This window comes from Salmo salar, chromosome 16, assembly GCF_965601325.2.
Source record: "Salmo salar chromosome 16, fSalSal1, whole genome shotgun sequence".
Lineage (NCBI taxonomy): Eukaryota > Metazoa > Chordata > Actinopteri > Salmoniformes > Salmonidae > Salmo > Salmo salar.
The window spans coordinates 57,675,908-57,820,086 of NC_138306.1; the positions used below are offsets into that span (position 1 = coordinate 57,675,908).

A 144,179-nucleotide genomic window follows, 5' to 3' on the forward strand; every position below is an offset into this window, starting at 1 on the left:
TCCTATAGTGATATACGTATCCTATAGTGGTATATGTATCCTATAGTGGTATATGTATCCTATAGTGGTATATGTATCCTATAGTGGTATATGTATCCTATAGTGGTATATGTATCCTATAGTGGTATATGTCCCCTATTGTGATATGTATCCTATAGTGATATACGTATCCTATAGTGGTATATGTATCCTATAGTGATATATGTATCCTATAGTGGTATATGTATCCTATAGTGGTATATGTATCCTATAGTGGTATATGTATCCTATAGTGGTATATGTATCCTATAGTGGTATATGTCTCCTATAGTGGTATATGTATCCTATAGTGGTATATGTATCCTATAGTGGTATATGTCTCCTATAGTGACATACTGTATGTCCTCTATGGTGATATAGTCTATGTCCCATATAGTGCATATATTGTACAGTGTAGACTGAGGTTAGAGAAGCCTGTTTCAGTGGTTAAATAACTATGTGAGTTGCATCCAGATTAGAGAAGCCTGTTTCAGTGGTTATTAAGTAACTGTACTTGAGTTGCATCAAATGAATACGTAACTCTTGTTAGGTTTCCACTAAAACCCTCATGCTGTCCTCTTCTAGGTATACAGGTAACTGCCGAGATAAAGGAAACACCAACATAAAGTGTGTTAATAGGGCGTCTGGGCCCACCGTGAGCCAGAACAGATTCAATGCACCTTGGCATAGATTCTACAGGGTCTGGACCTCTATCTGGGGACCAGAAATTCCATCAGTTTGTGTTTTGTTGATGGTGGTGGTGGAAAACGCTGTCTCCGGCGCCGAATCCAGAATCTCCCATAAGTGTTCAGATAGGTTGAGATCTGGTGACTGACACGGCCATGGCATATGGTTTATATATAATGGCCTGCCCAGCATTTTTATACATGACCTTAAGCGTGATGGGATGTTAATTGTTTAATTAACTCAGGCCCTGGTCAAAAGTGGTGCATTATATTTATTTTATTTTATTTAACCAGGTCGGAGAGTTGGGAACAAGTTCTCATTTACAACTGCGACTTCACCAAGATAAAGCAAAGCAGTGCGACACAAACAACAACACAGAGTTACACATGGAATAAACAAGCGTACAGTCAATAACCCAATAGCAACAGTCTATATACAGTGTGTGCAAATGGTGTGAGGAGCTAAGGCAATAAATAGGCCATAGTAGCGAAGTAATTACAATTTAGCAGATTAACACTGGAGTGATAGATGAGCAGATGATGATGTGCAAGTAGAGATACTGGTGTGTAAAAGAACAGAGAAGTAAATAAAAACAATATGGGGATGAGGTAGGTGGAAATGAGGTAGGAAATAGGGTGACATTTGAGACTCAGACAGGATAGAAACCTTCAGGGTTCAGTAACACCTCATTGTGTAGGTCATGTGACTCCGACTGTGGGTTCTCTTTTCAGGTCATGTGACTCAGACTGTGGGTTCTCTTTTCAGGTCATGTGACTCAGACAGTGGGTTCTCTTTTCAGGTCATGTGACTCAGACAGTGGGTTCTCTTTTCAAGTCATGTGACTCAGACAGTGGATGCATGTGTCTGTAGTAACCAGTAGTGAACAGTAGTGACCTGTAGTAACCTGTACTAACCAGAAGTAACCAGTAGGAACCTGTAGTGACCAGTAGTGACCAGTTGGAACCAGTAGTGACCTGTAGGAACCAGTAGTGACCTGTAGGAACCTGTAGGAACCAGTAGTGACCAGTAGTAACCTGTAGTGACCAGTAGTGACCAGTAGGAACCAGTAGTGACCAGTAGTGACCAGTAGTGAACAGTAGGAACCAGTAGTGACCAGTAGGAACCAGTAGTGACCTGTAGGGACCAGTAGGGACCAGTAGTGACCAGTAGTGACCAGTAGGAACCAGTAGTGACCTGTAGGAACCAGTAGTGACCAGTAGGAACCAGTAGGAACCTGTAGTGACCAGTAGTGACCAGTAGGAACCAGTAGTGACCAGTAGGGACCAGTAGTGACCAGTAGTAACCAGTAGTAACCAGTAGTGACCAGTAGTAACCAGTAGTGACCAGTAGGAACCAGTAGGAACCAGTAGGGACCAGTAGGAACCAGTAGTAACCAGTAGTGACCAGTAGTGACCAGTGGTAACCAGTAGTAACCAGTCGGCTCTCTCTGTAAAGTAGGTGTACTAACTCGTGGCTAGGCCTAGAACTTAGTCTATTTCACAGCCACCTGCACTGTTTGAGTAGAGTACTAGAATCCTAACCAGAGGGTTTATTGGGTTTCCTGAAACTATTCAAAGCAGCATATCTTCCTCTTCATTAGCCTAATGCTAACAGCGCTGATACAGATGTGTCAGATGTGATAACACAAACCATAAACCCTACACCCACACACATGGAACCTTCTCATGACTCCTTCCCTTTTCAGACCAGGGGTTTTGTGTTCCAAATGGAACCCTATTCACTATATATAGTGCACTACTTTAGACCAGAGCCCTATGGCCCCCTATTCCTTATATAGTGCACTACTTTAGAACAGAGCCCTATGGCACCCTATTCCTTATATAGTGCACTACTTTAGACCAGGACCCTATGGCACCCTATTCCCTATATATAGTGCACTACTTTAGACCAGGCCTCATAGGGCATAGGGTGCCATTTGGGATGCAAACCCAGAACAGATGAAACATGTATTTTCTAACCTCAGATGAAACATGTATCTTTTTACCTCACATGAAACATGTTTCTTCTAACCTCTCACAGGCTAAAACACAGGCCACTAAATGTATGTTTTCTATCAGACAGTTCAACATGACAGTGGTGGAAAGATAGTTTTAGCCTTGGGTAACTATTACAACAGTGTGACAGAGGTCTGTGACCAGCAGTCGTGTGTGTGTGTGTGTGTGTGTGTGTGTGTGTGTGTGTGTGTGTGTGTGTGTGTGTGTGTGTGTGTGTGTGTGTGTGTGTGTGTGTGTGTGTGTGTGTGTGTGTGTGTGTGTGTGGTGTGTGTGTGTGTGTGTGTGTGTGTGTGCGTGTGTGTGTGTGTGTGTGTGTGTGTGTGTGGTGTTAGTGGTTCAGCTCTCTCTCTGGCCCTCCTCTCTCTTTCTAACTTCTCAAATGAGGAAGTTCACAGCCGTGTTTGTGGCAGCTTCCTTTTTACAGCTTTCGCCTCACTAACAGGAAGAGAGAGAGATATCGAGAGTAAGAGAGAAACAGAGAGTAAGAGAGAGAGCAACAGAGGGAGAGAGCAAGAGAGAAGACTGTGAGAAACATGTATCTAGCTCAGTGTTTTCAGTGGAGAACTGAACTCTCTAGCTGAGTGTTTTCAGTGGAGAACTGAACTCTCTAGCTGAGTGTTTTCAGTAGAGAACTGAACTCTCTAGCTGAGTGTTTTCAGTGGAGAACTGAACTCTCTAGCTGAGTGTTTTCAGTGGAGAACTGAACTCTCTAGCTGTGTGTTTTCAGTGGAGAACTGAACTCTGTAGCTGAGTGTTTTCAGTGGAGAACTGAACTCTCTAGCTGTGTGTTTTCAGTGGAGAACTGAACTCTCTAGCTGAGTGTTTTCAGTAGAGAACTGAACTCTCTAGCTGAGTGTTTTCAGAGAACCAGGATGTCTACGTCGCCCCAGCCATGGCACCATGGTAATATCACCCGATCTAAGGCTGAGGATCTGCTCTCCAAAGCAGCTAGGGATGGAAGCTTCCTCCTTCGGGACAGTGAGTCCATACAGGGTGCTTATGCCCTCTGTGTTCTGTAAGTAAAATGTCCATTCTGACAACTTTTTGAAGATATATATATATATATATATATATATATATATATTTATTTTTATTTTTTATACATATTTATATATATATTTGGGTAAAACTGACAGTTTAACAGTCCAATATTCTGTTGGAAAGATCAACTTGAGGAAGGAAGATTATGTTGAGAACTCGTCCCTTATACCTCTTCATATGCAGAGAGAGACAGATAAGATAAGGAAATCATTGACAGCTAAACATTTACTGAGCTACAATGCTGTTGTACAAAGTTCAAATTGAGGAAGGAAGATCATTTTGAAGTCTTGACCCTTTTTGCATGCACAGATCAAAGTACCTTGGAGTAGGAAGATCCCTGATTAAAACAAGACCTTTAAAATCAGACAAAAACAATGATCCACGCTAAACACACTGTTGTTATTGGGAGTGATTTCAATCTGAACTGTCAAATACCTACTTGTATTTTCGGATACATATTCTCCTAGAACGAGACTCTGCCTGATGACAGTGTTTGGATTGTATAGCGGACCTGTGGGACGTCGACGTTCTGTTTCCTTACATCATGACATAAATCATGCCAACAACTACATCGGGTGGAATTTAAAATGTTTTGCTCAAGACTTTGATTAACCAGACGAAACTGTCTAGAATACTGTTGTTGTTGCATGCAGTTTTAGATGTGACTAAATCTATCTTTGGCAGGAATTCTATGTAACGTAGACCTATTTTAAAGTTACACCTGCTTACTGCAGCGGCAAACTCATCGGCACATACAGTCATGCTGGAAAGCTGGGTAGACTCCATCGTACAACTCACACCACACATCTCTGTGTCACTGTGAGCTTTTATTAGAATAATCGCTAAACAAAACAAATTAATGGTCATGTACTCTTTTCCATTGGACACAAAGACCAACGGAAGTGGGTTTGAGGTCATGCCGTCTGTCATTACTGCACCTGTCACGCGCTGCTGCGAAATGTCAGTTACTTTAAACCATAAACCCAGACTCAACCTCTTCAGACCCAGACCCAGTCGGCTTCTCAAGACCCAAACCGTTTCTCAAGACTCAGTCGGCTTCTCAAGACCCAGTCGGCTTCTCAAGACCCAGTCGGCTTCTCAAGACCCAGTCGGCTTCTCAAGATCCAGACCGCTTCTCAAGACCCAGTCGGCTTCTCAAGACCCAGTCGGCTTCTCAAGACCCAGACCGCTTCTCAAGACCCAGACCGCTTCTCAAGACCCAGACCGCTTCTCAAGACCCAGACCGCTTCTCAAGAACCAGACGGCTTCTCAAAACCCAGACGGCTTCTCAAGACCCAGACCGCTTCTCAAGACCCAGTCGGCTTCTCAAGACCCAGACCGCTTCTCAAGACCCAGACCGCTTCTCAAGACCCAGACCGTTTCTCAAGACCCAGACCGCTTCTCAAGACCCAGACCGCTTCTCAAGAACCAGACGGCTTCTCAAGACCCAGACCATTTCTCAAGACCCAGACGGCTCCTCAAGACCCAGAAGGCTTCTCAAGACCCAGACCGCTTCTCAAGACCCAGTCGGCTTCTCAAGACCCAGACCGCTTCTCAAGACCCAGTCGGCTTCTCAAGACCCAGACCGCTTCTCAAGACCCAGACCGCTTCTCAAGACCCAGTCGGCTTCTCAAGACCCAGACCGCTTCTCAAGAACCAGACTGCCTCTCAAGACCCAGTCGGCTTCTCAAGACCCAGACCGCTTCTCAAGACATCTCTGTAAACTGTTTTATGATAACCCATCTTTCCTATTTCCAGGTACCAGAACTGTGTGTATACCTACAGGATCCTACCCAATGAGGAGAGGAAACTCTCTGTCCAGGTCAGTCAGACAGCTCCACAATATATATTCTTACCAAATGCAATGTGAGGGATCTGCACCCTGTTTTGTGACTGGATCCCCCTACACAAAATGTTATGGTATTACTTTCATCTTCACAACACAAGTCCTGGGTGTTACACCACCAACTACTGTATAGCTGGTATAGTCTACTGGGTGTTATAACACCATCTATAGCTGGTATAGTGTACTGGGTGTTATAACACCATCTATAGCTGGTATAGTCTACTGGGTGTTATAACAACATCTATAGCTGGTATAGTCTACTGGGTGTTATAACACCATCTATAGCTGGTATAGTCTACTAGGCGTTACACCACCAACGACTGTATAGCTGGTATAGTGTACTGGGTGTTATAACACCAACTATAGCTGGTATAGTCTACTGGGTGTTATAACACCATCTATAGCTGGTATAGTCTACTGGGTGTTATAACACCATCTATAGCTGGTATAGTCTACTGGGTGTTATAACACCATCTATAGCTGGTATAGTCTACTGGGTGTTATAACACCATCTATAGCAGATTTAGATGCACTATTGTAAAGTGGTTGTTCCACTGGATATTATAAGGTGAATGCACCAATTTGTAAGTCGCTCTGGATAAGAGCGTCTGCTAAATGACTTAAATGTAAATGTAAATGATGGTATAGTCTACTGGGTGTTATAACACCATCTATAGCTGGTATAGTCTACTGGGTGTTATAACACCATCTATAGCTGGTATAGTCTACTAGGTGTTATAACACCATCTATAGCTGGTATAGTCTACTAGGTGTTATAACACCATCTATAGCTGGTATAGTCTACTGGGTGTTATAACACCATCTATAGCTGGTATAGTCTACTGGGTGTTATAACACCATCTATAGCTGGTATAGTCTACTAGGTGTTATAACACCATCTATAGCTGGTATAGTCTACTGGGTGTCGTAACACCATCTACAGCTGATATAGTCTCCTGGGTGTTATAACACCATCTATAGCTGGTATAGTATACTGGGTGTTATAACACCATCTATAGCTGGTATAGTCTACTGGGTGTTATAACACCATCTATAGCTGGTATAGTCTACTGGGTGTTATAACACCATCTATAGCTGGTATAGTCTACTGGGTGTTATAACACCATCTATAGCTGGTATAGTCTACTGGGTGTTATAACACCATCTAAAGCTGGTATAGTCTACTGGGTGTTATAACACCATCTATAGCTGGTATAGTCTACTGGGTGTTATAACACCATCTATAGCTGGTATAGTCTACTGGGTGTTATAACACCATCTATAGCTGGTATAGTCTACTAGGTGTTATAACACCATCTATAGCTGGTATAGTCTACTGGGTGTTATAACACCATCTATAGCTGGTATAGTCTACTGGGTGTTATAACACCATCTATAGCTGGTATAGTCTACTGGGTGTTATAACACCATCTATAGCTGGTATAGTCTACTGGGTGTTATAACACCATCTATAGCTGGTATAGTCTACTGGGTGTTATAACACCATCTATAGCAGATTTAGATGCACTATTGTAAAGTGGTTGTTCCACTGGATATTATAAGGTGAATGCACCAATTTGTAAGTCGCTCTGGATAAGAGCGTCTGCTAAATGACTTAAATGTAAATGTAAATGATGGTATAGTCTACTGGGTGTTATAACACCATCTATAGCTGGTATAGTCTACTAGGCGTTACACCACCAACGACTGTATAGCTGGTATAGTGTACTGGGTGTTATAACACCAACTATAGCTGGTATAGTCTACTGGGTGTTATAACACCATCTATAGCTGGTATAGTCTACTGGGTGTTATAACACCATCTATAGCTGGTATAGTCTACTGGGTGTTATAACACCATCTATAGCTGGTATAGTCTACTGGGTGTTATAACACCATCTATAGCAGATTTAGATGCACTATTGTAAAGTGGTTGTTCCACTGGATATTATAAGGTGAATGCACCAATTTGTAAGTCGCTCTGGATAAGAGCGTCTGCTAAATGACTTAAATGTAAATGTAAATGATGGTATAGTCTACTGGGTGTTATAACACCATCTATAGCTGGTATAGTCTACTGGGTGTTATAACACCATCTATAGCTGGTATAGTCTACTAGGTGTTATAACACCATCTATAGCTGGTATAGTCTACTAGGTGTTATAACACCATCTATAGCTGGTATAGTCTACTGGGTGTTATAACACCATCTATAGCTGGTATAGTCTACTGGGTGTTATAACACCATCTATAGCTGGTATAGTCTACTAGGTGTTATAACACCATCTATAGCTGGTATAGTCTACTGGGTGTCGTAACACCATCTACAGCTGATATAGTCTCCTGGGTGTTATAACACCATCTATAGCTGGTATAGTATACTGGGTGTTATAACACCATCTATAGCTGGTATAGTCTACTGGGTGTTATAACACCATCTATAGCTGGTATAGTCTACTGGGTGTTATAACACCATCTATAGCTGGTATAGTCTACTGGGTGTTATAACACCATCTATAGCTGGTATAGTCTACTGGGTGTTATAACACCATCTAAAGCTGGTATAGTCTACTGGGTGTTATAACACCATCTATAGCTGGTATAGTCTACTGGGTGTTATAACACCATCTATAGCTGGTATAGTCTACTGGGTGTTATAACACCATCTATAGCTGGTATAGTCTACTAGGTGTTATAACACCATCTATAGCTGGTATAGTCTACTGGGTGTTATAACACCATCTATAGCTGGTATAGTCTACTGGGTGTTATAACACCATCTATAGCTGGTATAGTCTACTGGGTGTTATAACACCATCTATAGCTGGTATAGTCTACTGGGTGTTATAACACCATCTATAGCTGGTATAGTCTACTGGGTGTTATAACACCATCTAAAGCTGGTATAGTCTACTGGGTGTTATAACACCATCTATAGCTGGTATAGTCTACTGGGTGTTATAACACCATCTATAGCTGGTATAGTCTACTGGGTGTTATAACACCATCTATAGCTGGTATAGTCTACTAGGTGTTATAACACCATCTATAGCTGGTATAGTCTACTGGGTGTTATAACACCATCTATAGCTGGTATAGTCTACTGGGTGTTATAACACCATCTATAGCTGGTATAGTCTACTGGGTGTTATAACACCATCTATAGCTGGTATAGTCTACTGGGTGTTATAACACCATCTATAGCTGGTATAGTCTACTGGGTGTTATAACACCATCTATAGCTGGTATAGTCTACTGGGTGTTATAACACCATCTATAGCTGGTATAGTCTACTGGGTGTTATAACACCATCTATAGCAGATTTAGATGCACTATTGTAAAGTGGTTGTTCCACTGGATATCATAAGGTGAATGCACCAATTTGTAAGTCGCTCTGGATAAGAGCGTCTGCTAAATGACTTAAATGTAAATGTAAATGATGGTATAGTCTACTGGGTGTTATAACACCATCTATAGCTGGTATAGTCTACTGGGTGTTATAACACCATCTATAGCTGGTATAGTCTACTAGGTGTTATAACACCATCTATAGCTGGTATAGTCTACTGGGTGTTATAACACCATCTATAGCTGGTATAGTCTACTAGGTGTTATAACACCATCTATAGCTGGTATAGTCTACTAGGTGTTATAACACCATCTATAGCTGGTATAGTGTACTGGGTGTTATAACACCATCTATAGCTGGTATAGTCTACTGGATGTTATAACACCATCTATAGCTGGTATAGTCTACTGGGTGTTATAACACCATCTATAGCTGGTATAGTCTACTGGGTGTTATAACACCATCTATAGCTGGTATAGTCCTGGTGTTATAACACCATCTATAGCTGGTATAGTCTACTAGGTGTTATAACACCATCTATAGCTGGTATAGTCTACTGGGTGTTATAACACCATCTATAGCTGGTATAGTCTACTAGGTGTTATAACACCATCTATAGCTGGTATAGTCTCCTGGGTGTTATAACACCATCTATAGCTGGTATAGTCTACTGGGTGTTATAACACCATCTATAGCTGGTATAGTCTACTGGGTGTTATAACACCATCTATAGCTGGTATAGTGTACTGGGTTTTATAACACCATCTATAGCTGGTATAGTCTCCTGGGTGTTATAACACCATCTATAGCTGGTATAGTCTACTGGGTGTTATAACACCATCTATAGCTGGTATAGTCTACTAGGTGTTATAACACCATCTATAGCTAGTAAAACATCTAATAAAACACATTTTATTGGTCACATACACGTGGTTAGCAGATGTTAATGAGAGTGTAATGAAATGCTTGTGCTTCTAGTTCCGACAGTGCAGTAATATCTAACAAGTAATCTAACAATTCCCCAACAACTACCTAATACACAGAAATCTAAAGGGGTGAATGAGAATATGTACATATAAATATATGGATGAGCGATGGCCGAGCGGCATAGGCAAGGTGCAATAGATCGTATAAAATACAGTATATACATGTGATATGAGTAATGTAAGATATGTGAACATTATTCAAAGTGGTATTATTTAAAGTGAGATTGTTTAAAGTGACTAGTGATCCATTTATTAAAGTTGCCAGTGATTGGGTCTCAATGTAGGCAGCAGCCTCTCTGAGTTAGTGATGGCTGTTTAACAGTCTGATGCCTTGAGATAGAAGCTGTTTTTCAGTCTCTCGGTCCCAGCTTTGATGCACCTGTACTGACCTCGCCTTCTGGATGATAGCGTTGTGAACAGGAAGTGGCTCGGGAGGTTGTTGCCCTTGATGATCTTTTTGGCCTTCCTGTGACATCGGGTGCTGTAGGTATCAAGGAGGGCTGGTAGTTTGCCCCCGGTGATGCATTGTGCAGACCTCACTACCCTCTGGAAAGCCTTGCGGATGAGGGCAGTGCAGTTGCTGTACCAGGCTGTGATACAGCCCGACAAAATACTCTCGATTGAGCATCTGTAAAAGTTTGTCAGGGTTTTGGGTGACAAGCCAAATTTCTTCAGCCTCCTGAGGTTCTTCACCACACTGTCTGTGTGGGTGGACTATTTCAGTTTGTCTGTGATGTGTACACCGAGGGACTTAAATCTTTCCACCTTCTCCACTACTGTCCCGTCGATGTGGATAGGGGGGCTGCTCCCTCTGCTGTTTCCTGAAGTCCACGATCATCTCCTTTGTTTTGTTGACGTTGAGTGAGAGGTTGTTTTCCTGACACCACACTCCCAGAGCCCTCACCTCCTCCCTGTAGGCCGTCTCGTCGTTTTTGGTAATCAAGCCTACCACTGTAGTGTCGTCTGCAAACTTGATGATTGAGTTGGAGGTGCGTGGCCACGCAGTCACGGTGAACAGGGAGTACAGGAGAGGGCTGAGCACACACCCTTGTGGGGCCCCAGTGTTGATGGTCAGCAAAGTGGAGATGTTGGGCGGTCCGTCAGAAAGTCCAGGACCCAATTGTACAGGGCGTGGTAGAGACCCAGGGCCTCCAGCTTTATGATGAGCTTGGACGGTACTATGGTGTTAAATGTTGAGCTGTAGTCAATGAACAGCATTCTTACATAGGTATTCCTCTTGTCCAGATGGGATAGGGGCAGTGTGCAGTGTGATGACGATTGCATCGTCTGTGGACCTGTTGGTGCGGTATGCAAACTGAAGTGGGTCTAGGGTGGCCGGTAAGGTGGAGGTGATATGATCCTTGACTAGCCTCTCAAAGCAATTCATGATGACAGACTGTTTGTTATAGTCCACTTCCAGGTGCTGGGTGTTACGGGATATTTTAAGAGCCATTTCTCAATTTCTCATGCATCAGACAACTTCTGCTTTTTGCTTTCAATGCTTTCAGAAATGAAGACAGGCCATATGTGTGGAGGGAGAGTTCTGGAATCTAGTATTTTATTGTGAATATTGTGTAACCTATTATGGTTATGCAATGCACCAAATCCACTTGTATTGTTTGCGTGGTGTTTGGGACCAATGCAAGACAGGGGCTAAAATTTGAGCGTTCTGTAAAACTAGACACTTGATATTAACTGTGACTTGCTTTGGCTGTGAATGTGTAACACTGCTCCTGTCCTCTATTCAATAAACAGACTGTACATTACAGTCTCTATTCAATAAACAGACTGTACACTACAGTCTCTATTCAATAAACAGACTGTACATTACAGTCTCTATTCAATAAACAGACTGTACATTACAGTCTCTATTCAATAAACAGACTGTACACTACAGTCTCTATTCAATAAACAGACTGTACATTACAGTCTCTATTCTATAAACAGACTGTACACTACAGTCTCTATTCAATAAACAGACTGTACATTACAGTCTCTATTCAATAAACAGACTGTACACTATAGTCTCTATTCAATAAACAGACTGTACATTACAGTCTCTATTCTATAAACAGACTGTACTACAGTATCTATTGAATAAACAGACTGTACACTACAGTCTCTATTCAAATAAACAGACTGTACATTACAGTCTCTATTCAATAAACAGACTGTACATTACAGTCTCTATTCAATAAACAGACTGTACATTACAGTCTCTATTCAATAAACAGACTGTACACTACAGTCTCTATTCAATAAACAGACTGTACATTACAGTCTCTATTCAATAAACAGACTGTACACTACAGTCTCTATCCAATAAACAGACTGTACATTACAGTCTCTATTCAATAAACAGACTGTACATTACAGTCTCTATTCAATAAACAGACTGTACACTACAGTCTCTATTCAATAAACAGACTGTACATTACAGTCTCTATTCAATAAACAGACTGTACATTACAGTCTCTATTCAATAAACAGACTGTACATTACAGTCTCTATTCTATAAACAGACTGTACATTACAGTCTCTATTCAAATAAACAGACTGTACATTACAGTCTCTATTCTATAAACAGACTGTACTACAGTATCTATTCAATAAACAGACTGTACACTATAGTCTCTATTCAATAAACAGACTGTACATTACAGTCTCTATTCTATAAACAGACTGTACTACAGTATCTATTGAATAAACAGACTGTACACTACAGTCTCTATTCAAATAAACAGACTGTACATTACAGTCTCTATTCAATAAACAGACTGTACATTACAGTCTCTATTCAATAAACAGACTGTACACTACAGTCTCTATTCAATAAACAGACTGTACATTACAGTCTCTATTCAATAAACAGACTGTACACTACAGTCTCTATCCAATAAACAGACTGTACATTACAGTCTCTATTCAATAAACAGACTGTACATTACAGTCTCTATTCAATAAACAGACTGTACACTACAGTCTCTATTCAATAAACAGACTGTACATTACAGTCTCTATTCAATAAACAGACTGTACATTACAGTCTCTATTCAATAAACAGACTGTACATTACAGTCTCTATTCTATAAACAGACTGTACATTACAGTCTCTATTCAAATAAACAGACTGTACATTACAGTCTCTATTCTATAAACAGACTGTACTACAGTATCTATTCAATAAACAGACTGTACACTATAGTCTCTATTCAATAAACAGACTGTACATTACAGTCTATATTCAATAAACAGACTGTACATTACAGTCTCTATTCAATAAACAGACTGTACATTACAGTATCTATTCAATAAACAGACTGTACACTACAGTATCTATTCAATAAACAGACTGTACACTACAGTATCTATTCAATAAACAGACTGTACATTACAGTCTATATTCAATAAACAGACTGTACATTACAGTCTCTATTCAAATAAACAGACTGTACACTATAGTCTCTATTCAATAAACAGACTGTACATTACAGTATCTATTCTATAAACAGACTGTACATTACAGTCTCTATTCAAATAAACAGACTGTACATTACAGTATCTATTCAATAAACAGACTGTACACTACAGTCTATATTCAATAAACAGACTGTACACTACAGTCTATATTCAATAAACAGACTGTACACTATAGTCTCTATTCAATAAACAGACTGTACACTACAGTCTCTATTCAATAAACAGACTGTACACTATAGTCTCTATTCTATAAACAGACTGTACTACAGTATCTATTCAATAAACAGACTGTACTACAGTATCTATTCAATAAACCGACTGTACACTACAGTCTCTATTCAATAAACAGACTGTACATTACAGTCTCTATTCAAATAAACAGACTGTACATTACAGTCTCTATTCAATAAACAGACTGTACATTACAGTCTATATTCAATAAACAGACTGTACATTACAGTCTCTATTCAATAAACAGACTGTACACTACAGTCTCTATTCAATAAACAGACTGTACATTACAGTATCTATTCTATAAACAGACTGTACATTACAGTCTCTATTCAAATAAACAGACTGTACATTACAGTCTCTATTCAAATAAACAGACTGTACATTACAGTATCTATTCAATAAACAGACTGTACACTACAGTCTATATTCAATAAACAGACTGTACACTACAGTCTATATTCAATAAACAGACTGTACACTATAGTCTCTATTCAATAAACAGACTGTACACTACAGTCTCTATTCAATAAACAGACTGTACACTATAGTCTCTATTCTATAAACAGACTGTACTACAGTATCTATTCAATAAACAGACTGTACTACAGTATCTATTCAATAAACCGACTGTACACTACAGTCTCTATTCAATAAACAGACTGTACTACAGTCTCTATTCAATAAACAGACTGTACATTACAGTCTCTATTCAATAAACAGACTGTACATTACAGTCTCTATTCTATAAACAGACTGTACTACAGTATCTATTCAATAAACAGACTGTACACTATAGTCTATTCAATAAAAGGTGTGTACAGCACAGCGGGTATCATGGCAGCTGTAGCTCCATGCTCTCTGCTCTCTCTGTCACCCAGAGGCTGAAATCGAGATTTAAATACATTTGGTTATTGTACATTATTATTCATGTCCTTATTACTGTGGCAGTCAGAATATTACAAACCTGGAGAAAATACTACAGTCCACAGTTAGATAGATTAGATTCGTTTTGAATTGATCTATTGTAGCTGGAAAGCATGAAAGTCATCAATGCTGATTTACAAGTTCTTGAGTTTTAACTTGCCCTATACACAGAAATGAAGGGTGCTGTCAATTCTACAGGCTACTCTGCTAATGTTGAAGGGTACTATAGATCCTACAGGCTACTCTGCTAATGCTGAAAGGTACTGTAGATCCTACAGGCTACTCTGCTAATGTTGAAGGGTACTATAGATCCTACAGGCTACTCTGCTAATGCTGAAGGGTACTGTAGATTCTACAGGCTACTCTGCTAATGTTGAAGGGTGCTGTAGATTCTACAGGCTACTCTGCTAATGTTGAAGGGTACTGTAGATCCTACAGGCTACTCTGCTAATGTTGAAGGGTGCTGTAGATCCTACAGGCTACTCTGCTAATGTTGAAGGGTGCTGTAGATTCTACAGGCTACTCTGCTAATGTTGAAGGGTGCTGTAGATTATACAGGCTACTCTGCTAATGTTGAAGGGTATTGTTGATTCTACAGGCTACTCTGCTAATGTTGAAGGGTGCTGTAGATTATACAGGCTACTCTGCTAATGTTGAAGGGTGCTGTAGATTCTACAGGCTACTCTGCTAATGTTGAAGGGTACTGTAGATCCTACAGGCTACTCTGCTAATGTTGAAGGGTGCTGTAGATCCTACAGGCTACTCTGCTAATGTTGAAGGGTGCTGTAGATTCTACAGGCTACTCTGCTAATGTTGAAGGGTGCTGTAGATTCTACAGGCTACTCTGCTAATGTTGAAGGGTGCTGTAGATTATACAGGCTACTCTGCTAATGTTGAAGGGTGCTGTAGATCCTACAGGCTACTCTGCTAATGTTGAAGGGTACTGTAGATCCTACAGGCTGCTCTGCTAATGTTGAAGGATGCTGTAGATCCTACAGGCTACTCTGCCAATATTGAAGGGTACTGTAGATCCTACAGGCTACTCTGCTAATGTTGAAGGATGCTGTAGATCCTACAGGCTACTCTGCCAATGTTGAAGGGTACTGTAGATCCTACAGGCTACTCTGCTAATGTTGAAGGATGCTGTAGATCCTACAGGCTACTCTGCTAATGTTGAAGTGTACTGTAGATCCTACATGCTAATGTTGAAGGGTACTGTAGATCCTACAGGCTACTCTGCTAATGTTGAAGGATGCTGTAGATCCTACAGGCTACTCTGCCAATGTTGAAGGGTACTGTAGATCCTACAGGCTACTCTGCTAATGTTGAAGGATGCTGTAGATCCTACAGGCTACTCTGCTAATGTTGAAGGGTGCTGTAGATCCTACAGGCTAATGTTGAAGGGTACTGTAGATACTACAGGCTACTCTGCTAATGTTGAAGGGTGCTGTAGATCCTACAGGCTACTCTGCTAATGTTGAAGGGTGCTGTAGATCCTACAGGCTACTCGGCTAATGTTGAAGGGTACTGTAGATCCTACAGGTTAATGTTGAAGGGTACTGTAGACCCTACAGGCTACTCTGCTAATGTTGAAGGGTGCTGTAGATCCTACAGGCTACTCTGCTAATGTTGAAGGGTGCTGTAGATCCTACAGGCTACTCGGCTAATGTTGAAGGGTACTGTAGATCCTACAGGTTAATGTTGAAGGGTACTGTAGATCCTACAGGCTAATGTTGAAGGGTACTGTAGATTCTACAGGCTACTCTGCTAATGTTGAAGGATGCTGTAGATCCTACAGGCTACTCTGCTAATGTTGAAGGATGCTGTAGATCCTACAGGCTACTCTGCTAATGTTGAAGGGTACTGTAGATTCTACAGGCTACTCTGCTAATGTTGAAGGATGCTGTAGATCCTACAGGCTACTCTGCTAATGTTGAAGGGTACTGTAGATCCTACAGGCTAATGTTGAAGGGTACTGTAGATTCTACAGGCTACTCTGCTAACGCTGATCACAAGCTTCTTCCTCTTTCAGTTGCAGGAGGTTTTAAATGATCCCCTAGCGTGGGCGTATGACAAGCCACAAGGTTCATCTCGTGGCGCTTTAAAAGAAAAGAACGGAAACTTCACAAAGAAAAACAACATCCACAGTGGCAGTGAAAATGGGGGCTATAAAATAACAGGTGACTTGGTAGTTGATACGCCCTTGGAATGTAGCCTAACAGTACAAAGTCCTTTATAACAGTATGTAAGCTGTATGGTCGTTATAGAAGGAAAACCTGTCATTCAAACAATATGAGCTAAAGTCTCTGGAAACATGCGACAGTAAAGCCATCTAAGATCTTGCTCTTGTGTTGCTACACTCGTCTATACCAGCACCAGAAAGATCTATACCAGCACCAGAAAGATCTATACCTGCACCAGAAATATCTATACCAGCACCAGAAATATCTATACCAGCACCAGAAATATCTATACCTGCACCAGAAAGATCTATACCTGCACCAGAAATATCTATACCAGCACCAGAAATATCTATACCTGCACCAGAAATATCTATACCAGCACCAGAAAGATCTATACCTTCACCAGAAAGATCTATACCAGCACCAGAAATATCTACACCTGCACCAGAAAGATCTATACCAGCACCAGAAAGATCTATACCAGCACCAGAAATATCTATACCTGCACCAGAAATATCTATACCTGCACCAGAAATATCTATACCAGCACCAGAAAGATCTATACCTGCACCAGAAAGATCTATACCTGCACCAGAATATCAATACCTGCACCAGAAAGATCTATACCAGCACCAGAAATATCTATACCAGCACCAGAAAGATCTATACCAGCACCAGAAATATCTATACTTGCACCAGAAACATCTATACCAGCACCAGAAATATCTATACCAGCACCAGAAAGATCTATACCTGCACCAGAAAGATCTATACCAGCACCAGAAATATCTACACCTGCACCAGAAAAATCTATACCAGCACCAGAAAGATCTATACCAGCACCAGAAAAATCTATACCAGCACCAGAAAGATCTATACCTGCACCAGAAATATCTATACCAGCACCAGAAATATCTATACCTGCACCAGAAATCTCTATACCTGCACCAGAAAGATCTATACCAGCACCAGAAATATCTATACTTGCACCAGAAATATCTATACCAGCACCAGAAAGCTCTATACCTGCACCAGAAAGATCTATACCAGCACCAGAAATATCTATACTTGCACCAGAAATATCTATACCAGCACCAGAAAGATCTATACCTGCACCAGAAAGATCTATACCAGCACCAGAAATATCTATACCAGCACCAGAAATATCTATACTTGCACCAGAAATATCTATACCAGCACCAGAAAGCTCTATACCTGCACCAGAAAGATCTATACCAGCACCAGAAATATCTATACTTGCACCAGAAATATCTATACCAGCACCAGAAAGATCTATACCAGCACCAGAAAGATCTATACCAGCACCAGAAATATCTATACCTGCACCAGAAAGATCTATACCTGCACCAGAAAGATCTATACCAGCACCAGAAAGATCTATACCAGCACCAGAAAGATCTATACCTGCACCAAAAATATCTATACCTATCTATACCTACACCAGACATATCTATACCAGCACCAGAAAGATCTATACCTGCACCAGAAATATCTATACCTGCAGCAGAAAGATCTATACCAGCACCAGAAATATCTATACCAGCACCAGAAATATCTATACCTGCACCAGAAAGATCTATACCAGCACCAGAAAGATCTATACCAGCACCAGAAAGATCTATACCTGCACCAGAAATATCTATACCTATCTATACCTACACCAGAAATATCTATACCTGCACCAGAAAGATCTATACCTGCACCAGAAAGATCTATACCAGCACCAGAAAGATCTATACCAGCACCAGAAAGATCTATACCAGCACCATAAATTAAGCACCAAGTAGAGACATGAGAAGAATAGGCTACTAGCCTGTGTCTTGCTGTCATGCTCTGTAGTGTACTTGTCTTGATGTGGTGCTCTGCAGTGTTCTTGTCTTACTGATGTTGTGCTCTCTAGAGTTCTAGCCTGTGACTGATGTTTTGCTCTCTAGAGTTCTAGCCTGTGACTGATGTTTTGCTCTCTAGACTCCTAGCCTGTGACTGATGTTGTGCTCTATAGAGTTCTAGCCTGTGACTGATGTTGTGCTCTATAGACTCCTAGCCTGTGACTGATGTTTTACTCTCTAGAGTTCTCGCCTGTGACTGATGTTTTGCTCTCTAGAGTTCTAGCCTGTGACTGATGTTGTCCTCTCTAGAGTTTTATTCTGTGACTGATGTTGTCCTCTCTAGAGTTCTAGCCTGTGACTGATGTTGTGCTCTATAGACTCCTAGCCTGTGACTGATGTTGTGCTCTTTAGAGTTCTAGCCTGTGACTGATGTTGTCCTCTCTAGAGTTCTAGCCTGTGACTGATGTTGTGCTCTATAGACTCCTAGCCTGTGACTGATGTTGTGCTCTTTAGAGTTCTAGCCTGTGACTGATGTTGTGCTCTTTAGAGTTCTAGCCTGTGACTGATGTTGTGCTCTATAGACTCCTAGCCTGTGACTGATGTTGTCCTCTCTAGAGTTCTAGCCTGTGACTGATGTTGTCCTCTCTAGAGTTCTAGCCTGTGACTGATGTTGTGCTCTTTAGAGTTCTAGCCTGAGACTGATGTTGTGCTCTATAGACTCCTAGCCTGTGACTGATGTTGTCCTCTCTAGAGTTCTAGCCTGTGACTGATGTTGTCCTCTCTAGAGTTCTAGCCTGTGACTGATGTTGTGCTCTTTAGAGTTCTAGCCTGTGACTGATGTTGTCCTCTCTAGAGTTTTATTCTGTGACTGATGTTGTCCTCTCTAGAGTTCTAGCCTGTGACTGATGTTGTCCTCTCTAGAGTTTTATTCTGTGACTGATGTTGTCCTCTCTAGAGTTCTAGCCTGTGACTGATGTTGTCCTCTCTAGAGTTCTAGCCTGTGACTGATGTTGTCCTCTATAGACTCCTAGCCTGTGACTGATGTTGTCCTCTCTAGAGTTCTAGCCTGTGACTGATGTTGTCCTCTCTAGAGTTCTAGCCTGTGACTGATGTTGTCCTCTATAGACTCCTAGCCTGTGACTGATGTTGTCCTCTCTAGAGTTCTAGCCTGTGACTGATGTTGTCCTCTCTAGACTCCTAGCCTGTGACTGATGTTGTCCTCTCTAGAGTTCTAGCCTGTGACTGATGTTGTCCTCTATATACTCCTAGCCTGTGACTGATGTTGTCCTCTCTAGACTCCTAGCCTGTGACTGATGTTGTCCTCTCTAGACTCCTAGCCTGTGACTGATGTTGTCCTCTATAGACTCCTAGCCTGTGACTGATGTTATTACTAGACTCAGTAGTATGTGCCACTCAGCAGTGTTTGTTGTTTCTCTGTCTCTGTCTCTGTCTCTGTCTCCAGGCCTCTGAGGGCGTCCCAATCCGGTTCTTCTCTGTGCTGACTGACCTGGTGGAGACGTACTACAGTCCAAACATGGGTCTGGCCACACACCTGCAGTTCCCTGTTCAGAAAGAGGAGGAGCCAGAGGAGGAGCCAGGTCAGATAATAACCTGCTTATTATCTTTCTGTGTTTCAAAGGGTACCCTGTGGTACCTGGTCAAATGTTCTCTCGTATTATGTTTGGCTACAGCTGAGCTAACCCAAGGTAGCTTGGATCTGAGCTAACCCAAGGTAGCTTGGATAAAATAAAATAAAACGTTATTAGTCACATGCGCCGAGTACAACAGGTGTGAACCTTACAGTGAAATGCTTACTTACAAGCCCTTAACCAAGAATGCAGTTTTAAGAAAATACCCCCCAAAAAAGTAAGAGATAAGAATAACAAATAATTAAAGAGCAGCAGTAAATAACAATAGCGGGGCTGTATACAGGGGATACCGGTACAGAGTCAATGTGGAGGCTATATACAGGGTATTACGGTACAGAGTCAATGTGGAGGCTGTATACAGGGGATACCGGTACAGAGACAATGTGGAGGCTATATACAGGGTGTTACGGTACAGAGACAATGTGGAGGCTATATACAGGGGGTACCGGTACAGAGACAATGTGGAGGCTATATACAGGGTGTTACGGTACAGAGACAATGTGGAGGCTATATACAGGGGATACCGGTACAGAGACAATGTGCGGGGGCACTGGTGTCGATGTAATTGAGGTAATAAGGTAGGTAGAGTTATTAAAGTGACTATGCATAGATGATAACAACATAGAGTAGCAGCAGTGTAAAGGGGGGGGGGGGGCAATGCAAATAGTCTGAGTGGCCATTTGATTAGATGTTTAGGAGTCATATGGCTTGGGGGTAGAAGCTGTTTAGAAGCCTCTTGGACCTAGACTTGTACCTAGAATTGACATGCGGTAGCAGAGAGAACAGTCTCTGACTAGGGTGGCTGGAGTCTTTGACAATTTTTAGGGCCTTCCTCTGACACCACCTGGTATAGAGGTCCTGGACGGCAGGAAGCTTGGCCCCAGTGATGTACTGGGCCGTACGCACTGCCCTCTGTAGTGCTTTGCGGTCGGAGGCCGAGCAGTTGCCATACCAGGCAGTGATGCAACCCTTCAGGATGCTCTCGATGGTGCAGCTGTAAAACATTTTGAGGATCTGAGGACCCATGCCAAATCTTTTCAGTCCCCTGAGGGGGAATAGGTTTTGTCGTGCCCTCTTCACGACTGTCCTAGTGTGCTTGGACCATGTTAGTTTGTTGGTGATGTGGACGCCAAGGAACTTGAAGCTCTCAACCTGCTCCACTACACCCCCGTCGAGGAGAATGGGGGCGTTCTTTGTCCTCCTTTTCCTGTAGTCCACAATCATCTCCTTTTGTCTTAATTACGTTTAGGGAGAGGTTGTTGTCCTTGCACCACACGGTCAGGTCTCTGACCTTCTCCCTATAGGCTGTCTCATCGTTGTCGGTGATCTGACCTAACCCAAGGTAGCTTGGTGGTCCCAGATCTGTTTATGTTGTACAGCCAACTTCTACTGTACCTCAATAACTCCAGTAACCCTGCACACTGTAATTATGGTGGTGGCCCCGAGCCTGTATATAGCTTGCATTTCCTTCTATATACTTTGAAACTTGAAACCTCTAATACCTGTCCAAAATTGTAATCAGTAAGGTAAATGTGGGTTTACTTTTCCCCTAAGAGGCAATAGAAGAAGACAAAACGATCTATCGAATGCATTTGCCATGTCATCATAGCGATCTCTGACTTGTGGTCAGACTGGCTCGGGTGGAACTAACTTAAACTTGCACCTTTTTTTTTTTCTCCGATGCTGAATTGAACGTCATTAAGAAGAAAACATCCTTTCTAAAATTTAAAAGTAATCCAAGAAGTAATCATCTAGTTGTGTATCTGTAATCTGATTACAATATTTTTTAGCTGATAATGTAACTGATTACAGTTTGTTTTTTAATAATCAGATTACATACAATCAAATACTCCCCAATACAGTTACGATAGATACACTATAAGACCCTAAAGTAGGTGGATACCTGCTCGTCGAACATCTCACTCCAAAATCATGGGCATTAATATGGAGTTGGTCCCCCCCCCCCCTTTGTTGCTATAACAGCATGGACTCTTCTGGGAAGGCTTTCCACTAGATGTGTGAACATTGCTGAGGGGACTTGCTTCCATTCAGCCACAAGAGCATTAGTGATGTCGGGCCCTGATGTTGAGCAATTAGGCCCTGGCTCGCAGTCTGCATTCCAATTCATCCCAAAGGTGTTCGATGGGGCTGAGGTCAGGGCTCTGTGCAGGCCAGTCAAGTTCTTCCACACCAATCTCAACAAACCATTTCTGTATGGACCTCGCAGGGGAATTGTCATGCTGAAACAGGAAAGGGCCTACCCCAAACTGTTGTCACAAAGTTGGAAGCACAGAATCATCTAGATGATTTTTATGCGCTGCGCGCTTCAGCACTCGATGGTACTGTTCTGTGAGCTTGTGTGGCCTACCACTTCGTGGCTGAGCCGTTGTTGCTCCTAAACATTTCCACTTCACAATTACAGCACTTACAGTTGACCGGGGTAGCTCTAGAGGGGCAGAAATTTGACGAACTGACTTGTTGAAAAGGTGGCATCCTATGACAGTGCCACGCTGAAAGTCAATGAGCTCTTCAGTTAGGCCATTCTACTGCTCAATTTTATACACCTGTCAGCAACAGGTGTGGTTGAAATAGCCAAATCCATACATTTGAAGGGGTGTCCGCATACTGTACTATATATATAGTGTATTTACATGTAAACTGGGGTACCAGTCATTGAGGTAGATTTAATGCACGTAAACAGGAGTATTGGAGTTATTGAGGTAGATATATAACAAATACAATGCAAATAGTTTGGGTAGCATAGCGGGATTTCTTATAAGTGTCTGGGTTAGAATCCCGCTCCTTGAAAGCAGCAGCTCTACCCTTTAGCTCGATGCGTATGTTGCCTGTAATCCATGGCTTTTGGTTGGGGTGTTTACGTACGGTCACAGTGGGGACAACGTCATCAATGCACTTATTGAGGAAGCCAGTGACTGATGTGCTGTACTCCTCAAAGCCATCAGAAGAATTCCGGAACATATTCTAGTCTGTGCTAGCAAAACAGTCCTGTAGTTTAGCATCCGCGTCATCTGACCACTTCCGTATTGAGCGAGTCACTGGTACTTCCTGTTTGAGTTTCTGCTTGTAAGCAGGAATCAGGAGGATAGAGTTATGGTCACATTTGCCAAATAGAGGGTGAGGGAGAACTTGTACGCATCTCTGTGTGTGGAGTAAAGGTGGTCTAGAGTTTTTTTTCCCTCTGGTTGCACATGTAACATGCTGGTAGAAATTAGGTAAAACAGATGTAAGTTTTCCTGCATTAATGTCCCCGGCCACTAGGAGCGCTGCCTCTGGATGAGCATTTTCTTGTTTGCTTATGGCCTTAAACAGCTGGTTGAGTGGGGTCTTAGTGCCAGCATCGGTTTGTGGTAGTAAATAGACAGCTAAGAAAAATATAGATGAAAACTCTCTTGGTAAATAGTGTGGTCTACAGCTTATCATGAGATACTCTACCTCAGGCGAGCAAAACCTAGAGACTTCCTTAATTTTAGATTTTGTGCACCAGCTGTTATTTATAAATAGACACAGACCACCACCACTTGTCTTACCGGAGGCAGCTGTTCTATCTTTCCGATGCACCCGAAAACCCAGCCGCTGTATGTTATCCATGTTGTTGTTCAGCCACGACTCGGTGAAACATAAGATATTACAGTTTTTTATTACAGTTTTTAATGTCCCGTTGGTAGGATAGTCTTGATCAGAGCTCATCCAATTTATTATCCAATGATTGCACGTTGGCTAGTAGGACTGATGGTAGAGGCGGATTACCCACTCGCTGTCGGATCCTCACAAGGCACCCCGACATACGTCCCCGATATCTCCGTCTCTTCTTCATGTGAATCACAGTGATTTGGGCCTTGTGAGGTGTCTGAAGTAAATCCTTCGCATCCGACTCATTAAAGAAAAAATCTTCGTCCAGTATGAGATGAGTAATCGCTGTCCTGATATCCAGAAGATATTTTCGGTCATAAGAGACGGTGGCAGAAACATTACGTACAAAATAAGTTACAAATAACAACAAAACACACACAATAGCGTAATTTGTTAGGAGCTCGTAAAACGGCTGCCATCTTGGTCTTTTACCTGTCACGTCCTGACCATACAAAGCTTTTATTTTCTATGGTAGAGTAGGTCAGGGTGTGAGAGGGGGTTTTGTCTAGTTTATTTATGTCTATGTTCGTTCTAGTTTCTTTTTTTCTATGTTGGGGTTTTTGTCTAGTTTATGTATTTCTATGTGGGGTTCTAGTTTATGTATTTCTATGTTGTTGTTTTTTTGGGATGATCTCCAATTAGAGGCAGCTGGTCATCGTTGTCTCTAATTGGGGATCATATTTAAGTTGTTGTTTTTTCCCACTAGGTTTTGTGGGAGATTATTTTGAGTAAGTGTATGTTGCACCTCTTCGTCACGGTTTGTTGTTTTGTTTATTTGTTTATTTGTATGTCTTGCATAGTTTCACAGTTATAATAAAATGTGGAACGATACACACGCTACGCTTTGGTCCCATTCTTCAGACAGTCGTGACATTACCAAATAGTGCTATCTTCTGCATACCACACCCCTACCTTTTCAAAACACAACTGATTGGCTCAAATGCATTAAGAAGGGAAGACATTCGACAAAATAACTTTTAGCAAGGCACATCTGTTAATTGAAGTGCATTCCAGGTGACTACCTCATGAAGCTGGTTGAGAGATGCCAAGAGTGTGCACAACTGTCATCAAGGCAAAGGGTGGTTACTTTTCCGAATCTCAAATATAAGAAGGATTTTGATTTGTTTAACACTTTTTTGTTTACTACATGATTCAATATGTGTTATTTCATAGTTTGGATGTCTTCACTATTTTTATACAATCTAGAAAATAGTCATAATTATGAAAAACTCTTGAATGAGTAGGTGTGTCAAAACCTGGTACTGTGAAGTATATACAGTGGGGGAAAAAAACGTATTTATTCAGCCACCAATTGTGCAAGTTCTCCCACTTAAAAAGATGAGAGAGGCCTGTAATTTTCGTCATAGGTACACGTCAACTATGACAGACAAAATTAGAAGAAAAAAAATCCAGAAAATCACATTGTAGGATTTTTAATGAATTTATTTGCAAATTATGGTGGAAAATAAGTATTTGGTCACCTACAAACAAGCAAGATTTCTGGCTCTCACAGACCTGTAACTTCTTCTTTAAGAGGCTCCTCTGTCCTCCACTTGTTACCTGTATTAATGGCACCTGTTTGAACTTGTTATCAGTATAAAAGACACCTGTCCACAACCTCAAACAGTCACACTCCAAACTCCACTATGGCCAAGACCAAAGAGCTGTCAAAGGACACCAGAAACAAAATTGTAGACCTGCACCAGGCTGGGAAGACTGAATCTGCAATAGGTAAGCAGCTTGGTTTGAAGAAATCAACTGTGGGAGCAATTATTAGGAAATGGAAGACATACAAGACCACTGATAATCTCCCTCGATCTGGGGCTCCACGCAAGATCTCACCCGTGGGGTCAAAATGATCACAAGAACGGTGAGCAAAAATCCCAGAACCACACGGGGGGACCTAGTGAATGACCTGCAGAGAGCTGGGACCAAAGTAACAAAGCCTACCATCAGTAACACACTATGCCACCAGGGACTCAAATCCTGCAGTGCCAGACGTGTCCCCCTGCTTAAGCCAGTACATGTCCAGGCCCGTCTGAAGTTTGCTAGAGAGCATTTGGATGATACAGAAGAGGATTGGGAGAATGTCATATGGTCAGATGAAACCAAAATATAACTTTTTGGTAAAAACTCAACTCGTCGTGTTTGGAGGACAAAGAATGCTGAGTTGCATCCAAACACCATACCTACTGTGAAGCATGGGGGTGGAAACATCATGCTTTGGGGCTGTTTTTCTGCAAAGGGACCAGGACGACTGATCCGTGTAAAGGAAAGAATGAATGGGGCCATGTATTGTGAGATTTTGAGTGAAAACCCCCTTCCACCAGCAAGGGCATTGAAGATTAAATGTGGCTGGGTCTTTCAGCATGACAATGATCCCAAACACACCGCCCGGGCAATGAAGGAGTGGCTTCGTAAGAAGCATTTCAAGGTCCTGGAGTGGCCTAGCCAGTCTCCAGATCTCAACCCCATAGAAAATCTTTGGAGGGAGTTGAAAGTCCGTGTTGCCCAGCGACAGCCCCAAAACATCACTGCTCTAGAGGAGATCTGCATGGAGGAATGGGCCAAAATACCAGCAACAGTGTGTGAAAACCTTGTGAAGACTTACAGAAAACGTTTGACCTGTGTCATTGCCAACAAAGGGTATATAACAAAGTATTGAGATAAACTTTTGTTATTGACCAAATACTTATTTTCCACCATAATTTGCAAATAAATTCATAAAAAATCCTACAATGTGATTTTCTGGATTTTTTTTTTCTCATTTTGTCTGTCATTGTTGATGTGTACCTATGATGAAAATTACAGGCCTCTCTCATCTTTTTAAGTGGGAGAACTTGCGCAATTGGTGGCTGACTAAATACTTTTTTCCCCCACTGTACATATTAACAGGAGTACTGGAGTCATTGAGGAAGATATGTACATTTAAACAGGAGTACTGGAGTCATTGAGGTAGATATATACTTGTAAACAGGAGTACTGGAGTCATTGAGGTAGATATATACATGTGAACAGGAGTACTGGAGTCATTGAGGTAGATATATACATGTGAACAGGAGTACTGGAGTCATTGAGGTAGATATATACATGTGAACAGGAGTACTGGAGTCATTGAGGTAGATATATACTTGTAAACAGGAGTACTGGAGTCATTGAGGTAGATATATACATGTGAACAGGAGTACTGGAGTCATTGAGGTAGATATATACATGTAAACTGGAGTGATTGAGGTAGATATATACATGTAAACTGGAGTCATTGAGGTAGATATATACATGTAAACTGGAGTCATTGAGGTAGATATATACATGTAAACTGGAGTCATTGAGGTAGATATATACATGTGAACAGGAGTACTGGAGTCATTGAGGTAGATATATACATGTGAACAGGAGTACTGGAGTCATTGAGGTAGATATATACTTGTAAACAGGAGTACTGGAGTCATTGAGGTATATATATATACACATGTAAACAGGAGTACTGGAGTCATTGAGGTATATATATATATACACATGTAAACAGGAGTACTGGAGTCATTGAGGTAGATATATATACATGTAAACAGGAGTACTGGAGTCATTGAGGTATATATATATACACATGTAAACAGGAGTACTGGAGTCATTGAGGTATATATATATATACATGTAAACAGGAGTACTGGAGTCATTGAGGTAGATATATATACATGTAAACAGGAGTACTGGAGTCATTGAGGTATATATATATACACATGTAAACAGGAGTACTGGAGTGATTGAGGTAGATATATACATGTAAACTGGAGTCATTGAGGTAGATATATACATGTAAACTGGAGTCATTGAGGTAGATATATACATGTAAACTGGAGTCATTGAGGTAGATATATACATGTAAACTGGAGTCATTGAGGTAGATATATACATGTAAACTGGAGTCATTGAGGTAGATATATACATGTAAACAGGACTAAAAGTGACTGGAGGTGCTGCTACTCAAGTAGAACTAATTCCAGTACTACACAGGGGTTTGATACTGATACTTTCAATATGTCTAACAGTTTGACTGTTGTGGTTGTTCGTTTCCAGATCCAGTTAAATACCCGCCTCAGCTACCACCCAGGAACTTCCCAGGAGGGATGTCAGCCAATGGCAGTAAAGAGACCCATGGGGGAGAGTCACAGACTTCAGAACTAGCCTGTGCTTCCCTGAGAGACACATACCTACAGAGGCTGCAACATTTGGACATGTCTAAGTATGCTCATTTGGGCCCACTAAAGCTTCTCAGAGTGTTGATCTGAGATCAGGTCCCACCCTATCGATGTAACCTTATTCATTATTGATAAGGCAAAAAAGGTATCTTAGCTCAGCACATTGATTTGATTGGTTCCTGGTTCCAGACATTAGCTATATATCTACCAACAGACAGCAGCCAACCCTCATAGCCTGGTTCCTCTCTAGGTTTCTTCCTAGGTTCCTGCCTTTCTAGGGAGTTTTTCCTAGCCACCGTGCTTCTACATCTGCATTGTTTGCTGTTTTGGGGGGTTTTAGGCTGGGTTTCTGTACAGCACTTTTGAGATATCAGCTGATGTAAGAAGGGCTATAAAAATACATTTGATTTGATACACTGAGACCCTTCTCATTCTACTATGAGCTGCAAAATGCTGTTTGAGTGTCTTTAGTAGTATTGTGTTACTGACGACGCGTTGCATTCTGGTTGTGTTACCCAGCTGCCAATCTTTTAGTTAGGCATCAACAAAAAAACGAATCACACTGACTGATAATTCGTTGTCTTCCAGCCTGCCGGAAGAGCACCAACAATCCATCCAGGAATACTTCCACACCTCACTCTGTCTCGATGCTGAGCAAGCCCAGAATGGGAATCCCACACTTCCCCGGCTAAAAAAGCTCACTATGGTAATATGCAAACATCTTAACAGGTACAGTAGACTTACAGACAATAGTTAGCTACAAGTGATGTCCCAAAATTTGTTGACACCCTTGGTGTGGTGGCCACTGATTGGCTGAATACCCTGGGCGCATAAATAGTTTTTATTGACACCCTTGATAGAAATTAGCAATGATGACTGTATAAAATAAATCATTAAAAAACGGAGCTATATTGATTGCATCGACAAAAAAAAAGGGGGGGGGAATTATAATTTTTTATACTTGTACTTTTGCTCAGAGAAAGAGATTTTGTTTAACAAGTAATATTTATTTTTTTCTCAGGAAGGTTAGGGATCATTACCAATAACAGGGGAGGTTAGCATGTCTTGGAGGTATAATCTAACCTCTCACCATTACCAATAACAGGGGAGGTTAGCATGTCTTGGAGGTATAATCTAACCTCTCACCATTACCAATAACAGGGGAGGTTAGCATGTCTTGGAGGTATAATCTAACCTCTCACCATTACCAATAACAGGGGAGGTTAGCATGTCTTGTAGGTATAAGCTAACCTCTCACCATTATCAATAACAGGGGAGGTTAGCATGTCTTGGAGGTATAAGCTAACCTCTCACCATTATCAATAACAGGGGAGGTTAGCATATCTTGGAGGTATAACCTCTCACCATTACCAATAACAGGGGAGGTTAGCATGTCTTGGAGGTATAACCTCTCACCATTAACAATAACAGGGGAGGTTCGCATGTCTTGGAGGTATAACCTCTCACCATTACCAATAACAGGGGAGGTTAGCATGTCTTGGAGGTATAATCTAACCTCTCACCATTACCAATAACAGGGGAGGTTAGCATGTCTTGGAGGTATAATCTAACCTCTCACCATTACCAATAACAGGGGAGGTTAGCATGTCTTGGAGGTATGGTCTTTGACACTCTGTAACTTTTACACTCATCAATTCATTCAGGATTATCTGTAATCATGGTAGCATCCACATTAATGTAGAAGTGTTTAGAAACATGTTATATTCTTATTTACAATAAAAGTGACTCCAAAATGACAATACATTATTTACCATTAATTTCTATTGGGAACAAAATAATCTGAAATACAACCAAAACTAACTGCAAATGCTTCCAACAAGTTTGTACCATCACAAGCTTGGTATAACCATTAAGTGCTAGGAACATGGGATCAAACACTAAACTTTTGACTACTTTATTTGAACAGTAAGTATTTTTAGGGGTGTCAATAATTTTGTTACTTTAGTTATTTTGCCCTCAGCCTCTGGAATAACGTGCCAGAGAATCTGAGAGGGGCTAAAACTGCGGACATATTTAAAAGAGATCTTAAAAAAACATTTTTAGCTTTGTTTTTCCTTTAGTGTGTTTTTAGTTGTTCAGTTCATCATTCTTTTTCCTGTAAAGGACATTGCGTTGGAAACTGTTTCTGAAATGTGCTGTATTAAAAAAAAAAGCTTGATTTGATTTGATTAAACAATTCTAAAAAATTCTGAGCAATTGCATTAATAGAAAATAAGATAATTTCCCAATTTTTTGGGGGGAGCATAAAATATAGCCCAGTATTTGAATTATTTATTTTATACAGTCATTATTGCTCATCTTTATCAAGGGTGGCAATAATTCTGGACCCCATTGTATATATCTGCAACATTTAAAGCACTCAGCATTCACTGTTAACAGCAGGGTTGGGGGGTCAATTCATGGAAATTAACTTAATAGAAATGGAATTGATTGACTCTAACCCTGGAAAACAACATGTGATTAACCCTAACCCTTGTGGGATGAAATAAGTATTTTCAGTTGAATTAACATTTCTGGTGCTCCTGTGTTGTCAGCGAGATCTCCCGTACCCTTCCTACTCTGGAGGCCTTTCAGAGGCTCCTAGACCAACAGCTGTCCCCAGGGGTCGGCCGAATGAGAAGCCAGGTGTGTTGTTATTATAATTAACCTTATATTAGCCATTATTTTAACGTCAACTTTCAGGAAGGAGATGGGACGGTATGAGCTGCATTCAAGATGGTATTATTTTTACATCAGTATTCAATAAGGAAACAGGTCGGTATGAGGATCCATTCTAGATGGTATTATTTTTACATCAGTATTCAATAAGGAAACAGGTCGGTATGAGGATCCATTCTAGACAAGATGTCTTTGTCTATTATTAACCATTTATCAGACACTTCTGTTTAGTTTTACTGTCATCTCTGGTCTAGTGTCCAGTTTTTATATCTCTGGTCTAGTGTACAGTATTTATATCTCTGGTCTAGTGTACAGTATTTATATCTCTGGTCTAGTGTCCAGTTTTTATATCTCTGGTCTAGTGTACAGTATTTATATCTCTGGTCTAGTATACAGTATTTTTATCATCTCTGGTCTAGTATACAGTATTTATATCTCTGGTCTAGTGTACAGTATTTATATCATCTCTGGTCTAGTGTACAGTATTTATATCATCTCTGGTCTAGTGTACAGTATTTATATAATCTCTGGTCTAGTATACAGTTTTTATATCATCTCTGGTCTAGTATACAGTATTTATATAATCAAGTCCTTTGTGTTTTTAATGATATGCCCTATGTAATGCGTTGAAGGCTGTCTCTGTCCTATTCTTGGTTTATTTTGAATTCACGTTTCTGCTTTTAATTTCTAGGTGTCAGCAGATTCAGGCCAGGCTGTGTCATTCAGACTGGAACAAATTACCAAGCTGCTCTACTCCATCGAGGATAAAGTAATGTTTAACACTATTCTAAACTTAGGGCCTGTCCCGTTCTCTAAATAGTGCACTACTTTCGATCAGGGCCCATAGAGCTCTGGTCATAAGTAGTGCACTATATAGGGAATAGGGGCTCTGGTCTAAAGTAGTGCACTATATAGGGAATAGGGGCTCTGGTCTAAAGTAGTGCACTATATAGGGAATAGGGCTCTGGTCTAAAGTAGGGCACTATATAGGGAATAGGGCTCTGGTCTAAAGTAGTGCACTATATAGGGAATAGGGGCTCTGGTCTAAAGTAGTGCACTATATAGGGAATAGGGGCTCTGGTCTAAAGTAGTGCACTATATAGGGAATAGGGTTGCCATTTGGGACACATTCTTATTCTGACATTTTTTTTTTTTTTTTTTTTTTTATTATTCAAAGTTAGCAATGTTAGCAATAGCTTATTCATTTGCTATTTCTATCAATCACTAACTGAACCTGGTGTAGATTATCTCCTCGTATGTTATAACGTCTTTCCTGTTACACTTTGACCAAAATCAGACCAGAAACATAAACGTACAGTTGAAGGAGTAATGCTTCCTTTTCACGTACTGTAGTTTTCTTCTCTTTTTTTCTTCAGGCCAAAGCTGCTCTGTTTGAGTCGGTAGGATATGAAGGAGGCCATAGGAAGTCTCTAATACCACCTATTACATTTGAAGTAAGTTGAACTAATGAGATACTGCAGCCCCCCAAAAAAAGCCAATTATCATTGTATTTCCTGATAACAATGTTACCACATATTGTATATCGAAGGCATAGCGGATAATAAAACTCGTCTGAAACAAAATAATTGTATCTCTATTATCATCTGGGTTAAACTGCAAATTGTCTTTACACGGTTTAATTGCACAAGGACGGGTTCCTTTTTTTGTGAATTTATGAGGTTTTTTTGGTCTTCTTCGCAGGTCAAATCAGAGTTGCTTGGTCTCACAACCAAGATGTTCCTCAAGGTGGATGTGGAAACTGGGAAGATCTACTTCAAGAAATATAAAGACGGACCAGAAGATAAATACTTTGTACACAATAAAAGTAAGTACTTTATTCCTCCTATAATCGTAAAGAGTCTTTCTATTTTTGTTTTTACATTCTGTAACTGTATCTAGGCCTTAGACTGGATTTACACGAAGCAACTTTCATGCAGTTTTAGTTGCAGTTGCAAGTGGCATAATCTCAAGCAATTTTGAAGTTACATGAAGTTACTCAAACGCGTGCAACAGCCTTGCATGCAACAGCCAATCAAATTGAAGCTGCTGGTTTGAGAATTCTAAACTCACCCCATGTCATCTGCTGCATTACATTGTGCTTCCCCAACTGTTTGGTTATTGTAACAGAAAGGATATAGAAGAAATGCAGGCTGTACAATTTAGCTAGCCAAAATTTAGATCGAAAACAACAACAACGCAGCTACAGTTGAAGTCGGAAGTTTACATACACCTTAGCCAAATACATTTAAACTCCGTTTTTCACAATTCCTGACATTTAATCCAAGTAAAAAATTCCCTGTCTTAGGTCAGTTAGGATCACCACTTTATTTGAAGAATGTGAAATGTCAGAATAATAGCAGAGAGAATTATTTATTTCACATTCCCAGTTGGTCAGAAGTTTACATAGACTCAATTAGTATTTGGTAGCGTTGCCTTTAAATGGTTTAACTTGGGTCAAATGTTTCGGGTAGCCTTCCACAAGCTCCCCACAATAAGTTGGGTGAATTTTGGGCCATTTCTCCTGACAGAGCTGGTGTAACTGAGTCAGGTTTGTAGACCTCCTTGCTCGCACACGCTTTTTCAGTTCTGCTCACAAATTTGCTATGGGATTGAGGTCAAGGCTTTGTGATGGCCACTCCAATACCTTGACTTTGTTGTCCTTAAGCCATTTTGCCACAACTTTGGAAGTATGCTTGGGGTTATTGTCCATTTGGAAGACCCATTTGCGACCAAGCTTTAACTTCCTGACTGATGATTTGAGATGTTGCTTCAATATATCCTCATAATTTTCCTGCCTCATGATGCCATCTATTTTGTGAAGTGCCCCAGTCCTCCTGCATCAAAAGCACCCCCACAACATGATGCTGCCACCCCCGTGCTTCACGGTTGGGATGATGTTCTTCGGCTTGCAAGCCTCCCCCTTATTCCTCCAAACATAACGATGGTCATTATGGCCAAACAGTTCTATTTTTGTTTCATCAGACCAAAGGACATTTCTCCAAAAAGTACGATCTTTGTCCCCATGTGCAGTTGCAAAGTGTAGTCTGGCTTTTTTTAATGGCGGTTTTAGAGCAGTGGCTTCTTCCTTGCTGAGCGGCCTGTCAGGTTATGTCGATATAGGACTCGTTTTACTGTGGATATAGATACTTTTGTACCTGTTTCCTCCAGCATCTTCACAAGGTCCTTTGCTGTTGTTCTTGGATTGATTTGCACTTTTCGCACCAAAGTACGTTCATCTCTAGGAGACAGAACACGTCTCCTTCCTGAGCGGTATGACGGCTGCGTGGTCCCATGGTGTTTATACTTGCGTACTATTGTTGGTGCAGATGAACGTGGTACCTTCAGGCGTTTGGAAATTGCTCCCAAGGATGAACCAGACTACAATTTCTTTTCTGAGGTCTTTTGATTTTCCCATGATGTCAAGCAAAGAGGCACTGAGTTTGAAGGTAGGCCTTGAAATACATCCACAGGTACACCTCCAATTGACACAAATGATGTCAATTAGCCTATCAAAAGCTTCTAAAGCCATGACATCATTTTCTGGAATTTTCCAAGCTGTTTAAAGGCACAGTCAACTTAGTGTATGTAAACTTCCTACCCACTGGAATTGTGATACAGTGAATTATAAGTGAAATAATCTGTCTGTAAACAATTGTTGGAAAAATTACTTGTGCCATACACAAAGTAGATGTCCTAACCGACTTGCCAAAACTATAGTTTGTTAACAAGAAATTTGTGGAGTGGTTGAAAAACGAGTTTTAATGACTCCAACTTAAGTGTATGTAAACTTCCGACTTCAACTGTAGCTAACACAGTTCATGGTGGACAATTTCAGTTGAAACTGGTCAGAGAGAGGTTTTGGTTCACTTCTAAATTACACTTATTGACTGCTAAACCATGTACAATGAATTGCATTACATCTCCTATTGTGCTAGTCTGTTCTGTCAACGCTGATCGCGTGTGCAGCACTGACAGCTGTGTTGACATGACAACTGGGTCAGAATTCTGAACCTTTCCAATGGATCATGTGTCAAAAGTGGGTTTGCTTTGATTGGCTGTTGCTTGTAACTAGTTGTACAAAGTTGAAACGTATGCAGGGGAGTGTATCAAGAAGCAACTAATTTGCAAACAACTAAAATTGCGTCGTGTAACGACAGCGCTGGTCAAAAGTAGTGCTATAATAAAGGGAAATAATAAATTATAATAAAGAAATAATAATAAAGCCATATAAAGGGAAAAGTAATCTAAGATACTAGTGGATGTAACCTTAATCTATGTCATGTGTAGTTTTACAGCTGGTGAAATCCCAGAAAGTTGCCAAACTGGTGATCGTGTTGGAGACCGAGAAGGAGAAGACTCTGAGGAAAGAGTTTGTCTTCGACGATACAAAGGTAGACCTCAGAGGAATTACAGTGCCTTCAGAAAGTATTCATACCCCTTGACTTGTTTTACAGACTGAATTTAAAAAGGATTAAATAGATTTTTTGCAAATTGATTGAACATTTAACACAGAAATATCTCATTTACATAAGTATTCACACCGCTGAGTCAATACTTTGTAGAAGCACCTTTGGCAGCCATTACATCTGAGAGTCTTTCTGGGTAAATCTCTAAGAGCTTTCCACACCTGGATTTTGCAAGATTTGCCAATTTATTATTTTCAAAATTCTTCAAACTCTGTCAAATTGGTTGTTGATCTTTGCTAGACAACCATTTTTAGGTCTTGCCGTAGATTTAAGTCAAAACTGTAACTCAGCCATCAGGAACAGTCACTGTCTTCTTGGTAAGCAACTCCAGTGTAGATGTGGCCTTGTGTTTTAGGTTATTGTCCTGCTGAAAGGTGAATTAATCTCCCAGTGTCTGTTGGGAAGCAGACTGAACCAGGTTTTCCTCTAGGATTTTGACTGTGCTTAGCTCCATTCTGTTTCTTTTTTATCCTGAAAAACTCCCCAGTCCTTAACGATTATAGCCATACCCATAACATGATGCAGCCACCACTATTGTCACGATTGTGTGTAGAGAAGGACCAAGGCGCAGCGTGCTCTGAGTTCCACATTTTATTTTAGTGAAACTTTACAACCAACAACAACAAAAAGAAACAACCAACAAACCGTGACGACAGCGGTGCACTGACTCAAAATAAGATCCCACAAACAACAGGTGGGAAAAGGCTGCCTAAATATGATCCCCAATCAGAGACAACGAGATACAGCTGCCTCTGATTGGGAACCATATCAGGCCAACATAGAAATACAAAACTAGAGTAGCCACCCTAGTCACACCCCGACCTAACCAAAATAGAGAATAGAAAGGATCTCTAAGGTCAGGGCGTGACAACAATGCTTGAAAATATGGAGAGTGGTACTCAGTAATGTGAGGCGTGGGTGTTTGCTGACGAGGAATCAAGTGCAGGAAAACAGCGATTCAGGGTATTGGCTTTAATAGGCACAATGACTAAACGACAAGCCAACCCAAACAGCGCACAGAGCGCACTACAAAACAAAGTGCCCCAAATACAAGGGACAAAAACACAGCTTGCGCAAAACACAACGCACCACTGAAAATGTACAACAAACAGCGTGTCACCACGCACAGCATACAATGAAATAATCCCGCACAAAGAGCAGGCGGGCCTACTGGCTAATAAAGGCCGCTAATCAGCCCAACTCAGAACAGGTGGGGGCGCCTAATAACGAAAAGGGGGAAAACAAAAAGGGAATCGTTGGCAGCTAGTAGGCCGGTGACGATGACTGCCGAGCGCCACCCGAACAGGAGGGGGCGCCACCTTCGGTGGAAGTTGTGACAAGTAATGTGTTGTATTGGATTTGCCCAAACATAACACTTTGTATTCAGGACAAAAAGTTAAATTCTTTGCCACATTTGTTGCAGTATTACTTTAGTGCCTTGTTGCAATGTCACGGGTGTCGTAGGGTAGAGACCAAGACGCAGCGGGAAAATATATACTCATCTTCTTTTTTTATTGGTGAAGAAGGGAAACACAATAAACGTATACAAAACAAAATGAACTGGACAGTCTTGTCAGGCAAAACAGCTAAACAAGAACAACTTCCCACAAAAACCCATGAAAAACAAACTCCTAATTATAGGACCCTCAATCAGAGGCAACAATAACCAGCTGCCTCCAATTGAAGGTCCAACCCCAATAAACTAAACATAGAACTACAAAAGACTAGATAGAACATAGAAATATACTAACATAGAACAATGACTAACAAACTATCAAACCCCGGACTAATAAATCAAATACCCCTCTACCTAAACACATACACAAAAACACACCCTGAACCACATAAAACAAATACCCTCTGTCACGTCCTGACCAAACTACAATAACAAATAACCCCTATTACTGGTCAGGACATGACATGCAAACAGGATGCATGTTTTGGAATATTTTTTTTAAACTTACAGGCTTCCTTCTTTTCACTCTGTCAATTAGGTTAGTATTGTGGAGTAACTACAATGTTGTTGATCCATCCTCTGTTTTAAAGTCACCATTGGCCTCATGGTAAAATCCCTTACCTTCTTCTTAACTGAGTTAGGAAGTACGCCTGTATCTTTGTAGTGACTGGGTGTATAGATACACAATCCAAAGTGTTATTAATAACTTCACCATGCTCAAAGGGATATTCAATGTCTGCTTTAAAAAATAATAATAATGTTTTACCCATCTACCAATAGGTGCCCTTCTTTGTGAGGCATTGGAAAACCTCCCTGGTCTTTGTGGTTGAATCTGTGTTTGAAATTCACTGCTCGACTGAGGGACCTTACAGATAATTGTATGTGTGGGGTACAGAGATGAAGTAGTCATTAAAAATAATTATGTTAAACACTATTATTGCACACAGAGTCCATGCAACTTATTATGTGACTTGTTAAGCAGCATTTTTACTCCTGAATTTATTTAGGCTTGACATAACAAAAGGGATGAATACTTATTGATTCAAGACATTTCAGCTTTTCATTTTTAATTTGTAAAAATGTCAAAAAACATAATTCCATTTTGACTTACTGGCCTATTGTGTGTAAAAAAATAAATAAAAAAATAATGAAACACAATTTAATCCATATTAAATTCAGGCTGTAACACAACAAAATGTAAAAAGTCAAGGGGTGTGAATACTTTCTGAAGGCTTTGTACATGTACCACCAAGCTATGGTTTCATGTAAACTGTGTGGTCATCTTTCTGATGTGTGTGTGTGTGTGTGTGTGTGTGTGTGTGTGTGTGTGTGTGTGTGTGTGTGTGTGTGTGTGTGTGTGTGTGTGTGTGTGTGTGTGTGTGTGTGTGTGTGTGTGTGTGTGTGTGTGTGATCTGTGTCTGTGTATATGTGTGTGTGTGTCTATGAGTGTGTGTGTGTGTGTGTGTGTGTGTGTGTGTGTGTGTGTGTGTGTGTGTGTGTGTGTGTGTGTGTGTGTGTGTGTGTGTGTGTGTGTGTGTGTGTGTGTGTGTGTGTGATCTGTGTCTGTGTATATGTGTGTGTGTGTCTATGAGTGTGTGTGTGTGTGTGTGTGTGTGTGTGTGTGTGTGTGTGTGTGTGTGTGTCACCAGAAAAGAGAGGGGTTCTGTCAACTCCTTCAGCAGATGAAGAACAAACACTCAGACAAGCCTGAGCCAGATATGATCACTGTGTTCGTTGGCACCTGGAATATGGGTAAAATACCTGCCTTCAATGTCTACATGAACTAAAACACATAGAATAATCTACCCAGTGCATCAATTTGTTGATAATAAATACTTTACTTATCAATTAGTATCAATATTGTTCGATATCGATATTGCTACTTCAGCTCAGTCGATAATTATTTTGCTCAAGAACTCAACAGCTAATTACACATTGATTGATTGATTGATTGGGACAATGAAACATATTGATTGATTGATAATTACCTCTTCCTCCAGGTAACGCCAGTCCTCCTCACAGCATAGCATCGTGGTTCCAGTGTAAGGGTCAGGGCAAGACCAGGGACGACACGGCCGATCACATTCCTCACGACATCTATGTGGTCGGGACTCAGGAAGATCCCCTGGGGGAGAAGGAGTGGATAGACACACTGAAGAGTGCCTTGAGAGGAACCACCGACATCAGCTTCAAACAAGTCAGTTACTATCTCAACACTCAGTGCCAGTTTCCAGGATACATATTAAAACCCTGGACTACAAAAGCACTTTCAATTTAGATTTTCCATTGACTTTGCTAGGCTTAATCCCGTGTGGCTCAGTTGGTGGAGCATGGTGTTTGCAACGCCAGGGTTGTGGGTTCGATTCCCACGGGGGGACCAGTACGGAGAAAAACATGTATGAAATGTATGCATTCACTACTGTAAGTCGCTCTGGATAAGAGCGTCTGCTAAAATGACTCAAATGTAAATGTAAAATGTTAATCTGAGTCCGGGAAACCACCCCTTAAAGTATAGTTACTTTTAACTCCTGATTTTTTACACTGGTGTTAGGTAGGTTACACATTCACAACTAATCTCGTACACCAGCTGGCTGTATATGTGGTTGCAATTAAGCCTTGGGACGTTACATTAAAACAAGTGACAGTGACTGTTCGATTGTAATAGAATTCACCATAATTTTTTTTAATTAATAATATGTGTTTTATTGTAATTATGATGTGTTATATTTTGTTCAGATAGCCATCCAAACCCTATGGAACATCCGTATCGTTGTGCTAGCCAAGCCAGAGCACGAAAACAGAATCTCACACATCTTTTCAGACAGCGTTAAGACAGGGATCGCCAACGCACTGGGTAAATCCCATCATCTCACTGCAGACCTATCCACTCACTGCAGAATCATCCACTCACTGCAGACTCATCCACCCACTGCAGACCCATCCACTCACTGCAGACTCATCCACTCACTGCAGAATCATCCACTCACTGCAGACCCATCCACCCACTGCAGACCCATCAACCCACTGCAAACTCATCCACTCACTGCAGAATCATCCACTCACTGCAGACTCATCCACTCACTGCAGACCCATCCACCCACTGCAGACTCATCCACTCACTGCAGACCCATCCACCCACTGCAGACTCATCCACTCACTGCAGACCCATCCACTCACTGCAGACCCATCCACCCACTGCAGACTCATCCACTCACTGCAGACCCATCCACTCACTGCAGACCCATCCACTCACTGCAGACCCATCCACCCACTGCAGACCCATCCACTCACTGCAGACCCATCCACTCACTGCACACTCTTTGGCCCAATTTCCTGGGCACAGATGACACCTAGTCCTGGATTTACAAAGCATGTGCAATAAAGATTCTCCAATGAAATGGCTTTTTAGTCCAAGACTAGACTTAATCTGGGTCTGGGAAACTGGCCCTCTTTTTATTATCAACCTAGACGATGAAAGGCACAAACAGTAGAGAGGCCTAACGTCACATCCATTTATCTTTATGTTCCAGGAAATAAGGGAGCAGTGGGTGTGTCCTTCATGTTCAACGGTACTTCCTTTGGCTTTGTCAACAGTCACCTGACTTCGGGGAGCGAGAAGAAGATCAGGTGAACTACAGGGATTAAAAATGGCTGATAAATTACATAATCACAATGTAACAATCCTCAAGCATTTTAAATAGTTCTGACCCCTAGAAACCAGTTTATGTTGAAAGCAAAATGGAGTTAAATTAAAAAGTGTATTGATTCCACTGACACAATATCAGAATGTTTAACATCTCCTCAAAATGCCTCTAAACTCTTACAAGTTTTTTGGGGGGTTGTTTATGCTCCAGTATTATTTAGGATGTCTGTTGTTATTTGTGGCCCGTCTGCTCTATTTCTTGAGTAGCCTTTAACTGGTTCTGTTAATTTCTGTTTGATGAAAAAAAGGAACACAAAGATAGTGTCTGCATGTTGCAAAAATAGCTAAACGTGAGAAAAGAAGATACCATATCTCTTCATATCTCAACTACTTGAAAGCAAGACATTTATTTTCTCAACATTTGTTCTCTTACCAGACGCAACCAAAATTACGTCAGCATCCTACGTTTCTTGAATCTTGGAGATAAGAAACTGAATCCGTTTGACATCACACATCGATTCACTCATCTGTTCTGGCTTGGGGATCTGAATTATCGAATTGAATTGCCATCCACAGTAAGTTGAACTACCATAGTAGTTAACGTTGGATGTGGAGATTGTATTGTGATGAATTTGGGGGAGGGGGGTGGCCTGACCAGGACTCTAATCTGGGTCCAGCGACTGTCAACTCAACCTTAACCGTTATGCTAAGAGATCTGAACCTTTTGAAGAGGTTGTGTTGGGTTAAGGTTGCTACAGTATCAACAACTCTCAACTGCTTTATCAACAACTCTCAACTGCTCTATCAGCAACTCTCAACTGCTCTATCAGCAACTCTCAACTACTTTATCAACAACTCTCAACTGCTTTATCAACAACTCTCAACTGCTTTATCAACAACTCTCAACTGCTTTATCAGCAACTCTCAACAACTCTCAACTACTTTATGAACTATCAACAACTCTCAACTGCTTTATCAGCAACTCTCAACAACTCTCAACTACTTTATGAACTATCAACAACTCTCAACTGCTTTATCAGCAACTCTCAACTACTTTATCAACTCTCAACAACTCTCAACTGCTTTATCAGCAACTCTCAGCTGCTTTATCAACAACTTTCAACTACTTTATCAACTATCAACAACTCTCAACTGCTTTATCAGCAACTCTCAACTACTTTATCAACACCTCTCAACTGCTTTATCAACAACTCTCAACTACTTTATCAACAACTCTCAACTACTTTATCAACTATCAACAACTCTCAACTGCTTTATCAACAACTCTCAACTGCTTTATCAGCAACTCTCAGCTGCTTTATCAACAACTCTCAACAACTCTCAGCTGCTTTATCAACAACTCTCAGTTGCTTTATCAACAACTCTCAGCTGCTTTATCAACAACTCTCAACTGCTTTATCAACAACTCTCAACTGCTTTATCAACAACTCTCAACTGCTTTATCAACAACTCTCAACTGCTTTATCAACAACTCTCAACTGCTTTATCAACAACTCTCAACTGCTTTATCAACTATCAACCACTCTCAACTGCTTTATCAACAACTATCAACTGCTTTATCAACTATCAACCACTCTCAACTGCTTTATCAGCAACTCTCAACTGCTTTATCAGCAACTCTCAACTGCTTTATCAACAACTCTCAACTGCTTTATCAACTATCAACAACTCGCAACTGCTTTATCAGCAACTCTCAGCTGCTTTATCAGCAACTCTCAGCTGCTCTATCAACAACTCTCAACTGCTGAGATGAGATGAGTAATGTAGGGTATGTAAACATTATATAAAGTTGCATTGTTTAAGTGACTAGTGATACATTTATTACATCCAATTATTAATTATTAAAGTGGCTAGAGATTGAGTCTGTATGTTGGCAGCAGCCACTCAATGTTAGTGATGGCTGTTTAACAGTCTGATGGCCTTGAGATAGAAGCTGTGTTTCAGTCTCTCAGTTCCCGCCGTACCAGGCGTGATACAGCCCAACAGGATTCTCTCGATTGTGCATCTGTAAAAGCTTGTGAGTGTTTTTGATGACAAGCCGAATTTCTTCAGCCTCCTGAGGTTGAAGAGGCGCTGTTGCGCCTTCTTCACCACGCAGTCTGTGTGGGTGGACCATTTCAGTTTTTCTGTGATGTGTACTTCGAGGAATCTAAAACTTTCCACTCTCTCCACTTCGGTCCTATTGATGTGGATAGAGGGGTGCTCCCTCTGCTGTTTCCTGAAGTCCACGATCATCTCCTTTGTTTTGTTGACTTTGAGTGTGAGGTTGTTTTCCTGACACCACACTCCGAGTTCCCTCACCTCCTCCTTGTAGGCCGTCTCGTCGTTGTTGGAAATCAAGCCTACCACTGTAGTGTCGTCTGCAAACTTGATGATTGAGTTGGAGGCGTGCATGGCCACACAGTCATGGGTGAACAGGGAGTACAGGAGAGGGCTGAGAACACACCCTTGTGGGGACCCAGTGTTGAGGATCAGCGGGGTGGAGATGTTGTTTCCTACCCTCACCACCTGGGGGCGGCCCGACAAAGTCCAGGACCCAGTTGCACAGGGTGAGGTCGAGACCCAGGGTCTTGAGCTTAATGACGAGTTTGGTGAGTACTATGGTGTTGAATGCTGAGCTGTAATCGATGAACAGCATTCTTAAATAGGTATTCCTCTTGTCCAGATGGGTTAGGGCAGTGTGCAGTGAGATTGCGTCGTCTGTGGACCTATTGGGGCAGTAAGCAAATCCTTGACTAGTCTCTCAAAGCACTTCATGATGACGGAAGTGAGTGCTACGGGGCAATAGTCGTTTAGCTCAGTTACCTTAGCTTTCTTGGGAACAGGAACAATGGTGGCCCTCTTGAAGCATGTGGGAACAGCAGACTGGGATAGGGATTGATTGAATATGTCCGTAAACACACCAGCCAGCTGGTCTGCGCATGCTGTGAGGACGCGGCTAGGGATGCCGTCTGGGCCGGCAGCCTTGCGAGGGTTAACACGTTTAAATGTTTTACTCACGTTGGCTGTGGTGAAGGAGAGCCCGTAGGTTTTGGTAGCGGGCCGTGTCAGTGGCACTGTATTGTCCTCAAAGCGAGCAAAGAAGTTGTTTAGTTTGTCTGGGAGCAAGACGTGATTGGCTGTAGATCCTGACGTCTTGTGTCTGAGCAGTTGAATTGCAACTCCACTGACGCTTAGCTTGTTTGATTGCCTTGCGGAGGGAATAGCTACACTGTTTGTATTCGGTCAGGTTTCTGGTCGCCTTGCCATGATTAAAAGCAGTGGTTCGCGCTTTCAGTTTTGTGCGAATGCTGCCATCAATCCACGGTTTCTTGTTGGGGAATGTTTTAATAGATGCTGTGGGTACCACATGCACTTGCTAATGAACTCGCTCACCAAATCAGCGTATACATCAATGTTGTTGTCCAATGCTATCCCAGTCCACGTGATTGAAGCAATCTTGAGGCGTGGAATCAGATTGGTCGGACCAGCGTTGACCATACCTGAGCGCGGGAGCTTCCTGTTTTAGTTTCTGTCTATAGGCTGGAAGCATCAAAATGGAGTCGTGGTCAGATTTGCCAAAAGGAGAGCGGGGGAGGGCCTTGTATGCGTCGCGGAAATTAGAGTAGCAATGATCCGGAGTGTTGCCAGACCAGGTCGCGCATTTCAATATGCTGATAAAATGTAGGGAGTCTTGTTTTCAGATTAGCCTTGTTAAAATCCCCAGCTACAATAAATGCAGCCTCAGGATATGTGGTTTCCAGTTTACATAGAGTTCAATGAAGTTCTTTCAGGGCCTTCGAGGTGTCTGCTTGGGGGGGAGGGGGGGGGGAATATACACGGCTCTCATCTGCTTTCAACTATCAACAACTCTCAACCACTGCTAGTCTGAATTTGTATTCATGTGCTTATTGAATGTGTTGTTACATACCAAGTAAGCATAAGCAAGCAAGTTGTTACTTGGACACACACACTTGTGTAAAGGACATGGACCAGAGGAGTGCACTACTTTTTTTACCAAAGGCCCTGGTCTACAGTAGTTCACTAATATAGGGATGAGGGTGCCATTTGGGACAGCGCCAGCATGCAGTTCCTGTTCCCTATTTCTCTAGCAGCAGTTAGGCTAAATAGAGATAGTGCTGTGCTGATGACGTCACTGTGCAGGAAGAGAGAGCAGCTACTTTGCATTGTGTTCCCTTAACAGGAAGCAGAGAGCATCGTGACCAAGATCAAACAGCAGCAGTACCAGGAACTGCTGTGTAGAGACCAGCTCACCATTGAGAAGGGAGAGGGGAAGGTATTCCTACACTATGGTAAGACATGGCCACTAGCAACATACATTCTGTCATAGCTAACTATGCCTAAAGTAAATTAAACTTCACTAGGCTATATGATGTGTATGGAAAAATGTGAGGATGCATTTCTATGCCAAAGCCATGGTCATTGAATGAGCACAACTAGCCATTGAGTGAACACATCTACAGCATGTTAGCCTTGGTAAACTATAGGCTAGCTAGCTCCAGAGCCATGACTCTAGCTAGCACTACCAGAGAGTAACTATAGGCTAGTTAGCCCTGCCAGAGAATCAACTATAGGCTAGTTAGCCCTACCAGAGAGTAAACTATAGGCTAGCTAGCCCTAACAAAGAGTAAACTATAGGCTAGTTAGCCCTACCAGAGAGTAAACTATAGGCTAGCTAGCCCTAACAAAGAGTAAACTATAGGCTAGTTAGCCGTACCAGAGAGTAAACTATAGGCTATCCCCAAAGCCATGACTCTAGCTAGCCCTACCAGAGAGTAAACTATAGGCTAGCTAGCCCTACCAGAGAGTAAACTATAGTCTAGTTAGCCCTACCAGAGAGTAAACTATAGTCTAGCTAGCCCTACCAGAGAGTAAACTATAGTCTAGCTAGCCCTACCAGAGAGTAAACTATAGGCTAGCTAGCCCTACCAGAGAGTAAACTATAGGCTAGTTAGCCCTACCAGAGAGTAAACTATAGGCTAGCTAGCCCTACCAGAGAGTAAACTATAGGCTAGCTAGCCCTACCAGAGAGTAAACTATAGGCTAGCTAGCCCTACCAGAGAGTAAACTATAGGCTAGCTAGCCCTACCAGAGAGTAAACTATAGGCTAGCTAGCCCTACCAGAGTAAACTATAGTCTAGCTAGCCCTACCAGAGAGTAAACTATAGTCTAGCTAGCCCTACCAGAGAGTAAACTATAGGCTAGCTAGCCCTGCCAGAGTAAACTATAGGCTAGCTAGCCCTACCAGAGAGTAAACTATAGGCTAGCTAGCCCTGCCAGAGAGTAAACTATAGGCTAGCTAGCCCTACCAGAGTAAACTATAGTCTAGCTAGCCCTACCAGAGTAAACTATAGGCTAGTTAGCCCTACCAGAGAGTAAACTATAGGCTAGCTAGCCCTACCAGAGTAAACTATAGGCTAGTTAGCCCTACCAGAGAGTAAACTATAGGCTAGCTAGCCCTGCCAGAGTAAACTATAGGCTAGCTAGCCCTACCAGAGAGTAAACTATAGGCTAGCGAGCCCTACCAGAGTAAACTATAGGCTAGCTAGCCCTACCAGAGAGTAAACTATAGGCTAGCTAGCCCTACCAGAGAGTAAACTATAGTCTAGCTAGCCCTACCAGAGAGTAAACTATAGGCTAGCTAGCCCTACCAGAGTAAACTATAGTCTAGCTAGCCCTACCAGAGAGTAAACTATAGTCTAGCTAGCCCTACCAGAGAGTAAACTATAGGCTAGCTAGCCCTACCAGAGAGTATTTATGTTCACAAGAGCGTATGCTTTTGTCATGTAGAGAAAGTGTGACTGAATGAAGATTATGGTTACATTATTTTGTCTATATTCTGTCTGTGTATTGTTAATTGTAAGACAATGTCAGCACCACTTCACCAGGTCAAATTCCTGGTACATGTACATGTAATTGACAAATAATGGTGATTCTGACATCTCTCTCTCTATTTTTTATTTAATCTCATCATAGATGAGGAAGAGATCACGTTCGCGCCCACGTATCGTTTTGAGAGAGACACACGCGAGAGATATGCCTACACTAAGGCCAAAGCCACTGGGGTAAGTTTACTGTGTATGTTTCCTGAGATGCTGTATAGGCACAGATGGCCCTCATACAGTGGAGGAAATAGGAATATATCTTAGAGCACAAGTCCACAGCTTCGCTGTTTATTATATTACCTTGTAGAGGTAGCCACTAAACAGTGGCTGCGTCCCAAATGGTATCCTATTCCATACATAGACCAGGGGCTCTGGTCAAAAGTAGTGCACTATATAAGGAATAGGGTTCCATAAGGCTCTGGTCTAAAGTAGTGCACTATATAGGGAATAGGGTTCCATAGTGCTCTGGTCTAAAGTAGTGCACTATATAGGGAATAGGGTTCCATAGTGGTCTGGTCTAAAGTAGTGCACTATATAGGGAATAGGGTTCCATCGTGGTCTGGTCTAAAGTAGTGCACTATATATGGAATAGGGTTCCATAGGGCTCTGGTCTAAAGTAGTGCCCTATATTTTTTATTTATTTATTAAATTTCACCTTTATTTAACCAGGTAGGCAAGTTGAGAACAAGTTCTCATTTACAATTGCGACCTGGCCAAGATAAAGCAAAGCAGTTCGACAACATACAAAAACACAGAGTTACACATGGAGTAAAACAACATACAATCAATGATACAGTAGACAAAAATAAGACTATATACAATGTGAGCAAATGATGTGAGATAAGGGAGGTAAAGGCAAAAAAAGGCCATGGTGGCAAAGTAAATAAAGTATAGCAAGTAAAACACTGGAATGGTAGATTTGTAATTTGAAGAAAGTTCAAAGTTAAAATATAAATAATATGGTGCAAAGGAGCAAAATAATAAATAAAATAAATAAATACAGTAGGGGAAGAGGTAGTAGTTTGGGCATATAGGGAAAAGGGTGCCCATTTGGGACACACAGGCTCTCTGAAACCACTATTAGAAAGATGGCATGGTCTTGGCATGGCCTGCCATCAAACCACTGAAATATAAATGATTCTCCCTCACAGACTAAATACAATCTACCGTCATGGTGTGATCGTGTTCTACGGAAGTCCTACCCCTTGGTGCATGTGTTCTGTCAGTCGTACGGTGAGACTAATGCAATGATAATTGATTTAATTGCAATTAAACGAACAAAATATGTCTAATTTTAGTTCATGTTATTACCAATTATATAATTTTGCAACCTCTCTTGTAGGGTGCACCAATGACATTATGACCAGTGACCATTCTCCAGTTTTCTCCACATTTGAAGTTGGAGTGGCATCACAGTTTGTCTCCAAGCATGGTACAGTTTCTAACTTCACCAGACAACTACACCGTACTGGCTGTGTGACTGATGCACGTGTGTCTGACATCACTGTATTTTACAAAATTATATTCCCTCAGAAGATGTTCTAGCGTTTTCCTAGCGCAAATCTATGGACAAAGACAACTGCCTTTCCAATTGTCTTTCTATCTTTAATTCCAGATCCCAACAGTGTGTCTCAGGGTGGGATCAAGTTCATGAACTGCGTCGCTACCCTCATGACAAAGTCCAAGACCAAGTTCTTCATCGAATACCACTCCAGCTGCTTAGAGAGTAAGACATGGCTACTTCCTTATTCCATCTGACCACAGTGGTCATAGGATAACACTAAAAACATATCAAGCGCTCCAACTGAACTGGAGCCTAACTCACAGTGACTCCACACTAGCCTGAGTGCTATAGTACGAAGCAAACTAAACCTACTCAGGCTTTTTTAAAGCTAGCCATCTTCAGTTAGCTTCACATTCTAGATCAGGCTTTTATAAAGCTAGCCATCTTCAGTTAGCTTCACATTCCGGATCAGGCTTTTATAAAGCTAGCCAGCTTCAGTTAGCTTCACATTCCAGACCAGGCTTTTATAAAGCTAGCCCGCTTCAGTTAGCTTCACATTCTAGATCAGGCTTTTATAAAGCTAGCCAGCTTCAGTTAGCTTCACATTCCGGATCAGGCTTTTATAAAGCTAGCCAGCTTCAGTTAGCTTCACATTCTAGATCAGGCTTTTATAAAGCTAGCCAGCTTCAGTTAGCTTCACCTTCTAGATCAGGCTTTTATAAAGCTAGCCATCTTCAGTTAGCTTCACATTCTAGATCAGGCTTTTCTAAAGCTAGCCAGCTTCAGTTAGCTTCACATTCCGGATCAGGCTTTTATAAAATCTAGCCAGCCTCAGTTAGCGTCACATTCCGGATCAGGCTTTTATAAAGCTAGCCAGCTTCAGTTAGCTTCACATTCCAGACCAGGCTTTTATAAAGCTAGCCCGCTTCAGTTAGCTTCACATTCCGGATCAGGCTTTTATAAAGCTAGCCAGCTTCAGTTAGCTTCACATTCTAGATCAGGCTTTTATAAAGCTAGCCAGCTTCAGTTAGCTTCACCTTCTAGATCAGGCTTTTATAAAGCTAGCCATCTTCAGTTAGCTTCACATTCTAGATCAGGCTTTTATAAAGCTAGCCAGCTTCAGTTATCTTCACATTCCGGATCAGGCTTTTATAAAGCTAGCCAGCCTCAGTTAGCGTCACATTCCGGATCAGGCTTTTATAAAGCTAGCCAGCTTCAGTTAGCTTCACATTCCAGACCAGGCTTTTATAAAGCTAGCTCGCTTCAGTTAGCTTCACATTCTAGATCAGGCTTTTATAAAGCTAGCCAGCTTCAGTTAGTTTCACATTCCAGATCAGGCGTATATAAAGCTAGCCAGCTTCAGTTAGCTTCACATTCCAGATCAGGCTTTTATAAAGATAGCCAGCTTCAGTTAGCGTCACATTCCAGATCAGGCTTATATAAAGCTAGCTTCACATTCTAGATCAGGCTTTTATAAAACTAGCCAGCTTCAGTTAGCTTCACATTACAGATCAGGCTTTTAATAAAGCTAGCCAGCTTCAGTTAGCTTCACATTCCAGATCAGGCTTCATCAGTACTACGATGGTGGATAATGCTTGTCCGTCTGGGCTAGTTGAACACCGGACCAAAGATGGTACAGTATGAAGATAGGCAGAAAACTGCTTCTCCAATGGAAATCCCCGATCACGCTTGTAGGCGAAAGTCATGGCAACGTTGGCTCAAACCCGGAAATACGTCATCTGGTCTAACGGTGTAACTCTCGCCGAACTGCGCATGTGCAGGTCGTCAAATCAATGGCACTCCTCCTTTCGATATATAACATTTTTTGACAAAAAAATTGACGTCTCAAGTTTGTCACCCTCACGAGGTTGGAGTCATAACAAGTTCCACTACTGGGTCTGTTTCTCAAGCCGTTCCCAGAAGCATCGTGATGTTTGCGGCCTCTGGGTTTAGAAACTCTGTGGCTGAACTCTTCGTTGAAAACAAAAACATCACTTCATAGACAAGTCAACGTCACATTTTTTTTAATTTTGTGACGAAATCAAAATGAAAGAAAAGTGATCTTGCATATTCAGCAGACTATGGTGTGAAATAGTTTTTTATTTATTTGTATTTTATTTTATTAGTTATTGTTAATGCGTTGGGCCAGTAACCGATAGGTTGCTAGGTAGTCTTTGGTGCCCTTAACAACGAACAACCACCTTTTTCCCCCATTCCTATCTGATGGAAGAGTGTTGTTGTGTTGTGGCCAGAGACATATAATCCATAGAAGGGATTTGGACCTCTAACCCTGGCAATTTGACTGTTAATCTCATGAGTACACTAGCAATGGCTGCCTGTCTTGACTTGAATGGGAACAGCCATCTATGGATTATGTTTATGGTTGGTTGCGGCTGTCATTTTGACGATCGCAAATTTCAAAATACAATTGTGAAAAAAAAATGTACAGTTTGGAGAGCAAATGCTGTCATTACTAAATGTGTCATGTGATAAGTATTTTAATTAACATTCTTTTTTTTTACACAAAACGATTTGATTAATAAAATATTTAATCAGTTGTCTTCCTCAAATGATGAGGATGATGATACAATCTTTGTGAGAGGGAGGGAATCTGATTTCATTGGTCCTCAACTCACAGCTCAGACATTTCATTCAGGATAAACAGAGTTAGCCCTGAGTTAGCCTTGCTTGGACCAGGTTAGTTCTGAATGTAGGATAAACAGAGTTAGCCCTGAGTTAGCCTGCCCTGGACCAGGTTAGTTCTGAATGCAGGATAAACAGAGTTAGCCCTGAGTTAGCCTTGCTTGGACCAGGTTAGTTCTGAATGTAGGATAAACAGAGTTAGCCCTGAGTTAGCCTGCCCTGGACCAGGTTAGTTCTGAATGCAGGATAAACAGAGTTAGCCCTGAGTTAGCCTGCCCTGGACCAGGTTAGTTCTGAATGCAGGGTAAACAGAGTTAGCCCTGAGTTAGCCTGCCCTGGACCAGGTTAGTTCTCGAAGGATTCGTTGCCATAGAAATGTACCTGGCTAAAAGGCGAGCAACATTCCTATGATCGGTTATCCCGAGTTGAACTCAGTGTTGACCAAAGTTACCTTGCTAACTCCTCAAACCCGGAACGTAGGTCCCAGATCTGATTGTCTTGCAATCTCTTACTATTCATTGTCATGCCAAACTGGATTTGGCTATACGGTACAAGCACATCTGGGACCAGGCTAACTGCACACATCCTGTCCACAGAATTTGTCAAGAGCTCAGAAGGAGAGAACCAAGATCACTCTGATGGGAACATCAAGGTTCGGTTTGGAAACCAAGTTGAGGTAAATTGACATTTTTTGAAGCTTCTTTCAAGTACAATACTAGGCTAATTGTCTTACAATATGGTGTATATGATGCAGTAGAGTTGTTGAGTGTCTGAACTCCTGTCGTGTCTTTTTAAAGCTCGTCCCTATCATCTCAGACCCAGAGTATCTGTTGGATCAGCACATTCTCCTGTGTGTCAAGTCCACAGACTGTGATGAATCCTATGGTGAGAAAGTAGGACAACTGTGGTCTGTAATAGAAAGACTCGTTTTTAGAATGACACAGACCACATTTTGGGCTGGTGTAAATACTAGTCTAGGTCTATGACTCTTGATCATCTAGTTCTGTCTTCATCTAGCTCTGTCTTCATCTAGCTCTGTCTTCATCTAACTCTGTCTTCATCTAGCTCTGTCTTCATCTAGCTCTGTCTTCATCTAGTTCTGTCTTCATCTAGCTCTGTCTTCATCTAGCTCTGTCTTCATCTAGCTCTGTCTTCATCTAGTTCTGTCTTCATCTAGTTCTGTCTTCGTCTAGTTCTGTCTTCATCTAGCTCTGTCTTCATCTAGCTCTGTCTTCATCTAGCTCTGTCTTCATCTAGTTCTGTCTTCGTCTAGTTCTGTCTTCATCTAGCTCTGTCTTCATCTAGCTCTGTCTTCATCTAGCTCTGTCTTCGTCTAGTTCTGTCTTCATCTAGCTCTGTCTTCGTCTAGCTCTGTCTTCGTCTAGCTCTGTCTTCGTCTAGCTCTGTCTTCGTCTAGTTCTGTCTTCGTCTAGCTCTGTCTTCATCTAGCTCTGTCTTCATCTAGCTCTGTCTTCATCCAGTTCTGTCTTCATCCAGTTCTGTCTTCATCCAGTTCTGTCTTCATCTAGTTCTGTCTTCGTCTAGTTCTGTCTTCGTCTAGTTCTGTCTTCGTCTAGTTCTGTCTGTCTTCGTCTAGCTCTGTCTGTCTTCGTCTAGCTCTGTCTGTCTTCGTCTAGCTCTGTCTGTCTTCGTCTAGCTCTGTCTGTCTTCGTCTAGTTCTGTCTTCATCTAGCTCTGTCTTCATCTAGCTCTGTCTTCATCTAGCTCTGTCTTCATCTAGCTCTGTCTTCATCTAGTTCTGTCTTCGTCTAGTTCTGTCTTCGTCTAGCTCTGTCTGTCTTCGTCTAGCTCTGTCTGTCTTCGTCTAGCTCTGTCTGTCTTCGTCTAGCTCTGTCTGTCTTCGTCTAGCTCTGTCTGTCTTCCTCTAGTTCTGTCTTCATCTAGTTCTGTCTTCGTCTAGTTCTGTCTTCGTCTAGCTCTGTCTGTCTTCGTCTAGCTCTGTCTGTCTTCGTCTAGCTCTGTCTGTCTTCGTCTAGCTCTGTCTGTCTTCGTCTAGCTCTGTCTGTCTTCATCTAGCTCTGTCTTCATCTAGCTCTGTCTTCATCTAGCTCTGTCTTCATCTAGCTCTGTCTTCATCTAGCTCTGTCTTCATCTAGTTCTGTCTTCGTCTAGCTCTGTCTTCATCTAGCTCTGTCTTCATCTAGCTCTGTCTTCATCTAGCTCTGTCTAGTTCTGTCTTCGTCTAGCTCTGTCTGTCTTCGTCTAGCTCTGTCTGTCTTCGTCTAGCTCTGTCTGTCTTCGTCTAGCTCTGTCTGTCTTCGTCTAGCTCTGTCTGTCTTCGTCTAGCTCTGTCTGTCTTCGTCTAGTTCTGTCTTCGTCTAGCTCTGTCTGTCTTCGTCTAGCTCTGTCTGTCTTCGTCTAGTTCTGTCTTCATCTAGTTCTGTCTTCGTCTAGCTCTGTCTGTCTTCGTCTAGCTCTGTCTGTCTTCGTCTAGCTCTGTCTGTCTTCGTCTAGCTCTGTCTGTCTTCGTCTAGTTCTGTCTTCATCTAGCTCTGTCTTCGTCTAGCTCTGTCTTCGTCTAGCTCTGTCTTCGTCTAGCTCTGTCTTCGTCTAGCTCTGTCTTCATCTAGCTCTGTCTTCATCTAGTTCTGTCTTCGTCTAGTTCTGTCTTCGTCTAGTTCTGTCTTCGTCTAGTTCTGTCTTCGTCTAGCTCTGTCTTCGTCTAGCTCTGTCTTCGTCTAGCTCTGTCTTCGTCTAGCTCTGTCTTCATCTAGTTCTGTCTTCATCTAGTTCTGTCTTCATCTAGTTCTGTCTTCATCTAGTTCTGTCTGTCTTCGTCTAGCTCTGTCTGTCTTCGTCTAGCTCTGTCTGTCTTCGTCTAGCTCTGTCTGTCTTCGTCTAGCTCTGTCTGTCTTCGTCTAGCTCTGTCTGTCTTCGTCTAGCTCTGTCTGTCTTCGTCTAGCTCTGTCTGTCTTCGTCTAGCTCTGTCTGTCTTCGTCTAGCTCTGTCTGTCTTCGTCTAGCTCTGTCTGTCTTCGTCTAGCTCTGTCTGTCTTCGTCTAGCTCTGTCTGTCTTCGTCTAGCTCTGTCTTCGTCTAGCTCTGTCTTCGTCTAGTTTTGTCTTCGTCTAGTTCTGTCTTCGTCTAGTTCTGTCTTCGTCTAGTTCTGTCTTCGTCTAGCTCTGTCTGTCTTCGTCTAGCTCTGTCTGTCTTCGTCTAGCTCTGTCTGTCTTCGTCTAGCTCTGTCTGTCTTCGTCTAGCTCTGTCTGTCTTCGTCTAGCTCTGTCTGTCTTCGTCTAGCTCTGTCTGTCTTCGTCTAGCTCTGTCTTCGTCTAGCTCTGTCTGTCTTCGTCTAGCTCTGTCTGTCTTCGTCTAGCTCTGTCTGTCTTCGTCTAGCTCTGTCTGTCTTCGTCTAGCTCTGTCTGTCTTCGTCTAGCTCTGTCTTCGTCTAACTCTGTCTAGCTCTGTCTTCGTCTAGCTCTGTCTGTCTTCGTCGAGCTCTGTCTGTCTTCGTCGAGCTCTGTCTGTCTTCGTCGAGCTCTGTCTGTCTTCGTCTAGCTCTGTCTGTCTTCGTCTAGCTCTGTCTGTCTTCGTCTAGCTCTGTCTGTCTTCGTCTAGCTCTGTCTTCGTCTAGCTCTGTCTTCGTCTAGCTCTGTCTTCATCTAGCTCTGTCTTCATCTAGCTCTGTCTGTCTTCGTCTAGCTCTGTCTGTCTTCGTCTAGCTCTGTCTGTCTTCGTCTAGCTCTGTCTGTCTTCGTCTAGCTCTGTCTTCGTCTAGCTCTGTCTTCGTCTAGCTCTGTCTTCGTCTAGCTCTGTCTTCGTCTAGCTTTGTCTTCGTCTAGTTCTGTCTTCGTCTAGCTCTGTCTGTCTTCGTCTAGCTCTGTCTGTCTTCGTCTAGCTCTGTCTTCGTCTAGCTCTGTCTTCGTCTAGCTCTGTCTTCGTCTAGTTTTGTCTTCGTCTAGTTCTGTCTTCGTCTAGCTCTGTCTGTCTTCGTCTAGCTCTGTCTGTCTTCGTCTAGCTCTGTCTGTCTTCGTCTAGCTCTGTCTGTCTTCGTCTAGCTCTGTCTGTCTTCGTCTAGCTCTGTCTGTCTTCGTCTAGCTCTGTCTGTCTTCGTCTAGCTCTGTCTGTCTTCGTCTAGCTCTGTCTGTCTTCGTCTAGCTCTGTCTGTCTTCGTCTAGCTCTGTCTGTCTTCGTCTAGCTCTGTCTGTCTTCGTCTAGCTCTGTCTTCGTCTAGCTCTGTCTGTCTTCGTCGAGCTCTGTCTGTCTTCGTCGAGCTCTGCCTGTCTTCGTCTAGCCCTGTCTCTCTCAGCCGCTCATCTAGCTCTGTCTTTCTTCATCTAGGGGGGACTCATTCTGATTAGCTGCGCCGATGCCCAGTCATGTGAAATCCTTAGATTAGGGCCTAATTCATTTATTTCAATTTACTGAATTCCTTATATGAACTGTAACTCTGTAAAATTGTTGAAATTGTTGCATGTTGTGTTTATATTTTTGTTCAGAATAGTTCTGTCATCTAGCTCTCTGAGGAAAAGACAGCTTTTTCCAATCCTCCTCTCCCCTCCTCTTCTCTCCTCCTCTTCTCCTCTCCTCCTGTCCTCCCCTTCTCCAACCTCTTCTCTCCTCCTCCCCTTCTCTCCTCCCTTCTCTCCTCCCTTCTCTCCTCCCTCCTCCGCTTCTCTCCTCCTCCTCCTCCCTCTTCTCCACCTGCTACCCTGACATGGTGTCATCCCTACAGGAGAGGGCTGTGTGGCTCTGCGAGCGGCAGAGTCCTCCTACACAGAGTTCCACGTGACGCTGACGCATCACGGCGAGCGGACAGGCTCCCTGACAGGGGGTGTACAACTGCGCACCTCTGGGGGCAAACAGACCGAGAAGCTATACGGTGAGAGGCTGAGAACCAATGTCATAGTGTACCACTGATGTCTCAACAAAATATCATGTTTTCTCTTGTTGCTAAACACACTCCTCCTTTTACAGATTTTATCAAAGTGGAAAGGGATGATTCTGGCGTCCCAAAAGGAAAAGGACTGGATCACAACAACAAGTGAGCAGTTTCTCTTCACTCATGGCTATTTCTTTTAATCTTATAATCTCAGTTCAATTATGGGATAAGGACATGTGGTTATTTCTCCTGTTCAATAGGTTCACTCCTCCTCATCCCATTGATATCACCAACCCCAATTACATGGGGGTGGGCTACAAGTCTGGAGGTGTGACAGACAGGGGCTGGAGCTACAGCATGTCCCCCAGATCAGGCTCTGGAGGTGGGGGTGGTGTCGGTGGGCACGGGGGCAAGGACCAGACCCATGGAAACATCTTTCCCAAAAAGACTGTCTACGACCACAGCGCTGTGCGAAGCCCCACTGGAAAAGCAGCGAATAACGTGTACGTTGATCTATCTCAAAAAGGAGAAAAAAACATCTACAACTTCATAGTTAAAAAAAAAACTCTTACAGGCCGGGGTTTCCCCGAACACAGATTGAACTCCTTTGAAATATATTTTCAGTCCAGGGCTAGTCTTAATCTGGGTCCAGGGGAAAACGACACTTGGTAAATTGGTGTCAAATAATTTGTTGAGGTGGCTCGACTTCTAATATTTGGATTGGCGTTATTTAGGCATACTTGGGACTGAACTGAACAATATTGCTTCTATTTTCTCACAGTGTAGACAATGTACTGAGTGTGAAGAGATGAATTGATACCTCATTGTGAGTCTGTGAAGCTGAACTCTGAATGACCCGTGTGTGTGTGTGTGTGTGTGTGTGTGTGTGTGTGTGTGTGTGTGTGTGTGTGTCCTGTCCTCCAGAGGTGAGGACGTGAAGCCAGCGGATATGTTTGACAACCCTTTGTACGGCTCCATGGGAAAGTCTGGAGGAGGAGGAGCTAAGGACTCACCAGACTGTCAGTCCTCCAAGGACCACCTGACTGCTCCAGACCCCTACTTCTCCTTCCCCAAACCCTCTGACCAGGACTCTGACCGGCCTCCGGTCCCCACCCCTCGTAACCGCTCTTACACCTGTTCTGAGACCAAACCCCAGTGTCCAGCCCCTACGTCCTTCGCCTCCCTCCACCCCCTGTCCTACACCAAGAACCCTGTGAAGCCGTCACGCTCCGAGGGGGGCATGGTACTAACGGCCAATAAGCCGCCTCTGCCCATGAAGTCCCGCCCGGGCCAGGCGGACGCCACGTCCACTAAGCCCAGAGACTACAGAGACAGCTCGGAGCTGCCCAGCAAACTCCGTCCACCTTCAAGGCCCATCCAGCCCCTCCCCAAAGAAGGTTAGACTCCAGCTTCTGTTGACATATCAGGCAACCAGCTTCTGTTGACATATCAGGCAACCAGCTTCTGTTGACATATCAGGCAACCAGCTTCTGTTGACATATCAGGCAACCAGCTTCTGTTGACATATCAGGCAACCAGCTTCTGTTGACATATCAGGCAACCAGCTTCTGTTGACATATCAGGCAACCAGCTTCTGTTGTCATATCAGGCAGTGAAGTTGCTTATAGCTTCTGTTGTCATGTTTTTAAACTAAGCATAGCGCAGAGGAAAAGGTTCTGTATATTAAACTGTACATATTCAACACAACAGGCTGATGAAAACATTTCTCTTGTCCTTTCCCCCCCCCCCCCTCCCCAGCGCTTCATGAGACAAGTCAACCCTCGAAGATGGGCCGTTCAGTGAAATGACTGTTTGCTCCTGTCCTAGACGTTGGAAATGAGATGTTAAATGGGGTGCTGGTGACAGATGATAACTCAATACGACTTGTCACCCCCAGCCCAGTCACTCCACTGCTCGTCTTACTGACTCTCCCAAAACACGTTTCTGTACAAACTCGTCGTTCCTTTTTCCATATGCGTTAGTTATTACTGCAACTCCATAAGACATTTTCTTTCTGAATTGTCTTCATGTCTCCTCTTTTGTCTCGTGATTTTTGTAGAGATTCCTCCTATACGAAGTATCATTGTTCTGTTTTTGCACAGACGTTGAGCACCGCAAGAAGTCTTTTAGATTATAGGAATAATTTTGAAGACTTGCTTGCAACAATCTGAATGTGTCTTCCTTGTATCTGGTGTTTGGTCATATCAGTACTATTAAACTAAAAAGTTGTAAGACTCTCCTGCCTCTCCATCTCATTTGATTAGGCCTATTTATTTTTCACATCTGCTTTGAACCTTCCTATCTGTACGGCAGACAGTTACTTTTCAGTTTACCACAACCCAGTGTCCAATTATCCATTATATATTTTCAGGAGACTGAAAAGATTTGGCATGGGTCTCCAGATCCTCAAAAAGTTATACAGCTGCACCGTCGAGAGCATCCTCATCGGTTGCATCACCGCCTGGTATGGCAACTGCTCGGCATCTGATCGTAAGGCGCTACAGAGGGTAGTGAGTATGGCCCAGTACATCACAGGCCAAGCCTACTGACAAAATATAAATATATATAAAAGATTAAACTCCAGTCACCCAAGTCGTAGACTGTTCTCTCTGTTACCGCACGGCAAACAGTACCGGAGTGCCAAGTCTAGGTCCAAAAGGCTCCTTAACAGTTTCTACCACCAAGCCATAAGACTAGCAAATTAGTAAGAATGTCTCACCCTATGTTTAAGAATGGCCTTTTTCCCTTTATTTAGATTACAACCTCTCACTTTCAGTTATTTGAAAAGGAAATCATCTCCCAAATATCGCTATTTTTAAAACTAGTCCCAGAAAGTTGGTTGCAATTTCAATTTAATCCACCAGAAACGACAGAACAAATATTGTGGTTAAACTCCAATATACTAATTGATAAATTTAAAAAATATATATATATTTTCTTTGTAAAAATGTAAGGTATAATCTTTGTAAATGTTATCATAAATAAGACTGGTGGAGTTATGTCACACATGTAGCTAACATGGAAATGTCTGCTCTACTCAAAATTACAACCAACCAATTGCAGCATTAGCTCAAAAAATAGAGGAGGCAAGTGGAAGGGGGAGAAGTAAGGAACTTGTCTGTCGGCATTAAAGACATTAATTGGTTAAAGGAAATTGTGATCGATAACAAAAGAATACCAGTTTAATTTAACGACCAAAAAATTGACAGCTGTGCCATACAGATTGCAAAATAGTTGGAAAGAGATTTTTGATGTACCAATTCCATGGCATATGGTTTATGAACTGATACACAAAACGACACCAGATTCAAAACTTAGAATTTTTCTATTTAAATTATTATACAAAATTCTTGCAAACAATAGAATGTTATATATATGGGGGATACAATCTTCCCAGCTCTGCAGATTTAGCTGCGATATAGACAGAATCATTAGATCATTTGTTTTGGTACTGTCCATATGTAGCTTGTTTTATGGTCACAGGTCCAGGAATGGTTGAAGAAGTGTAATATTTACCTGGAGCCAACGCTGCAGATTTCACTACTGGATGATCTGAAAAGTCAGTCAATCGATCAATAATATAATAATACTTTTAGGGGGGGAAAAAATTGTTTTTATTTACAATCTGTAGAAACAATGAGAATAGAAAGGCTCAACTTTTGTGAAACAGCACAGTTGAAAATATATGGCAAATAGAAATCCAATATGGATGGTGTTACGTGTCACGTATCCTCCCTCTCCTTCCTCTAGGTCATCAGGCTGCTGATTATCCTCCCTCTAGATCATCAGGCTGCTGATTATCCTCCCTCTCTGACCTCTAGGTCATCAGGCTGCTGATTATCCTCCCTCTCTGACCTCTAGGTCATCAGGCTGCTGATTATCCTCCCTCTCTGACCTCTAGGTCATCAGACTGCTGATTATCCTCCCTCTCTGACCTCTAGGTCATCAGGCTGCTGATTATCCTCCCTCTCCTTCCTCTAGGTCATCAGGCTGCTGGTTATACTCCCTCTCCTTCCTCTAGGTCATCAGGCTGCTGATTATCCTCCCTCTCCTCCCTCTAGGTCATCAGGCTGCTGATTATACTCCCTCTCCTCCCTCTAGGTCATCAGGCTGCTGATTATCCTCCCTCTCCTTCCTCTAGGTCATCAGGCTGCTGATTATCCTCCCTCTCCTCCCTCTAGGTCATCAGGCTGCTGATTATACTCCCTCTCCTCCCTCTAGGTCATCAGGCTGCTGATTATCCTCCCTCTCCTTCCTCTAGGTCATCAGGCTGCTGATTATCCTCCCTCTCCTTCCTCTAGGTCATCAGGCTGCTGATTATACTCCCTCTCTGACCTCTAGGTCATCAGGCTGCTGATTATCCTCCCCCTCCTTCCTCTAGGTCATCAGGCTGCTGATTATCCTCCCCCTCCTTCCTCTAGGTCATCAGACTGCTGATTATCCTCCCTCTCCTTCCTCTAGGTCATCAGGCTGCTGATTATACTCCCTCTCCTCCCTCTAGGTCATCAGGCTGCTGATTATACTCCCTCTCTGACCTCTAGGTCATCAGGCTGCTGATTATCCTCCCTCTCCTTCCTCTAGGTCATCAGGCTGCTGATTATACTCCCTCTCTGACCTCTAGGTTATCAGGCTGCTGATTATCCTCCCTCTCCTCCCTCTAGGTCATCAGGCTGCTGATTATCCTCCCTCTCCTCCCTCTAGGTCATCAGGCTGCTGATTATCCTCCCTCTCCTCCCTCTAGGTCATCAGGCTGCTGATTATACTCCCTCTCCTCCCTCTAGGTCATCAGGCTGCTGATTATACTCCCTCTCCTCCCTCTAGGTCATCAGGCTGCTGATTATCCTCCCTCTCCTCCCTCTAGGTCATCAGGCTGCTGATTATACTCCCTCTCCTCCCTCTAGGTCATCAGGCTGCTGATTATACTCCCTCTCTGACCTCTAGGTCATCAGGCTGCTGATTATCCTCCCTCTCTGACCTCTAGGTCATCAGGCTGCTGATTATCCTCCCTCTCTGACCTCTAGGTCATCAGGCTGCTGATTATACTCCCTCTCCTCCCTCTAGGTCATCAGGCTGCTGATTATCCTCCCTCTCTGACCTCTAAGGCATCAGGCTGCTGATTATCCTCCCTCTCCTCCCTCTAGGTCATCAGGCTGCTGATTATACTCCCTCTCCTCCCTCTAGGTCATCAGGCTGCTGATTATCCTCCCTCTCCTTCCTCTAGGTCATCAGGCTGCTGATTATACTCCCTCTCCTCCCTCTAGGTCATCAGGCTGCTGATTATCCTCCCTCTAGGTCATCAGGCTGCTGATTATCCTCCCTCTCTGACCTCTAGGTCACCAGGCTGCTGATTATACTCCCTCTCCTTCCTCTAGGTCATCAGGCTGCTGATTATCCTCCCTCTCCTCCCTCTAGGTCATCAGGCTGCTGATTATACTCCCTCTCCTTCCTCTAGGTCATCAGGCTGCTGATTATCCTCCCTCTCCTTCCTCTAGGTCATCAGGCTGCTGATTATCCTCCCTCTCCTCCCTCTAGGTCATCAGGCTGCTGATTATCCTCCCTCTCCTCCCTCTAGGTCATCAGGCTGCTGATTATCCTCCCTCTCCTCCCTCTAGGTCATCAGGCTGCTGATTATCCTCCTTCTCCTCCCTCTAGGTCATCAGGCTGCTGATTATCCTCCCTCTCCTCCCTCTAGGTCATCAGGCTGCTGATTATCCTCCCTCTCCTCCCTCTAGGTCATCAGGCTGCTGATTATCCTCCCTCTCTGACCTCTAGGTCACCAGGCTGCTGATTATACTCCCTCTCTGACCTCTAGGTCATCAGGCTGCTGATTATACTCCCTCTCCTTCCTCTAGGTCATCAGGCTGCTGATTATCCTCCCTCTCGGTCATCAGGCTGCTGATTATCCTCCCTCTCCTCCCTCTAGGTCATCAGGCTGCTGATTATCCTCCCTCTCCTCCCTCTAGGTCATCAGGCTGCTGATTATCCTCCCTCTCCTTCCTCTAGGTCATCAGGCTGCTGATTATCCTCCCTCTCTGACCTCTAGGTCATCAGGCTGCTGATTATCCTCCCTCTCCTTCCTCTAGGTCATCAGGCTGCTGATTATCCTCCCTCTCCTCCCTCTAGGTCATCAGGCTGCTGATTATCCTCCCTCTCCTCCCTCTAGGTCATCAGGCTGCTGATTATCCTCCCTCTCTGACCTCTAGGTCATCAGGCTGCTGATTATCCTCCCTCTAGGTCATCAGGCTGCTGATTATCCTCCCTCTAGGTCATCAGGCTGCTGATTATACTCCCTCTCTGACCTCTAGGTCATCAGGCTGCTGATTATCCTCCCTCTCCTCCCTCTAGGTCATCAGGCTGCTGATTATCCTCCCTCTCCTCCCTCTAGGTCATCAGGCTGCTGATTATCCTCCCTCTCTGACCTCTAGGTCATCAGACTGCTGATTATCCTCCCTCTCCTTCCTCTAGTTTATCAGACTGCTGATTATCCTCCCTCTCCTTCCTCTAGGTCATCAGGCTGCTGATTATACTCCCTCTCCTCCCTCTAGGTCATCAGGCTGCTGATTATCCTCCCTCTAGGTCATCAGGCTGCTGATTATCCTCCCTCTAGGTCATCAGGCTGCTGATTATCCTCCCTCTCCTTCCTCTAGGTCATCAGACTGCTGATTATCCTCCCTCTCCTCCCTCTAGGTCATCAGGCTGCTGATTATCCTCCCTCTCCTCCCTCTAGGTCATCAGGCTGCTGATTATCCTCCCTCTCCTTCCTCTAGGTCATCAGGCTGCTGATTATACTCCCTCTCTGACCTCTAGGTCATCAGGCTGCTGATTATCCTCCCTCTCCTTCCTCTAGGTCATCAGGCTGCTGATTATCCTCCCTCTCCTTCCTCTAGGTCATCAGACTGCTGATTATCCTCCCTCTCCTCCCTCTAGGTCATCAGGCTGCTGATTATCCTCCCTCTCCTCCCTCTAGGTCATCAGGCTGCTGATTATCCTCCCTCTAGGTCATCAGGCTGCTGATTATACTCCCTCTCTGACCTCTAGGTCATCAGGCTGCTGATTATCCTCCCTCTCCTTCCTCTAGGTCATCAGGCTGCTGATTATACTCCCTCTCTGACCTCTAGGTTATCAGGCTGCTGATTATCCTCCCTCTCCTCCCTCTAGGTCATCAGGCTGCTGATTATCCTCCCTCTCCTCCCTCTAGGTCATCAGGCTGCTGATTATACTCCCTCTCTGACCTCTAGGTTATCAGGCTGCTGATTATCCTCCCTCTCCTCCCTCTAGGTCATCAGGCTGCTGATTATCCTCCTTCTCCTCCCTCTAGGTCATCAGGCTGCTGATTATCCTCCCTCTCCTCCCTCTAGGTCATCAGGCTGCTGATTATCCTCCCTCTCCTCCCTCTAGGTCATCAGGCTGCTGATTATCCTCCCTCTCCTCCCTCTAGGTCATCAGGCTGCTGATTATCCTCCCTCTAGGTCATCAGGCTGCTGATTATCCTCCCTCTAGGTCATCAGGCTGCTGATTATCCTCCCTCTCCTCCCTCTAGGTCATCAGGCTGCTGATTATCCTCCCTCTCCTCCCTCTAGGTCATCAGGCTTCTGATTATCCTCCCTCTAGGTCATCAGGCTGCTGATTATCCTCCCTCTCCTCCCTCTAGGTCATCAGGCTGCTGATTATCCTCCCTCTAGGTCATCAGGCTGCTGATTATCCTCCCTCTAGGTCATCAGGCTGCTGATTATCCTCCCTCTCCTTCCTCTAGGTCATCAGGCTGCTGATTATCCTCCCTCTCCTCCCTCTAGGTCATCAGGCTGCTGATTATCCTCCCTCTCCTTCCTCTAGGTCATCAGGCTGCTGATTATCCTCCCTCTCCTTCCTCTAGGTCATCAGGCTGCTGATTATCCTCCCTCTCCTCCCTCTAGGTCATCAGGCTGCTGATTATCCTCCCTCTAGGTCATCAGGCTGCTGATTATACTCCCTCTCCTCCCTCTAGGTCATCAGGCTGCTGATTATCCTCCCTCTCCTTCCTCTAGGTCATCAGGCTGTTGATTATCCTCCCTCTCCTCCCTCTAGGTCATCAGGCTGCTGATTTATCCTCCCTCTCGGTCATCAGGCTGCTGATTATCCTCCCTCTCCTCCCTCTAGGTCATCAGGCTGCTGATTATCCTCCCTCTCCTTCCTCTAGGTCATCAGGCTGCTGATTATCCTCCCTCTCCTCCCTCTAGGTCATCAGGTTGCTGATTATCCTCCCTCTCCTCCCTCTAGGTCATCAGGCTTCTGATTATCCTCCCTCTAGGTCATCAGGCTGCTGATTATCCTCCCTCTCCTCCCTCTAGGTCATCAGGCTGCTGATTATCCTCCCTCTCCTCCCTCTAGGTCATCAGGCTGCTGATTATCCTCCCTCTAGGTCATCAGGCTGCTGATTATCCTCCCTCTCCTTCCTCTAGGTCATCAGGCTGCTGATTATCCTCCCTCTCCTCCCTCTAGGTCATCAGGCTGCTGATTATCCTCCCTCTCCTTCCTCTAGGTCATCAGGCTGCTGATTATCCTCCCTCTCCTTCCTCTAGGTCATCAGGCTGCTGATTATCCTCCCTCTCCTCCCTCTAGGTCATCAGGCTGCTGATTATCCTCCCTCTCCTTCCTCTAGGTCATCAGGCTGCTGATTATCCTCCCTCTCCTTCCTCTAGGTCATCAGGCTGCTGATTATCCTCCCTCTCCTCCCTCTAGGTCATCAGGCTGCTGATTATCCTCCCTCTAGGTCATCAGGCTGCTGATTATACTCCCTCTCCTCCCTCTAGGTCATCAGGCTGCTGATTATCCTCCCTCTCCTCCCTCTAGGTCATCAGGTTGCTGATTATCCTCCCTCTCCTCCCTCTAGGTCATCAGGCTGCTGATTATCCTCCCTCTCCTCCCTCTAGGTCATCAGACTGCTGATTATCCTCCCTCTCCTCCCTCTAGGTCATCAGGCTGCTGATTATCCTCCCTCTAGGTCATCAGGCTGCTGATTATCCTCCCTCTCCTCCCTCTAGGTCATCAGGCTGCTGATTATCCTTCCTCTAGGTCATCAGGCTGCTGATTATCCTCCCTCTCCTCCCTCTAGGTCATCAGGCTGCTGATTATCCTCCCTCTCCTTCCTCTAGGTCATCAGGCTGCTGATTATCCTCCCTCTCCACCCGCTAGGTCATCAGTCTGCTGATTATCCTCCCTCTCCTTCCTCTAGGTCATCAGGCTGCTGATTATCCTCCCTCTCCTTCCTCTAGGTCATCAGGCTGCTGATTATCCTCCCTCTCCTCCCTCTAGGTCATCAGGCTGCCGATTATCCTCCCTCTCCACTCGCTAGGTCATCAGGCTGCTGATTATCCTCCCTCTCCTTCCTCTAGGTCATCAGGCTGCTGATTATCCTCCCTCTCCTTCCTCTAGGTCATCAGGCTGCTGATTATACTCCCTCTCTGACCTCTAGGTCATCAGGCTGCTGATTATCCTCCCTCTCCTCCCTCTAGGTCATCAGGCTGCTGATTATTCCCCACACCTGTCACCAGCGCCTCATGACACTCACCTGGACTCCATCACCTCCTTGATTATCTTCCCTATATCTGTCACTCCTCTTGGTTCTTTCCTCAGGTGTTATTGACTCTGTTTTCATGTCGGTGCGTTGTTTGTGTTTATTGTTTTGTTTATTTATTAAAACACTCCCTGTACTTCCTTCCCGACTCTCAGCGCACTCGTTACATTAAGAGATAGATGAGAGGGGTTGTACGGAGCTGAAGGTTGGGACTAATAACAACAAGATAACTAATGTAAAACATACTGTGTCCGTAAAACTGATGTAGGTTCAGAACCTTTTTAAAAGAGCACAGTTTGAAAGATAAGAGAAATATAAATCTAACTGGATGGACATCAGAAATAGATGGGAGAGGTTGAGGGTAGAGGAAGGACATCAGTAATAGATGGAGAGGTTGAGGGTAGAGGAAGGACATCAGTAATAGATGGAGAGGTTGAGGGTAGAGGAAGGACATCAGTAATAGATGGGAGAGGTTGAGGGTAGAGGAAGGACATCAGTAATAGATGGGAGAGGTTGAGGGTAGATGAAGGACATCAGTAATAGATGGTTGAGGGTAGAGGAAGGACATCAGTAATAGATGGGAGAGGTTGAGGGTAGAGGAAGGACATCAGTAATAGATGGTTGAGGGTAGAGGAAGGACATCAGTAATAGATGGGAGAGGTTGAGGGTAGATGAAGGACATCAGTAATAGATGGAGAGGTTGAGGGTAGAGGAAGGACATCAGTAATAGATGGGAGAGGTTGAGGGTAGAGGAAGGACATCAGTAATAGATGGGAGAGGTTGAGGGTAGAGGAAGGACATCAGTAATAGATGGTTGAGGGTAGAGGAAGGACATCAGTAATAGATGGGAGAGGTTGAGGGTAGATGAAGGACATCAGTAATAGATGGTTGAGGGTAGAGGAAGGACATCAGTAATAGATGGGAGAGGTTGAGTGTAGAGGAAGGACATCAGTAATAGATGGAGAGGTTGAGGGTAGAGGAAGGACATCAGTAATAGATGGGAGAGGTTGAGGGTAGAGGAAGGACATCAGTAATAGATGGGAGAGGTTGAGGGTAGAGGAAGGACATCAGTAATAGATGGAGAGGTTGAGGGTAGAGGAAGGACATCAGTAATAGATGGAGAGGTTGAGGGTAGAGGAAGGACATCAGTAATAGATGGGAGAGGTTGAGGGTAGAGGAAGGACATCAGTAATAGATGGTTGAGGGTAGAGGAAGGACATCAGTAATAGATGGTTGAGGGTAGAGGAAGGACATCAGTAATAGATGGGAGAGGTTGAGGGTAGAGGAAGGACATCAGTAATAGATGGTTGAGGGTAGAGGAAGGACATCAGTAATAGATGGTTGAGGGTAGAGGAAGGACATCAGTAATAGATGGTTGAGGGTAGAGGAAGGACATCAGTAATAGATGGTTGAGGGTAGAGGAAGGACATCAGTAATAGATGGTTGAGGGTAGAGGAAGGACATCAGTAATAGATGGGAGAGGTTGAGGGTAGAGGAAGGACATCAGTAATAGATGGAGAGGTTGAGGGTAGAGGAAGGACATCAGTAATAGATGGTTGAGGGTAGAGGAAGGACATCAGTAATAGATGGTTGAGGGTAGAGGAAGGACATCAGTAATAGATGGGAGAGGTTGAGGGTAGAGGAAGGACATCAGTAATAGATGGGAGAGGTTGAGGGTAGAGGAAGGACATCAGTAATAGATGGGAGAGGTTGAGGGTAGAGGAAGGACATCAGTAATAGATGGGAGAGGTTGAGGAAGGACATCAGTAATAGATGGGAGAGGTTGAGGAAGGACATCAGTAATAGATGGAGAGGTTGAGGGTAGAGGAAGGACATCAGTAATAGATGGGAGAGGTTGAGGGTAGAGGAAGGACATCAGTAATAGATGGGAGAGGTTGAGGGTAGAGGAAGGACATCAGTAATAGATGGAGAGGTTGAGGGTAGAGGAAGGACATCAGTAATAGATGGAGAGGTTGAGGGTAGAGGAAGGACATCAGTAATAGATGGGAGAGGTTGAGGGTAGAGGAAGGACATCAGTAATAGATGGTTGAGGGTAGAGGAAGGACATCAGTAATAGATGGTTGAGGGTAGAGGAAGGACATCAGTAATAGATGGTTGAGGGTAGAGGAAGGACATCAGTAATAGATGGGAGAGGTTGAGGGTAGAGGAAGGACATCAGTAATAGATGGTTGAGGGTAGAGGAAGGACATCAGTAATAGATGGTTGAGGGTAGAGGAAGGACATCAGTAATAGATGGTTGAGGGTAGAGGAAGGACATCAGTAATAGATGGTTGAGGGTAGAGGAAGGACATCAGTAATAGATGGGAGAGGTTGAGGGTAGAGGAAGGACATCAGTAATAGATGGTTGAGGGTAGAGGAAGGACATCAGTAATAGATGGTTGAGGGTAGAGGAAGGACATCAGTAATAGATGGTTGAGGGTAGAGGAAGGACATCAGTAATAGATGGTTGAGGGTAGAGGAAGGACATCAGTAATAGATGGTTGAGGGTAGAGGAAGGACATCAGTAATAGATGGGAGAGGTTGAGGGTAGAGGAAGGACATCAGTAATAGATGGAGAGGTTGAGGGTAGAGGAAGGACATCAGTAATAGATGGTTGAGGGTAGAGGAAGGACATCAGTAATAGATGGTTGAGGGTAGAGGAAGCGACATCAGTAATAGATGGGAGAGGTTGAGGGTAGAGGAAGGACATCAGTAATAGATGGGAGAGGTTGAGGGTAGAGGAAGGACATCAGTAATAGATGGGAGAGGTTGAGGGTAGAGGAAGGACATCAGTAATAGATGGGAGAGGTTGAGGAAGGACATCAGTAATAGATGGGAGAGGTTGAGGAAGGACATCAGTAATAGATGGGAGAGGTTGAGGGTAGAGGAAACACATCAGTAATAGATGGAGAGGTTGAGGGTAGAGGAAGGACATCAGTAATAGATGGGAGAGGTTGAGGGTAGAGGAAGGACATCAGTAATAGATGGAGAGGTTGAGGGTAGAGGAAGGACATCAGTAATAGATGGAGAGGTTGGGGGTAGAGGAAGGACATCAGTAATAGATGGGAGAGGTTGAGGGTAGAGGAAGGACATCAGTAATAGATGGTTGAGGGTAGAGGAAGGACATCAGTAATAGATGGTTGAGGGTAGAGGAAGGACATCAGTAATAGATGGTTGAGGGTAGAGGAAGGACATCAGTAATAGATGGGAGAGGTTGAGGGTAGAGGAAGGACATCAGTAATAGATGGAGAGGTTGAGGGTAGAGGAAGGACATCAGTAATGGAGAGGTTGAGGGTAGAGGAAGGACATCAGTAATAGATGGTTGAGGGTAGAGGAAGGACATCAGTAATAGATGGTTGAGGGTAGAGGAAGGACATCAGTAATAGATGGGAGAGGTTGAGGGTAGAGGAAGGACATCAGTAATAGATGGGAGAGGTTGAGGGTAGAGGAAGGACATCAGTAATAGATGGAGAGGTTGAGGGTAGATGAAGGACATCAGTAATAGATGGTTGAGGGTAGAGGAAGGACATCAGTAATAGATGGGAGAGGTTGAGGGTAGAGGAAGGACATCAGTAATAGATGGGAGAGGTTGAGGGTAGAGGAAGGACATCAGTAATAGATGGGAGAGGTTGAGGGTAGAGGAAGGACATCAGTAATAGATGGGAGAGGTTGAGGGTAGATGAAGGACATCAGTAATAGATGGTTGAGGGTAGAGGAAGGACATCAGTAATAGATGGGAGAGGATGAGGGTAGAGGAAGGACATCAGTAACAGATGGGAGAGGTTGAGCGTAGAGGAAGGACATCAGTAATAGATGGTTGAGGGTAGAGGAAGGACATCAGTAATAGATGGTTGAGGGTAGAGGAAGGACATCAGTAATAGATGGGAGAGGTGGAGGGTAGAGGAAGGACATCAGTAATAGATGGGAGAGGTTGAGGGTAGAGGAAGGACATCAGTAATAGATGGTTGAGGGTAGAAAAAGGACATCAGTAATAGATGGTTGAGGGTAGAGGAAGGACATCAGTAATAGATGGGAGAGGTGGAGGGCAGAGGAAGGACAAGAGTAAAAACAAACAAAGTAGAACTATAGTAAAATAGACTGTGTTCATAAAATGTATATAGTATAAGCTGGACGTAGAGGCCTAAGCGTTGTTGTTCACTAGTTTGCTAGAAGGGGTTGGAGGGTAATAAAGGAAATACATTTTGAAAGTATATGTACTTCTCTGTGTGTGTGGGTGGGTAGGTAGGTAGGTAGGTAGGTAGGTATTCTTAAAATAAAGTGGTGATCCTAACTAACCTAAAACAGGAAATGTTTACTAGGATTAAATGTAAACTTCTGACCCACTGGGAATGTGATGAAAGAAATAAAAGCTGAAATAAATAATTCTCTCTACTATTATTCTGACATTTCACATTCTTAAAATAAAGTGGTGATCCTAACTGACCTAAAACAGGGAATTTTTAGGATTTAAATGTCAGGAATTGTGAAAAACTGAGTTTAAATGTATTTGGCTAAGGTTTATGTAAACTTTCCCGACTTCAACTGTGTAGATATACACTGCTCAAAAAAATAAAGGGAACACTTAAACAACACAATGTAACTCCAAGTCAATCACACTTCTGTGAAATCAAACTGTCCACTTAGGAAGCAACACTGATTGACAATAAATTTCACATGCTGTTGTGCAAATGGAATAGACAACAGGTGGAAATTAGAGGAAATTAGCAAGACACCCCCAATAAAGGAGTGGTTCTGCAGGTGGGGACCACAGACCACTTCTCAGTTCCTATGCTTCCTGGCTGATGTTTTGGTCACTTTTGAATGCTGGCGGTGCTTTCACTCTAGTGGTAGCATGAGACGGAGTCTACAACCCACACAAGTGGCTCAGGTAGTGCAGCTCATCCAGGATGGCACATCAATGCGAGCTATGGCAAGAAGGTTTGCTGTGTCTGTCAGCGTAGTGTCCAGAGCATGGAGGCGCTACCAGGAGACAGGCCAGTACATCAGGAGACGTGGAGGAGGCCGTAGGAGGGCAACAACCCAGCAGCAGGACCGCTACCTCCGCCTTTGTGCAAGGAGGAACAGGAGAAGCACTGCCAGAGCCCTGCAAAATGACCTCCAGCAGGCCACAAATGTGCATGTGTCTGCTCAAACGGTCAGAAACAGACTCCATGAGGGTGGTATGAGGGCCCGACGTCCACAGGTGGGGGTTGTGCTTACAGCCCAACACCGTGCAGGACGTTTGGCATTTGCCAGAGAACACCAAGATTGGCAAATTCGCCACTGGCGCCCTGTGCTCTTCACAGATGAAAGCAGGTTCACACTGAGCATGTGACAGACGTGACAGAGTCTGGAGACGCCGTGGAGAACGTTCTGCTGCCTGCAACATCCTCCAGCATGACCGGTTTGGCGGTGGGTCAGTCATGGTGTGGGGTGGCATTTCTTTGGGGGGCCGCACAGCCCTCCGTGCTCGCCAGAGGTAGCCTGACTGCCATTAGGTACCGAGATGAGATCCTCAGACCCCTTGTGAGACCATACGCTGGTGCGGTTGGCCCTGGGTTCCTCCTAATGCAAGACAATGCTAGACCTCATGTGGCTGGAGTGTGTCAGCAGTTCCTGCAAGAGGAAGGCATTGATGCTATGGACTGGCCCGCCCATTCCCCAGACCTGAATCCAATTGAGCACATCTGGGACATCATGTCTCGCTCCATCCACCAACGCCACGTTGCACCACAGACTGTCCAGGAGTTGGCGGATGCTTTAGTCCAGGTCTGGGAGGAGATCCCTCAGGAGACCATCCGCCACCTCATCAGGAGCATGCCCAGGTGTTGTAGAGAGGTCATACAGGCACGTGGAGGCCACACACACTACTGAGCCTCATTTTGACTTGTTTTAAGGACATTACATCAAAGTTGGATCAGCCTGTAGTGTGGTTTTCCACTTTAATTTTGAGTGTGACTCCAAATCCAGACCTCCATGGGTTGATAAATTGGATTTCCATTGATTATTTTTGTGTGATTTTGTTGTCAGCACATTCAACTATGTAAAGAAAAAAGTATTTAATAAGATTTCTTTCATTCAGATCTACGATGTGTTGTTTAAGTGTTCCCTTTATTTTTTTGAGCAGTATATAAAAATTCCCTGTCTTAGGTCAGTTAGGATCACTACTTTATTTTAAGAATGTGAAATGTCAGAATAATAGTAAAGAGAATTATTTATTTCAGCTTTTATTTCTTTCATCACATTCCCAGTGGGTCAGACGTTTACATACACTCAATTAGTATTTGGTAGCATTGCCTTAAAATTGTTTAACTTGGGTCAAATGTTTCGGGTAGCCTTCCACAAGCTTCCCACAATAAGTTGGGTGAATTTTGGCCCATTCCTCCTGACAGAGCTGGTGTAACTGAGTCAGGTTTGTAGGCTTCCTTTCTCACACACGCTTTTTCAGTTCTGCCCACACATTTTCTATGGGATTGACATCAGGGCTTTGTGATGGCCACTCCAATACCTTGACTTTGTTGTCCTTAAAGCCATTTTGCCACAACTTTGGAAGTATGCTTGGGGTCATTGTCCATTTGGAAGACCCATTTGCGACCAAGCTTTAATTTCCTGACTGATGTCTTGAGATGTTGCTTCAATATATCAACATAATTTTCCTGCCTTATGATGCCATCTATTTTGTGAAGTGCACCAGTCCCTCCTGCAGCAAAGCATCCCCACAGCATGATGCTGTCACCCCCATTCTTCACGGTTGGGATGGTGTTCTTCGGCTTGCAAGCCTCCCCCTTTTTCCTCCAAACATAACGATGGTCATTATGGCCAAACAGTTCTATTTTTGTTTCATCAGACCAGAGGACATTTCTCCAAAAAGTACTTTCTTTGTCCCCATGTGCAGTTGCAAACCGTAGTTTGGCTTTTTTATGGCAGTTTTGGAGCAGTGGCTTCTTCCTTGCTGAGCAGCCTTTCAGGTTATGTCGATATAGGACTAATTTTACTGTGGATGTAGATACTTTTGTACCTGTTTCCTCCAGCATCTTTGCAAGGTCCTTTGCTGTTGTTCTGTGATTGATTTGCACTTTTCACACCAAAGTACGTTCATCTCTAGGAGACAGAACGCATCTCCTTCCTGAGCGGTATGACGACTGCGTGGTCCCATGGTGTTTATACTGGCATACTATTGTTTGTACAGATGAACGTGGTACCTTCAGGTGTTTGGAAATTACTCCCAAGGATGAACCAGACTTGTGGGGGTCTTTTTTCTGAAGTCTTGGCTGATTTCTTTTGATTTTCCCATGATGTCAAGCACTGATTTTGAAGGCAGGCCTTGAAATACATCCACAGGTACACCTCCAATTGACTCAAATGATGTCAATTAGCCTATCAGAAGCTTCTAAAGCCATGACATAATTTTCTGGAATTTTCCCACCTGTTTAAAGGCACAGTCAACTTATTGTATGTAAACTTCTGACCCACTGGAATTGTGATACAATGAATTATAAGTGAAATAATCTGTCTGTAAACAATTGTTGAAAAATTACTTGTGTCATGCACAAAGTAGATGTCCTAACCGACTTACCAAAACTATAGTTTGTTAACAAGAAATTTGTGGAGTGGTTGAAAAATGGGTTTTAATGACTCCAACCTAAGTGTATGTAAACTTCCTACTTCAACTCTATATACAAGGTCAAAGGTCAAAAGATCAAAACTATGAAATAACACATATGTGTTAGGCAAAGGGTGGCTATTTGAAGAATCGCAAATATAAAATGTATTTTGATTTGTTTAACACTTTTTTGGTTACTACATGATTCCATATGTGTTATTTCATAGTTTTGAGGTCTTCACTATTATTCTACAATGTAGAAAATAGTTTAAAAAATAAAGGAAAAACCCTTGAATGAGTAGGTGTTCTAAAACTTTTGATGGTAATGTGTGTATATATATATATATATGCATGCAGAAAAACATATGGGGGATTGACATTGACGGAAGCTACAATCTGTCTGCAATATTTAAGCTGATCTGCCCCCTATAAAATATATATATATATATATAAGGTAGAAGCTGCTAAAGAGCAGGGGGCAGATCAGCTTAAATATTGCAGACAGATTGTAGCTTCCGTCAATGTCAATCCCCCATATGTTTTTCTGCATGCATATATATATACATACATACACACACTACCATCAAAAGATTTAGAACATAAATATAAATAAATAAAATAAGACTCCAGTCACCCAAGTCATAGACTCTTCTCTCTGCTACCGCACAGCAAGCGGTACCGGAGCGCCAAGTCTAGGACCCAAAAGGCTCTTTAGCAGCTTCTACCTCCAAGCCGTAAGACTGATGAACAATTAATGAAATGGCCACCCGGACTATTTACATTGGTTTAGTTTTTACACTGTTGCTACTCACTGTTTATTATCTATGCATAGTCACTTTACAAATTACCTCGACCCACGCACACTGACTCGGTACAGGTACCCGTACCCCTGTATATAGCCTCGTTATTGGTATGTAATTTCCTTGTAACTTTTTATTTATTTAAAAAAAAAGATATACTTTAGTTTATTTACTATATATTTTCTTAACTCTATTTCTTGAACTGCATTGTTGGTTAAGGGCTTGTAAAGCATTTCACTGTAAGGTCTACTACACCTGTTGTATTCAGCATTTCACTGTGAGGTCTACTACACCTGTTGTATTCAGCATTTCACTGTAAGGTGACTACACCTGTTGTATTCAGCATTTCACTGGAAGGTCTACTACACCTGTTGTATTCAGCATTTCACTGTGAGGTCTACTACACCTGTTGTATTCAGCATTTCACTGTGAGGTCTACTACACCTGTTGTATTCAGCATTTCACTGTAAGGTCTACTACACCTGTTGTATTCAGCATTTCACTGTAAGGTCTACCTACACCTGTTGTATTCAGCATTTCACTGTGAGGTCTACTACACCTGTTGTATTCAGCATTTCACTGTGAGGTCTACTACACCTGTTGTATTCAGCATTTCACTGTGAGGTCTACTACACCTGTTGTATTCAGCATTTCACTGTAAGGTCTACTACACCTGTTGTATTCAGCATTTCACTGTAAGGTCTACTACACCTGTTGTATTCAGCATTTCACTGTGAGGTCTACTACACCTGTTGTATTCAGCATTTCACTGTGAGGTCTACTACACCTGTTGTATTCAGCATTTCACTGTGAGGTCTACTACACCTGTTGTATTCAGCATTTCACTGTGAGGTCTACTACACCTGTTGTATTCAGCATTTCACTGTGAGGTCTACTACACCTGTTGTATTCAGCATTTCACTGTGAGGTCTACTACACCTGTTGTATTCAGCATTTCACTGTGAGGTCTACTACACCTGTTGTATTCAGCATTTCACTGTGAGGTCTACTACACCTGTTGTATTCAGCATTTCACTGTGAGGTCTACTACACCTGTTGTATTCAGCATTTCACTGTGAGGTCTACTACACCTGTTGTATTCAGCATTTCACTGTGAGGTCTACTACACCTGTTGTATTCAGCATTTCACTGTGAGGTCTACCTACACCTGTTGTATTCAGCATTTCACTGTGAGGTCTACTACACCTGTTGTATTCAGCATTTCACTGTGAGGTCTACCTACACCTGTTGTATTCAGCATTTCACTGTGAGGTCTACCTACACCTGTTGTATTCAGCATTTCACTGTGAGGTCTACTACACCTGTTGTATTCAGCATTTCACTGAGGTCTACTACACTTGTTGTATTCGGCGCATGTGATAAATAACATTTCATTTGAAACGCTACCACCTGCTGGTATGTTGACAGTATTGCACGAGTGTGAATATATTTACAATCAAGTGGCAACGTCATTGCATTGGAGAAAAATAATTTATCCTTCTTTTAGTAACTGCATAGAAGATATACAAAGTATATTTAATTAGCCTAATTATCCTACTCGGTTGATGAATTTATGACATAATGAGAAAAATAAAATAAATAGATTAAAATAAGATTTTATTAAATGAAAAATGTTAGCGCGCGTCACAAATGTTTCTTCCACAATCATGACGTGTTTATAATCGACCAAACGGGTATCGTCGTGACATCATCAACCTGAGACGAGGAAGCAGCGCTGAAAACTGAAAAAAGATGGTGATAATCTTTGCTATATATTTTTTAATCGTTTTCATGTCGTTTACAATGTTACAAAGTGTGTTGGTAGTTATCAGCAAGTCGCAGAGTTAAAACTGCATTTATATATTTGTCAAACATATCCGACCGGTTTCAGGCCAGTGAGCGTTAGCATGTCTGAAGAATGAGCATGTCGTTGATTTTGCGTTTTATCATCTAGCAAACGTTTGAGCTTAGCTAGCTAGCTAACTATGTAGTTACTATAAATAATTGTTGCATTAAAAAAATCATGAAGTTACGGCCCTGGTCTCCTAGTTAGCGCAAAGGAATGCTAGACTACTAAACGTTAGCGGTGTAGCAGTGATTCATAACGTTGTAACTAGTTAAGGTTAAATGTTTATTCTGTGTTGCAGCTTTTCTACTCCTTTTTCAAGTCCCTGGTGGGGAAGGACGTGGTGGTGGAGCTCAAAAATGACTTGAGGTTTGTATTATCTAGTTACAGTATTCACATAAGACGTCGTTGTTTTAATAATAACGCGTTTCACTTTTTTTATAGCGGTTTTTCGTTTGACAAAATCTAAAAAAAATCGCTTGATTAAAAATAAACACGTAGTACTTTTAAAAAAAATGTAAAATATAGGCTACAACAGTAGTTAGGTGAAGTGTGAGTGGTTCTTGAAGCCTCCAGCAGATGGACAGCCGCGGTGGCCGAGAGAGAATCTGGAAACTCAGTGAGATGTTTTAACACCGTTTTAAAACTATGGCGCCCGACATGGTTCAATGTACCAATAAATCAGTACGATCTACTTCGCCTTTTTTCCCCCTAATTGTCGTTCATGTATACTGTGGTAATGAAGATAAATAAATAATAACTGACTGCAATGTATAATACGGCGAACTTAGCAAACGAGGAAATGTGTTGTAAGTGCATTCATTGAGGTATAAAATAACTGGGGTGTATTCATAAAGGAAACCGTTGAAGAATCAAACGAAAGAAAACAGAGTTTCTATTTTTTTTTTAGGTCCCTCCCCTTTTTTTGTTCAGTTTGCTTCTGTTTAAGAAACGTTTTGCAGCATAATTGGAGTAATTTTCAAATAGAGATTCATGGACCATCTATAGAGCCCCATAGTGGTGTTATAATACCCATAAGATCAGCTTCCGTTACAATTGTTTGAATAATTCAATGGATGTTCTGTGCACAAAAGTGTCTTATCAATTTTCGAATCAGTCTTTTCAATCAGGCAATCAATGGAAATGGTCTTTCTGAGCTTGATGTCAGTTAAACTGCAGTACAGAAAGCAAGAATGTTGGAGCAATTGACTGCTTTCAGACCTGAACCCCTGGCGCCTTGAAGTGGTTTCCTCTAGTTGCCACAGTCAAAATTGGCAATGCAAAATGTTATTTTTGGTCTTAATTTAAGTTTAGCTGTATTTTTTTTTAGGTTTAATGTCACATTTTAAGAAGAGAAATTGTATAAATAGGTGGGGGTTTATGACTGTTACTGTGGCAACGAGTGAAGACTCCTTGAAGTGCATGTTGGGGCTTCTGCTATTCTTTCTGTTCCTCTGGAAATAGCTGGTCTAACACAACAACAACACTGAGACCCGCTTGAACACTTGCTTACTGCTGCACCACGGGGTCGGACAGGCCGTTTGCTTAAATTAACATCATGCCTGCTCTTGCAGTGTCAGACCCTGTTGTGCAAGGTGTGGGATCTGCTGGCTAACTTATCCACTTTCCTTCATCTGAGGGTTGTTTTTGTAAAGGAGTATAACAGTCTTTGGGTGTAAACTAGTTTTGTCTGCGAAGGCAGACAACACTCTATACAATTTTCATGGAAATTCATTTCGTGAGAAGCATACAAAATACACAATCAATCAATAATACATGCAATTAAAATAAAAACGACGAAGTGAGTGTACATATATTCTCGTAGTCCCGGTGACATACTGTCAGCCCACGTCACACGGCTTTGGGAGAACGTGTTCTCCTACGTAGAAAAATATGGACTCGGGCAAAGACATTTAGGGGCACAGTGAAAGGTATTAAAGCTAGAATTTTTCTAGGAGCTCCTAAATGAAACTTCCAGGTCGCACAGTAACAATACTTAGGCGCATATGCGAGTCCAACTGTAGAACCCTGTGTTATGTCCTTGGTCTGCCCTGCTTCTGTTTATTATTGAACAGTGGGACCTTGCAGCTCACCGTTTTTTGACCTAGGTTGTGGATGGGATGTCCTTGTCTCTTACCTGTCTGTCATGGAGTCCCTGAAACACCCCCTGCACTAAAAACCTCACAATTGAAAGCTTAAGATGACAGATGTTGATTTTGCAAGTTACACATCTTTTGTCTATTTTCAGCATCTGTGGAACACTTCACTCTGTTGATCAGGTAAGAATAGAAGATGAACCCAAACCACATATTCATCCCTGTTTTAAACGGGCTCCTACGTTTTTGTGCTCACTGTAGTTCTTCCTCCTGCAGTACCTGAACATTAAACTGACAGACATCAGTGTTACAGATCCAGAGAAGTATCCACATATGGTGAGTTGTCCTGTCCATACATTGGACAATATAGGGCTGGTTTCCCAGACATACTGTATTTACCCTATTTACAGTGCATTCGGTAAGTATTCAGACCCCTTTTACCTTTTCCTCGTTTTGTTACGTTACAGCCTTATTCTAAAACGGATGAAATTGTTTTGTTTTTCCCTCATCAATCTACACACAATACCCCATAATGACAAAGCAAAGACTGCTTTTTATTTTTGTATTTATTTTTTGGCAAATGTATTCAAAATTAAAACAGATCACATTTAAATAAGTATTCAGACCCTTTACTCAGTACTTTGTTGAAGCACCTTTGGCAGCGATTACAGCCTTGTATTTTCTTGGGTATGGCGCTGCAAGCTTGGCACACCTGTATTTGGGGAGTTTCTCCCATTCTTCTCTACAGATCCTCTCAAGCTCTGTCAGGTTGGATGGGGAGCGTCGCTGCACAGCTATTTTCAGGTCTCTACAGAGATGTTCGATCGGGTTCAAGTCCAGGCTCTGGCTGGGCCACTCAAGGACATTCAAAGACTTGTCCTGATGCCACTCCTGCGTTGTCTTGGCTGTGTGCTTAGGGTCGTTGTCCTGTTGGAAGGTGAACCTTCGCCCCAGTCTGAGGTCCTGAGTGCTCTGGAGCAAGTTTTCATTAAGGATCTCTCTGTACTTTGCTCTGTTCATCTTTCCCTCGATCCTGACTAGTCCCCAAGTCCCTGCCACTGAAAAACATCACCACAGCATGATGCTGCCACCACCATGCTTCACCGTAGGGATGGTGCCAGGTTTCCTCCAGACGTGACGCTTGGCATTCAGGCCAAGGTGTTCAATCTTGGTTTCATCAGACCAGGGAATCTTGTTCCTCATGGTCTGAGGTGCATTTTGTCTGGCCACTGTACCATAAAGACCTGATTGGTGGAGTGCTGCAGAGATTGTTGTCCTTCTGGAAGGTTCTCCCATCTCCAGAGAAGAACTCTGAAGCTCTGTCAGAGTGACCCCTAGGTTCTTGGTGACCTCCCTGACCCAGGCCCTTCTCCCCAGATTGCTCAGTCTTAGGGGTTCCAAACTTCTTCCATTTAAGAATGATGGAGGCCACTGTGTATTTGGGGATCTTCAATGCTGCAGAAATGTTTTGGTACCATTCCCCGGATTTGTGCCTTGACACAATCCTGTCTCGGTGCTCTACGGACAATTTCTTCTACCTCATGGCTTGGACATGCACTGTGTAAATAAGGTATTTCTGTTTTGTTTTTTTAATATATAAATTTGCAAACATTTCTCAACCTATTTTCACGTTGTCATTATGGGGTGTTGTGTGTAGATTGAGGAACATTTTTGGTTGAATCAATTTTCAAATAAAACTGTAACAAAATGAAGGGGTCAGAATACTTTCAGAATGTACTGTATAGTCCAGGACTAGGCTTAAATCTGTGTCTAGGAAACCAGCCCTTTCTAAACTAAAGCTCTGCTTCTGACGTTGACTAAATGCACTGTAATACGACAACAACAGTTCCTTCCTTCGCAAACACCCTCTCAAGATCTTCAGAACAGATGCTGTGAAATAAATCAATAACGGATTATTGACTGTTCTCTAAAGTGATCAAATCAGCCTGTTTTTCTAACGCTACCCGTTTATCTTCTGTCACCAGTTATCAGTGAAGATCAGTGAAGTTCTGTAATCAGTGGAGATCTGTTCTGTAATCAGTGAAGTTCTGTTCTGTTGTCTTCTGTCACCAGTTATCAGTGAAGAACTGTTTCATCCGAGGCTCTGTGGTGCGGTACGTCCAACTACCTGCAGATGAGGTCGACACTCAGCTGTTACAGGACGCTGCGCGCAAGGAGGCGCTGCAACAGAAGCAGTGACGCTTTAACACAGACATCATGGAGGCTGGGAGGGAGGGAGGCTGGGAGGGAGGGATTTGGAAGATGTTTTAGTTTGGTGTAAACAATCATTCGGGTATCAAAATTTAATTGAATCTGTTTTACACAGAAGCCCCTGAAATGTATTCGTTGTCTAGCCTATTTTGCCACATTGGTATTGCAGTGCTTGAGTGTCACCTCAAAAACCAACTAAGGTCTCCCAGCACTTGATACCCTACTGTTTTGTTCACATTTGGACGAGCTTCCAACACTTCCCTTTTCTCTATTCTATACAGCACCACTATTTGTTGATGTCAGAAATGACCCGTTTCTGCCTGTTTTGATTTTATTTTTATCGGTGTCCTTGAGAAGCAGTGTCCAGAATGAATATATTCTCCTTCTGAAGACTATTCTTCTGCTCAGATTGAGAATATTCTCAGCTTTTTTTTTTCTTCTAAAACCAGTTTTGAGTTTGTGTGACTCATGTTATTTACATCACCTTTTTGATGTGTAGATAAACCTTGTTTAAATCCTGTTCTTGTTGTCCACTTGTTTGAATACAATACGGCTAGGCTATATCATGCCAGAGGGATGGTCACTAGCATTTGTATTTATTATGGATCCCCATTAGTTCCTGTCAAGGCAGCAGCTACTCTTCCTGGGGGTTTATTATGGATCCCCATTAGTTCCTGTCAAGGCAGCGGCTACTCTTCCTGGGGTTTATTATGGATCCCCATTAGTTCCTGTCAAGGCAGCGGCTACTCTTCCTGGGGTTTATTATGGATCCCCATTAGTTCCTGCCAAGGCAACAGTTACTCTTCCTGGGGTTTATTATGGATCCCCATTAGTTCCTGCCAAGGCAGCAGCTACTCTTCCTGGGGTTTATTATGGATCCCCATTAGTTCCTGCCAAGGCAGCAGCTATTCTTCCTGGGGTCCAGCAACATTAAGGAAGTTATATACAGTTGAAGCCAGACATTTACATACACTTAGGTTGGAGTCATTAAAACTAGTTTGTCAACCACTCCACAAATTTCTTGTTAACAAACTATAGTTTTGGTAAGTCGATTAGGACATCTACTTTGTGCATGACACAAGTAATTTTTCCAACAATTGTTTACATACAGATTATTTCACTTATAATTCACTGTATCACAATTCCAGTGGGTCAGAAGTTTACATACACTAAGTTGACTGCCTTTATATAGAAAATGATGTCATGGCTTTAGAAGCTTCTGATAGGCTAATTGACATAATTTGAGTCAGTTGGAAATGTACCTTCCAACTGACTCTTTGCTTGACATCATGGGAAAATCAAAAGAAATCAGAAGAGACCTCAGAAAATAAATTGTAGACCACAAGTCTGGTTCATCCTTGGGAGAAATTTCCAAACACCTGAAGGTACCACAGTCATCTGTACAAACAATAGTACGTAAGTATAAACACCATGGGACAACGCAGCCGTCAAACCGCTCAGGAAGGAGATGCGTTCTGTCTCCTAGAGATGAACTTACTTTGGTGCGAAAAGTGCAAATCAATCCCAGAACAACAGCAAAGGACCTTGTGAAGATGCTGGAGGAAACAGGTACAAAAGTATCTATATCCACAGTAAAACGAGTCCTACATCGACATAACCTGAAAGGCCGCTCAGCAAGGAAGAAGCCACTGCTCCAAAACCGCCATAATAAAGCCAGACTACGGTTTGCAACTGCACATGGGGACAACGGTCATACTTTTTGTAGAAATGTCTGATGAAACCAAAATGGAACTGTTTGGCCATAATCAACATCGTTATGTTTGGAAGAAAAAGGGGGAGGCTTGCAAGCCGAAGAACACCATCCCAACCGTGAAGCACGGGGGTGGCAGCATCATGTTGTGGGGGTGCTTTGCAGCAGGAGGACTGGTGCACTTCACAAAATAGATGGCATCATAAGGCAGGAAAATTATGCGGCTCTTTGTTGAGTGTTGCAATAATTTCACTCGCTGTAGTAACAGACGTGTATAGTGTTGAGTCATCAGCATACATAGACACACAACAGCCAGTGGCATGTCGTTAGTAAAGATTGAAAAAACCAAGGGGCATAGACAGCTGCCCTAGGGAATTCCTGAATCTATGGATTATGTTGGAGAGGCTTCCATTAAAGAACACCCTCTGTGTTCTGTTAGACGGGTAACTCTTTATCCACATTATAGCAGGGGGTGTAAAGCCATAACACATGTTTTGCCAGCAGCAGACAATGATCGATAATGTCAAAAGCTGCACTGAAGTCTAACAAGACAACCCCCACAATCATTTTATCATAAATTTCTCTCAGTCATTTGTGTTAATGTCCTTCCCTATAAGCGTGCTGAAAGTCTGTTGTCAATTTGTTTACTGTAAAATAGCATTGTATCTGGTCAAACACCATTTATTCCAGAAGTTTACTAAGGGTTGGTAACAAGCTGATTGGTCGGCTATTTGAGCCAGTAAAGTGGGCTTTACTATTCTTAGGTAGCGGAATGACTTTAGCTTCCCTCCAGGCCTGAGGAGACACACTTTCTAGTAGGCTTACATTGAAGATATGGCAAATAGGAGTGGCAATATCGTCCACTATTAACCTCAGTAATTTTCCATCCAAGTTTTCAGACCCCGGTGGCTTGTAATTGTGGATAGACCAAACAATTTTCACCTCTTCCACACTCACTTTTCGGAAATCTACATTTTACAATACTTGTCTCTCATAATTTGGTCAGTTATACTTGGATGTGTAGTGTCTGCGTTTGTTGCTGGCATGTCATGCCTAAGTTTGCTTATCTTGCCAATGAAAAAAATCATTAAAGTCGTTGGTAATATCAGTGGGTTTTGTGATGAATGAACCATCTGATTCAATGAATGATGCAGCTGAGTTTGCCTTTCTTCCCAAAAAGGTAATTTAAGGTGCTCCAAAGCTTTTTACTCTCATTCTTTATGTCATTTATCTTTGTTTCATAGTGTAGTTTCTTCTTTTTATTCAGTTTAGTCACATGATTTCTCAATTTGCAGTACGTTTCCCAATCGGTTGTGCAGCCAGACTTATCTGCCATTCCTTTAGCCTCGTCCCTCTCAACCATAACATTTTTTCATTCCTCATCAATCCACGGGGATTTAACCGTTTTTAACAGTCATTTTCTTAATGGGTGCTTACTAGTAACTGGAATAAGTAGTTTCATAAATGTGTCCAGTGCAGCGTCTGGTTGCTCCTCATTACACACCACGGACCAGCAAATACTCTTTACATCATCAACATATGAATCACTACTAAACTTATTGTATGACCTGTTGTACACTATATTAGGCCCAGCCTTTGGAACTTTGGTTTTCCTAGATATGGCTACTATATTGTGATCACTACATCCTATGGATTTGGATGCTGCTTCGAAGCAAATTTCTGCAGCATTAGTAAAAATGTGATCAATACATGTTGATAATTTCATTCCTGTGCTGTTTGTAAATACCCTGGTAGGTTGATTGATAACCTGAACCAGTTTGCAGGCACTGGTTACAGTTTGACGTTTTTTCTTGAGTGGACAGCTTGATGAAAGCCATTCAATGTCTAGGACACATAAAAAATATACCTTTCTGTTGATATCACATACATTATCAATAATTTCACACATATTATCCAGATACTGACTGTTAGCACTTGGTGGTCTGTAGTCCCGTGTGGCTCAGTTGGTAGAGCATGGTGTTTGCAACGCCAGGGTTGTGGGTTCGATTCCCACGGGGGACCAGTACGGGGGGAAAATTTTTTTATGAAATGTATTCACTACTGCAAGTCGCTCTGGATAAGAGTGTCTGCTAAATGACTAAAATGTAAATGTATAGCAACTTCCCACAAGAATGGGCTTCAGGGCAGTTAAACCTGCCTCACCTAAAGCCATCTGTGGTCAATTCAGTTGATTGGACATTTGGAAAGCCACACACCTGTCTATATAAGGTCCCACAGTTGACAGTGCATGTCAGAGCAAAAACCAAGCCATGATGTCAAAGGAATTCAGCTCTGAGACAGGATTGTGTCGAGGCACAGATCTGGGGAAGGGTACCAAAACATTTCTGCAGAATTGAAGGTCCCCAAGAACAAAGTGGCCTCCATCATTCTTAAATTTGGAACCACCAAGACTCTTCCTACAGCCGGCCGTCTGGCCAAACTGAGCAATTGAAGGAGAAGTGCCTTTGTCAAGGAGGTGACCAAGAACCCGATGGTCACTCTGACAGAGCTCCAGAGTTCCTCTGTGGAGATGGGAGAACCTTCCAGAAGGACAACCATCTCTGCAGCACTCCACCAATCAGGCCTTTATGGTAGTGGCCAGACGGAAGCCACTCCTCAGTAAAAGGCACATGACAGCCCGCTTGGAGTTTGCCAAAAGGCACCTAAAGGACTCAGACCATGAGAAACAAGATTCCCTGGTCTGATGAAACCAAGATTGAACTCTTTGGCCTGAATGCCAAGCGTCACGTCTGGAGGAAACCGGGTACCATTCCTACGGTGAAGCATGGTGGTGGCAGCATCATGCTGTGGAGATGTTTTTCAGCGACAGGGACTGGGAGACTAGTCAGGTTTGAGGGAAAGCTGAATGGAGCAAACTACAGAGAGATCCTTGATGAAAACCTGCTCCAGGGCACTCAGGACCTCAGACTGGGGCGAAGGTTCACCTTCCAACAGGACAACGACCCTAAGCACACAGCCAAGACAACACAGGAGTGTCTTCGGGACAAGTCTCTGAATGTCCTTGAGTGGCCCAGCCAGAGCCCGGACTTGAACCCAATCGAACATCTCTGGAGAGTCCTGAAAATAGTTTTGCAGCAGAGCTTGAGAGGATCTGTAGAGAAGAATGAGAGAAACTCCCCAAATACAGGTGTGCCAAGCTTGTAGCATCATACCCAAGAAGACTCGTGGCTATAATCGCTACCAAAGGTGCTTCAACAAAGTACTGAGTAAAGGGTCTGAATACTTATGTAAATGTGATATTTCAGTTTTATATATATATATATATATATATATATATATATATATATATATATATATATATATATATATATATATATACATTTGAAAAAATTGTAAAAACCTGTTTTTGCTTTGTCATTATGGGGTATTGTGTGTAGATTCATGGGGGCGGGGGGAAACAATTTAATCAATTTTAGAATAAGGCTGTAACGTAACAAAGGTTCCGAATGCACGAAGGCCAGTACGGATGTCGATACAAACAAGCAGAATTTTGCACACGGTGGAAAGGGGGGGGAAATGGAATTGGGCCTGCTGATTAGTTGAGGAACATGAGTTGAGCTCACCTGTGATCAGCCAGGTGTACATGATTTGAATAGATGGAAATTTGTCATAAAAACTCTAACAAGTAACAAGCTCTGAAGATAAACAGATTATCAACAGAATAGGGTGGCCATCCCTGTGAGACATTCAGAGAAAACACTTCACTTCAACAACATCCCAGTAGATGGTAAATTGACTACTTTCATTGGGACAAAAAGAGGCTATTCAGACATGTATGTTAAATACTGTGGTGGTATTGAGAGTGCTTTGAAAACAAGGTCCCTCATCCTTCAAGCAGAAAAGCGAACCCCGCTGGAGTCGATTGACGCACCCGCGCTTTAGTCTAATTAGCATGATACAATAATACCCATTTAAAAAAAATCTAGTCTCTTAAACCGACCCTGGGCAAAAAGCATTGACCGTGTTTGAAAGGATGACAACCCGCAATGTATCGTGGGTAAATTGTGATTAATTGACTGATCAACAAATAGTAATGAGTGATTATTTATGACGCGAGCTGATTTCTAGATCAGTCAGTTGGCCAATCAAGACTTGTTTTGGGCTTCATGACTTACGTGCTTCCTACTGGATATCACAGTCGTGTCTTTGGTAACATGGCAATTCTACCCCCCCCCCCCCCCCCCCCTGATTTTATTCCAAGTAGAATATCATCCTACACAAGAAATAACTAATATTGACAACCACCTAGATGTCACCTTGATACATAGGCTACTACTCAATGGGGAGGTCATGAACATCAACCCCAACGGGAAACAGCGCCTTTCGCTCCAGCTTGCCAAGCACTACTGTGTCCGGGGCAACAGGAAAATCTACCTAGTAGCCAATACCAGTGGTGGAGAAACCCAAATGTCATACTTGAGTAAAAGTAAAGATACTGTACTTTAATAGAAAATGACTCAAGTGAAAGTCACCCAGTAAAATACATACTGAGTAAAAGTCTAAAAGTATTTGGTTTTAAATATACTATCAAAATTAGTATAAATATATATATATATATATATATATATATATATATATATATATATATATATATATATATATATATATATATATAAATAATGTCATATTCCTTATATTAAGCAAACCAGATGGTACAATTTCATTTTTTATTTGATTTACCGATAGCCTGGGGCACACTCCAGCGCTCAGACATAATTTACAAACTAAGCATGTGTGTTTAGTGAGTCCTCCAGATCAGAGGCAGTAGGGATGACCAGGGATGTTCTCTGTTTAGTGAGTCCTCCAGATCAGAGGCAGTAGGGATGACCAGGGATGTTCTCTGTTTAGTGAGTCCGTCAGATCAGAGGCAGTAGGGACGACCAGGGATGTTCTCTGTTTAGTGAGTCCTCCAGATCAGAGGCAGTAGGGATGACCAGGGATGTTCTCTGTTTAGTGAGTCCTCCAGATCAGAGGCAGTAGGGATGACCGGGGATGTTCTCTGTTTAGTGAGTCCGTCAGATCAGAGGCAGTAGGGATGACCAGGGATGTTCTCTGTTTAGTGAGTCCTCCAGATCAGAGGCGGTAGGGATGACCAGGGATGTTCTCTGTTTAGTGAGTCCTCCAGATCAGAGGCAGTAGGGATGACCAGGGATGTTCTCTGTTTAGTGAGTCCGTCAGATCAGAGGCAGTAGGGATGACCAGGGATGTTCTCTGTTTAGTGAGTCCTCCAGATCAGAGGCAGTAGGGATGACCAGGGATGTTCTCTGTTTAGTGAGTCCTCCAGATCAGAGGCAGTAGGGATGACCAGGGATGTTCTCTGTTTAGTGAGTCCTCCAGATCAGAGGCAGTAGGGATGACCAGGGATGTTCTCTATTTAGTGAGTCCGTCAGATCAGAGGCAGTAGGGATGACCAGGGATGTTCTCTGTTTAGTGAGTCCTCCAGATCAGAGGCAGTAGGGATGACCAGGGATGTTCTCTGTTTAGTGAGTCCTCCAGATCAGAGGCAGTAGGGATGACCAGGGATGTTCTCTGTTTAGTGAGTCCGTCAGATCAGAGGCAGTGGGGATGACCAGGGATGTTCTCTGTTTAGTGAGTCCTCCAGATCAGAGGCAGTGGGGATGACCATGGATGTTCTCTGTTTAGTGAGTCCTCCAGATCAGAGGCAGTAGGGATGACCAGGGATGTTCTCTGTTTAGTGAGTCCTCCAGATCAGAGGCAGTAGGGATGACCAGGGATGTTCTCTGTTTAGTGAGTCCTCCAGATCAGAGGCAGTAGGGATGACCAGGGATGTTCTCTGTTTAGTGAGTCCTCCAGATCAGAGGCATTAGGGATGACCAGGGATGTTCTCTGTTTAGTGAGTCCTCCAGATCAGAGGCAGTAGGGATGACCAGGGATGTTCTCTGTTTAGTGAGTCCGTCAGATCAGAGGCAGTAGGGATGACCAGGGATGTTCTCTGTTTAGTGAGTCCTCCAGATCAGAGGCAGTAGGGATGACCAGGGATGTTCTCTGTTTAGTGAGTCCTCCAGATCAGAGGCAGTAGGGATGACCAGGGATGTTCTCTGTTTAGTGAGTCCGTCAGATCAGAGGCAGTAGGGATGACCAGGGATGTTCTCTGTTTAGTGAGTCCTCCAGATCAGAGGCAGTAGGGATGACCAGGGATGTTCTCTGTTTAGTGAGTCCTCCAGATCAGAGGCAGTAGGGATGACCAGGGATGTTCTCTGTTTAGTGAGTCCTCCAGATCAGAGGCAGTAGGGATGACCAGGGATGTTCTCTATTTAGTGAGTCCGTCAGATCAGAGGCAATAGGGATGACCAGGGATGTTCTCTGTTTAGTGAGTCCTCCAGATCAGAGGCAGTAGGGATGACCAGGGATGTTCTCTGTTTAGTGAGTCCTCCAGATCAGAGGCAGTAGGGATGACCAGGGATGTTCTCTGTTTAGTGAGTCCGTCAGATCAGAGGCAGTGGGGATGACCAGGGATGTTCTCTGTTTAGTGAGTCCTCCAGATCAGAGGCAGTGGGGATGACCAGGGATGTTCTCTGTTTAGTGAGTCCTCCAGATCAGAGGCAGTAGGGATGACCAGGGATGTTCTCTGTTTAGTGAGTCCTCCAGATCAGAGGCAGTAGGGATGACCAGGGATGTTCTCTGTTTAGTGAGTCCTCCAGATCAGAGGCAGTAGGGATGACCAGGGATGTTCTCTGTTTAGTGAGTCCTCCAGATCAGAGGCAGTAGGGATGACCAGGGATGTTCTCTGTTTAGTGAGTCCGTCAGATCAGAGGCAGTGGGGATGACCAGGGATGTTCTCTGTTTAGTGAGTCCTCCAGATCAGAGGCAGTGGGGATGACCAGGGATGTTCTCTGTTTAGTGAGTCCTCCAGATCAGAGGCAGTAGGGATGACCAGGGATGTTCTCTGTTTAGTGAGTCCTCCAGATCAGAGGCAGTAGGGATGACCAGGGATGTTCTCTGTTTAGTGAGTCCTCCAGATCAGAGGCAGTAGGATGACCAGGGATGTTCTCTGTTTAGTGAGTCCTCCAGATCAGAGGCAGTAGGGATGACCAGGGATGTTCTCTGTTTAGTGAGTCTGTCAGATCAGAGGCAGTAGGGATGACCAGGGACGTTCTCTGTTTAGTGAGTCCCCCAGATCAGAGGCAGTGGGGATGACCAGGGACGTTCTCTGTTTAGTGAGCATCCAGATCAGAGGCAGTGGGGATGACCAGGGATGTTCTCTGTTTAGTGAGTCCTCCAGATCAGAGGCAGTAGAGATGACCAGGGATGTTCTCTGTTTAGTGAGTCCTCCAGATCAGAGGCAGTAGGGATGACCAGGGATGTTCTCTGTTTAGTGAGTCCTCCAGATCAGAGGCAGTAGGGATGACCAGGGATGTTCTCTGTTTAGTGAGTCCTCCAGATCAGAGGCAGTAGGGATGACCAGGGATGTTCTCTGTTTAGTGAGTCCTCCAGATCAGAGGCAGTAGGGATGTCCAGGGATGTTCTCTGTTTAGTGAGTCCTCCAGATCAGATGCAGTAGGGATGACCAGGGATGTTCTCTGTTTAGTGAGTCCTCCAGATCAGAGGCAGTAGGGATGTCCAGGGATGTTCTCTGTTTAGTGAGTCCTCCAGATCAGATGCAGTAGGGATGACCAGGGATGTTCTCTGTTTAGTGAGTCCTCCAGATCAGAGGCAGTAGGGATGACCAGGGATGTTCTCTGTTTAGTGAGTCCGTCAGATCAGAGGCAGTGGGGATGACCAGGGATGTTCTCTGTTTAGTGAGTCCTCCAGATCAGAGGCAGTAGGGATGACCAGGGATGTTCTCTGTTTAGTGAGTCCTCCAGATCAGAGGCAGTAGGGATGACCAGGGATGTTCTCTGTTTAGTGAGTCCTCCAGATCAGAGGCAGTAGGGATGACCAGGGATGTTCTCTGTTTAGTGAGTCCTCCAGATCAGAGGCAGTAGGGATGACCAGGGATGTTCTCTGTTTAGTGAGTCCTCCAGATCAGAGGCAGTAGGGATGACCAGGGATGTTCTCTGTTTAGTGAGTCCGTCAGATCAGAGGCAGTAGGGATGACCAGGGACGTTCTCTGTTTAGTGAGTCCTCCAGATCAGAGGCAGTAGGGATGACCAGGGACGTTCTCTGTTTAGTGAGTCCTCCAGATCAGAGGCAGTAGGGATGACCAGGGATGTTCTCTGTTTAGTGAGTCCTCCAGATCAGAGGCAGTATGGATGACCAGGGATGTTCTCTGTTTAGTGAGTCCTCCAGATCAGAGGCAGTAGGGATGACAAGGGATGTTTTCTTGATAAGTGTGTGAATTGGACCATTTTCCTGTCCTTCTAAGCACTCAAAATGTAACGAGTACTTTTGGATGTCAGGGAGATTGTATGGAGTAAAAAGTACATTAGTTTCTTCACGAATGTAGTGGAGTAAAAATTGGCAAATAATTTAAATAGTAAAGTGCCGATACAAAAAACTTAAGTTGTACTTTAAAGTATTTTTACTGAAGTACTTTACACCACTGGGCCAATATGAGGGTGACGGTCACAGTAAGCACAAGTATACAATGCAAGAAGCAACAATACTCCAATCAGTACTTTTAATAAAAAATAAACAGTCCGTTTTTATAACTGAATCTATAAAATTTTTAAATTAACAGCGAAATATGACTCGGACTCATCCTCTGGGTTCAAAACAGAAGTCCAAACTCTCGCGGTTTGGTAGCTCAATGGATGCGGGTACACATCGGTACACCTGGGATAACGTGGTAACAGTGCTAGGCACCAACTAGCTGAAGATACCTGGGATAACATGGTAGCAGTGCTAGGCACCAACTAGCTGGAGATACCTGGGATAACATGGTAGCAGTGCTAGGCACCAACTAGCTGGAGATACCTGGGATAACATGGTAGCAGTGCTAGGCACCAACTAGCTGGAGATACCTGGGATAACATGGTAGCAGTGCTAGGCACCAACTACCTGGGATAACATGGTAGCAGTGCTAGGCACCAACTACCTGGGATAACGTGGTAGCAGTGCTAGGCACCAACTACCCAGAGATACTTGGGATAACATGGTAGAAGTGCTAGGCACCAACTACCTGGGATAACGTGGTAGGAGTGCTAGGCACCAACTACCTGGGATAACGTGGTAGCAGTGCTAGGCACCAACTACCCAGAGATACTTGGGATAACATGGTAGCAGTGCTAGGCACCAACTACCTGAAGATACCTGAGATAACGTGGTAGCAGTGCTAGGCACCAACTAGCTGGAGATACCTGGAGATTGTTTCCTGACAGGTAACTTTTTGATGTGTTACAGGGTGAATTCAGGCAGGGAACCAGAGCTGCTTCTTTCAACTAACGCACTATGAATGGGAACGATACCCTTTCTGCTTCTTCGCTAAGAGGGTACTGAGCTTCGTTAAGGTCTGTGGCTGCTTTTGTTTTTAGGAACGGCCACAACTGGCGCAGCTCCTTTCATGCGCCCAATGTCGGTCTTTGATTTAGCCCACAGTTCTTCAGCTATGTCTTTTTAGCCAATCAATGTGTGAATTATCTTGTAACACCACCACAGGTATGGTTTCAATGGGAATTGGTTATTTTCTTGGTGTTGTCATTGCAGAAAGCCCAGAATGGGGAATAAAACATTGCTGTTGTAGTTGACCACTTTCCCTCTCCTTCTCAGGCTTCCCAATCATCATTTTCTTCATCCAAACACCCACATCTTTCCATTGTATTCTAGGACCTTTTGATAAGCTACAACGGAGAACAGAGCCAGGGACTTCATACAGACTCATCTTAGTATCCGTCAGCATCAGTAGTTGCTACAAAGTCTTCTCCTTTTGTATTGGTTTTCTCAACTTTCTCTTTGTTGTGTTTTTTTTGCCCATCTCTGTTGATATTCAGGGTCTTATTCATACGAGGGAACAGCAGCAGTAACAATGTAGGTGTTCAGACACTTCTCAGTTACCATGCAACGGGGAAGAGAAGGATTTCTTTCTCAGCTCTTTCCCTCCACACGTTGATCATTCAGGTGCCAAGTATAGTAACAATCCTCCTACAGTAGAGTCAACAGATAAATGCATTGTTTTCTTTGAATGGGGGGGTCAGACAGGGCAGATATTTTAAACACAGAGACTGCGGTCCCAGTGTCCACCAAAAATGGAATTCTATGTTAGATAAGCTAAAAAAAATGTCAATAAGGGAGTTTTGGGTTGACTAGGTGGTCAAGTTTAGAATTTGACAGATCTCTTCTGGTTCTTCCTCATCCTATGTATAGCAGCCCCCTCCTCTTCAAAAGGGGTTGTCCACCTGCATGTCAACAGGTGGGGACGGCCACTCTCCTTGGCCTTCTCCTGCTCCAGGACAATGTTTTGAGAAATGTCCTAACTTCCCACAGTACCCCCCCCTCCCCCACCAATTTTTTTTTTGCCGTTACACTACACGACCCTTTTCGTTCTCAGCACGGATCCTCCATCCCAGTCTTGCTACTTCCCTTTCCCGTAATAAATCCTTTGTTGAACTCATAAGAAAACTTCCAGCTTAACACGTCATCTCACACAACTTTCACACCGGGGCTAAACCCTTGTTCAGGCAATCACACATCCATTCACTTAGTAATCTCCCTTATTACTTGTCCTTAATGCCTATGCCTTACATACAGTGCTTTCGGAAAGTATTCAGACCCCTTTGACTTTTTCCACATTTTGTTAAGTTACAGCCTTATTATATAATGTATTAAATTGTTTTATTCCCTCATCAATCTACACACAATACCCCATAATGACATCACAATACCCCGTAATGACATCACAATACCCCGTAATGACATCACAATACCCCGTAATGACATTTGTGCAAATGTATTAAAAATAAAAACAGACATTACATTTACATAAGTATTCAGACCCTTTACTCAGTACTTTGTTGAAGCACCTTTGGCAGCAATTACAGTCTCTAGTCTTCCTGGTTATGACGCTACAAGCTTAACACACCTGTATTTAGGGAGTTTCTCCCATTCTTCTCTGCAGATATTCTCAAGCTCTGTCAGGTTGGATGGGGGAGCGTCGCTTTACAGCTATTTTCAGGTCTCTCCAGAGATGTTTGACCGGGTTCAAGTCCGGGGTCTGGCTGGGCCACTCAAGGACATTCAGAGACTTGAAGCCACTTCTGTGTTGTCTTGGCTGTGTGCTTAGGGTCGTTGTCCTGTTGGAAGGTGAACCTTCGCTCCAGTCTGAGGTCCAGGGTGCTCTGGAGCAGGTTTTCATCAAGGATCTCTCTGTTCTTTGCAAAGTTCATCTTTGCCTCAACCCTGACTAGCCTCCCAGTCCCTGCTGCTGAAAAACATCCCCACAGCATGATGCTGCCACCACCATGCTTCACCGTGGGGACGGTGCCTGGTTTCCTCCAGACGTGACGCTTGGCATTCAGGCCAAAGAGTTCAATCTTGGTTTTATCAGACCAGAGAATCTTGTTTCTCATGGTCAGAAAGTCTTTAGATGCTTTTTGGCAAACTCCAAGCGGGCTGTCATATGCCTTTTACTGAGGAGTGGCTTCTGTCTGGCCACTCTACCATAAAGGCCTGATTGGTGGAGTACTGCAGAGCTTGTTGTCCTTCTGGAAGGTTCTCCCATTTCCACAGAGGAACTCTGGAGCTCTGTCAGAGTGACCATCGGGTTCCTGATCACCTCCCTGACCAAGGTCCTTCTCCCCCGATTGCTCAGTTTGGCCGGGCGGCCAGCTCTAGGAATAGTCTTGGTGGTTCCAAACTTCTTCCATTTAAGAATGATGGAGGCCACTGTGTTCTTGGGGACTTTCAATGCTGCAGAAATGTTTTGGTACCCTTCCCCAGATCTGTGCCTCGACACAATCCTGTCTCGGAGCTCTACAGACAATTCCTTCGACCTCATGGCTTGGTTTTTGCTCTGACATGCACTGTCAACTGTGGGACCTTACATAGACAGGTGTGTGCCTTTCCAAATCATGTCCAATCAATTGAATTGACCACAGGTGGACTCCAATCAAGTTGTAGAAACATCTCAAGGACGATCAATGGAAACAGGATGCACCTGAGCTCAATTTTGAGTCTCATAGCAAAGGGTCTGAATACTTATGTAAATAAGGTGTTTCTGTTTTTTATTTTTAATACATTTGCAAACATTTCTAAAAACCTGTTTTTGCGTTGTCATTATAGGGTATTTGTTAGTAGATTGCAGGAATGTTCACCAGAGCTGTTGCCAGATAATTTAATGTTCATTTATCTTGCAGAAGCTGCCTCCAACGTCGTTTTAGAGAATTTGTTAGTATGTCCAACCAGCCTCACACCTGCAGAACGTGTATATGTGTAACAGTGTAGGTTCCGTCCCTCTCTTCGCCCCAACCTGGGCTCAAACCAGGGATCTTCTGTACACATCAACAACTGACACCCCACGAAGCATCGTTACCCATCGCGCCACAAAAGGAAACCCCGCTTCAAGTCTCAGAGCGAGTGACGTCACTGATTGAAATGCTACTAGCGCGCACCACCGCTAACTAACTAGCCATTTCACATCGGTTACATATGGCAACTGCAGAACGTGTATATGGCAACTGCAGAACGTGTATATGGCAACTGCAGAACGTGTATATGGCAACTGCAGAACGTGTATATGGCAACTGCAGAACGTGTGTATGGCAACGTTGTGAACAGAGGTATTATGGCAACTGCAGAACGTGTGTATGGCAACGTTGTGAACAGAGGTATTATGGCAACTGCAGAACGTGTGTATGGCAACGTTATGAACAGAGGTATTATGGCAACTGCAGAACGTGTGTATGGCAACGTTGTGAACAGAGGTATTATGGTATGGGCAGGTATAAGCTACGGGCAAAGAACACAGTTGCATTTTATCGATGGCAATTTGAATGCACAAAAATACCTCGACGAAATCCCGAGGCCCATTGTGAGACCCATTTTTTTTTTTATTAAAGGTATCTGTGACCAACAGATGCATATCTGTATTCCAAGTCAAGCGAAATCCATAGATTAGGACCTAATGAATTTATTTCAATTGACCGATTTCCTCATGAACTGTAACTCAGTAAAATCTTTGAAATTGTTGCTTGTGTTTTTGTTCAGTATATTTGTCTCCGTTTCAATTCAACTCATGGCAGTTAAGGGGGGTTTTCACATGAAATACAATTCCGTGGTGTTGTTTCAATACGGTACCATGGTGTGAAAACCACTGGAGAAATATGTCTGGTGATTGACAAGATGCCTTGTGATCTGCTACTTGTAAAATAAGAATTCTCTACCACATTAGATAACCTTTGAAGAACAGTCTTGCTGTATTACAAATTTAAAAAAAATGTGGATCCTATGTTTCTGGTAACATAAGGATTTACATCGCTCTAGAGATGGGAACCTAGTCTTCTGTTAAATGAATACAATTCACTCGTTATGTAAATACATGGAAATGCAATACCTTTATTTTACATGCATACATCTATAACTGTACAACAAGTTGAATGCAGTTTTAAAAAGAAAGAAAAGGCCCAACCCCAAAACAAGTCCTGAAGATTTACAGCTCGAATGATGAATTTTCATGTCATAAGGTGAAAAGCACATTTTTGTTAAATTTTTTTATATATTTTTTTAAACACACACACACACACACACACAAAATAAAAACTAGGACTAGTGCTGTCCTTGAGTTGTACCTTTTTATAAACAGAACTGGGCTGAATGGAAAGGAATTCAGTCACCATAGAGAAGGCACCATCAGTACACAGTGTATGTACAAACAACGTATGATACACTTTTCACTGTAGCTTCTAGTACAATGACAACTGGGAACATTCACTAAAACAAACCAAAAACACAAACCCAAAAAAACACGCAGATCTATACAAATACCTTTTGAAGGAAAAATATCTTGGTCCGTACCCAAAGCAGTACCTTGAAATGCATATTTTAACATTTTAATTTCTAGATTGGCTCTGCCAGCAGAGGGCAACCCTGTGGATATAGCAAACATGTATTACAGTTTCCCCACTTCATTGATTGGTAACTATTGGTAACAGTAAATAAGTCATTATGCGTCACTCTGGCCGCTTAGATCACCAGTCATTCTTGAGTTCAGAATTGTTGTTGTTGAGACATGAAAGGGTCAAATCTACATGGACTAACATGTACATCTAAATTAGAAAAATGTGTAGAAAAATTCTATCTTTATTACAGCCAGAAATACCATTTACCTTAAAATATACTACCACCCTTCCAATCGGAAAAAAAAAAGTCAATACTTTCAGAAAAGTTATTTAATATAAAATACTGTATCCTTTAATTGGATTTATGTAACATTCCATCCTTTTTTACCCACTCTCTCTCTCTCACTCTCTCTCTCTACAAAATAAAGCTTTTTATATAACCTCCAGCACAATTTATATCTCTATGTTTTTATATAGAAACAATAAAATTACTAAAGATACCAAAGAAGGTTCTACGTTCACATGTTTAGAGGAAACCCGTTTAGAATGGCATATACACTGCCGTATTACTGAACCATCATCTGATCAACACAGTGTGGCACTACAATTTAGGGATGATTGTACGCGTTGGTTGGTGGGGGGGGTCATTGAATGCCATGGTCAGGATAGCCCAACAGACAGCCTATCTGGCTGCTCCAGTTCAGCACGCCTTGGTCGGGTCTGTTGGCAGCTCTGTAGTGGACATGCGGTATTGGATCTTGGTGTTGGTAATCGCTCCGTGTTTCTGTCTGAGGTGCAATCGAAGCTGACTCTTGTGGCGAAAGTGCAAGTTGCATTTCTCGCACTGAAAAAAAAATTAAAAAAATTCAAATAAGACTAATATTTGCTCCTGTTTTCTGTCCTGTGTCAATAAATGTTTTCTGGTTTAATAGCAGACACATCTGGAATTATATACATACATACACACAACACACACACACACACACACACACACACACAGAATTGTGTATTTGGTGTACTTACGTGATAGGGTTTTTCTCCTGTGTGAATACGCAGGTGACTCTTCAACGTCTGCAGGTGACGGAAGCGTGTTCCGCAGATGTCACACGGGTATGGCTTCTCCCCGGTGTGTATCAACACATGGGCACGGAGATGGGCAACCTGACCATGACAACAACAACATGAGACTGCTGGGTCGGTGTGGTGGTGAGGGATCACAGCATCTATCCAAGCCATTTTGGGGAGGGGGGGGGGGGTTAAATGTATTTTCAGGAATAGTATGAGATTAATGGGGGAAATGGTGGGGGGGGGGGGGGGGGTCATACCCACACTGGGCCAACCTCAGGCAGTAAGAAACAAATAACTGCATTGATTTCTTTCTGTAACTTGTTGAAATCAGACAGAAAGGCTCAGCTCACCTGCACGAATCGAGCTCCACACGTCTCGCATTTGTACGGCTTTTCTCCTGAGTGGATACGGGTATGGGTCTTGAGGTTAGCTGGTCTGTTGAACTGAGCGCCGCAGATGTTGCAGCGATACGGCTTCTCTCCTGCGACGCGACAAAATACAGAACAAACCGTTAGCTACCAAACTTTACTGAAATGGACTTAATGGGTTGGTTATTTGACAGGGACACATTGATGAAGACTACGTGATGGATTTAACAAGCGGGCAAGTTTTGCATCTGTGGCCAGGTGTTGCAGGGCAAAAAAATAAATAAACTAAGCACAGTTATTGAGAAAAGCATCTTGAAAGTCTGTATGAACCTGTGTGGACAGTCTTGTGGCTGGCGAGGTTTCCCTTGTAACGGAAAGCAGCCTGACAGCGGTCACACTTGTATGGCTTATCGCTGTGGGCCTGCAGCATGTGGCGCTTCAAGGCTTCGTCTTCCGCAAACTTGGAGTTACATTCGTTACAGAAGAACGTACCGTTTTCTGTAAGACAGATCGGATTGTGATCAATCAGGATTAGGACTGTTTTATAAGCAGCTAGAGAGACTGTCCATAAGCAGCTAGAGAGACTGTCCATAAGCAGCTAGAGAGACTGTCCATTAGCAGCTAGAGAGACTGACCATTAGCAGCTAGAGAGACTGTCCATTAGCAGCTCAGCTATAGAGACTGTCCATTAGCAGCTCAGCTATAGAGACTGTCCATTAGCAGCTAGAGAGACTGTCCATTAGCAGCTAGAGAGACTGTCCATTAGCAGCTAGAGAGACTGTCCATTAGCAGCTAAAGAGACTGTCCATTAGCAGCTAGAGAGACTGACCATTAGCAGCTAGAGAGACTGTCCATTAGCAGCTAGAGACTGTCCATTAGCAGCTAAAGAGACTGTCCATTAGCAGCTAGAGAGACTGTCCATTAGCAGCTAGAGACTGTCCATTAGCAGCTCAGCTATAGAGACTGTCCATTAGCAGCTAGAGAGACTGACCATTAGCAGCTAGAGAGACTGTCCATTAGCAGCTAAAAGAGACTGTCCATTAGCAGCTAGAGAGACTGTCCATTAGCAGCTAAAGAGACTGTCCATTAGCAGCTAGAGAGACTGACCATTAGCAGCTAGAGAGACTGACCATTAGCAGCTAGAGAGACTGTCCATTAGCAGCTAAAGAGACTGTCCATTAGCAGCTAGAGAGACTGTCCATTAGCAGCTCAGCTATAGAGACTGTCCATTAGCAGCTAGAGAGACTGTCCATTAGCAGCTAGAGACTGTCCATTAGCAGCTAAAGAGACTGTCCATTAGCAGCTAGAGAGACTGTCCATTAGCAGCTAGAGAGACTGTCCATTAGCAGCTAGAGAGACTGTCCATTAGCAGCTAGAGAGACTGTCCATTAGCAGCTAGAGAGACTGTCCATTAGCAGCTAGAGAGACTGTCCATTAGCAGCTAGAGAGACTGTCCATTAGCAGCTATAGAGACTGTCCATTAGCAGCTAGAGACTGACCATTAGCAGCTAGAGAGACTGTCCATTAGCAGCTAGAGAGACTGACCATTAGCAGCTAGAGAGACTGACCATTAACTGTTTATGTTTGCTTCCCAAATGGCTATATATATATATATATATATATATATATATAAGTGCACTACTTTCCTTATATCTCCTTACATAGTGCACTACTTTCCTTATATAGTGCACTACTTTCCTTATATCCCCTAATATAGTGCACTACTTTCCTTATATAGTGCACTACTTTCCTTATATCCCCTAATATAGTGCACTACTTTCCTTATATAGTGCACTACTTTCCTTATATCCCCTAATATAGTGCACTACTTTCCTTATATAGTGCACTACTTTCCTTATATAGTGCACTACTTTCCTTATATCCCCTACACAGTGCACTACTTTCCTTATATAGTGCACTACTTTCCTTATATCCCCTAATATAGTGCACTACTTTCCTTATATAGTGCACTACTTTCCTTATATCCCCTAATATAGTGCACTACTTTCCTTATATCCCCTAATATAGTGCACTACTTTCCTTATATAGTGCACTACTTTCCTTATATCCCCTAATATAGTGCACTACTTTCCTTATATAGTGCACTACTTTCCTTATATAGTGCACTACTTTCCTTATATCCCCTAATATAGTGCACTACTTTCCTTATATAGTGCACTACTTTCCTTATATCCCCTAATATAGTGCACTACTTTCCTTATATAGTGCACTACTTTCCTTATATCCCCTAATATAGTGCACTACTTTCCTTATATAGTGCACTACTTTCCTTATATCCCCTACACAGTGCACTACTACACAAGGAGTCATTTGGAACACAAGCCTATGTTTAAAGCAGCGCGTGCTCACCACAGCTGGAGTCGGAATACTCAGAGTGTAACTCTGACATCATCTCCTCCGCTAAACGGGAAGCCGGTGTGTTGGGACACACTTCAGAGTGCTGCGGGGGCGGGGCACCACAGGAGGTGCACTTTAAGTGGCTGATGTAGAGAGAGGAGTGGCTGTCAGCGCTCTTCTGCGATCCCTCCAGAGCTCTGGCGACACACAAACGGCTCCGCGTGTCAAACATCATCATTCCTCACCACAACAACACAGCGAGCAAGAGACGAGGAGGGAGAGAAACGCTACAGGCAGGCAACCCAGCAGAACGCCGTTAACTAGGACAGTGTCAATTAGCACTTATATTGCTCTTAAATCTTGTGAGTTGGGTTTAGTGAATTTAACAGTTTAACTGGAGCGCTTTATTGAGTGATACTAGCAACAACAACAAAAAATATCTCACTTCCTTTTCATCTCATGTAGAAATCGCAAAGAGACAAAAGGCCGTAAAGACATTGCTCACATCAAATTGGGAACAATGAAGCATTCGAGCCACAGTTACGCTTTAGTTGAACTCAGTATTTGTGATCGGTATGACTGTAGGCCTCACCTGTTGATGTTGTGGAGTCTGGAGGCCTGAGGAACTGGCAGGTCCTCTCCGTGCTCACTGATCTTGGTGTTGACCTGCGGGTCCAGGTGCTCTGAGTCTGAGGGGTGGAGGTAGGGGGGTAGACCCAGGCGCTGGGGTGAACATACCACCGGCTCCTGCAGAACAACATCCTCCTCCTTGGTGGCTCTCTGATTCAGCACGATGAACTTGTACTTTTTCCAGTTGCGTGCCTTGGGGTCCTGGCTGTCCTGTAAGGGCTGGGCGCCACACCGGCCGGCCTGGGAGAGGGAAAGACCTGCGTTCTTACTGCTGCTGGACTCGGTGGGGGAGTTAGGCTGGCAGTCAGATTTGAGCGGGCTCTGAGGACTGTTCATCAGGCCCTTCCGTCCGGCTGAGGAGATCCCCAGAGGGTAGTGCTGCTGGCTCATGTCTTCCTCTGTCGTCTGAGGACCGGGCTCTTTACCCAGAACCACCTTCTGCTGCTCGTGGGCCGCCCCGGCGAACCCTCTCTTCCTGGAGCCAACCTGGCTGACCCCTCCCTCATGGCTCTCCTTCCTCATCTCCTCCTCCCTGGACGAGAAGTAGCTGGCTGCTGTATGATGGATGCTGGCCAAGCCACCGTTCACCGCCCTGCTGTAATCAACCCTCATGGCATTGCTCGTGTCCGGGGTTGAACAGTGCTTGTGGTGAATCCCGCTTTTAGAGAAGTCAGCGAAGTTGTTTTTGGCGTCTGTCAGCTTGCAGAGAGGGAATGGGAACCTCTGGATTGGGTATTGACCGTAGAGGTGGTAGTTGCCGGGGGAATTGACCCCATTGAACATGCTGGAGCCGTAGGGCCTCCCGTCTCTGAAGGGGCCGACCCGGCCGGGTAGGTTGTCGACCACATCGTGGGGCCGGTATGCATGGACGCCCTGAGGTAAAAGCAAAGGGCTGACCAAGAACTCATCTCGGGGCAGTTTGTTGGCCTGGCCAGGGTCGCTGTGAGGAGGATAGATGATGAGGAAAGATGAGACAACCAAACCTGAACACAGCAGACACTGGACACCAGAATATACATTCCACAAACTTTGTGACAAATTGTTTTTTTTATTTTTTATATTCCACACTTTCTAATTGTTGCTGTGACAGGTCGTAATTTGCAAATAAGAAGGTTGTTAATTGGACCGGAGTCCGGTGTACTGGTTAGTCGTCCGACTCCACACCCCATTTAGACCCTCTTCTTTCTGATTACCCCCCTCTACACTTCCCCCCCTCTACACTTCCCCCCCTCTACACTCTTCCCCACTACACTTCCCCCCCCTCTACACTTCCCCCCCTCTACACTCCCCCCCCCCTACACTCTTCCCCACTACACTTCCCTCCCTCTACACTTCCCCCACTACACTCTTCCCCACTACACTTCCCCCCCCTCTACACTTCCCCCCCCTCTACACTTCCCCCCTACACTCTTCCCCACTACACTTCCCCCCCTCTACATTCCCCCCCTCTACACTTCCCCCCCTCTACACTCCCCCCCCCCCTTTTCAATATATACATTTTTTTTTTTACATCCATTCCCTATCCATGTACCTGGATTTGATGAATCGGTGGCAGGTGTCTACGACGTGATCCATCTGTAGGTAGATGGCTGTGTTCATAATAGCCATGATCAGACTCTCCTTCAGCGTCAGTCTGGAGGTGTACATGAACTCCAGTAGGACGGCAAACCCCTCGGGGTCAACCTTAGGGTCCAGGCTGATGGCATTCAGGCTACACTTCAGGGAGTCCGTAAATATAGTGTAGAACAACCCACTAGAGAGAGAAGGAGGAGAGAACAAAGATATAATAAATACCATGGACTGTACATAACAGCAACATGGAGACAGACAGAGAGAGGGAGAGGAGGGGGGACAGAGAGAGGGAGAGGAGGGGGGACAGAGGAGAGGGAGAGGAGGGGGGGACAGAGAGAGGGGGGGACAGAGAGAGGGAGAGGAGGGGGGACAGAGAGAGGGAGAGGTGGGGGGACAGAGAGAGGGAGAGGAGGGGGGACAGAGAGAGGGAGAGGTGGGGGGACAGAGAGAGGGAGAGGTGGGGGGACAGAGAGAGGGAGAGGTGAGGGGACAGAGAGAGGGGGGGACAGAGAGAGGGAGTGGAGGGGGGACAGAGAGAGGGAGTGGAGGGGGGACAGAGAGAGGGAGAGGAGGGGGGACAGAGAGAGGGGGGGACAGAGAGAGGGAGTGGAGGGGGGACAGAGAGAGGGGGGGACAGAGAGAGGGAGTGGAGGGGGGACAGAGAGAGGGGGGGACAGAGAGAGGGAGTGGAGGGGGGACAGAGAGAGGGAGTGGAGGGGGGACAGAGGGAGAGGTGGGGGGACAGAGAGAGGGAGAGGTGGGGGGACAGAGAGAGGGAGAGGTGGGGGGACAGAGAGAGGGAGAGGTGGGGGGACAGAGAGAGGGAGAGGTGGGGGGACAGAGAGAGGGAGAGGTGGGGGGACAGAGAGAGGGAGAGGTGGGGGGACAGAGAGAGGGAGAGGGGGGACAGAGACAGAGAGAGGGAGAGGAGGGGGGACAGAGAGAGGGGGGGACAGAGAGAGGGAGTGGAGGGGGGACAGAGAGAGGGAGAGGGGGGGACAGAGAGAGGGAGAGGGGGGGACAGAGAGAGGGAGAGGGGGGACAGAGAGAGGGAGGGACAGAGAGAGGGAGTGGGGGGGACAGAGGGGGAGGAGCAGGGACATGGGAGACAGACACACAGGGGGGACAGAGAGACACCCAGGGGGGGACAGAGAGACACCCAGAGGGGGACAGAGAGACACCCAGGGGGGGACCGATCGTTAGCTCTCTGAGCTGTTTCCTAAAAGCATCATAAGGCTACATTCAGCATTAGGATGTTCGTAGGAGCATTGATAGATCTCAGAGCGGTTTTCCCAAAACCAAAACCTAAAGTTGCTCCTGAAAACACTTGTGTAACATCTGCCTCTGTCACAGGCGTCGTAGTGAACAGACCAAGGCACAGCGTGTTGAGTGCTCATCCTTTTATTTAGAATGAACGCACTTCACAAAAGAAAAAAACCACAAAGGACAGCCAAACAGTTCTGTCAGGTATACTCACACACTAAACAGAAAGCAACCACCCGCAAAACCCAAAGGAAAAACAGGCTGCCTAAGTATGGCTTCCAATCAGAGACAACGAAAGACACCTGCCTCTGATTGGAAACCATACTCGGCCAAACATGGAAAACGAAACATAGAAATAGAAAACTAGAACAAATTCCCCTAGAACCGAAAAACCCTAAAACACACAAAACAACCCCCCCCCGCCACGCCCCCTGCCACGCCCCCTGCCACACCCCCTGCCACGCCCCGACCATTCTACTATGGCAAAATGACCCCTTTTTACTGGTCAGGACGTGACAGCCTCAGACCACTTGTGGAACATCTAAGTTCACCGTTAGATGTTATTTCGCCCTTCGTCGTCACACAGGAGATCTCAGCCAAATGCAAAATAAATACAAAAAAAATGTTTATCTCTTCAGAACGATTGTGAGTGACTACGAATACAAAGCGGCCCATTTCTTTCCATTACAAGAGAAGGATATGAAGAGGATTCCAGTGAAACCCCAGGTGACTGCATAGCCTTCCCTGTGGCTCAGTTGGTAGAGCATGGTGTTTGCAACGGCAGGGTTGTGGGTTCGATTCCCACGGGGGGCCAGCACAAAAATGTATGAAATTGTATGAAATGTATGCATTCACTACTGTAAGTCGCTCTGGATAAGAGCGTCTGCTAAATGACTAAAATGTAAATGTATTAACAGATACAGTTTAGACCTACAGAAACTTCATGTAGTATTCACACCCCCTCCTTCACCGAGTCCACAGTTTGGTTGTGTTACAGCCTTGAATTCAAGATGGATTAAATAGATTCTCACCCATCTAAAACACAATACATCATAATGACAAAGTCAAAAGATGTTAAAAAATGTATTCATTTATTGAAAAATGAAATACATAAAAATTACATTCGCATAAGTATTCGCACCCCTGAGTCAATTAAGCTATAAGGCACGAGGGGGGTGTGGTATATGGCCAATATATCACGGCTAAAGGCCTGCTCTTAGGCACGACCCGACGCGGAGTGCTTGGACATTTACTACAAACCCCCGAGGTGCCTTATTGCTGTTTATAAAACAGGGCTCGAACCAACCAGTTTATAACACATGTTAGAATCTCCTTACGGGTCAGAGTCTAAGAGCTCTGCTCACTTGGGGACTGAACTACCAATCACGTGTAGTCGTCAACCATGTGTGGGATAATTTCTACTCAAAATGTGACATTTATCAATATGAACGTTTGCTTGAGCGCGCGCGTAAATTGACAACACAGCCCGTGACCATCTGTGCCAAGATCTGGAATGAGGGAGCTGCTTGTCAAGTATAAAATGTGAATATATGTTTGAAATATGTGAAATTAGGAGAATAGACGTAATAATTAAATGTTTTTTTGTTGTTGTTGTAAAATAGGGCTAACTATTGAAATCGGAGCTAAATCAGAGCCTTGCTATTCAAGGAGATATGGGTTGGGATCCCAGTGAAAATAAGGCAGAAGAGTGAAATGATCAGATTATGGAACCGTGTTATGGACACGCTAGAGGTTTTCAACTGGGATAAAACATACCCTTGGACAAAGGAATTTACTCTACAACGCCTTTTAGAAACAAGTTATGATGCAATGTCAACATGATCAAACACAAGTTAACCCTTATAGCTACAATAGAACTGTCAACCTCATCTCGAACCCTGACACGCGTCGCCTAACAATAATTCAAATGTCCTTGTGTTGAGAACCGAGATACTGCCTCTAGCAATATAGAGAGGTTCAACGCCATAGATGAACAAGAGCGGCTGTGTCGAGTTGATTTAGATGAACAAGAGAGGCTGTGTCGAGTCTGATTTTAGATGAACAAGAGAGGCTGTGTCGAGTCTGATTTTAGATGAACAAGAGAGGCTGTGTCGAGTTGATTTAGATGAACAAGAGTGGCTGTGTCGAGTTGATTTAGATGAACAAGAGTGGCTGTGTCGAGTTGATTTTAGATGAACAAGAGTGGCTGTGTCGAGTCTGATTTTAGATGAACAAGAGTGGCTGTGTCGAGTTGATTTTAGATGAACAAGAGTGGCTGTGTCGAGTTGATTTTAGATGAACAAGAGTGGCTGTGTCGAGTTGATTTTAGATGAACAAGAGTGGCTGTGTCGAGTCTGATTTTAGATGAACAAGAGCGGCTGTGTCGAGTTGATTTTAGATGAACAAGAGCGGCTGTGTCGAGTTGATTTAGATGAACAAGAGTGGCTGTGTCGAGTTGATTTAGATGAACAAGAGTGGCTGTGTCGAGTTGATTTTAGATGAACAAGAGCGGCTGTGTCGAGTTGATTTTAGATGAACAAGAGCGGCTGTGTCGAGTTGATTTTAGATGAACAAGAGCGGCTGTGTCGAGTCTGATTTTAGATGAACAAGAGCGGCTGTGTCGAGTCTGATTTTAGATGAACAAGAGAGGCTGTGTCGAGTTGATTTAGATGAACAAGAGCGGCTGTGTCGAGTTGATTTTAGATGAACAAGAGCGGCTGTGTCGAGTTGATTTAGATGAACAAGAGAGGCTGTGTCGAGTTGATTTTAGATGAACAAGAGAGGCTGTGTCGAGTTGATTTTAGATGAACAAGAGTGGCTGTGTCGAGTTGATTTTAGATGAACAAGAGTGGCTGTGTCGAGTTGATTTTAGATGAACAAGAGAGGCTGTGTCGAGTCTGATTTTAGATGAACAAGAGCGGCTGTGTCGAGTTGATTTTAGATGAACAAGAGAGGCTGTGTCGAGTTGATTTTAGATGAACAAGAGTGGCTGTGTCGAGTCTGATTTTAGATGAACAAGAGTGGCTGTGTCGAGTTGATTTAGATGAACAAGAGAGGCTGTGTCGAGTTGATTTTAGATGAACAAGAGCGGCTGTGTCGAGTTGATTTTAGATGAACAAGAGCGGCTGTGTCGAGTTGATTTTAGATGAACAAGAGCGGCTGTGTCGAGTCTGATTTTAGATGAACAAGAGTGGCTGTGTCGAGTTGATTTAGATGAACAAGAGAGGCTGTGTCGAGTTGATTTTAGATGAACAAGAGCGGCTGTGTCGAGTCTGATTTTAGATGAACAAGAGCGGCTGTGTCGAGTCTGATTTTAGATGAACAAGAGAGGCTGTGTCGAGTTGATTTTAGATGAACAAGAGTGGCTGTGTCGAGTCTGATTTTAGATGAACAAGAGTGGCTGTGTCGAGTTGATTTAGATGAACAAGAGCGGCTGTGTCGAGTTGATTTTAGATGAACAAGAGTGGCTGTGTCGAGTTGATTTTAGATGAACAAGAGTGGCCGTGTCGAGTCTGATTTTAGATTAACAAGAGTGGCTGTGTCGAGTTGATTTAGATGAACAAGAGAGGCTGTGTCGAGTTGATTTTAGATGAACAAGAGAGGCTGTGTCGAGTCTGATTTTAGATGAACAAGAGTGGCTGTGTCGAGTCTGATTTTAGATGAACAAGAGTGGCTGTGTCGAGTCTGATTTTAGATGAACAAGAGCGGCTGTGTCGAGTTGATTTTAGATGAACAAGAGTGGCTGTGTCGAGTCTGATTTTAGATGAACAAGAGAGGCTGTGTCGAGTTGATTTTAGATGAACAAGAGTGGCTGTGTCGAGTCTGATTTTAGATGAACAAGAGTGGCTGTGTCGAGTTGATTTAGATGAACAAGAGTGGCTGTGTCGAGTTAATTTAGATGAACAAGAGTGGCTGTGTCGAGTTGATTTAAGATGAACAAGAGAGGCTGTGTCGAGTCTGATTTTAGATGAACAAGAGTGGCTGTGTCGAGTCTGATTTTAGATGAACAAGAGTGGCTGTGTCGAGTCTGATTTTAGATGAACAAGAGTGGCTGTGTCGAGTTGATTTAGATGAACAAGAGTGGCTGTGTCGAGTCTGATTTTAGATGAACAAGAGAGGCTGTGTCGAGTCTGATTTTAGATGAACAAGAGTGGCTGTGTCGAGTCTGATTTTAGATGAACAAGAGAGGCTGTGTCGAGTTGATTTAGATGAACAAGAGTGGCTGTGTCGAGTTGATTTTAGATGAACAAGAGCGGCTGTGTCGAGTCTGATTTTAGATGAACAAGAGCGGCTGTGTCGAGTTGATTTAGATGAACAAGAGTGGCTGTGTCGAGTCTGATTTTAGATGAACAAGAGTGGCTGTGTCGAGTCTGATTTTAGATGAACAAGAGTGGCTGTGTCGAGTCTGATTTTAGATGAACAAGAGTGGCTGTGTCGAGTCTGATTTTAGATGAGTCTGTGTCTGTGTCGAGTCTGATTTAGGGGAGATCAAGAATGAACTACACTTTAATGATTTAATAGAAACCTTGTTTAAAAAAATAAATAATCCTAAATTATTTTTTAAAACAGAACTATTCTGTAGTAGTACTTTTGAAAAACTTGAATGGCTATTTAGAAAATAAGTTTTCCTGGTTGCAAATGTTATTTCCAAAGTTTGGAAGAAGCGACGAGATAAGTTGTATAACTTCATAATGTTTTTGTTTTGCGTTTCAATTGTTTTCATTTCTGTAGGAATGTACGTCGGTACGTGTGTAACAATCAGCATGGTCATTTTATTTACTCTCCACGTGAGTTGGCCGTCATGACGACGTGACGCTATAATAAAAATCTCTCATTTCCTACCTAGGCCGTTAATTCTACCGTTCTCTTGTGATTTGTTTTCCACTAGGTGGAGCCATTTCCTACCTAGGCCGTTAATTCTACCGTTCTCTTGTGATTTGTTTTCCACTAGGTGGAGCCATTGACCACAGTACGTTAAACTTGACATTTCAGGCCTTCATCAATGGCTTTCGTCAAAGACAATGACAGACTTAGTGGACAACTACATAGGCCATATGGATAAGGGTAGACGATTAGCAAGGACACTAGTCACCTGCCGGTGCCAATGAGATGTGCCTATCAATACAAGTAGGTCGAATTTTATATATATATTTATTTTATATATATATATATATATATATATAAGTTGCTGCATCTTTCCTTTTCAGTGATGAATCTAATTGTTTTGTTGCACCTTCCCACTTTTTTCCCCCCACATTTTAAAACAATTCATCATTTAAGGTCACTATGATCACGATGCATCATTGAATGAATTCCTTCCCCTTGCCTCAGAGTAACCTAGTTAGTTAGTTCATCAATAGTCCTGGAAGTCTGTATGACCTTATCCCTACGTGGGGATCAGAGTGGATTTGACGTGTGTGTGTGTGTGTGTGTGTGTGTGTGTGTGTGTGTGTGTGTGTGTGTGTGTGTGTGTGTGTGTGTGTGTGTGTGTGTGTGTGTGTGTGTGTGTGTGTGTGTGTGTGTGTGTGTGTGTGTATTTGGCAATAGCACCAACTATTACTGAACAAATCTATGGATTTCACATGACCGGGAAAGGGAATACAGATATGTATTTGTTGGTCACAGACACCTTAAGATAATAATAAGTAAGGGATTGGATCAGTATCTGGTGTGACCACCATTAGCCTCATGCACATCTCCTTCACATAGAGTTGATCAGGCTGTTGATTGTGGAATGTTGTCCCACTCTTCTTCAAAAGGCTGTGCGATAATTGCTGGATATTGGCGGGAAGTGTCGTACAGGTCAATCCAGAGCATCTCCAAACATGGGTGACATGTCTGGTGAGTGTGCAGGCCATGGAAGAACTGGGACATTTTTAAGCTTCCAGGAATTGTGTACAGATCCTTGTGCCATGGGACCGTGCTCATCGTGCTGAAACATGAGGTGATGGCCGCTCGCCCACACGATGCCATGCACGCTGTACACTGAGTATTTCTGTCTGTAAAATAGCTATTTTGTGGGGAAAAAGCTCATTGATTGGCTGGGACTGGCTCCCGAGTGCCCTCCAAAGACCCACCCATGGCTGCACTTCTGCCCAGTCATGTGAAATCCATAGATTAGGACCTAATTAATTTATTTCAATAGTAGATATGTACATGAAGGCAGGGTAAAGTGACCAGGCATCAACATAGATAATAATAAGGTATTTGAGGTTGATATGTACATGAAGGCAGGGTAAAGTGACTAGACATCAGGATAGATAATAATAAGGTATTTGAGGTAGATATGTACATGAAGGCAGGGTAAAGTGACTAGACATCAGGATAGATAATAATAAGGTATTTGAGGTAGATATGTACATGAAGGCAGGGTAAAGTGACATCAGGATAGATAATAATAAGGTATTTGAGGTAGATATGTACATGAAGGCAGGGTAAAGTGACTAGACATCAGGATAGATAATAATAAGGTATTTGAGGTAGATATGTACATGAAGGCAGGGTAAAGTGACTTGGCATCAGGATAGATAATAATAAGGTATTTGAGGTAGATATGTACATGAAGGCAGGGTAAAGTGACTAGGCATCAGGATAGATAATAATGAGGTAGATATGTACATGAAGGCAGGGTAAAGTGACTAGACATCAGGATAGATAATAATGAGGTAGATATGTACATGAAGGCAGGGTAAAGTGACTAGACATCAGGATAGATAATAATGAGGTAGATATGTACATGAAGGCAGGGTAAAGTGACTAGACATCAGGATAGATAATAATAAGGTAGGTATGTACATGAAGGCAGGGTAAAGTGACATCAGGATAGATAATAATAAGGTATTTGAGGTAGATATGTACATGAAGGCAGGGTAAAGTGACTAGACATCAGGATAGATAATAACAAGGTATTTGAGGTAGATATGTACATGAAGGCAGGGTAAAGTGACTAGACATCAGGATAGATAATAATAAGGTACTTGAGGTAGATATGTACATGAAGGCAGGGTAAAGTGACTAGACATCAGGATAGATAATAATAAGGTATTTGAGGTAGATATGTACATGAAGGCAGGGTAAAGTGACTAGACATCAGGATAGATAATAATAAGGTATTTGAGGTAGATATGTACATGAATGCAGGGTAAAGTGACTAGACATCAGGATAGATAATAATAAGGTATTTGAGGTAGATATGTACATGAAGGCAGGGTAAAGTGACTAGGCATCAGGATAGATAATAATAAGGTACTTGAGGTAGATATGTACATGAAGGCAGGGTAAAGTGACTAGACATCAGGATAGATAATAATGAGGTAGATATGTACATGAAGGCAGGGTAAAGTGACTAGACATCAGGATAGATAATAATAAGGTAGGTATGTACATGAAGGCAGGGTAAAGTGACATCAGGATAGATAATAATAAGGTATTTGAGGTAGATATGTACATGAAGGCAGGGTAAAGTGACTAGACATCAGGATAGATAATAATAAGGTATTTGAGGTAGATATGTACATGAAGGCAGGGTAAAGTGACTAGACATCAGGATAGATAATAATAAGGTATTTGAGGTAGATATGTACATGAAGGCAGGGTAAAGTGACTAGACATCAGGATAGATAATAACAAGGTATTTGAGGTAGATATGTACATGAAGGCAGGGTAAAGGAACTAGGCATCAGGATAGATAATAATGAGGTAGATATGTACATGAAGGCAGGGTAAAGTGACTAGGCATCAGGATAGATAATAATGAGGTAGATATGTACATGAAGGCAGGGTAAAGGAACTAGACATCAGGATAGATAATAATGAGGTAGATATGTACATGAAGGCAGGGTAAAGTGACTAGACATCAGGATAGATAATAATAAGGTATTTGAGGTAGATATGTACATGAAGGCAGGGTAAAGTGACTAGACATCAGGATAGATAATAATAAGGTATTTGAGGTAGATATGTACATGAAGGCAGGGTAAAGTGACTAGGCATCAGGATAGATAATAATAAGGTACTTGAGGTAGATATGTACATGAAGGCAGGGTAAAGTGACTAGACATCAGGATAGATAATAATGAGGTAGATATGTACATGAAGGCAGGGTAAAGTGACTAGACATCAGGATATATAATAATAAGGTAGGTATGTACATGAAGGCAGGGTAAAGTGACATCAGGATAGATAATAATAAGGTATTTGAGGTAGATATGTACATGAAGGCAGGGTAAAGTGACTAGACATCAGGATAGATAATAATAAGGTATTTGAGGTAGATATGTACATGAAGGCAGGGTAAAGTGACTAGACATCAGGATAGATAATAATAAGGTATTTGAGGTAGATATGTACATGAAGGCAGGGTAAAGTGACTAGACATCAGGATAGATAATAACAAGGTATTTGAGGTAGATATGTACATGAAGGCAGGGTAAAGGAACTAGGCATCAGGATAGATAATAATGAGGTAGATATGTACATGAAGGCAGGGTAAAGTGACTAGGCATCAGGATAGATAATAATGAGGTAGATATGTACATGAAGGCAGGGTAAAGGAACTAGACATCAGGATAGATAATAATGAGGTAGATATGTACATGAAGGCAGGGTAAAGTGACTAGACATCAGGATAGATAATAATAAGGTATTTGAGGTAGATATGTACATGAAGGCAGGGTAAAGTGACTAGACATCAGGATAGATAATAATAAGGTATTTGAGGTAGATATGTACATGAAGGCAGGATAAAGTGACTAGACATCAGGATAGATAATAATGAGGTAGATATGTACATGAAGGCAGGGTAAAGTGACTAGACATCAGGATAGATAATAATAAGGTATTTGAGGTAGATATGTACATGAAGGCAGGGTAAAGTGACTAGACATCAGGATAGATAATAATAAGGTATTTGAGGTAGATATGTACATGAAGGCAGGGTAAAGTGACTAGGCATCAGGATAGATAATAATAAGGTATTTGAGGTAGATATGTACATGAAGGCAGGGTAAAGTGACTAGACATCAGGATAGATAATAATAAGGTATTTGAGGTAGATATGTACATGAAGGCAGGGTAAAGTGACTAGGCATCAGGATAGATAATAATAAGGTACTTGAGGTAGATATGTACATGAAGGCAGGGTAAAGTGACTAGACATCAGGATAGATAATAATAAGGTATTTGAGGTAGATATGTACATGAAGGCAGGGTAAAGTGACTAGACATCAGGATAGATAATAATAAGGTATTTGAGGTAGATATGTACATGAAGGCAGGGTAAAGTGACATCAGGATAGATAATAATAAGGTATTTGAGGTAGATATGTACATGAAGGCAGGGTAAAGTGACATCAGGATAGATAATAATAAGGTATTAGAGGTAGATATGTACATGAAGGCAGGGTAAAGTGACTAGGCATCAGGATAGATAATAATAAGGTACTTGAGGTAGATATGTACATGAAGGCAGGGTAAAGTGACTAGACATCAGGATAGATAATAATAAGGTATTTGAGGTAGATATGTACATGAAGGCAGGGTAAAGTGACATCAGGATAGATAATAATAAGGTATTTGAGGTAGATATGTACATGAAGGCAGGGTAAAGTGACTAGACATCAGGATAGATATAATAAGGTATTTGAGGTAGATATGTACATGAAGGCAGGGTAAAGTGACTAGACATCAGGATAGATAATAATAAGGTATTTGAGGTAGATATGTACATGAAGGCAGGGTAAAGTGACTAGACATCAGGATAGATAATAATAAGGTATTTGAGGTAGATATGTACATGAAGGCAGGGTAAAGTGACATCAGGATAGATAATAATGAGGTAGATATGTACATGAAGGCAGGGTAAAGTGACCAGGCATCAGGATAGATAATAATGAGGTAGATATGTACATGAAGGCAGGGTAAAGTGACTAGACATCAGGATAGATAGTAATGAGGTAGATATGTACATGAAGGCAGGGTAAAGTGACTAGACATCAGGATAGATAATAATGAGGTAGATATGTACATGAAGGCAGGGTAAAGTGACCAGGCATCAGGATAGATAATAATGAGGTAGATATGTACATGAAGGCAGGGTAAAGTGACCAGGCATCAGGATAGATAATAATGAGGTAGATATGTACATGAAGGCAGGGTAAAGTGACTAGACATCAGGATAGATAGTAATGAGGTAGATATGTACATGAAGGCAGGGTAAAGTGACTAGGCATCAGGATAGATAATAATAAGGTATTTGAGGTAGATATGTACATGAAGGCAGGGTAAAGTGACTAGACATCAGGATAGATAATAATAAGGTATTTGAGGTAGATATGTACATGAAGGCAGGGTAAAGTGACATCAGGATAGATAATAATAAGGTATTTGAGGTAGATATGTACATGAAGGCAGGGTAAAGTGACTAGACATCAGGATAGATAATAATGAGGTAGATATGTACATGAAGGCAGGGTAAAGTGTCTAGGTATCTAGTCAGTGAGCAGTGCTTCCTTTCCATCCTATCAACATCAACACATGCCTCAACGACGCACTCAGTGAACCTTCTCTCGCGTTGTGTTTTGGAAAAAAACACATGCTTCTACACCTGCATTACTTGCTGTTTGGGGTTTTAGGCTGGGTTTCTGTACAGCACTTTGAGATATCAGCTGATGTAAGAAGGCCTTTATAAATAAATTTGATGTTACATCTTCGGCCGTTGTAGGAAAGCATGCATCGTTAAAACACTAGTAAGCCTAAGTTCCATGGAGATCGGGAAACTGGGCCCAGAACAGTGTGAGAGAGAGACAGGAAAGGGACTTTAAATATCATGCCATGTACAGAACAGCAACATGCAAACTGGGTTCAAGCGTGACAGAAAGTGGAGGCAAAAGTGAGACAGAGCCTGGTGCTAAATCTGTTTGTGCTAGCGTGTCAACTCCTTGTCATGTCAACAACAACAACAAAAAACCCGTTTGGCCATGACAAGGATAGGCATGATGGCATAAACAGACTGGTACACATACTAGGACCTGAAGTCAACACACCTGCAGGCCATGAGGACAGTCTTGTGAGCGCGGAACTGCTGCCTGCTGACCAGGATGGTGACGTCTGTGAGGATGTCCCGGCTACGTAGCCGGTTGAGGTTCAGCAGCACATCGCTGGCGTGACGCGTGAATTGGATACAGCTGTCTGCTGTGCAAGCCATTTTGTCGAGCTCTGGAAGAAAAGAAAAGAAAAAAAAAAAATTCCCCTGGTCAGAACCATGGATATACATAAGTTTATATACTGGTTATTAAATACCTGCTATTTTTGGAGGTGAAAACCGGTAGAATATAGTTCAACCTGGAGGGTTCTCCAACCCTGTTCCTGGAGAGTTACCCTCCTGAAGGTTACCCTAATCTTGCACACATGATTGATCAAATTAAAATCAGGTTAGTTACAACTGGGGTTGGAGTGAACATCTACAGGGTGTGAGAGCCCTGGGCCCGAGGCAGTAGTTTAACGAGACACATTAAGATATACATGGAAGGAAGGCTGTTTTTTTATTTTTTATCTTTTAAAATGTTTGTTATTTTAATATAGGAAATTGCCCTCGTCTCTTCTCACCATATCCCTGATTGCAGTAGAGCTTTGCAGCCAATAGGTAGCGCCATTGAACAGCATAAAGTATGGAGGCATTCGAGTAACATTTTCTGTTGAGAAAGTGGGAGAACACTTGATTTCTTTATTGTTGCCACTCAAACTTGAATGTCGAGGATGAATTATAGCCCCGGCATCGTCTAGCCCTGCGTTAGGCAGTCAAAGCCTGTGGTTATGTGGCCGCTCATCATTTAACAATGTCACATAGCAATACTGTTACATTCAGCATGGAAAACAGAACAGGTCATCATATAGTTGAGAAATACTACACCACCAGGTGTTGGCTACTTCGTCCCAAGAGTACAGTATACTACACCACCAGGTGTTGGCTACTTCGTCCCAAGAGTACAGTATACTGCACCACCAGGTGTTGGCTACTTCGTCCCAAGAGTACAGTATACTGCACCACCAGGTGTTGGCTACTTCGTCCCAAGAGTACAGTATACTACACCACCAGGTGTTGGCTACTTCGTCCCAAGAGTACAGTATACTACACCACCAGGTGTTGGCTACTTCGTCCCAAGAGTACAGTATACTACACCACCAGGTGTTGGCTACTTCGTCCCAAGAGTACAGTATACTACACCACCAGGTGTTGGCTACTTCGTCCCAAGAGTACAGTATACTGCACCACCAGGTGTTGGCTACTTCGTCCCAAGAGTACAGTATACTGCACCACCAGGTGTTGGCTACTTCGTCCCAAGAGTACAGTATACTACACCACCAGGTGTTGGCTACTTCGTCCCAAGAGTACAGTATACTACACCCCCTGTCTGGTTGACACACCGGCTATGGCAAATTATAAAGCGGTGCGTCTTTAAATTATAAAACGTGTACCATCATCGGGGCACTTCTGACGTATTGAACATTCTGTATCGGATTCCAAGTTGATTATTTTCCATCCGAATCAACGGCACACTCCAGAGTTACATCTTCCCGGCGATATCGTTAATATAAAATAAATAAAAAAACAACCGTACCACTTTATTTATTCACACATAATCTGAGATGGAGACAACCTTTTATTGTTGTTGTTGTTGAGCATGTCAAATTTGTATGAATGCGACAGGTAAAAAAAAAAGTTTCCAGATTTAACTTTATTGTGCACCGACAGATGATGTCTGAATGATTGACTATTATTAACAACAACAACAATAAATTACACTTAAATATTTCATGCAATCAAAAAGGTAGATTAAAGTGCAAACTTCTCCATGAATTTTTAAATGTGATACACCACAAGATGTCATCAATATATTAAGTAAGCCTAGAAGTGTGTGTGTGTGTGTGTGCTCTTCCGCAATATAAATAGCGGGTAGTCAGGCGCAAGAGAACACGTTATGGCAGGGTTTCCCAAACACGGTCCTGGGGACCCCAATGGGTGCAAGTTCGGTTTTTTACCCCCTTATAGCACTACTCAGTTTATTCAAATCATCTCATGAATCATCCCGTTTTATTATTATTTGTAATGTGTAAGTTAAAAATCCAAACGTGCATACAGGGGTGTCCCCAGGACCAAGGTTAGGAAACGCTGTGTTATGGCAATAACATCATTTCATTGCAACACACAACAAGACTTGAGCATATTTTGAGAACACTTGTTTAAAGTTTGTTTAGGCTACAGTCTGCTTTTTAACGGGTATCCTAACTTACTACGTCATTTTCCCCCACAATGTAATAAATGTTTTTAAAAATGACACTTTCTTCACGTGGAATAGCATGTTGAGCCAATAACTCACTGGAACAAGTACTATCACTGTGACTCAATGCCAAGTCTCAGGCTGCCTGCCACTCGACACCACCCGATACGAATCATGTATACAAGTAAACAGGCTTCTGAGCTGTCAACACAGGCTACAACCCACCTACGACTGTTGCTTTAGGATTTTACAATTCTCAAAAAAATATGTATTTTCGGTTATTCACTTTTCATATCAAATTCACAGATGAAGAGATTCAAAAAGGTACTACTTTCAGACACTTGACTACACTTCAAATCTACTTAAAAAAAAAACATTTTTAAATCAGACTTCTTGCATGGAAGCTTAGCAAACAAATACATTGTAATGCTGCAACGTTGTGCATGTTAACCATTGAAAATAGTATAACAACGACATGGTACCGTTCTGTCATGTTGCCTAAAGTCATCCATCCTTGGCTGCAGACAGATAACACGCAGGTACAAACTTGCGCTCGTAAACTAGGCTGTGGAAAGCTACAAAGTAAAAACCATATTTCCGTGAGGTGTGTGTGTGTGTGTGTGTGTGTGGGGGGGGGGGGGGGGGAGAGAGGAGGGGGGTGTAACTGCGAAACAAGACGATCAATATCTGGTGCAACCAGATCCCGATGTTCGGTTTGATTATTTTCTCCAAGACTGTGTGGATATCTAAAATAATGTAGTATAAAATCCCTGACTGACCTACCTCCTGCACATCTGCCACAAGCACAAACACACTGTGCAAGTTACTTAGTTATGCGGATGGGAATCACGCTATAATAAACACTGAAATGATTTCTGTGCAACACCGTTGATATTAAATAGAAATACACTAAATCCAGCCAGGTCAGATCTAAACCAAGTTTTGCTTAGAATAAAGGCAGCAGCAGCAGCAGCATTTAGTTGAACAAGAAGTCGTTGTTGATTATTAGCAGCACACTAGTCAGGTCTAACAGAATAACCACGGGAATCTCATTTCTGTTTTGCGATCAGCACAGTACAGTAACAACACGCCTCCACTGTCAAACCGACAGAAGGCGAACCGAGAACCGTATAGTGAAGTGAAGACAGCGGAATATTATTACAGAAACAGATATGTCAAGAGCACTGTCACCTGGCTCTAAACAGTCCACCAAAAAGCACCTTGAAAAGCACCTAGGTTTTATATTACTAAACACACTCAGACACAGACAGCACCACACCATCACCTGCAACGAACACTACAACTTCGCGCCAAATCACATAGGGAGGAAAAATAATTTTTGAAAAATATCACCTGGTATTGCTTTCCTAGAAACTTCTTGCATCACCACTTCTAAGAAGCCCAGTTCTAAGAATCAGAGGAGCTCAATTCTCAGAATTTGAGCTGGTGGCGATACCACTTTCAGAGACCAGGGGAGAGTCGGGTTTTAATGCTCGCTGACAAATCCTCTTTCTGACATTTTGGTTTCCCTGCGTTTTATACAACATGACTCATGGAACAAGTTTATATCAAAAAGCAAACTGTTATTATTGTAGATTTGATAGTATTTGAGTATATTTGAATAGAAATGGAGTATGGTTGTTTGTATGCCCCCTACTTTTGGATTGTCCCAGAGCTAGACGGTCACATGGTAGAGTTGCCTACGTAGTCCCCTTCCTCTTAGTCCAGCCCCTACATTCACACAACTAATGTTCTATTCCATGTTATAACTGTCCGCTCGTCGCCTTTCCCCTTTATGAAACCCACAGACATTACCTACACACAACCCAACTGGACTGCTTATTCACACGGACACGCGTTGTACAGGCCTATTACTTCTGATAGTAGTTACATTTTATTTCTTTTTTTTCTTCTCCTGCAGAGAAAATTCATTTTTAACCTTCCCCCCCTCACCCATCCCCAGTCTCTACCTTCATTGCTCTGGACCGCTGGCAAATCATCACAAGGGTTTGTTTGGGATGAGATTATATTTGTGAACTAAAGCCATTTTGCTTGTAAACTCTCTTAATAATCAGTAGGATTCTCTATTGCTGTAGCCTTTGTGTTGCCAGGTTTATCTGACTAGATGTTTGTCACAGTGGGTAGTGTACAGTGTGAGAAAGGAAGCTGTAACGTTAACCTATTTGCTGTGAGAAATAGCTTGAATCTACTTAAAACTAGCCATTTGCGCACCATACAGAACATAATGCATTCTGTTGTGGGTGCAATAACTAGTCTATAATGTCATTTAATCAATAGAAAATAATTATTGTAATCGAACTTCTTCCTTTTGGTGATTTAAAAAAAAATATATATATATCCGTTTGACATAGGAAAAGCTTTGGAATGCTGACCGTTTTATAATCGGTTACATTTGTTTAGTAATGTAGGTTATTGCGGTCGTTTTCACCATAACCTCTATAGGCTAACAACGGGTTCATTGCTATGCAGTTTGTCCTATATAATCGCTGCCGTCCGCTGCTATGCAATGCATGAACTATTTACAGTCTCTCTCTCTCTCTCTGACATCCGTCAGCAGCCAATGTTGGGCAATATACCCCTCAGCAAACTTCCCAAATTCAATTACGTAATCTAACCAACAACAAAAAATGTTCAAATTACGAATGAAAAACCCTAGGCATAGTATTGGAATAACATTGGTATAAAGTATTATTTAATGTCACACAAAAGTAGTCTACATGCCCTTTACAACTCGTACTAACCTTCAAAATGAATAAAGACAAATAGTCTGCAATTAGGATAGTTTATACATTTAGTTGTTAATGAATAATACACAGACACTTCGCCTACCTGCGGAATATTAAACCTAAAGTCCATGGGGCCAACACAGCGCCGAACGTTTATCGACTACTTTTAACCTAATATTAGCCTGCTATTCTAACAGGACAAATATTTCATTGGCCCTTGTTCTTAGTCCAGATCAGAGAGAATCTAACCAGTTAGCATACTGTTTAATCAAGGTCGAGGCCGACCCTGAATTTCAAACCCCTTAACGCCATGAACACCAGCGCTCCTAAATAAGTGCAATGCAAGGCTATCTCAGAAGGGGACTTTTTGGGGGGGGGCGGGGGGCAACTCTAATAGCCTACTCGTGGAATTGAAATAAGATTTTGATGTGGATCTAACACTGCAAATCATTTACGGTTGAAGTGAAGTGAAAGGCCCTAAGCTTTACAATGGATCGAGAATCATCATTGTATCAACTTGACATTAAGTCACCTGTTGTGTGATGAATTGTGGCCTACATGTCAAAACAGACAGTAGCCCGGCTTGCCCCAGTACAAATTAAATCAAGTGTGCAACGCGTAAATACATATTAAAATGAAATGCGTCTGGCTAAACGCCTATCGAAATAACATCGGTTTTTGTTGACAAGACGCGCAGCTTTCCAAAAATACAGGCTACTGCGTCATGGGTGCATAAAAGTAAAACTTGTGTGTCACCTTTATTGTTTTTAGTTCCCATTTGAATGATGAGTATGGGGTTATTGAAGTTAGGCCTAAAGAAAATACATATGGGTCCCATTTGCACAGAACATTATGCCTCATGGTATCACATCTAATAATCGGTTTTATAAAATCATCTCCCTTAATTAGGTCACTTTGTATTCATTTACAAATAGACATAACCTCGAAATAACAATGTATTTTATAAACTCCTTTTTACATTAGCCGTTGTCACAAAGTGCTATACAGTAAGTAACCCGGTGCTTTACAATAATAGCCTAAACCATAACTAACTTTACGCGGAGGACATTCATCGCGTTGCCATTTCCGTAATAAACTTGCAATGAGCTATTTCCTTGAGGATCTTTTCAGCCAGCCACTCCCACTCCTAGTTACCTGTCTGTCTGTCTGTCTGTCTGCCTGCCTGTCTGTCTGTCTGTCTGTCTGTCTGTCTGTCTGCCTGCCTGCCTGCCTGTCTGTCTGTCTGTCTGTCTGAACTTTGAGCAAATACGTGGGAGGTTTGTACGCTTGTAACCTTAACATGTTCACTCTTTTTGTGCAATTGATATAAACGTTTATTTTAAGAAAGTACTTTTAAAGTAATTAAAAGTAGCCTATAAGGTGTATGCCAATGTATGGAGGACAGTTTAAGGGTAATATTTATTTATGTAGGTTATTTAACCAATTATATATATATATATATATATATATATATATATATATATATATATAAAAAATCCTTTTTTATTTTGCTATACACCCTCTTAGAATTGGAAAATGTATGTTTGGAATGAAAACAAAAGAAATAAAAAAACCCAGAACTTTAATAAATGTGTTCTTTCTGATGTTTACTTTTAGTTCCAGCATGTGGCATATAGAGGTGTTAATACTGAGTGACAACTAAAAGAGATTCTTCTTCTTCAGCTTCACTTTTCCTTCTTGGTTTTTTTTTGTCTTAATGGTGTGTGAAGTGGACAACAAAACATCCTCTAAAGCAAACGTAGAGAGTTGCTGTACCAGCAGGCAACTGAAATTATGGAATGTGTTGCTGGTTTTTTTTTTAGGATGGGAGTGGAGCATGTATTGGCAGCGACATTCATTGGTTGTTTGGTACGCAGCCCGCAGCTCTGTGATCATACTCTATTATTTCAGTGACTCAAATGGCACCCTATTCACTATATAGTGCACCCTATTCACTATATAGTGCACCCTATTCACTATATAGTGCACCCTATTCACTATATAGTACACCTCGGCCCATTTGGCTAATAATTGGATTGTCAAGAAAGAAATTGGTCTGATTTCTGGTCACAGTCCATCCAAGACTGTGATGACGCTCTATTTCCCACATATCATCTATTTATTACTGTATTTCCTCTATTTATTACTGTATATCCTCTATTTATTACCGTATATCATCTATTTATTACTGTATTTCCTCTATTTATTACCGTATATCCTCTATTTATTAATGTAGTTCCTCTATTTATTACAGTATATCCTCTATTTATTACCGTATATCCTCTATTTATTACTGTATTTCCTCTATTTATTACAGTATATCCTCTATTTATTACAGTATATCCTCTATTTATTATGTATATCCTCTATTTATTACCGTATATCCTCTATTTATTACAGTATATCCTCTATTTATTACCGTATATCCTCTATTTATTACAGTATATCCTCTATTTATTACTGTATTTCCTCTATTTATTACAGTATATCCTCTATTTATTACCGTATATCCTCTATTTATTACTGTATTTCCTCTATTTATTACAGTATATCCTCTATTTATTACAGTATATCCTCTATTTATTACAGTATATCCTCTATTTATTACCGTATATCCTCTATTTATTACCGTATATCCTCTATTTATTACCGTATATCCTCTATTTATTACCGTATATCCTCTATTTATTACAGTATATCCTCTATTTATTACCGTATATCCTCTATTTATTACAGTATATCCTCTATTTATTACCGTATATCCTCTATTTATTACCGTATATCCACTATTTACTACAGTATTTCCTCTATTTATTACAGTATAGCCTAGTGATGATAATCTATTTACTACAGTATATCCTGCATTTACTACAGTATATCCTGTATTTACTACAGTATATCCTGTATATCCTGTATTTACTACAGTATATCCTGTATTTACTACAGTATATCTTGTATTTACTACAGTATATCCTGTATTTACTACAGTATATCCTGTATTTACTACAGTATATCCTGTATTTACTACAGTATATCCTCTATTTACTACAGTATATCTTGAATTTACTACAGTATATCCTGTATATCCTGTATTTACTACAGTATATCCTGTATTTACTACAGTATATCCTCTATTTATTACAATATTGCGTCTATTTACTACAGTATATCTTGAATTTACTACAGTATATCCTGTATATCCTGTATTTACTACAGTATATCCTGTATTTACTACAGTATATTTTGTATTTACTACAGTATATCCTGTATTTACTATAGTATATCTTGTATTTACTACAGTATATCCTGTATTTACTACAGTATATCCTAGTGATGATACTCTAAGTATCTATTTTTGGTCGCTATAGGAAGTGTTTTATTTACATATTGCTGAATGTAGTTTGGGGACCTGAGTTTTAATGAGGGTTATAGGAGGACTCTATTAGCCTGGGTACCAATCTGTTTGTGCTATCATGTCACTCCTTGCCTGTCCTTGTCATACCAAACATGATAGCACAAACCGGGCCTGGGACCAGGCTATGACTCTTTAGTCCACCTGGGTAGCTGTGTCTCTGATGGCTCCACATCATGGACTGTCCTGCTGCTGCCTCCTCTCTCATCCGGTTCACTCCCTGCCATAGGAGAAGCATCTGCTGGGCTGGGGAGACAAGGTGACATATGTAAACATCTGGAATCAGATTCATCTCGAAAACAAAGTGTATGTGGTGCACAGACCACCAAAGTGAGGATGAATGTTTGTTCTGAAAACTTGGACACCATTATTAGCTTTAGGTCAAGGGTCACGATCGAGCCAAACGCTTAACATTTAAAGGGATATGGTTGTACTTTTTTATTTTTTTATTTTTTAAATGACAAGAAAGACCAGAGGACCAGGAGGCCTATCACTCCCTTCTCATTTCAGAAAGGTCTTATACTCCAAAACACAATCTCATGAAATATATGATATATTTACAGAATGTCTATAATCTATTCTACAAATGTAGTGTTTGACACAGTTGTATAAATTTAAAAGTAACACAATGAAACTAAAACTAACATCGATATATCACTATGTATCATTCTACAGTAAGTCCCACACACCCAAAACAAGATAAAGACATTTTGATACTTTCTCTTTGTAACAAGCGGGCCCAAGAGGTAGATAAGAAAGTGAAGACAGGAAAAGAGTTGTTCTATAAATAGCGTGTTCTCTACTCCGCTCAGCCTCTCTCTCGCTCTCTGTATCGGTTCATTGTGTAGCGATAGAGTGGAGTTGATACAGGAGCCAGAGAGTTTATAACCTTTAGTAAACTACACACACACACAATCTGCCTACACAAATAGCGACTGTGACAAATCTTGTACCTACTGTTGTGTAAATGTTTTCAAATATATATTTTTTAAATACTAATTTTACAAACAAAAGCTTGAAGGTTGTATCTAAAGAACTCAATAACTTGTTGATAAAAATACTTTAGATTTATTTGGATATTAATTATAGGTTACCTAAACTTTATTTTGTAAACATTTACAGTCCAGGGGGGAAAAAAGTACCTTTTATTGTACCCCAATATTGAATGTAAAAGCCTGTTATATTAAATGACGTGCACTTCAACATAAACCACATGGAGAATTCAATAAATCACTTTTTTTTTTGTATATATATATATATATATATATATATATGAATAAAGGCTTGCTAAAGTGCCAAAATTCAGTATTTTAACATGTCCCTCCCTCAACCCTGTGTCACTCCCAGGAAGATTTTAACTTTCTTAATCCCATCATTTCTCAAAATTTCACTATCATTGTAAAGCCCTACTTATTTTGTTGCTTTGACAAAGTAATTTCTGAAGAATATTATTTATTTCACGTGATTAATTTACGTCTGTCCCTCATTTTAAGGTCAACCCCTGTTACTAGAACTGACCTCTAGTTTTAATATGGTGAAACTATTACTTTAAATACAAGCTTCTATTCCTCCTGTCACAAGGGGATTAATGGCTGATTTAAGAAGAAATCATCAACCCTGTTATCAACCCTGTCATCAGTCCTGTCATCCTTCATGTCATCCTTCCTGTCATCAACCCTGTTATCAACCCTGTTATCAACCCTGTTATCCTTCCTGTCATCAACCCTGTTATCAACCCTGTCGCCATACTGTCGTCAACCCTGTCGTCAACTCTGTCATCATCCTGTTATCAACCCTGTTGTCAACTCTGTCATCAACTCTGTCATCAACTCTGTCATCCTTCCTGTCATCAACCCTGTCGTCAACCCTGTCATCAACTCTGTCATCCTTCCTCATCCTTCCTGTCATCAACCCTGTTATCAACCCTGTCATCCTTCCTGTCATCCTTCCTGTCATCAACCCTGTCATCCTTCCTGTCATCAACCCTGTCATCCTTCCTGTCATCAACCCTGTCATCATCCTGTCATCAACCCTGTCATCATCCTGTCATCAACCCTGTCATCCTTCCTGTCATCAACCCTGTCATCATCCTGTCATCAACCCTGTCATCAACTCTGTCATCCTTCCTGTCATCCTTCCTGTCATCATCCTGTCATCAACCCTGTCATCAACCCTGTCATCAATCCTGTTATCAACCCTGTCATCCTTCCTGTCATCCTTCCTGTCATCCTTCCTGTCATCAACCCTGTCATCAACCCTGTCATCCTTCCTGTCATCAAACCTGTCATCAACCCTGTCATCCATCCTGTCATCAACTCTGTCATCCTTCCTCATCCTTCCTGTCATCAACTCTGTCATCCTTCCTGTCATCAACCCTGTCATCAACCCTGTCATCCTTCCTGTCATCCTTCCTGTCATCAACCCTGTCATCAACCCTGTCATCAAACCTGTCATTCAACTCGTTACTTTATTTGGCACCTATTGTAGTTATGTTTTATTTAACCTCCAGATTGAAAACATGTTTTTTTGATCAAGTTGAAAATGTGCTCTTTACGACTGTGTTTAATTTATGTGAAAGATATATTTCTCAAAAGGCACTGAATCGATGGAATGACTCATTTGTGTTACTTGAAATATCTTGTGGATAGTCTACGTAAACATCGAGCATCTGACTAAATTAAGCAAAGATTTTAGTTCTGGGTTAACCAAGTTATATTACTGTTGACTAGATGAAGTTATGATTGGGCCTGTGGTGGGGAACGAGATGTGCTCTCTATCTGTACTTTCCAAAAGGCAACCTATTCCCTTTGTAGTGCACTACTCTAGACCAGAGCCCTATGATCAGTAGTGCACTACTTTAGACCAGAGCCAATGACCAGTAGTGCACTACTTTACACCAGCGCCAATGACCAGTAGTGCACTACTTTAGACCAGAGCCAATGACCAGTAGTGCACTACTTTAGACCAGAGCCCTATGACCAGTAGTGCACTACTTTAGACCAGAGCCAATGACCAGTAGTGCACTACTTTAGACCAGAGCCCTATGACCAGTAGTGCACTACTTTAGACCAGAGCCCTATGACCAGTAGTGCACTACTTTAGACCAGAGCCCTATGACCAGTAGTGCACTACTTTAGACCAGAGCCCTATGACCAGTAGGTATACTGTTTAGGGAATAGGTGGCCATTTGGAACACACTCTACATCGTGGACATCATCTCACATCCTGGCCAGGGTTTCAAAACTTTCAATTAGATTTAGAGAATGCGATCATGTGAACTTTATAATGAAAGATAATAATGACATCATGTTTATACCGTCATTAAGGATATCGACGACGACACGTTAACTTTTATAATGAATGATAATGATCATATCATGTTTATACCGTCATTCAAAGTCACCTGAGCTTTTGTTTGGGGAAGCAGTAAGTGAATCCAGTGATGGACTCTTGACTTTCATTCCATTGAAAGATATTCCTGTTTTTCTTAACCTTTATGTGACGTCACGTTTCCTGTTTTAAAAGACTTCTCCCTGAGGAGCTCTTCTCATCCATCCGGCCATCTATCCGGGCATGCCGCTGTGGTGTCCCACTAAAAAGCATCCCAGGTGTTCCCAATCTCTACCGGGAGAAAACCCAACCGCTACAAAATAATTACAACAATCAGCGATTCAGCACTGCCAAATAAAGACATTACTACGTCTCTGCTCCAAACAAAGAGCAGCGTCAACTTTTTTCCCAATCCACTGGGGGGATGTTTAAAGCGCCTCCCTCCAACACAGGGCTGATGCATTATAGAGAGAATACAAGAAAGAGACCCCCTGCTGGGTATAGCGATACAGCCATGGAGATAATTACTGCAAAACCTTGGCAAACTTTTACTCAACCAATTCTACACGAAAAATAAATGACCCACTTAGGTAAGACGGAGGAAGGTGATGGAGGGGCTACCTAATCAATACCTACTGCACCCTCCTAATCAATACCTACTGCACCCTCCTAATCAATACCTACTGCACCCTCCTAATCAATACCTGCTGCACCCTCCTAATCAATACCTACTGCACCCTCCTAATCAATACCTACTGCACCCTCCTAATCAATACCTACTGCACCCTCCTAATCAATACCTACTGCACCCTCCTAATCAATACCTACTGCACCCTCCTAATCACTACCTACTGCACCCTCCTAATCAATACCTACTGCACCCTCCTAATCAATACCTACTGCACCCTCCTAATCAATACCTGCTGCACCCTCCTAATCAATACCTACTGCACCCTCCTAATCAATACCTACTGCACCCTCCTAATCAATACCTACTGCACCCTCCTAATCAATACCTTCTGCACCCTCCTAATCAATACCTACTGCACCCTCCTAATCAATACCTACTGCACCCTCCTAATCAATACCTACTGCACCCTCCTAATCAATACCTGCTGCACCCTCCTAATCAATACCTACTGCACCCTCCTAATCAATACCTAATGCACCCTCCTAATCAATACCTACTGCACCCTCCTAATCAATACCTACTGCACCCTCCTAATCAATACCTACTGCACCCTCCTAATCAATACCTACTGCACCCTCCTAATCAATACCTACTGCACCCTCCTAATCAATACCTACTGCACCCTCCTAATCAATACCTGCTGCACCCTCCTAATCAATACCTGCTGCACCCTCCTAATCAATACCTACTGCACCCTCCTAATCAATACCTACTGCACCCTCCTAATCAATACCTACTGCACCCTCCTAATCAATACCTACTGCACCCTCCTAATCAATACCTACTGCACCCTCCTAATCAATACCTACTGCACCCTCCTAATCAATACCTACTGCACCCTCCTAATCAATACCTGCTGCACCCTCCTAATCAATACCTACTGCACCCTCCTAATCAATACCTACTGCACCCTCCTAATCAATACCTGCTGCACCCTCCTAATCAATACCTGCTGCACCCTCCTAATCAATACCTGCTGCACCCTCCTAATCAATACCTACTGCAACCTCTTCTCCTAATCAATACCTACTGCACCCTCCTAATCAATACCTACTGCACCCTCCTAATCAATACCTGCTGCACCCTCCTAATCAATACCTACTGCACCCTCCTAATCAATACCTGCTGCACCCTCCTAATCAATACCTACTGCACCCTCCTAATCAATACCGGCTGCACCCTCCTAATCAATACCTACTGCAACCTCTTCTCCTAATCAATACCTACTGCACCCTCTTCCCTTAATCAATACCTACTGCACCCTCCTAATCAATACCTACTGCACCCTCCTAATCAATACCTACTGCACCCTCCTAATCAATACCTACTGCACCCTCCTAATCAATACCTGCTGCACCCTCCTAATCAATACCTACTGCACCCTCCTAATCAATACCTGCTGCACCCTCCTAATCAATACCTACTGCAACCTCTTCTCCTAATCACTACCTACTGCACCCTCCTAATCAATACCTACTGCACCCTCCTCTCCTAATCAATACCTACTGCACCCTCCTAATCACTACCTACTGCACCCTCCTAATCAATACCTACTGCACCCTCCTCTCCTAATCAATACCTACTGCACCCTCCTAATCAATACCTACTGCACCCTCCTAATCAAAACCTACTGCACCCTCCTCTCCTAATCAATACCTACTGCACCCTCCTAATCAATACCTACTGCACCCTCCTAATCAATACCTACTGCACCCTCCTAATCAATACCTTCTGCACCCTCCTAATCAATACCCACTGCACCCTCCTAATCAATACCTACTGCACCCTCTTCTCCTAATCAATACCTACTGCACCCTCTTCTCCTAATCACTACCTACTGCACCCTCCTAATCAATACCTACTGCACCCTCCTAATCAATACCTACTGCACCCTCTTCTCCTAATCACTACCTACTGCACCCTCCTAATCAATACCTACTGCACCCTCTTCTCCTAATCCATACCTACTGCACCCTCCTAATCAATACCTACTGCACCCTCCTAATCAATACCTGCTGCACCCTCTTCTCCTAATCAATACCTACTGCACCCTCCTCTCCTAATCAATACCTGCTGCACCCTCCTAATCAATACCTACTGCACCCTCCTAATCAATACCCACTGCACCCTCCTAATCAATAACGACTGCACCCTCTTCTCCTAATCACTACCTACTGCACCCTCCTAATCAATACCTACTGCACCCTCCTAATCAATACCTACTGCACCCTCCTAATCAATACCTACTGCACCCTCCTAATCAATACCTACTGCACCCTCCTAATCAATACCTACTGCACCCTCCTAATCAATACCTACTGCACCCTCCTAATCAATACCTACTGCACCCTCCTCTCCTAATCAATACCTACTGCACCCTCTTCTCCTAATCAATACCTACTGCACCCTCCTAATCAATACCCACTGCACCCTCCTCTCCTAATCAATACCCACTGCACCCTCCTAATCAATACCTACTGCACCCTCCTAATCAATACCTACTGCACCCTCCTAATCAATACCTACTGCACCCTCCTAATCAATACCCACTGCACCCTCCTCTCCTAATCAATACCTACTGCACCCTCATTTCTCTACTTTATTAACTGAGTAGTTGTGTGGGGGGACGGCAGGGGGTTTGGTGTGGGGGGACGGCAGGGGGTTTGGTGTGGGGGGACGGCAGGGGGCTTGGTGTGGGGGGACGGCAGGGGGTTTGGTGTGGGGGGACGGCAGGGGGCTTGGTGTGGGGGGACGGCAGGGGGTTTGGTGTGGGGGGACGGCAGGGGGTTTGGTGTGGGGGGACGGCAGATGGTTTGGTGTGGGGGGACGGCAGGGGGTTTGGTGTGGGGGGACGGCAGATGGTTTGGTGTGGGGAGACGGCAGGGGGTTTGGTGTGGGGGGACGGCAGGGGGTTTTGTGTGGGGGGACGGCAGGGGGCTTGGTGTGGGGGGACGGCAGGGGGTTTGGTGTGGGGGGACGGCAGGGGGTTTGGTGTGGGGGGACGGCAGGGGGCTTGGTGTGGGGGGACGGCAGGGGGTTTGGTGTGGGGGGACGGCAGGGGGTTTGGTGTGGGGGGACGGCAGGGGGTTTGGTGTGGGGGGACGGCAGGGGGTTTGGTGTGGGGGGACGGCAGGGGGCTTGGTGTGGGGGGACGGCAGGGGGTTTGGTGTGGGGGAACGGCAGGGGGTTTGGTGTGGGGGGACGGCAGGGGGTTTGGTGTGGGGGGACGGCAGGGGGTTTGGTGTGGGGGACAGAACTCATTGTAACCTTATGGTGTTGGTTCCCAACCTTTTTTGGTTACTGTACCATCAACTGAATTTGACTCTGTCTGGAGGACCCCTAAAGTGCCCCCTGTGGATAAGGCAGGTAACCCCAGGGTTCTTAGTACTTAGTACAGGTCGCACAACGTAATCCTCTGCTAGGAGAGAAGTGCTATTTCACTGATTGTCCTTCCACCTCCACAGGTATGTGTACTTTTCACTGATGCTCTTGGTTTAGAGCCACATAACCACAAAATGGATGCAAGCGGACATGTCCCAGCAATACTATCGGCCTATTCCTCACAAACCCCTCTCTCTCTGAGACATCCCAAAACAGCATGAAACTATTTCTGCTAGCTAAGAATGTTGTGATGGTGTATGATGAAAGGATAGCAGAGTGATGGTGTATGATGATAGGATAGCAGAGTGATGGTGTGAGATGATAGGATAGCAGAGTGATGGTGTGAGAGGATAGGATAGCAGAGTGATGGTGTGAGATGATAGGATAGCAGAGTGATGGTGTGAGATGATAGGATAGCAGAGTGATGGTGTGATAGGATAGCAAAGTGATGGTGTGAGATGATAGGATAGCAGAGTGATGGTGTGAGATGATCGGATAGCAGAGTGATGGAGAGAGATGATAGGATAGGAGAGTGATGGTGTATGATGATAGGATATCAGAGTGATGGTGTATGATGATAGGATAGCAGAGTGATGGTGTGAGATGATAGGATAGCAGAGTGATGGTGTGAGATGTTAGGATAGCAGAGTGATGGTGTGAGATGATAGGATAGCAGAGCGATGGTGTGAGATGATAGGATAGCAGAGTGATGGTGTGAGATGATAGGATAGCAGAGTGATGGTGTATGATGATAGGATAGCAGAGCGATGGTGTGAGATGATAGGATAGCAGAGTGATGGTGTGAGATGATAGGATAGCAGAGTCATGGTGTATGATGATAGGATAGCAGAGTGATGGTGTGAGATGATAGGATAGCAGAGTGATGGTGTGAGATGATAGGATAGCAGAGTGATGGTGTGAGATGATAGGATAGCAGAGTGATGGTGTGAGAGGATAGGATAGCAGAGTGATGGTGTGAGATGATAGGATAGCAGAGTGATGGTGTGAGATGTTAGGATAGCAGAGTGATGGTGTGAGATGATAGGATAGCAGAGTGATGGAGTGAGATGATAGGATAGCAGAGTGATGGAGTGAGATGATAGGATAGCTGTTATAGGATAGCAGAGGAGGTCATCTGAGAGCGGTGCCCACTGTAGACAGCCGGCGGCCCGGAGGTCGCCCTCACACACACTTTGCTTTCGTTTCACAGCACATTTCTGCCAACTTCAGTGTTCATTGTCAGCAAAGATGTGAGTGTGAAGAGTTTTTTGCCTCTGTCCTGTGAGGCTGGTATGATGCAACCAGACTGTAACACCACAGATCTGCTGCTAGCGACTACAGAGGGAGGTATCCCAAATGGTACCCTATTCGCTATTCACACCTTATTGGCTCTGGTTATTAAGTAGTGCACTGTATAGGGAATAAGGTGCCGTTTGGGACGACCCCAGAGGTCTTCTCAGTTCCTGCCTCACTTTAAAGTAAATACATGTTCTTTTTCTGTTGTTCAGGATGTTTCATTTTTAAATTTTTTAAAAATCTTTTGTCGTTTGTCGTTGTGTCCCTGATGGATTGTCATATGGACAGCCGTTCTTTAACTCAGTGTTAGCATTCAGTTCTTTAACTCAGTGTTAGCATTCAGTTCTTTAACTCAGTGTTAGCATTCAGTTCATTAACTCAGTGTTAGCATTCAGTTCTTTAACTCAGTGTTAGCATTCAGTTCTTTAACTCAGTGTTAGCATTCAGTTCTTTAACTCAGTGTTAGCATTCAGTTCTTTAACTCAGTGTTAGCATTCAGTTCTTTAACTCAGTGTTAGCATTCAGTTCTTTAACTCAGTGTTAGCATTCAGTTCTTTAACTCAGTGTTAGCATTCAGTTCTTTAACTCAGTGTTAGCATTCAGTTCATTAACTCAGTGTTAGCATTCAGTTCATTAACTCAGTGTTAGCATTCAGTTCTTTAACTCAGTGTTAGCATTCAGTTCTTTAACTCAGTGTTAGCATTCAGTTCTTTAACTCAGTGTTAGCATTCAGTTCTTTAACTCAGTGTTAGCATTCAGTTCTTTAACTCAGTGTTAGCATTCAGTTATTTAACTCAGTGTTAGCATTCAGTTCATTAACTCAGTGTTAGCATTCAGTTCTTTAACTCAGTGTTAGCATTCAGTTATTTTACTCAGTGTTAGCATTCAGTTCATTAACTCAGTGTTAGCATTCAGTTCTTTAACTCAGTGTTAGCATTCAGTTCTTTAACTCAGTGTTAGCATTCAGTTCTTTAACTCAGTGTTAGCATTCAGTTCTTTAACTCAGTGTTAGCATTCAGTTCATTAACTCAGTGTTAGCATTCAGTTCTTTAACTCAGTGTTAGCATTCAGTTCTTTAACTCAGTGTTAGCATTCAGTTCTTTAACTCAGTGTTAGCATTCAGTTCTTTAACTCAGTCTTAGCATTCAGTTCATTAACTCAGTGTTAGCATTCAGTTCATTAACTCAGTGTTAGCATTCAGTTCATTAACTCAGTGTTAGCATTCAGTTCTTTAACTCAGTGTTAGCATTCAGTTCTTTAACTCAGTCTTAGCATTCAGTTCATTAACTCAGTGTTAGCATTCAGTTCATTAACTCAGTGTTAGCATTCAGTTCTTTAACTCAGTGTTAGCATTCAGTTCTTTAACTCAGTCTTAGCATTCAGTTCATTAACTCAGTGTTAGCATTCAGTTCTTTAACTCAGTGTTAGCATTCAGTTCTTTAACTCAGTCTTAGCATTCAGTTCATTAACTCAGTGTTAGCATTCAGTTCATTAACTCAGTGTTAGCATTCAGTTCATTAACTCAGTGTTAGCATTCAGTTCTTTAACTCAGTGTTAGCATTCAGTTCTTTAACTCAGTGTTAGCATTCAGTTCTTTAACTCAGTCTTAGCATTCAGTTCATTAACTCAGTGTTAGCATTCAGTTCATTAACTCAGTGTTAGCTTTCAGTTCTTTAACTCAGTGTTAGTATTCAGTTCATTGTAGTTCACTGTGTGAAGTGTATGTGTGTGTGTGTGTGTGTGTGTGTGTGTGTGTGTGTGTGTGTGTGTGTGTGTGTGTGTGTGTGTGTGTGTGTGTGTGTGTGTGTGTGTGAGTAATGTACCTGCGTCTGTGTGTGTGAGTAATGTACGTGTGTGTGTGTGTGTGTGTGTGTGTGTGTATTCTGTATGTGTGTGTGTGTGTATTCTGTATGTGTGTGTGTGTGTATTCTGTATGTGTGTGTGTGTATTCTGTATGTGTGTGTGTGTGTGTATTCTGTATATGTGTGTGTGTGTGTGTATTCTGTATGTGTGTGTGTGTGTATTCTGTATGTGTGTGTGTGTATTCTGTATGTGTGTGTGTGTGTTTTGTGTGTGTGTGTGTATGTGTGTGTGTGTGTGTATTTTGTATGTGTGTGTGTTTCTGTGAACATGAAATTCTGTCGTGGTGGAAAGGAAAGGTGTGTGGGGGTCTAGACTGCATGTCTCTGAGTCATGGGTGGATGTCCCTGGCAGCGTCTCAAAATACACCCTATTCCCTATATAGTGCAGTCCTGGTCAAAAGTGTGGGGCGGCAGGTGGCCTAGTGGTTAAGAGCGTTGGGGCGGTAACCCAAAGATCAAATCAAATCAACGTTTATTTGTCACGTGCGCCGAATACAACATTTCACCTCACAGTGAAATGCTGAATACAACAGGTGTAGTAGACCTTACAGTGAAATGCTGAATACAACAGGTGTAGTAGACCTTACAGTGAAATGCTGAATACAACAGGTGTAGTAGACCTTACAGTGAAATGCTGAATACAACAGGTGTAGTAGACCTCACAGTGAAATGCTGAATACAACAGGTGTAGTAGACCTTACAGTGAAATGCTGAATACAACAGGTGTAGTAGACCTCACAGTGAAATGCTGAATACAACAGGTGTAGTAGACCTCACAGTGAAATGCTGAATACAACAGGTGTAGTAGACTTCACAGTGAAATGCTGAATACAACAGGTGTAGTAGACCTTACAGTGAAATGCTGAATACAACAGGTGTAGTAGACCTCACAGTGAAATGCTGAATACAACAGGTGTAGTAGACCTTACAGTGAAATGCTGAATACAACAGGTGTAGTAGACCTTACAGTGAAATGCTGAATACAACAGGTGTAGTAGACCTCACAGTGAAATGCTGAATACAACAGGTGTAGTAGACCTCACAGTGAAATGCTGAATACAACAGGTGTAGTAGACCTCACAGTGAAATGCTGAATACAACAGGTGTAGTGGACCTCACAGTGAAATGCTGAATACAACAGGTGTAGTAGACCTCACAGTGAAATGCTGAATACAACAGGTGTAGTAGACCTCACAGTGAAATGCTGAATACAACAGGTGTAGTAGACCTCACAGTGAAATGCTGAATACAACAGGTGTAGTAGACCTTACAGTGAAGTGCTGAATACAACAGGTGTAGTAGACCTTACAGTGAAATGCTGAATACAACAGGTGTAGTAGACCTTACAGTGAAATGCTGAATACAACAGGTGTAGTAGACCTCACAGTGAAATGCTGAATACAACAGGTGTAGTAGACCTTACAGTGAAATGCTGAATACAACAGGTGTAGTAGACCTTACAGTGAAATGCTGAATACAACAGGTGTAGTAGACCTCACAGTGAAATGCTGAATACAACAGGTGTAGTAGACCTTACAGTGAAATGCTGAATACAACAGGTGTAGTAGACCTCACAGTGAAATGCTGAATACAACAGGTGTAGTAGACCTCACAGTGAAATGCTGAATACAACAGGTGTAGTAGACCTCACAGTGAAATGCTGAATACAACAGGTGTAGTAGACCTCACAGTGAAATGCTGAATACAACAGGTGTAGTAGACCTCACAGTGAAATGCTGAATACAACAGGTGTAGTAGACCTTACAGTGAAATGCTGAATACAACAGGTGTAGTAGACCTCACAGTGAAATGCTGAATACAACAGGTGTAGTAGACCTCACAGTGAAATGCTGAATACAACAGGTGTAGTAGACCTTACAGTGAAATGCTGAATACAACAGGTGTAGTAGACCTTACAGTGAAATGCTGAATACAACAGGTGTAGTAGACCTCACAGTGAAATGCTGAATACAACAGGTGTAGTAGACCTTACAGTGAAATGCTGAATACAACAGGTGTAGTAGACCTCACAGTGAAATGCTGAATACAACAGGTGTAGTAGACCTCACAGTGAAATGCTGAATACAACAGGTGTAGTAGACCTCACAGTGAAATGCTGAATACAACAGGTGTAGTAGACCTCACAGTGAAATGCTGAATACAACAGGTGTAGTAGACCTCACAGTGAAATGCTGAATACAACAGGTGTAGTAGACCTTACAGTGAAATGCTGAATACAACAGGTGTAGTAGACCTCACAGTGAAATGCTGAATACAACAGGTGTAGTAGACCTCACAGTGAAATGCTGAATACAACAGGTGTAGTAGACTTCACAGTGAAATGCTGAATACAACAGGTGTAGTAGACCTTACAGTGAAATGCTGAATACAACAGGTGTAGTAGACCTCACAGTGAAATGCTGAATACAACAGGTGTAGTAGACCTTACAGTGAAATGCTGAATACAACAGGTGTAGTAGACCTTACAGTGAAATGCTGAATACAACAGGTGTAGTAGACCTCACAGTGAAATGCTGAATACAACAGGTGTAGTAGACCTCACAGTGAAATGCTGAATACAACAGGTGTAGTAGACCTCACAGTGAAATGCTGAATACAACAGGTGTAGTGGACCTCACAGTGAAATGCTGAATACAACAGGTGTAGTAGACCTCACAGTGAAATGCTGAATACAACAGGTGTAGTAGACCTCACAGTGAAATGCTGAATACAACAGGTGTAGTAGACCTCACAGTGAAATGCTGAATACAACAGGTGTAGTAGACCTTACAGTGAAGTGCTGAATACAACAGGTGTAGTAGACCTTACAGTGAAATGCTGAATACAACAGGTGTAGTAGACCTTACAGTGAAATGCTGAATACAACAGGTGTAGTAGACCTCACAGTGAAATGCTGAATACAACAGGTGTAGTAGACCTTACAGTGAAATGCTGAATACAACAGGTGTAGTAGACCTTACAGTGAAATGCTGAATACAACAGGTGTAGTAGACCTCACAGTGAAATGCTGAATACAACAGGTGTAGTAGACCTTACAGTGAAATGCTGAATACAACAGGTGTAGTAGACCTCACAGTGAAATGCTGAATACAACAGGTGTAGTAGACCTCACAGTGAAATGCTGAATACAACAGGTGTAGTAGACCTCACAGTGAAATGCTGAATACAACAGGTGTAGTAGACCTCACAGTGAAATGCTGAATACAACAGGTGTAGTAGACCTCACAGTGAAATGCTGAATACAACAGGTGTAGTAGACCTTACAGTGTAATGCTGAATACAACAGGTGTAGTAGACCTCACAGTGAAATGCTGAATACAACAGGTGTAGTAGACCTCACAGTGAAATGCTGAATACAACAGGTGTAGTAGACCTCACAGTGAAATGCTGAATACAACAGGTGTAGTAGACCTCACAGTGAAATGCTGAATACAACAGGTGTAGTAGACCTTACAGTGTAATGCTGAATACAACAGGTGTAGTAGACCTCACAGTGAAATGCTGAATACAACAGGTGTAGTAGACCTCACAGTGAAATGCTGAATACAACAGGTGTAGTAGACCTCACAGTGAAATGCTGAATACAACAGGTGTAGTAGACCTCACAGTGAAATGCTGAATACAACAGGTGTAGTAGACCTCACAGTGAAATGCTTACTTACAGGCTCTAACCAATAGCGCAGAAAAGGTATTAGGTGAACAATAGGTAGGTAAAGAAATAAAACAACAGTAAAAAGACAGGCTGTATACAGTAGAGAGGCTATATACAGTAGAGAGGCTATATACAGTAGAGAGGCTATATACAGTAGAGAGGCTATATACAGTAGAGAGGTTATATACAGTAGAGAGGCTATATACAGTAGAGAGGCTATATACAGTAGAGGTTATATACAGTAGAGAGGTTATATACAGTAGAGAGGCTATATACAGTAGAGAGGCTACATACAGTAGAGGCTATATACAGTAGAGGCTATATACAGTAGAGAGGTTATATACAGTAGAGAGGTTATATACAGTAGAGAGGCTACATACAGTAGAGGCTATATACAGTAGAGAGGCTATATACAGTAGAGAGCCTATATACAGTAGAGAGGCTATATACAGTAGAGGCTATATACAGTAGAGAGGCTATATACAGTAGAGAGGCTATATACAGTAGAGAGGTTATATACAGTAGAGCGGCTACATACAGTAGAGGCTATATACAGTAGAGAGGCTATATACAGTAGAGAGGCTATATACAGTAGAGAGGTTATATACAGTAGAGAGGATATATACAGTAGAGAGGCTATATACATTAGAGAGGCTATATACAGTAGAGAGGATATATACAGTAGAGAGGCTACATACAGACACCGGTTAGCCAGGCTGATTGAGGTAGTATGGACATGTAGATATGGTTAAAGTGACCATGCAGGTATGATGAACAGAGAGTAGCAGTAGCGTAAAAGAGGGGTTGGTTGAATCCCCTAACTTAAAAATCTGTTGAAGTGCCCTTGATAGTAAACGATTACCATGAAGAAACAGTGCACTACACAGGGAATAGGGTGCTATTTGAGACACACGATCACTGTCTGTTGCCATGGTGAAGGGTCGACTGACTGCTGAGGTTAACTCACTTGAACCCTTTGCACAATATCATGGCCCAGGATCCACTGCAAAAGGCCAAAGGTAACGTTTTAAAAACATTCCCACCTTTAATTGTTTTCTTCTCTAAGACAGATTCCTTGTTTGAACACATGAACAGGCATGTTGCACGTGTACGAGTGGCGTAAGTTTTATGACCACATATAGGTCAGGGTGGAGGGGAGTGGGGCGTGTTAAAAAAGGAGAAGGCATTGCTTCTCAGCTCTCAGGGCGCAGAGGCATGCAGCCGAAACACATGAGGAACAACAGGAAATCTTTCAAGTGGTTCAGCTGTCACACTCACTTGTTTAATGTCCACATCTCTGGGTAAATTATACAGAGGTTATTCACACAAAAAAGGAGAGTTAGATGGATAGAGGGAAGTAAAGGGGTGGAGGTGTGTGATGCTGTATGGTATGTTGTGTGTGATGCTGTATGGTATGTTGTGTGTGATGCTGTATGGTATGTTGTGTGTGATGCTGTATGGTATGTTGTGTGTGATGCTGTATGGTATGTTGTGTGTGATGCTGTATGGTATGTGGTGTGTGATGCTGTATGGTATGTTGTGTGTGATGCTGTATGGTATGTGGTGTGTGATGCTATATGGTGTGTGATGCTGTATGGTATGTGGTGTGTGATGCTGTATGGTATGTGGTGTGTGATGCTGTACGGTATGTGGTGTGTGATGCTGTATGGTATGTGGTGTGTGATGCTGTACGGTATGTGCTTGTGTCACCCCTCTTTCTATTGGTCAGATTCATACGAGGCACTCTGCGTTTACTAGATGACCTGTTGCTGCTATGTGTACAGTCAAAGAGGTAGGATGTGGATATTGCTATGTGTACAGCGGTGGTGTAAAACATACCCAATTGTCAAATTTCAGTAAAAGTAAAGATACCTTATTTGTAAATTACTCAAGTTAAAGTGAAAGTCACCCAGTAAAATATCACTTGAGTGATAGTCTAAAAGTATTTGGTTTTAAAAGTATTTGGGTTGGCGCCCTCCCTTGGGTTGTGCCGTGGCGGAGATCTTTGTGGGCTATACTCGGCCTTGTCTCAGGATGGTAAGTTGGTGGTTGAAGATATCCCTCTAGTGGTGTGGGGGCTGTGCTTTAGCAAAGTGGGTGAGGTTATATCCTGCCTGTTTGGCCCTGTCCGGGGGTATCATCGGATGGTGCAACAGTGTCTCCTGACCCCTCCTGTCTCAGCCTCCAGTATTTATGCTGCAGTAGTTTATGTGTCTGGGGGCTAGGGTCAGTCTGTTATATCTGGGGTATTTCTCCTGTCTTATCCGGTGTCCTGTGTGAATTTAAGTATGCTCTCTCTAATTCTCTCTTTCTTTCTCTCTTTCTTTCTTTCTCTCTCTCGGAGGACATGAGCCCTAGGACCATGCCTCAGGACTACCTGACATGATGACTCCACCTGGCCGTGCTGCTGCTCCAGTTTCAACTGTTCTGCCTGCGGCTATGGAACCCTGACCTGTTCACTGGACGTGCTACCTGTCCCAGACCTGCTGTTTTCAACTCTCTAGAGACAGCAGGAGCGGTAGAGATACTCTCAATGATCGGCTATGAAAAGCCAACTGACATTTACTCTTGAGGTGCTGACTTGTTGCACCCTCGACAACTACTGTGATTATTATTATTTGACCATGCTGGTCATCTATGAACATTTGAACATCTTGGCCATGTTCTGTTATAATCTCCACCTGGCACAGCCAGAAGAGGACTGGCCACCCCTCATAGCCTGGTTCCTCTCTAGGTTTCTTCCTAGGTTCTGGCCTTTCTAGGGAGTTTTTCCTTAGCCACCGTGCTTCTACACCTGCATTGCTTGCTGTTTGGGGGGGTTTTAGGCTGGGTTTCTGTACAGCACTTTGAGATATCAGCTGATGTAAGAAGAGCTATATAAATACATTTGATTTGATTTGATAAATATACTTCAAAAGTAAAAGTATAAATAATTTAACGTTCCTTATATTAAGCTAACCAGATGGCACGATTTCCTTTTTTATTATTTTTTTACTGATAGCCAGGGGCATGCTCCAACACTTAGACATCATTTACAAATGATGCATTTGTGTTTAGTGAGTCTGCCAGATCAGAGTTAGTAGGGAGGGCCAGGGATGTTCTCTGTTTAGTGAGTCCTCCAGATCAGAGTTAGTAGGGACGACCAGGGATGTTCTCTGTTTAGTGAGTCCTCCAGATCAGAGTTAGTAGGGAGGGCCAGGGATGTTCTCTGTTTAGTGAGTCCTCCAGATCAAAGGCAGTAGGGACGACCAGGGATGTTCTCTGTTTAGTGAGTCCTCCAGATCAGAGTTAGTAGGGATGACCAGGGATGTTCTCTGTTTAGTGTGAATTGGACCATTTTCCTGTCCTGCTAAGCACTCAAACTGTAAAGAGTACTTTGAGTGTCAAGCAAAATGTATGGAATAAAAAGTACATACTTTTCTTTAGGAATGTAGTGAAGTAAAAGTAAAAGTAGTCAAAAATATAAATAGTACAGTAAAGTACAGATAAACCAAAAAATGACTTTAGTAGTACTTTAAAGTATTTTTACTTAAGTACTTTAAACCACTGGTGTACAGTACAAAGAGGTGGGATGTGCATGTTGCTATTTGTGGACAGCGACAGAACCTGAAGAACAAACTATCTATCCCCTGAAGTAATGTGTCCACATCTCAAAGTAACAACCTATCTATCCCCTGACGTAATGTGTCCACATCTCAAAGTAACAACCTATCTATCCCCTGAAGTAATGTGTCCACATCTCAAAGTAACAACATATCTATCCACTGACATAATGTGTCCACATCTCAAAGTAAGAACATATCTATCCACTGACATAATGTGTCCACATCTCAAAGTAACAACATATCCCCTGACATAATGTGTCCACAGCTCAAGGTAACAACCTATCCCTGACATAATGTGTGGGTCCAAAGCTCAGGCTTTCATCCCAAATAGTTCCCTACCTCCTATATGCACGTAGTGCACTATTTTGACCAGGGCAACGACCAGGGCCCCTGATGTAATGTCAAGCCCAGCTCCAGGGAGGGTAGGAGTTCCAGGGAGGGTAGGAGATCCAGGGAGGGTAGGAGATCCAGGGAGGGGAGGAGGTCCAGGGAGGGTAGGAGATCCAGGGAGGGGAGGAGGTCCAGGGAGGGTAGGAGATCCAGGGAGGGTAGGAGATCCAGGGAGGGTTTGGAGATCCAGGGAGGGTAGGAGGTCCAGGGAGGGTTTGGAGATCCAGGGAGGGTAGGAGCTACAGGGAGGGTAGGAGATCCAGGGAGGGTAGGAGATCCAGGGAGGGTTTGGAGATCCAGGGAGGGTAGGAGATCCAGGGAGGGTAGGAGGTCCAGGGAGGGTAAGAGATCCAGGGAGGGTAGGATATCCAGGGAGGGTAGGAGATCCAGGGAGGGTAGGAGATCCAGGGAGGGTTTGGAGATCCAGGGCGGGTAGGAGGTCCAGGGAGGGTAGGATATCCAGGGAGGGTAGAGGGTCCAGGGAGGGTAGGAGATCCAGGAAGGGTAGAGGTTCCAGGGAGGGTAGGAGGTCCAGGGAGGGTTTGAAGATCCAGGGAGGGTTTGGAGATCCAGGGAGGGTGGGAGATCCAGGGAGAGTAGGAGATCCAGGGAGGGTAGGAGATCCAGGGAGGGTTTGGATATCCAGGGAGGGTGGGAGATCCAGGGAGAGTAGGAGATCCAGGGAGGGTAGGAGATCCAGGGAGGGTAGGAGGTCCAGGGAGGGTAGGAGAACCAGGGAGGGTGGGAGATCCAGGGAGAGTAGGAGATCCAGGGAGAGTAGGAGATCCAGGGAGGGTAGGAGAACCAGGGAGGGTAGAAGGTCCAGGGAGGGAAGAAGCCCTTCTCTGGTTTTGGAGTACCGGCCTGGCATGTGGTATTCCCTCCCTGGGATCCCCTGGAGGTAACCTTGAGAAGAGGGGCCGATGTATTTCCACAGTTGAGACAGATCCAGACACTTTAAACCACCTGACCAAGTCCTAAACCAATGGGACTCCCTAACTCTTTCTCAGATTATTACCAATCCCACAAGGTATGACTCCAAACACCAAGAAAAAGGTTACTCTCCTCGATATTATCCTCACAAATAATCCTGACAGGTATCAGTCTGGTGTTTGCTGTAATGATCTTAGTGATCACTGTTTTACAGCCTGTGTTTGTATTGGCTGCTCAGTGAAACGACCTGTCCTGATTTGTCATAGACGCATGCTAAAAAACTTTAATGAGTAAGCCTTCCTTCATGACCTGGCCTCTGTAAATTGGTATAGAATCAGCTTGATCCCCTCTGTCGAAGAAGCTTGGACCTTCTTTATTTATACACTGCTCAAAAAAATAAAGGGAACACTTAAACAACACAATGTAACTCCAAGTCAATCACACTTCTGTGAAATCAAACTGTCCACTTAGGAAGCAACACTGATTGACAATACATTTCACCTGCTGTTGTGGAAATGGAATAGACAACAGGTGGAAATTATAGGCAATTAACAAGACACCCCCAATAAAGGAGTGGTTCTGCAGGTGGGGACCACAGACCACTTCTCAGTTCCTATGCTTCCTGGCTGATGTTTTGGTCACTTTTGAATGCTGGCGGTGCTTTCACTCTAGTGATAGCATGAGACGGAGTCTACAACCCACACAAGTGGCTCAGGTAGTGCAGCTCATCCAGGATGGCACATCAATGCGAGCTGTGGCAAGAAGGTTTGCTGTGTCTGTCAGCGTAGTGTCCAGAGCATGGAGGCGCTACCAGGAGACAGGCCAGTACATCAGGAGACGTGGAGGAGGCCGTAGGAGGGCAACAACCCAGCAGCAGGACCGCTACCTCCGCCTTTGTGCAAGGAGGAGCAAGAGAAGCACTGCCAGAGCCCTGCAAAATGACCTCCTGCAGGCCACAAATGTGCATGTGTCTGCTCAAACGGTCAGAAACAGACTCCATGAGGGTGATATGAGGGCCCGACGTCCACAGGTGGGGGTTGTGCTTACAGCCCAACACCGTGCAGGACGTTTGGCATTTGCCAGAGAACACCAGGATTGGCAAATTCGCCACTGGCGCCCTGTGCTCTTCACAGATGAAAGCAGGTTCACACTGAGCATGTGACAGACGTGACAGAGTCTGGAGACGCCGTGGAGAACGTTCTGCTGCCTGCAACATCCTCCAGCATGACCGGTTTGGCGGTGGGTCAGTCATGGTGTGGGGTAGCATTTCTTTGGGGGGCCGCACAGCCCTCCATGTGCTCGCCAGAGGTAGCCTGACTGCCTTTAGGTACCGAGATGAGATCCTCAGACCCCTTGTGAGACCATATGCTGGTGTGGTTGGCCCTGGGTTCCTCCTAATGCAAGACAATGCTAGACCTCATGTGGCTGGAGTGTGTCAGCAGTTCCTGCAAGAGGAAGGCATTGATGCTATGGACTGGCCCGCCCGTTCCCCAGACCTGAATCCAATTGAGCACATCTGGGACATCATGTCTCGCTCCATCCACCAACGCCACGTTGCACCACAGACTGTCCAGGAGTTGGCGGATGCTTTAGTCCAGGTCTGGGAGGAGATTCCTCAGGAGACCATCCGCCACCTCATCAGGAGCATGCCCAGGCATTGTAGGGAGGTCATACAGGCACGTGGAGGCCACACACACTACTGAGCCTCATTTTGACTTGTTTTAAGGACATTACATCAAAGTTGGATCAGCCTGTAGTGTGGTTTTCCATTTTAATTTTGAGTGTGACTCCAAATCCAGACCTCCATGGGTTGATAAATTGGATTTCCATTGATTATTTTTGTGTGATTTTGTTGTCAGCACATTCAACTATGTAAAAAAAAGTATTTAATAAGATTATTTCTTTCATTCAGATCTAGGATGTGTTGTTTAAGTGTTCCCTTTATTTTTTTTAGCAGTATATTTTCAGTGATATTGTTAACAAACACGCCCCGTAAAGAAAATGAGAATTAAAAACAGGTTCATCTCCTGGTTCAACCGTGATCTGGCAGAGTTACTCCATCTCAAGAATTCCATTTGGCAAAAGGCTCGGCACACGCATACTCAGGCTGACGCTCTTGTTCAGGCAAATGAGAAATAAGTGCACTCAGGTTATCCGGAAGGCCAAAGTTAGTTACTTTAAGGAGCAGTTCTCTCTCTGTGGGTCTAACCCCAAGAAGTTCTGGAAAATGCTTAAAGACCTGTAGAATAAACCCTCTGCCTCACAGCTGCCCATGTCCCTTACAGTTGATGATGTGGTTGTTACTGACAAGAAGCACACGGCTGAGCTCTTTAATCACCACTTCATTTGACTCTGCCATGCCTGCTTGCCCGTCCAACATTTCCTCATCTCACCCCCCTTCTAATGCGACTATCCCCGATGCTTCTCCCTCTTTTTTCCCTGCCCCGCTACAAAGTTTCTCCCTGCAGGCGGTCACTGAGTCCGAGGTGTTAAAGGAGCTCCTTATACTTGACCCCAAAAAAAACATCTGGGTCAGATGGTTTAGACCCTTTCTTCTTTAAGGTTGCTGCCCCTATCATCGCCAAGCCTATCTCTGACCTGTTTAACCTGTATCTCCTTTCTGGGGAGGTTCCCATTGCTTGGAAGGCAGCCACGGTGTGTCCTTTATTTAAAGGGGGAGATCAAGCTGATCTTAACTGTTATAGGCCTATTTCTATTTTTCCCTGTTTATCAAAAGTGTTGGAAAATCTAGTCAATAATCAACCGACAGGCTTTCTGGATGTCGATAGTATTCTCTCGGGTATGCAATCTGGTTTCCGCTCAGGTTATGAATGTGTCACTGCAACCTTAAAGGTCCTCAATGATGTCACCAGTGCCCTTGATTCTAGTCAATATTGTGCTGCTATTTTTATTGACTTGGCCAAAGCTTTTGATACGGTAGACCATTCCATTCTGGCTAAGGAGTATTGGTGTCTCTGAAGGGTCTTTGGGCTGGTTTGCTAACTACCGCTCTCAAAGAGTGCAGTGTATAAAGTCAGAACATCTGCTGTCTCAGCCACTGCCTGTCACTAAGGGAGTACCCCAAGGCTCAAACCTAGGTCCCACGCTCTTCTCAATTTACTGTACATCATCAACATAGCTCAGGCAGTAGGAAGCTCTCTCACCTATTTATATGCAGATGATACAGTCTTATACTCAGCCGGCCCCTCCCCGGATTTTGTGGTAAATGCTCTACAACAAAGCTTTCTTAGTGTCCAACAAGATTTCTCTACCCTTACCC

At 43.0% G+C, this 144,179-nt stretch overlaps 3 protein-coding genes and 1 long non-coding RNA gene across 9 annotated transcripts; 3 read left to right on the top strand and 1 right to left on the bottom strand.

Moving 5' to 3' along the window:
- The first annotated feature begins 3,313 nt into the window (after positions 1-3,313).
- inpp5d (inositol polyphosphate-5-phosphatase D) lies at positions 3,314-57,487 on the top strand. Its single transcript, XM_082962797.1, has 27 exons — positions 3,314-3,735; positions 5,520-5,583; positions 20,076-20,211; positions 27,991-28,156; positions 28,701-28,841; positions 30,668-30,758; positions 31,483-31,560; positions 32,168-32,245; positions 32,493-32,616; positions 35,079-35,182; positions 38,363-38,465; positions 38,714-38,910; positions 39,450-39,567; positions 40,244-40,340; positions 40,793-40,931; positions 44,561-44,669; positions 46,354-46,442; positions 47,414-47,495; positions 47,605-47,694; positions 47,878-47,988; positions 51,006-51,085; positions 51,207-51,294; positions 55,104-55,250; positions 55,346-55,412; positions 55,511-55,753; positions 56,175-56,647; positions 57,009-57,487. Exons 1-27 carry the CDS (start codon positions 3,593-3,595, stop codon positions 57,056-57,058), a joined length of 3,408 nt encoding a protein of 1,135 aa, XP_082818923.1. The 5' UTR covers positions 3,314-3,592; the 3' UTR covers positions 57,059-57,487.
- A 4,648-nt stretch (positions 57,488-62,135) lies between these two features.
- Positions 62,136-69,690, top strand: LOC145861119 (uncharacterized). 5 transcript variants are annotated; one of them, XR_014380929.1, is made up of 3 exons: positions 62,136-67,450; positions 67,717-67,795; positions 67,875-69,690. It is a non-coding gene; the product is annotated as an uncharacterized LOC145861119 (long non-coding RNA). The 5 variants fall into 5 exon arrangements; XR_014380928.1 differs by having other exon boundaries at positions 62,137-67,450; positions 67,717-68,055; positions 68,091-69,690; XR_014380931.1 differs by having other exon boundaries at positions 62,138-66,736; positions 66,816-67,450; positions 67,717-69,689.
- Positions 69,691-75,353: 5,663 nt separating this feature from the next.
- lsm2 (LSM2 homolog, U6 small nuclear RNA and mRNA degradation associated) lies at positions 75,354-79,879 on the top strand (the record flags this gene model as incomplete). Its single annotated transcript, NM_001146598.1, is given in 4 exon segments — positions 75,354-75,421; positions 77,301-77,331; positions 77,425-77,484; positions 79,222-79,879. Coding segments are annotated over 4 exon segments (285 nt in total), but the record flags the coding sequence as incomplete, so codon positions are not given.
- Positions 79,880-94,520: 14,641 nt separating this feature from the next.
- bcl6aa (BCL6 transcription repressor aa) lies at positions 94,521-116,982 on the bottom strand. Of its 2 annotated transcripts, none has more exons than XM_014149661.3 (9): positions 116,933-116,982; positions 113,345-113,516; positions 100,999-101,220; positions 99,430-100,407; positions 98,850-99,034; positions 96,810-96,977; positions 96,462-96,592; positions 96,067-96,204; positions 94,521-95,887 (listed from the first exon to the last, which is right to left on the bottom strand). In XM_014149661.3, exons 1-9 carry the CDS (start codon positions 116,961-116,963, stop codon positions 95,744-95,746), a joined length of 2,169 nt encoding a protein of 722 aa, XP_014005136.1. In that variant the 5' UTR covers positions 116,964-116,982; the 3' UTR covers positions 94,521-95,743. The 2 variants fall into 2 exon arrangements, with proteins under 2 accessions (XP_014005136.1, XP_014005137.1); XM_014149662.3 differs by lacking the exon at positions 116,933-116,982 and adding an exon at positions 116,062-116,157.
- Positions 116,983-144,179: the final 27,197 nt, after the last annotated feature.

Bases quoted from the DNA above. Each gene is read 5' to 3' on its own strand.
- inpp5d (XM_082962797.1), top strand. From the start codon at position 3,593: ATGTCTACGTCGCCCCAGCCATGGCACCATGGTAATATCACCCGATCT. The intron at 3,736-5,519 runs GTAAGTAAAATG...TCCTATTTCCAG, and splicing joins GCTTATGCCCTCTGTGTTCT to GTACCAGAACTGTGTGTATA. The intron at 38,911-39,449 runs GTCAGTTACTAT...TATTTTGTTCAG, and splicing joins CCGACATCAGCTTCAAACAA to ATAGCCATCCAAACCCTATG.
- bcl6aa (XM_014149661.3), bottom strand. From the start codon at position 116,963: ATGCAAGAAGTTTCTAGGAAAGCAATACCAG. The intron at 101,221-113,344 runs GTGTGTTGACTT...TTCTCTCTCTAG, and splicing joins ACTGTCCTCATGGCCTGCAG to TGGGTTGTTCTACACTATAT. The intron at 96,593-96,809 runs GTTCATACAGAC...GTCGCGTCGCAG, and splicing joins CCACAAGACTGTCCACACAG to GAGAGAAGCCGTATCGCTGC.